The sequence below is a fragment of the Mercenaria mercenaria genome, chromosome 2 (assembly GCF_021730395.1).
Source record: "Mercenaria mercenaria strain notata chromosome 2, MADL_Memer_1, whole genome shotgun sequence".
NCBI lineage: Eukaryota > Metazoa > Mollusca > Bivalvia > Venerida > Veneridae > Mercenaria > Mercenaria mercenaria.
Window position 1 is genome coordinate 31286251 of NC_069362.1, and position 144179 is coordinate 31430429.

A 144179-nucleotide genomic window follows, 5' to 3' on the forward strand; every position below is an offset into this window, starting at 1 on the left:
TTTTAGTGTCAAGTATTAACCCTCTGAAGAGATCGAGTTCAACAGGGACAATTGAATAATAGAATTTTTCATATAACCGAGCGAATACATACATACGTTTATTTTATATGTAAATCTTTCAACTTTATTTGAAATAGCTTCAAATAAAAGGTAGTAAATCAGTTAGGCCAGAGTTTTTTAATAACTTGGGTTACGGGAGATTTTCCAAAAATGAGCATAAGGAGGAGGGAATAAAAATAAAAATAAAGTAGGAAAATGTTAGCATCGGAAAAAAAAATAAAAAAAAATGAAAAAAAAACACAAAAAATTTTATTTTGTAAAAAGTGCCACTGGGTTAAAAAAAAATTGTTGTTTCAGGCAAATGTAGATTCACAACACAGTCTAGATAAATCAGGCAAGTTATTTTCCCAATTTGAAGCATTTTATTCCCACTTTCTTTATTAAAGCCTCCATGTTGTATGTTATAATATTATGTTGTAGAAACTATTAAATACTTGAATTTTTTTTGCATGTTGCTTGCCTGCTTTAAACATATATATAGCTTGCTAATAAATAGAGACTAAACATGCCCGGCATTGTATTCTGTTTCTGGTGTTGGTGTGATTATATATAGTGTAGTGTAGTATTGTTGTCACATCCTATGCATTGTGTTTCTGACCTTTTAACCCTTAGCACTCTAAGTTTCTAAAATGGACAGGTTCATCATTCAATTTGGGCAATACCATTTATCATTCGAAGGGGTGTGCACTCAAAATGTACTGACTGAATAGCGAACAGTGCAGACAATCATCAGTCTGCACGGATGTATTTATGCTCCGACATGGGCCATTTTACACAATACATGCCAGACAGTCCCAAGCCTGTTAAGTGTGAGGGGTCTCTTAAAAGTTACTGAACTCCATATCTGGCTACAACTTTGAAAGTAATTTGAGGTAGACTTTAAAATTTAAATTGCGGATTTTAAAAACAATCAGCAAAGGTACTACATTCAAACTTACACATACTTTTTCTTTAATAGTTCAAGATTTTGTAATATTACTCAGTTTCAAATGTTTTAAAATATTAAAAGTAATTGGTCCATACATGGAGTTCAGTACCCTTGCAGGGCTTCCATTATGATTCAATTTCATGGAGTCAGGACTGCCTAACATTCAGATTTTGGAGTCCCTCTTAAAATTTCTTGGAGTCCTACATATTTTCACTTTGTACAGTTACTTTCAATACCATCATCATCACCATCATCATCATAAATTATGATGTCACACTGGGAATTTTTTTCTCTGAGCCACTGCTTTTTCCGAAGATAAAATTATGAGGCCAACAACGGCGAAAGCATAGCATTGACGTTCTTGTAGGACTACATTATATGTACCAAAGTACTCATACTACTCAAGAAATTAATGTAGTTATTACATATTTCTTAGAAACCCTTTAAAAAGCTATTTAGAAAATAAATTTGTGTTAATTTCTAAAATTATCATTTTTATAAACATCATTCTGCCATTTAATAAAAAAATTCTGAAAATCACATTGAAAATAAAGATGTCAAAATAGAAAATTAAAAAAAAAAACAGTGTTTTATTTTGCACATTGCCTATAAGTGGGTGGGGTTCGATGCCTTCGCATGTTGTATTCTCGAAAAATACTTCAAAATAAGAGCTCCTTTTGCAACAGTTGTCATATTTTTCTTAAATGTAGACTTTTTATTGGCTTTTTATTAAGACTGCACTAAAAAATCTCGTCAGAAATGACAGAAATATCCGAAAATCATGGTCGCGAAAACGGGTGACAAATTCAGAAAACGTAAGTTAGAATTAAATATTTGATAAAATACCTATGTTTTATTGCTTTTCTATCATCATAGCTATTCAATACTTACAATTTCTGCTTGTGTAAAGCATTTTTATTTGTTTTTGCCCAAACTAACCCTCGGCAATCATAGAAAATTTGTCTAACGGCCGACTGCTCATAAAATCGTATCAATTGCACAAAATGTTGCGTATAATTATCCAGTTTGTTATTCAATAATCTAATTATCGCCAATTAACTGCCTGATCAAATAAAAAAAAATGCAAATTAGCTCCCTCCCTTTCAATAACGGATGTTGTGTCTACACAGATTATCGATTTTTCACACCTTTTGGTTCGTAAAACTGGAAATATTCGTAGTTTTGCAGACAGACATAGCTTCGGGCCATTTTCGCCATTTAGAAAATTTCAGAGCCACATTTAATTTTTTGTCGCAAATGGCTCAAGTGGCGATCGACAGCGTGAATCATTACTTTCATCATCATACTAATTGGTTCAGAACAGTGCATAAAGTAATAGAATTTAGAGAAAAGGACCACTAGATTGATTAGAAAACATCTTATTTAACAAAAAATATTTTATTGTTTTTTACATTTATAGCAACAGTCAGCATTTTATTAAAATCACCAGACTTACTGTTGTTCAGCTACAAAACGAAAATCCACTTAAAAAAATCTGAAGTACATTTTACTTGGAGTAGAATTATGTCAAATTACGTCATTCACCTTGCAATACCCAACCAGTTAACTTTTATCCCACATCAAAGAAAATCAATAAAGGAAACTTTTGCCGACACTCCTTTTGATGTCAGCCGCCATGTGCTGGTCGAAATGTGTCAAAGATATCAGTTTTTAAGAGGTCAGGAGACAAATTGAATGTTTTTTTTTCTTCTAAAAATACTGTAAAAGGATTTATCACTGATGAAAATCCAAAGTAAGTAGCAAATTTATTACCGGTCGGAAAAAGTGTATTAATTTTAACTGGATGTGAAATGTCATTTGCTAAAATATAGTTACTTGCTGAGGTTTTTGTGCTGAAATTATCGATATATTTTCCACAATTAAGTTACTTTGTCTTCCAACTTAGGAGCTTGTTTCACCAATTTAATCCAAGCCTTTTGTTGTCTGCAATTAACGCCTTCTAAACATGTCAGCTGATCTGGATAACGGTTTATATTTACAGACGTTCTCTATCAGACACGATACTTTCACACACTTCAAACACTGCCGGCAGTTTTTACGAGGCTGTCAATCATCAAGTGTTAATTATGGGGCGGAGCTAGTCACGTCATTCTAGTAAAGTTACGTTACGGTGTATTGATTTTGTCGTCCTTTGAGAATATTGGAAGTCCTTTGTACGCGCTGTGATATTTATTGTAGGTTAATATAGACACTGTTTTATTTTCCACCACGGAACGTAGATGCAAGCGTCGGGGAAAATAAAAATAAAATCGCAATTTTGAATTTTATTTTTATTTGGAATTTTAGAGAATTAGGACCGGCGCTCCCGTAACCCAAGTTATTAAAAAACTCTGGCCTTAGAGAACTTTACATTTTTGTTGCTTTCATCATTTATGCCTTCATTTACAGATGAAAGCTTTAATAGCTAATTGAATTACACTCTGCTTGATTTGGATTATGCGTGTTTTTGCAACAGTATTTCTGTTGAGGACGAATTATTTCAGACACAAATATCTTTTATCAAATCATCAAACGCCAGGGAATCGAACTCATAGCTCCATCATCCTCAGATCTGCGCTCTCCCTGGTGCGGGTGATACGATGGTCAAATACAGACAATCTCCAAACTATTCAAATCATGGAGGCTTGAACCAATGCCATGCAGTGCCTATGCAAGTCGTCTATAGAGCATTCAGTTAAACTCGCACTGAAATGGCCAGGGAGAAAAATAATTGTAATCTGTACGCTTGCGTGTCGTAAAACTACATACAAAGCTTCAGCTAAACAGTGTCACATGACTCACATAGCTTAATTAAATTGCTCCTTACAAACGAGTCCACTTTTTCGGAACTAAAAAATACTAATGTTCTGATTTCTGAAACTTTAGAGGTTTTTTAGAGTAGAAACTGAAATTCTACACGTACCTGTTACACGTATGAAATTACAATAAGTTTATTTGCGTAAAATGAAAAACAAAAACAAAAACATTTTAAATTATGTTTATTTTAAAATCAAATGAAATAAAAATTACTTCCATGGTTAATCACCGAATTATCTCTATTTAATCAGTCTAAAAAATATCAAAAAGAATAATTAATCAAACTTGCGACGTCAACTCATCATTATGGCATCAATATCACAAAACAATCACGTTTACAAGCACCAATACCATTATTGGCATTTAATTATTACAGAACAATCATTTCAAAGCTCAGTTACCGATATTGGCGTCAATTATCACAAAAATGTTCAACAATCGATTTTGAATTAAGTTTCACTTTTTCGTTTATCGCCGTTTCCAACAGCATTTCAGTTAGTGTTCCTGGATTCTGCACCAGTTCAAACGTGTTACCTGCAAGTAACTACCAACTTCCCCATATGAATCAGATCTGGAGGACGAATGATTTCAGTCACAATGTCTTTTATCTATCGTCACGAACATACGCCCACCCGGGGATCGAACTCACGACACCGCGATCCGTACATCTGTGCTCTCCGTATTAAGCTAAGCGGGCGGAACTTTGAATTCAGTTGACATAAGGTCTGGCTAATAACCTAATATCAAACGTGTTTATTATTAAAAGACTTAAACAGCTGTCGTGCACATGAATTTAATATTCTTTTATCACATACTCTAGAGAAAAAAACATCATATATTAAATGCTAAACAAGAAAAAGACTTCCACAAATTTGACTACTTAATCTTGAGGTTAGAAAGTGACGGTTTAAGACAAAGGCGTCCGTGTATGACATAATACTGACAATATCACACTGACCCTGACCTCGGGTAAAGCTAAACGTGGAATCATCTTTAGGCTTATTAAATAAAAATGATTTAAGATCTGGGCTGATGCACTTAAATGCATTGTCCAAATTATATCAAATTACAAAGATATTACATTTTTGTAAAATTATGATTATTTATATGGCACAAAACCCACAAAATATAGTTCAACGAAAAACAACTTAAATCCGCTGTGTTTGGCACTAGAAGTTTTTAGTAATGGGGACGTCAGTTGGAGCTGCGCATCCATATCGTTTAGCAGTTATTACAGGCGATATTTCAAACAGAAGAAAACATTAAGAATAACTTCTTCTTTACGTCAGTTATTTAATAATCTAGATAAAATGTAAATATAAGACAAATCCTGGTTTGTAATTCGGTTACTGTTGTAATAATCTTGATCTACCCTGGTATGTGTTTCTACAGGCGGGTTGGTTGCGGGTTGGAAAGTTGGGAAGAGTTGTGTTGGTACCGCATTAAATAGACTGTTTGCTACTGTGGTAGGAGCGATTCTAGATTCTACGCAATCAAATATAGCCGAACCACCATCCAGACTCCCGGGCCATCCTCTTGAACTATAGCATCGGAGAAAACACTTCACCGCGCAAGAATATATGTCCCTGTTGTAACGGTATCTGGATGCACAAAAACCTTGAACAAAAGAGAAGAGAAATGTCAAAACAGCAAAAAAAATCTTCGGTAATACGCTAGGCAGTTCTGATGGTACATCTTTAAATAACGGGGCGATGCGCATAGCGAGAAAGGGAGAAATGTTACAAAAATATACTGGTTTACGCTAATAGTATTACCACTGTTTTCTTTGACTGTACTTTTACAGAAGAATGAAGCTCGTTTTTATTACAGAAACACTAAAAATCACTATTTGTTTCAAACAAGAAGTGCACTGGTCATTAGCTTTAGACAACAGATTTGAACAACTGTAAAAAGAGCATTTGCATAAAGGAAACACATTTTTCAGTCAATATATATCATTGCTAGCAAATCACATCTACTTTGATCCACAATCAACTTAAAAATGCAAAAGTATCGGTGAATATTTTTCATTGAAGAAATATTCAGTCGACTATATAGGTTAGTTTGAATGGAAAGATAATATAATATTCTTACGCCACATTTTCATAAAAAATCGTTCAGTTGTCAGCGTTGTCGTTGGTATCCATTGTGTTGTAGACCAGGGGGGACTAGCAGTAGTTGTCACGACAACCGGCCTCTGCGATGTTGTCCTATCCCACCACTGTGTTGTTGGCCAAAACGGCGATTGTGTTGTTGTTTGCCGACGTGTGGTCCGGCAGGGTTGTCGGGTGGGCTGTTTTGTGGTTGCTGATGACGTCTGTGATGGAGTGGTCGGTTTTATGGTTACCGGTGAGGATGGTGCTGTCTCTGTGGTTGGTTTTGTGGTTACCGGCGAGGATGGTGCTGTCTTTCTAGTCGGCTTTGTAGTGATTGGTATAACCGTGGTTGATTCAGCGGAAAATTTAGTGGTCAGCTGTCTGCTATCACACAGTGAGAATGGCGGCAAAGGTGGCGGTCCAGGAAATACTTTCAAACAGTTTCTATCGCGACCTGAATGAAACCAACAATCATATCAGGGTCTAAAGTTATAGACAAGTTTCAGACTTGGTCAAATTTAGAAGTGAACTTAGAATCAAGCGATCGAATGCTGGAGTCAAGAGTCTTTTAGTTCAGATTTGTGGTAAAAAATTCTTCGCCCAAACTATAAGGAGGTCATGCATGACTCCAGCTATATGATAGTCAAATGTGTGATGAAAGTAAAATGGAAAATGTGCAAAATTATGACCCGATAGAGATTGTTATTCGAAATCCGGTTTATGCATCAAGAAACTAATTAACTGACTTCGCTTTAAGTCATATTACGTTCATGGTGAGTAATGAATGTCGAAAACGAATTTAAACGCAAATAAAATGTTGTTCATTAACTTATCGTCACGTAGTTATATGAGCCGTGCCATGAGAAAACCAACATAGTGGCTTTGTGACCAGCATGGATCCAGACCAGCCTGCGCATCCACGCAGTCTGGTCAGGATCCATGCTGTTCGCTTTCATTCTCTATTGCAATTATAGAAACCGTTAGCGAACAGCATGGATCCTGACCAGACTGCGCGGATGCGCAGGCTGGTCTGGATCCATGCTGGTCGCAAAGCCACTATGTTGGTTTTCTCATGGCGCGGCTCATATATGAACTGTTTCATAGGATGGACATGTAATGCGTTTTCACCGTGATCGAGAACATGTTGCTTTAAGCAACAGCAGTACAGTGTTAAACTTTAACTGAAAGTACATAAATATTAAACGCACTTACATTCACCTGATGATTGTACATTTTATCATATGCAAGAGACATCAGTAGTAATCGTACCAGGACACGAATGAGCTGTATACCGCTAAACAAAATATTTATATATATCGAAACACAGAACACAATTCGGTTAGATTTAGTTGGTATCCATGATCTCAACGGAGATCATCATAACTTCTATCAACAGAGTCAAAGCAGAGTCAAAGTAAATGTTAAAAGTCGCATTAAGACTGCAGCTAAGCTTTAAGATCATTTACTGTACATAAAAGATTAATTAGAACAACTGAAAAATGAATAATTATCATAGAGTAAAATGATAATCATATCGTACATGATTTAGTGGCGTTTTGTACAGAGACGAACTTGAAGGTCGTGTTTGAACAGCCGGTTTCGTCGGAGAGGTCAAAGCATTCTGGAATACCATTACACCGTATACAACTCTGGTCCGGCCGGGAACTACATGTGTTGTCGTGTCTGTAGGGAAAAAACGCTTCAACTGAAATTATTGATACAGTATTCAATGTTGGTAACATTACGAAATTGTCCTGTTATTACTGTCAACTAAATGAAATAACAATTTCAAGTATTTCGCTGAAACATATATCGGTATATTAATTACGAAATGACTGAGATAACAAACATTAAATTTGGTAGATATAAACTTTAAATATACCATGTTTACTTAAATATTATAATTGTTGCTTTATACCTGTAACAATTCGTAATAATATTATAATTATACATACTTATATCTAAGACAATAAACGTAAGCCATACCTGCATATATCTGAAACGTTGACAACATTACCATCATAAAGATATCTCTAGTATAACACCAGACTGACATGTCTGTTTTATTCTTCATAATTATTCTTCATAATTAACACTGCTGTACTAAACGTGCACAAAATTAAGGTATTTATCCCCTATCCTACATTTAACTATTCATAAATGTCATGTTTTGTCACTTGCTTGTCTATAATTGGAAAAAAAGTTGCTGGTAAAGAAATTAAGCGCGTTTTTTACACACTGAGACAGTACTTTTCTCCACGGTACAGTAAATTGGCCAAATTTATTTGATAACTGCGGTGAATGTCCCGACATGCATTTAAACAAATGTTTTTAAAGGTAGATTTGAGGAAAACAGATTTTTTTGCATTATATGCCAAAGGCACAACTTCTAGCTTTCATGTAATGGATCTGATGACAGAACACAATTGAAAACAACCGACATTTATCTAAATATAAACTTGGACGTACACGTACAATGTTTACCTTTCCTTTCATTACAGTAGTCTTATTTGTTCAGTTTCTTCTTTGAGAAAGTTGAAATAGTATAAACATTGTTTCCTGAAACAACGTTCTGTGAAATGCATGCTTCATACATGCCAACAGGGTGTATATTCATATACAGGCTACAGCCTAGAGCAGTTAGGCACAATGATCAAAGAAATGCATCGCATTAAAAATGGAAACAATAAGTCGATTACTCTACAATCTACAGACATAATAATTATACTGAAATGGGCCGCAACTGGGTTTCTTAAGATCACACCACTTCAGCTGAATTGAAAGAATCAGTGTACTGAAATAAGCACCTCTGGTAGCAATTTGATCAAGATATGCATCGTCTGGATTTTCTAAGTAGCTTTTTGTCATTATACGATGTGCAACAAAATTCCCTAAGATTACAACCATGCTCCATGCAGTATAATGTTAAAGTTAATTTGGGCTAGTTGGCAGTCAGTCACAGCGATTGCCTGTTGAGCTAATTCTTTGTGATTTTATTGTGCCTAGTCATTGAAAGCTTCAACAAAGATTTCTGTCCATATCGGCTTTCGATATGGTTTATATATTGACTCTATCCCAGTTCGGGTCCAAAATCAAGCCTTCTTGGCAGATCTATCGCTTATTACATTTAGAATCACCGCATCTTTGCATTATTTACCTTGACATCTATGATAGCGAGAACTGGGACTGACTTGATTTCTCAAAGAGTACAACTCTCCCAATATTTAATGACATATCAAGCTGTTGCTATATCATACAACACAAGCCTACTCCCTTTAGTGCCTGTCAATCCAACATGAGTTTGGTTCTTGATGTATTGGGTTTTACTTGTTACCTCAAAACCAAACCTGAATCATGCTGTTTTACTATCCGTGATAGAAGAATATATTTCTTGCATAGGATCAGGAAGATCATCCTTTTTGTTGTCTGCCCTTCTTCAATTATTAAGATTCTGGACTTTATCGGCATTCAATTTATCATCTAGTGCATAAAGTATCTCTTTTGCCTTTACGTCCGTTTTAACTTGTGATGATCTAATTATCCATGACGCATCTTCTTGATGGAAAACAAACCTAAAAAGCTAAAACAGTGTATATGGACCTCAGTAGTATGATAGTATGATAGTATGTATTCACGTAAAAAATAGAGCTTGCTGTGACAGTGTATTTCTCTAATCTCTAAAATGTTGTCTTTTTGCTACTCACTACAAATCACCACTTAAACCTTCAAAGTACCAGTAGATATTGCAGCGGATGTGCTCGTGCATATTGTTGTGTTCCACATGCTTGATCTCTACTGCATGTTTGTTGAGAAGTGGATTCTCACCTTTGTGTAGCTGTATCCTCAGTTTTGTCATGAAATTAAGGCTTGTCTTATATTCTTGGCAATTCCAGGCATTCTAGTCTTTTGGCATTATATTCAGAAGAGCAATGGGTAACGAAGTATAAACCTTCAAAACAAAATTCTTATGAATGGAATTAACCAGCACATGAAAATAAAACTTAGTAAACGGTATACGATACTTCTTAAAGATAACAAGAAAGAAAACAGACAGGGACAGGACAAAATAGTCGATGAAAATTGCCAAGCAAAACTATCAGAATACATTTGTAAATTACATTTATTTTTTTTCTTATCTGATCAAGAGACGTTGCGATGGAAACAATGTATTAAACCTTTCCCCTATTACCACCCAGTGCTAATCTATGTGAAGCGATACTTCCTAAGGATGATAAGAAAGAAAACAAACAGGGACAGGACAAAATAACCGATGAAAAGTGCCGAGCAAAACTATCAGAATACATTTGTAAATTACATTTTTATTCTTATCTGATCAAGAGCCTTTCTCCTATTACCACCCAGTGCTAATCTATGTGAAGCGATTGTAATAAATGATCGTTTGAATTAAACTTGGCCTGAAGAGTGACATTGACAAGTTAACAAGGTGCTTTTTGCATTGATATGATAAACCAGTAAACTATAAATATAGTTGTTAAAGGCCAATTATGTTTAAGACATTGTGGGTTCATGAGAAAAGTCCTAATTACGTGCAAAAATAAGAGATGTATTCAGTGCTTTTACAATTTGCATTTTTAAAACACAATATTGATGGTTATACTTGTACTTTGTTTAATGTCAGGTGAATGTAAATCGAAAGATTATGTCAAATTCAGCATTATTTTGTTAAAGGTTTTGGATGTTACCAGTGTCCATGAGCATTTTTGTCACAGCATTCCACTGTTTTTGTTGAAAATATTGACAGCACAAAGTAACCTTTTACGGATATTCTGAATATAGGTTATATGTTTTTTCTCTTCTATTTTACATACAATAGCCTTGTGTTACAAAACTATTGTAGATTATTACACATTATTATGACCTTTGTGTGTATGTGTAAAGGGAAATGAAATGCACAGCTGTCATATGCGATCATTAAATGTTCAATAGTGTTATTTTTGACACTTTATATAGTATATCTGTCTTTATTATAGTTCGTACTTAATAAACATGTTATAATCAATAGTAATAAAATACAACAACCTAATGAATTCACGTATAAGTCAGGGTCATAATTGTGAACATGTGTATTTGTTTCATAAGTATTTGCCACAGTTAAGGCGACCTTTAACATAATTCAGGCGACCTTTAACATAATTCTAACCGAACGTAACAAAACCAATCCTATACAAAATCAAGAACGCTGAAGAAAATAGAGTATACGTTACAAGGTTTGACACATGAACATCAAATTTATGAATTATTTCAAACAAATTGATTTGTCTACTTTGAAATCTGTTGGAGTTTCCCTTTTTTCGAAGCAAATGTCTAAAAATTTTCTCATTTAGATATATCTGCGGTGGCAAAAAAAAAAACGTTTGCAATAAATGCATATGTACAACATTATTAAAATGTACCTGCAGAAGGCAAGTATGAAAAACATAAACAATTTACAAACAGTTTTGAAGATCAAAATGAAACGCTTATTATAAATAACATTTTACAAGAACTGTTTTAGTTTTATATATTTTATGCCTCTTTACTATTTTGTAAAAAGTTAGTAAAATAATGTGCTTTAGCTATGATGTCTGACGGAACAGGCATGAAACAGCCATAAACATTAAACGGGCTCTAAGATTGGAAAAAGCATGTCGTTTGCCAAGTGATCTTCAGGTTTTTCAAAGACATTTAAAGATGTTTTTCACAATTATTTCTAGCGGATAGAATGTTTTGTAACTTTGCATATTTATAGATTGATGTATGACAAGTTAAAATAAAAAATAAAAATAATAAGTACCCGTGCTTCTTTTTTCAATATTCAAAGTTAATTCAGAACACTAAATCGGTATTTTTGTCTGAAGAAACAGTACATACATGTCATAATAAAACTACTACAAGCAATTATTTATTCGAAGTTTCAATCTGATGTTACTTTTTATGCATCCGAATTAATAACACCACTATAACTATGCATAAAATGTCAACATATAGATATATTAACTCAGAAAAATTACTCTTGACAGATGTCGAAAGTATCTGAAACTGAGAAAAACACTAAGTATTTCTTAATGATATGAAAAATCTTGCGGACAGAATTTTTCCAAATTTTATATTATGTAAGCTAGAACTAAGACAAAAAAATCTAAACCAAAAAAATAATATCAATCCGTGCTTGTTTTCAAGAAAAATTAAAAAATATTCACTCCACCAACAAAAGTATTTTTTCATTACCCCACCAACCTAAAAATCATGAACATTTTTTTTTCTTACAAAACAAATTGCACAATGTTATTATCAGTTCCTTAACCAATATTCTTACTCACATGCGGAATAATGCTCCTTTAAGGTTGCAAGCCTCTAGGTCAAATACTTTTTGAGATACATGCTACACAAGCTTTCACATCCCATTTACGTATATATTTGACCACGTCAAGGGACATAAATCTGTTTTTATTGAGTGAAACCTCAAATAAAAGCACTGGTGCACAACTTCGCATGCTGAAGTTAATTCTAATGTGGTTTCATGACTCTTCGCGCATATAATTTTGAGGTACATGCGACACAAATGTTTAGTCCCTTTATGTACAATTTGACTATCAAGGGCCATAACTCTGGTCTTACTACGTGAAATGCGGGATGGGGCACAAAAAGTATAACAGCATTTTTAGGAAGTTACATTTGAACTTGAAGAAGATACATCTACGTTAAGATTTTCTGGAATTTTATTTGACTTGGAGTCGGCTGCATCATTACTGGACGAAATAGTTTACTTTCAATTTGGCTGTCCACAATGTATTCGATTCGAGCTCTTCCTACAACTACTCCTCTAATAAAACACCATCACTTTTATAGGTAAAATATGGATGCACGACCTATATTGTCAGTACATACGATATATTTTGCGCGAGTGCGTTGCATATCCGACAATTATGCACTTTCAGCGGCGAATTCTGAACTTTACAGTGGATACCGCTTGCTGCGCGATTGAGCTGCGCACAAAATATTGTGATGAACTTCTTTAAGTAACAAGCTTGTTTAAATCTGACTGGTAGATCTTATTAAAGTTGCAGTTAATATTTATACAAAGCGGCGCTTTCTATACTTTCTTACAGATACAGTGTTGCAGGTGTCGTAAGGTAACCCGTACTTAGCTGTTACTGTTGTCTGTTGTTTGCGGGTCCATCTAATGTAATTTTATAATAGAGGTCCGCTTAAACCGATGCTAGGGGCGTGAGGGTTATTATACGTGCTATTGCATGAACTCATGAACAGATTCGATTAAATCGTGTCTATAGTGGCTTCAAAAGGATCTTCCTGCACATTCGATTTACCTTAACAGCAACAGTGGCCTTCCTAGTGCCACGTGGTAGCCATATATTTTAACTCATTAATGCCTCTCATCAACAGAATCAAATAGATTCTGCTATTAGTTTGTTTTCTGTGGACGGTAGAAAGAACATCTTCCAGATTTAAAATTAGTTTCTTCACATATTTCACAAAGATACTATTTGATGCAACATTAATCTGTAAAGATTTTAAGCAACGTAAGTCAAGCGAATTTGCAAGGACTTTTTTTATTTCTTAAAAAACAACCAGAACACTTGCGTGGAGGTATAACATAAGGATGAATGTTAAAAGAAAATATATATTATTTTGAATATGTTTCTGTCGCAAACATTACTTCCAATTTTGTTCTTTTTTTTTTTGACAAAAGTGCATTTTATAAAATGGAAAGAGTATTATTGAATATAATGAATTATTATTGAGATTTCAGTTGTTCTTTCCGCTACCCGCGGGTACATTTAGAATAATAAACGACATTTTTCGCAAAGTTGGAAAGACATATTAACAAGGAATAGAATCAATTCTGTAAATTTGGATAATGTGCTAAATATTTAATTATTTTTAAAGTGTTCACCTTTTATTTATTGGATTGTTATCCCTCCTATAATATTTATTAGAAACTTAATTGAACCCAGTGCCACTTGTATTCTACATGTAATTTATATTCAAGTAACATTATGTTTTCTTGTTGAATTGCATAACTCATTTGTATATATACGATCCACGAAAACGCTTTACATTTTATTAATAGGGTCAACTGCTTTGAATGACATGAGGACATCTGTTCTAGTAAGTGACCATATGTTGGAGCACAATGGTCATCAACTTATGTTTTAATGTCCTGTCCCGTATAAAACATGTCAGTATTTTACTGGTAGGCCAAGTGACATACTGACTGACAGTTACTGTTACTTTCATCAACACGAAATAGGAAAATGTGTAGCTCATATCACAGAGAATGTGTGATGGACAGTAATTGGCTTAGCACATTTTTGGCAATACTGATTAAGGAAATATGAGGCCAGGCGTGCAACAAAACAATGTTCATTCAAATATTACAATTTTTATGTACGAAAGAACCTCCACATCACTACAATTTTTATTTCATGAAATTTCAAAACATCATTCATAGAGGGCTTTCTAAAATTAAGAGGGTTGGGCAAATGAGAATCGGATGATAAGCACCGAATATATAAATATTTTAAAATCAACTAAAGAGAATGCTGCCTTTTAGGTCACAATGATACCGTGGGCAATATCATATATGGTAATATAATAAGCAACAAATAAGAAAATCATATTGAGTTGATCAAAATGTAATTCAAGTTTAAAGTCACATGTAGAAATATATACCTTTCATAAGACTTTTTGAGTATTTGAATAGAACAGCCAACAAGGCCAGAGGTTTACCATAGTTCCTTAGTTCTTCTAGCGAATTTATTTTACCTATGATGGTGAGAATGACAAGATCCAAGTTAAATTATAAATACGCCTTCCAATCAAAATGCAGATCCTGATTTTTATTCAAAATATTTTGAATCCAGTAAAATTCACATAGTCGTGGCAATTCAACTATTCATGTTCTTTTTGAAAATTTGAAAGATGTTTTAGAACATTTTGTTAATGGTTTTTATTTGTACTGACACTAAATTGCGTATGCAATCTTGAGGAATGCAACAACTATGCTATTGTTGCACCAATGATGTCTACACGAAAATAAACATTTGTTTTCTTTCAATACAAAACAGGTAGTAAAAGTATACATGTTTTTCATATCTTTACTTGAATGTTCGGTATTTCAATAAACATCGTAGTTTGACACGTATAATCATATAGTGAGACACAGTTCATCACTGACATATTTATTTGTTGTTTCTTAAATGTTTCATATATAAACTAATGAGTATGCACTACTTATTTGAACTGCTTATCAAATATACACAACATAAAACATTATGAATAGGGTTGACCCTTGCCGAACCTCGAGAAGAGTGTCATATCTCGTCTAAGCGACGGATAGCGATAATTTTTTTGCGGGGCAGTAACAATGCGGCTGTAATTGATAGATTGTGTCTTAAGCAATGATGGATATTAACGAGATAATTCTACCCCCTGGATTTTAGGATTAACTTCAATAATTAGTTTTCGTTTTAAATGGTTTATGTGAATAATTGCTGAAACTGACGATGATAAAATTGATAATGTTTTTTGCGTTATTTATTTTAACGAACTTTGTAGCCGCTGCAGCAGGTAATAACAGTTTTATCTAGCGAAAAACGGAAGAATATTTAGACTGCGAATTCACATATTGTGAATATTTAATGTCTGAATATATTGATTGTTTATCGAAGCTTTTTTCTTCTATAATTGTAAGAAAAGCTCTTGTGATGTGTTTGGTATTGACGAGTCCAAAGTTGTTTGTTTACTATCCATAAGTTATTATCATCATAATGAATATGATATGACGAGGTCTTTATAATTCATACCTTGTCAGGGAATACAAAATATGCTTTTCTCATAAGGCTTAATGTATAGTTTATACCTTAATCTTCGACAATGAACATAATTTTGATTATGCCCGACAAAGTCAAAAAACATTTTAGTTGAGAAAGTGTTTTAGTTATTTTCGGTATCAAAAACGGCGTATTAGAGACCTTATATATAATATATGTTTCCTTCAGGCTTCATTTTTTTTATATAAACAGTCGAAATGTACAGAACAAAACTTTCTGTTTTCTTTGCTTTTTTTCTAGACATAATGATGATGATGATAATCATATCACAATACAACCATCTTTTCATGCATAAAACGTTCAAAAGTGTTTCACAAAATAAATACAAAATATAAGTGACTACATTTAAAAAAAGAACTTACAACTGTTATATGAATGAAATAATCACCGGTACCAAAAACACAGATACAAAACGAGAGAAGACAAACGGATAAAAGAAAAACTTCTGCTTTTAAGTTATAGGATAAAAAATCTTTTTCAAAAATTCGTTAATAGGCTTAAAGTTATCTCTAATCTTGAAATGAAGAGTTGCGTAGACTACGAGCAGGGTAGTCAAAGCTCCAGTTGCCGATCATCCCGGTCCTAGTCTTTGGTAAAATAATGACAAAGTTGCCAGGTATCTTAGGTTTCTTACCAGTCAGTTCTCATTAGGTAAATGATTTAAGTTTTATCGTACTTATCATATTAAAGTTACATTATCAGGGCTCATTTTGCATCACTTTATACATCTTCTTTATCACATGCACGCGTGCTCTTTCCGGCACTTTAAAATTAGTATTGCAAGGTGATATTGCACAACCGTGCATTGAATTATTATGTTAATAAGCAGAGTCATCGATTAAATTATTCGAACACTGTCAATATGACTGATATCATCAGTTCATCAGTGTTTTTTTTTTAATTTATCTATTATTCATTATGTTGATAGTCGAACTCTTTTTAAACTTGAGAGTCTTTCTTGTTTATAGCTTCAGACCCAATGTAGGATGTTTGAACTTGTGTGATAAGTTCAGTTCTGAAACTAAACACGTTTGATATCCTTTATACTAGTTTATCTGTTTTATGACGTATGAACATTCAAAGTTTGTTAAAGGACATGCTCAAATGTGTACATTTGAAGTTCACTTTATTTGAACATAATTATGCTGTATTAGATACTGATAAAACCAATGTGTACTTTTTTCCACTTTTTAGAACATATGCTAAATCAGATACCACAACAGATTTTTCAGGTATTAACACAGTTGAACAAGGATGTTAACAATTCTTGACAGAACATAACAAAATAAGAACAACAATATACCTTAAAATCGATTCAAAGAAAACAGTTTGCGAAAAAACGTCATTTCACACGGCACTGTATTAACTTGCGTCAAAGAAAAAAACATCTAAAAAAGGCATTATTACATACTCGTTACTATTCCCCTTTAAGTTACAATGGAATCGAAAACGTCAATATTTTTCCATAGACTGAAGCCTCATATCGGGTGCGAGACCTAATTTAATGTGTGTTGTTGCATTAATTCTAGTTCTGTATTGTCAATCTTATTCAAGCTATTGAACAAATTCACAATATTTAAGTACACTTATATAAATACGTGTTTATACTTATGTAATAAAAATATTACCATCTTTGCATCGGGAAACATGCACTCGTTCTTTAGCGGAAGAATATTGCGCTCCTAAAATCGCGCAATATTTTCGCTGCAGAACTCGTAGAAAGCAAATAACCTATAAATATTGTTCATGTAGCCAAATGACTTGGTAATCATGAAAAATATAAGTTCAGCTGTAGACTTAGATAATTTATTGGTGTCACTGAGTATTTTCGTGTGTTTGGCTTGTCATATAGTACATGCAATATTGTTTCCAAATATACCGTCTCGCTAATTCAGGACTTAAGTGAGTCTGCATTTTATAATTTTGTTTATATATCTCCTGTTAACAAAGTATGTAGGAGGCAAATGATTTATGTTCCTAGTTTTATTCCCATGAACAAATGAGGAACATAGGAAACAAAAACAAACAAAATAAAACTTGTGATAAAACGTGAAAGAACCTTTCAGGGCTACAGTTGTCAGGCATACCTTTCTCGAAAAACGAGAGATAACATATGTATACTTCCATAAAATTGCTTGTTTAATGCTTGATACGAAATATATATTCGTCTCCCTGATAGGATAAAGTTGGCACATATGTAAGAGATTCACAATTAGATACATAACCTTGACTGGTAAATACAGATTACGGATAGAATATACTAAACTGACATGCCTTTACCATTTCAAGTAACTCAAAATATACTAAACTGACATGCCTTTACCATTTCAAGTAACTCATGCATCTGCTGTTTTTCTCAGTTTATAAGCATACACTGCATCCAAATCACAACACATCCGCTAACCCAATAACTGTTTATCTTATTAGTATACGAAAACAAAAAATAACTTTATGACAAAAACATAAATCAACATTATGTATTTAGTTATCTGTTTAGAAATCATAACTGTTTAATATATCTTGTATGCTTGAAAATGTACATTAGTCACTTATATACAAAATAATCTACTAACTAGTGGATCTAATAAAGGATTGCAATTACCTTATACTTGTATATTTTATATTAAAGGGGCTGTTCTAGAGCACTGCTGTCAGAATGAACTGTGTCCAATCGATTGTGTACGATGCGATGGTAAACCAACGTGTTATGATCTTTCAGATGAGCTAGGCTGCAGTGCGTATTCTTTACGTCTTTTGTTTATTTATTTGATTAAAAATTATAACTCAGTTTTTGTGATTTCTTCTGTCTTGCGTTAATTCAAATACTGCTTTAGATGTATAAAGAATGTCATTGCAAGATATTTTTGTTCATTATCACAGTTTCACTAGGAACTCAAAAGCCATTTTTTATTGTTTTGTCTAAAGATTTACTACACTATTAAAGATACTGATTTAAATCTAGAAAATCCTAATCAAATAAATTTTTCTTGGCTAAATATATAAATTTACCTTATATGCAAAGTTGCTCATCGCAGTTATATATTATTTCAAGAAACAGCTATTTGTTAAAAATCCATGTTAGTGTCATCACATATTTATATTGTTTTTATCTATACATTTACATTGTATTAATAAGTATTTTTTTCAAACCCGACAAACAGTACTGTTTATACATATTCATTTTATCCTGAAGTAATTCCTGATATTTTGAAATATGAACTTCGGGCATAATATATCTTCATATCTCCTAAATTGTTCTGAAAATACTTATTCCATTGCATTGTAAAATTTTTTTCTGAATTTCTTTTACAGGTAATGAAACAGACAAGAAATTGTTATCTTACGAAAAGCCACCCGTTTTCGTACCTATCATACTAGCAGTATTAAAAGCACAACTTAGACGAGAAAAGGTAGAACTCAGCTACCGTTTTCCAGACCGTAACTGTTTCTCACCGGTTACAAGCATATCAGACAAAGGTAACCAGCCATCTTACGACGTAATGGGTGTTACAACCCCAGGTACTACAACAACAGAAACACCGGTATGGTTACAACTGTTACTGAAGTTAAAAGAAAGCTTTGGTACAACCCCAACTACCACAACAACAACAGAGATACCAGTGTGGAAGTTGTTACTAAATAAATTGAAATCAGAACAAAATGGAAATAATTCCCCTGTGACGTCATGGTCAAAAGTAGACAAAACAACAACACCGGCTTATCAAGCGTCACAGACACCACCATGGCGTCGCACAGCCCGTCTACCAACAACTACAACTCGAACAGAAACAACAAAACTGACTACAACAGCTATAAGGGACCAAACTACTTCTAAAACAACACAGCCAACCACTGCTGAAATAAAAGAAAAAGCTACAACTACAATAGGTAATGAAATTGCTACTGAAATGACGCAACAAACTTCTACCAAAATAATAGAACAATCTACAACTGATATAAGGAAACAAACTACTTCTGAAAAATCGCAAATACCTACTACTGAAATAAAAGAACAAATTACTGAACACACAACAGAAAAAGAATTACCACCAAGTACTGACCAGTCGTTTCCAACAGGTGTTCCTGTCACAATCAAAGAAACTGTATTTTTCACCACACCTAAACAAAAGTTTGTTACCCAAAATAAACAACAAGAGGTTGTTACCCAACTTAAACAAGAGTTTGTCACCCAAAATAAACAACAAGAGATTGTTACCCAAAATACACAACAAGAGCTAGTTACCAAAATTAAACAACAAGAGATCGTTACCCAAAATGAACAAGGGTTTGTTAACCAAAGTAAACAACTAGAGATTGTTACCCAAAGAAAATCGCAAAACGTCCTTGATACAATATCTACCAAAGTGTATCCAAGAAGCTCTTCTGAGCATAATTTATCGACAAAACCCACGGACAGTGTATCATCAATAGAATCTACAACCTCTGTACCAGAAATCTTGATGAGGAATAATAAAGACATTACTGTCACACGTAGTGAACACTCGAATGGAACAGCATATGTAAATGTTACTACAGTGGATAATGTTGGAATAACCAAATTAAATCTTAATAGAACTAAACATTTGGAGTCAAACGAAAGTTTAACAGTCGAAGATATATCAACGGTTTCACAATTTGCGTCCATAGGATCTACAACGGGAACACCGAACGTATCAATAGAAACAGATCACTATAATCATAAGCAAGAGCCGAAACAAGGGTTTAGAAATAAAACTGAGACAAATGATTTAACAACCCCAAGATTGAACACAGAACCTATGACAGTTGTCAGTCATATGCAGATCACTGATGTAACAGAAGAAAAAGAATATGTGCAGCACAATACTTCAAATATTATCTCTGTTACAACTGAGCTTCCATTGCATTTGCTTACAGACCTAGGAGTAACAATTTCTACGGAATTTGCAAAAACAGTAACTGAAGCAGAAACACCAGCACCACTTCAAGAAAGAGTTATACCACGAGTTCCTGAAAACGAACTACTCAAAACGAACATTACGGAAATAAAGATTGGATTTAACGATACGCTAGTTTCTTTGAATAATTCATTAGGTACTGTTGATAGTGAAATCTCACATAAAACTGATTTTTCAAATCCTTCAACCGACATTATAAAAGAACATGACAACGGACAAATTTATGTAAACACATCAAGTTTCATAAACGGTGCCACTGAAAAGCATTATGAGAATGGCAAAAGTTCATCATTGAATTACAGTCTCTCAAATCAATCTGATTCTAATTTGAACTCGGATCTTTCGGCTGTTAGTAAACTTATTGATATTCTACTTGCTAATTATACAAAATCGAATGTTTCGTTATTGTCGGGAAATTTAACGAGCTCAGATTTTATATATCCTAGACTGGAAACAAAATTTGCTGTGCAAAATAACACAGATTTCAATTATTCAGTTCTAGAAAGTAACGTACGTGAACTTGTATTATATGACAGTTCACACACCAAAGATACTATTCAAAACTACAATGCAACAGAAAATATAGATCAACCGTTTTCAGTGTCAATAGTTGAAAGTCAAGAGAAAATAAGTAATACATTAAAAGACAAAGTAGCAACGCCTTCCATTGAAATGTCCCCTGAGAATGAAGTGCGAATTATCTTGGGAAAGTTGAATGCCTTGGTCAGTAAGAATGAAGCACCCTCAAATTTCACACCACAACCCGTGTTAAGGGAAGTCAGTCAGGCACAGACTGGAACAACTATGGTACAGCACATAGCAACAGAAACTCCCTCCTTGTTTACTCAGCCGGCAACAAGGGCACCAATAACACATTTCCAAGAAAGAACACCGGTTATACAACCAGTAACTGCTCCACAAGTACAAAGTGCCACTATGACACCACTGCCGTGGTGGCAACAAACCACGTTGTCTCCATTTTCTTTAGACAACTTGTTTGGTTTTACAACGCCACCACAAGTTGGTCAGGATTGGTTCAACCCGACAACAAGTGCTTATGCATGGGACGCAATGTTTGGTGCTGGTGGAGTTCCTGTTTCCCAGGAAGCGACTGTACCATCATATAATGCTAACCAAGACATACTTAACAACATATATGACCCCCTTCGTGCTGATACACAGATACCAGAAGCATCTTTAAACCAGCTTGTTCAGCACGCAGGTAGTGTTGGGGTTGTTAAAATTGCAAATGCTCATACTCAACCCGCAGACAATTTCGGACAAGAAATAACTGCAAATTCACCAGTTGCTGTTACAGACGGGTCTAGCCAAGTTCTACCTCCAAGCAATTTAGAACAAAGAATAGATACAAATCAACCACTTCCACTCGTAGGCGTGTTTGGACAAGGAATAACTATAAATCCACTTTTTCAACCTACAAGCAACTTTGGACAAGGAATAAATACCAAGCCAGGTATTCCCAGTACAGATTATGATAAACAGTCAACAGGTCCCAAAAACTCAGTTTCAGAATCTAATAAACCAGCAACGAAAACACACATCCCTCAAGCAAAACAACCAACTACACAAGAGCCGCCTTTAAAAGGATTCGACATATTTAACACGTTCATGGATTCAATGTATCCGGGAAATTTCAGTATCATTGCAAAATCAAAAGTTCAAACCACTGTATCACCAACTGTTCAGACCACAACAAAAGTTAGTTCAGAGTCAAAACGTTTTATAGAAACAACAACGTCTAATCCACCAGAGAGTATCCCAACAAAATCTATTGCATTTTCACCAATTACTTTCCCTCAAGCTGAAGTATCAAATGGCAACCATAATGCAGAAAATATATCGTCTACAGAAATAACAACTAAACGTACCTTTTTACCATCAGAGAAACTTTACACACCAGCTATTTCATCAGCAAACAAACAAGACGTTAAGATAGTTTATGATGTAACAACTCCAAGACCTGTTACTCCCAGAATACCCGTCATATCAACAAAATTTCCGTTACCACCTATGACCAGTGTGGTAACGAACTTTTGGTTCACAAGGAAACCAGTTAAAGAAACATCTTCCATACCGGTAACAGATCCCATTCCAGTCAGACCGGTAACAGATCCTATTCCAGTCATGCCGGTAACACATCCTATTCAAGTTACGCCAGTGACAACTCCTGTTCCTGTCACACCGGTAACAAATATTACACCTGTCCCGAGAGCAATTACTCAGAATACAGCGTCGTTTTGGAATCCTAATTCAAATCGGGTTCTCCCCACAGACACAATATCGTCTTGGTGGGCACAAGTGCAACCGACTACACCACCCCCTGCTTATGCCATTCATCAGACGCCAACACCCACACCTGTAGCAAGCCTTGATCAGTGCTATCAAACACAAGATCCAACAGGTATGTTCCGTTTGTTTGTTTATTTATTTTGTTGGATTTGTTTTTACGGGTTATAGACTAGACAACTATTAAGATAATATTGTATTCAGCTTTAGTTTCCATCGGTGCGAATGAGCACATGAGAGAAGTTAAAAAATTTGCAAATCAGGTGCCTGACATTCATTTATTTACATGTTTACAGTCGTTTATTGAAATATATCAATATTGCCAAAAAAAAAAAAAAAAAAAAAAACCCCTCTTTACACTTAAATAGCACGTCTCTGTACTTTCAATGTTTATTTAAGAGCAAAACGTATTTCACTTTTTATTATTCAAACATTGGGACCAGAATGTCTGATTAATATTTCTGATTAATAGTTTCAAGTACAATTTGATTTGTTGTTTAGTTAAACAAAGAAAGAATACAGTGATTAACGCGCGGACCGGTAGGAGAACACAAAAACGTCAAAATACGACTTGACGTCCGGTTTATTACTACTTGGATAAATGAAGTTTAGCCATTTTTGTCATCATATGTAAATGGAAGTAATAGAATGAAAATATACAATACCTACTTGTAGTTTATAGTCAGATATACCACGGTTCAGGTGTTTGGATATTTAACCATTCGGGCTAACGTGCTCATTTAGAACAAAACAGTTTGTCTGCATATAATGCCGAAGAACACTGGCAGTCAGCTGTCTTCAAATAGTTTGAGAGTATATTGTAAATACATTTTTTTCCTTTCCTTACCTAAGGCAAAACAGACCATCTCTTTATTCTATCCGCCAAGGTTTACTGGAAACTGACATTTAAGTGCTATTTTATGTTATTTCGGTCTCCCTTTAACCTTGGATGGGGAGGAAAAATTGTCAAAAAGCAATGACACCACTGATGGTATTATATACTGAATATAAACAACTCTTATGCGTGTGATTATTGTTTGCTTTTTTCTGTTTGTTTATTATAGTAAAACATCATTTACAATAATATAGCAGTGTCATGCCAAATGGGTTCTACTGACTATTTTGTTGCCGTAAAATAGTTTTATATATCATGAAATACAGATATTTTTCATTACATTGATATAGTTTTGCCAACGTTACTGGCCATTTTAAAATGAATAAAATACATAAAGATTATCAAAAGACCCCTAAAGTAAATATTCATTTAAATAAACCAACCTGCACACATATTACAGGCTGGTTGTTGATACAGTAATATACATTCACGGACTTGGTTAAAACTTTTTAAAGTTTCTATATTTGCTTTTCAGGATTTTGTCAATCAAGATATTCCGGACATTATAAGAATCCATCTGACTGTCGATCATTTTATGTGTGTATCTGGGGTTTCCTTTACAGTTGCGCATGCCCACCAAACACAATGTTTGACGATAAAATTGACGTTTGCAACTGGGATCACCTCGTCACGTGCACAAAACAGGTTTAACATTGTGATAGTAAAATTCCAGTTAGATCGGGTGATTCTTATTTTTTTTTAAATAATGGTTTCCTTTATATGTGTTGACTGTGCATAAGCGTGTGTTTAATTTAAATGAGAATGAAGCACAAACACAGTCTATATGTATTGTGTTTGGCGGTGTAGAAGAGGAACAAAAAAAAAGGGAAGTTTTATGCTTTGGTAAGAACTGTAGGAAACACGTTCTTCAGACGTTTCGACTGACTACTGTGGAATAAAACGTAATACAACAGTTTACAACTCTAAATAATAATAGGCATACAATTCAGTCTAAAGGTCGTTGATATGTCAAGATTACAAGTTCAACAGATGTGTGTTTCAGCGTCTTATGCTCGATGGTGATACGCATTCAACAATTAAATAGTTGTTCCTCTATACTTAACGGATTTGTCTCTCGCTAAACATTGTGATGTTGCTGCCCTTTAAAATAGTATTATACATGTACATATACATTTCTTGTATTGGAAAATTAGACAGTTACAGTGCAGTTAAAAAGTTTTAATTCAGCAATGTATTATTTTCTTTTTCTTTATTTCTTTATTGTGTTAAGTGGTTAGCTTGAAAAGACAGTAAAAAATAAGTAGGTTCAAACTATGCTAACAAAGCACTTTATCATAATAAAGTATACCATACCACAATGAAAGGTATCTGAAAATAAACATATCACTGATCAAAGAGCGTGGGGTTATTTTTACTCTGGTGGCTTTTATGGACACTTTTTACTCTCATAAAAAAGAACAGACGACATGGCTAGTACAAGACTAAAGCAATAAATGTGTGTTATTTGAAATGTAACTATATATCAACATAAGACAAGGCATCCTACGAACAACATGGTTTCACACATATTGAAGACATTTGTTGCTTTTGTCATCATCAGTTAATATATTTTTGTAAAAACATCTACAATAAAAATATGAATGTACAAAACGGCAGTTTTTGCAGAAAACCCCAAATGTTATTTTATCAACAGCAAGTTCATATAGGGTTGCTTTTATTTTTATACACTTGTTAAGTACAGCTTTATTCTCTTATCTTTGGAAAACACTTAAATAAAGGAATGACACATCTGTAATATTCCTTGCTAAAAAAGATACAATCGCTGGCTACTTTTCCGGAAACACTCCTTTTTCATCTTTTGTTTTGCTTTTGCTTTTTACCTTTTCCCTTCTAAAATGCCCTTTAGTTTTTTTCATTTCTGTACTTTAAACATGTAAACAATATAATTCAGCTTTTAGAGTGACTTCACGGTAATATTTTGAAATCCTAGTATATACTTAAACTGAAACGAAACGCGCGTTTTATAGATGCATATGATCATAAAATGTGCAGGCAACATTATAAATGTGCATGTAGTTGAAAAGTTAAACTTTTAATGAATAAAATGTGCATTATTAGTCACACACGATCCAGAAAAAACCGATTTCATAGGGATTGATTTTTTGTGCGTTTAGGCGAGTATAAAAATCTGTAAAAAGATTCTTTGGAAGGATAGAATACAACCAAGCAGAAAAACACCAGAGTCTGTTCATGAGAAGTAATGGAAAGTGCAACATCCCTTACGCCCCCTCCCATCCAGCATCGGCTATGAACCATTTTGAGGCTGCTGTAAATAATTGTTTGGGCTTTCCGCAATTAATTGTTAGTCATTTGACTTGAAGTACACAATTGTGCCATGTTTTTTTAAGTTTGTATTGACATTTTATGTCTTGTCCATTTACTGAAACATTGATTAATTTATCAGTTTATTAGTTTATCTTTATGATATGTCTTTGAAATACGGTAAACGAAAGTTTTGGTCAAAGCAATTACTATTATACAGTATATTTTAGAACAATAACATCAGAGCCCACAAGGTATTTTAAATTTGAACAAACGCAAAAGGAGTTCTATTTATTCAACCTGATGCTCTGAGTAACCCCGTCCTGTGGTATAGCCTTGAAAAATCGTGTCAGCAATGACTGATAGCGCGGAGGTGGTGGTTCATGAGGCTTCAAGAATGTCTTTTCCGTTAGCTCTTTCAACCAAGCAGGTGTTGCGGGCAAAGCTCGAAGTCGTATTGGTGGCGGCACAAACTCTGTTGTTGTCGTATGACTAGGTGTTATTGTTGTTGTTGCAGAATGGCTTGTGGTTGTTGCGATAGAGGATTTTGAAGGAGTAATTGCAGAAGATGAAGTGACCACCCTTGTTGTTTGGTCAGGTATTATTGGTTTGTCATATTGTCCTGTTATGCATGGTGATGTATATTCCCAGACACATGCGATTATACGCAGATCCCAGTGTGTGTCATTAGGACATGTACATATATGCATAAATCCCCATTCACACACTATGTATTGTTTACAGTCATTAGGGTGGCGGAAGTAACCACGGTAACGACGCCGGCAAAATTCTGGAAAGACGAGACATAATTTTTATTAGACTTTTCTTGTAGGCAACGTCAAGAAAAAACTACTTTTCTTAATGCTTGTTCAATCCCTTGAATGTATAAATATTCGAACATATAAAGAAATACAATCAAAATACTGACAGTAAAATCCAGAACCATGTTGCAATAAACACGTTAAAAATTTGATACAATGACAAAATTAAACATATAAAAATAAGGGTATGGGGTAAAACAATCTGTAAAAGGAATGCAACCAAGAAGAATAATAGCAGACTCGGTTTGACTGAGTCTGTTCAAAGCCAACTGTATTAAATTTCAACGTTTTTGGGTCTAAAGGCGAAACTTATCTTGACAACATATACCAGAAATTACCCAAAGTTAACCATTACAACTCTATAAGAATTATCCAACAATACGTAAACGTACAATGTTACATTTAACAAATATTAAAGCAGACGTTATGTTAATTGTATGAACGAATATAGTGCTAACGACACAGTTCGCAGAAATATCGACTTGCTACAAATGGTGTGTAGATATTTACGTTATGTTAATTGTATTTACGAAGATAGTGCTAACACTACCGTTATTAGAAATATCGACTAGCTACAAATGGTATGTAAGAATTGAAAATAAATACCGATATAAGCTTTTACTACAAGGATTAGGAAAAGTGTCCATTCGTAATGGAACCTATATGACAATATTTACCAAAACGGTCTTCCACCTCTACACACGGTGTTCGTGACGTGGTTGGCTGATACGTGGTGTTATACCAGTTATACCAGTATGGTGTTGTAGACCTCATTGTAGTAGTCTCCATTGATGTTCTTGCGGGAGTCATATGCCCGAACTTTCGTGTAATTTGTTGAGGCCAAGTCGGCCATTTTGGAAGTTCGGTCTTTCTGTGTGTCTCGATTGGTACAAAAATTAAAGGTGGGTGAGGTGCTGGCAGTGTAGTTGGTGAAGGAGGTGCAGGCAGCGTAGTTGGTTTGTCTGCTGGTTTCATTGTGAATAATTTTCTCCAGTTTGGTCTCGTTACTGGATATGTTGTTGTAGATGGAAGAGCTGTCAAAGATGTCTGTTGATTCGGCAAGGGGTCCAGAGAAAATACCGTTGTCTTTGAGGAAACCGTTGAGTTAGGTTCAGTTATTGCTGTGTAATTTTTGGCATTGTACATCGGTGTTGTTGTCCGTATAATACCTGAAAGAAGTGCTAAATAGTTGACTTTGTAAAAAATACAGGATATTTATTTGCTAACTAATTGTAAAATAATTTGCAAAGAATGTCCAATGGGGTAGTGACACAAAACATAAGCAATTAATTATTTTTTTCTCCAAAATACAGAAAGCTGGCAGTACAGGATGAATCAAAACAATTATTGTTTTATGGTATGTTTTATTTGCAACAAATATAACTGTGAACTCATTGAAACGATACATATAAAATAAAATAACTAAATCACACATCAACGATACAATATTTAATACCTAAGGTCTGACAAATATAAAACAGAGATGAACATAGGATATAATCAACAGATAGAACCTATTTTTTTAATTGAAACACATTAGATAAGGTATAGAAATTGATTCCTATGTTCTTCGAATATCCAAATTGACTTTACAAATGTGAGTTTAATAACAGTATTGTTCATATCAATAACTGAATTTTTGATATTTATCATAGCTATAGTTTTATTTATATCAATAACTGAAGTTTCGTTATTTATTATATAGCTATGCTTGCACAGAATGACAACTCTTGCCTCAGGCAAGTATTTGTAAGCATATATATATTTATTAGATTACTTCCCTTGCACTTACACAATAGAGAGACTCAGTCACAGCAAAGACAATTACGATATATTCGTGTATGTATATGATTTACTCTTGTTAAACTGCTCAGATGTTTTTGTCAGCTTATCTAATGGTAAAAAGTAACTTGTAATAGTTTGATAATAAAATGATGCATCACTGCGTATATGAAAGTGAAAATACTACAATTTTGCTTGTATAAAATTGTCAAATTTAAGAACAGGTGTTATAATACATGCCATGCAGGATTAATAAAGGTGTAATTATATTGATATATTTTACCAATGCTATGTAATTTGAATGTATACATATGAAAAATTTGGGAACCTTTTATAATCATTTCAGAAAGATTTTCATTCGTTCTTTTCCTGAGTAAAACAATTAAGAAACAAATATAAATTTTGAACAAATAGCGGATGTGCAAAATCAGAATGTTTTCGTCATGATTTGATATAGGGCATTCATGTACAACAGTTAGTACAATAGAATATCATAAAAACTTTCTGGCTTGGATTAATATGATGTGGGAATATTATCAAAAGTTAGTATATAATACAAATATTGGTATACTAAACTATTGTGTAAATAAATTTCAATGTTATTAATGAAAATCAATCAATCGTTTTTGTAATACCTCGGCAATCAGCAGCTAGTTCATCACCAGCATCTTTACAGTGTATCACACCATCACAGAATCTGTTTGCGTCTATGCATTCTCCTGACGTACATGGTCGTTGTCCCTCATTACATACAACTGAAGTAAAAAAAATACAGTAGGTCTTAATGGTTTAAGTTGTCGTCGGCAAACATGAACAAATTATGTGTCAAAGTTCGTTTCTGTCCTGTAACAAGAATACGAAGGAGTACTGAGCATGGAGGGAAGAATTTTGAGGGCATATAGTTGACGGTAATGGTGTTACGAAGTGCGCTGGTCGCTGTTATTTGCATCTTGATGAATAAACATAATTCTAGAACATATCTTATTGTTATTTTCTAGGTATATTTGTAAATGCCGTGTTAAATGACTGTAGAAATGTAGAGAATTGATGTTATTTCAATGTCTATGATTCAGAGGGACATACACGTATCTGTTTCAAGAGACATACTTCCCATCACATGAACTTTCGGAAAACTGATCTGATAATACAGTTGTATTACGGAAAAATTGGTAGGTGGGATATTTAAAGTACTGTAGTTATCTTATTTTCACAAACACATTTGTTATTTTTTATATGTTTTTTTTAATATAGTCAAATAATATTTCAGTATATTTTAAGTTTAAAAGGTACAGCTAAATTAGTGTCTTACATGGAAGAAACATAATGTGTACTAAACTTAGCTAAATAAATCAATTATTGTACATACAGCTACAATCACCCAAGTCGTATCCTAATAAAAGTCACCTGTAATACAAAGTACACAGTTGTGTTTTGCAAATCCTGTATACTTACCACCATGTTAACACAATGGAATACAGTTATTCTGTGATGGGTCTTTAAGCAAACATTCTTTAGTTGGACATTTAGAATGTTGGGAAACAAGGACAAACAGATCCAACAGGAAAAGTAATAGTCACATTCAAGACGGCAGCCTCCCCAACAATAAAGCAACAACAGCGTTTGTATGAATGTGTAAATGACTTACATTTACATAAAAGACAAGTAAAACAATCCGACCACAAGATCAAACTAACAAGGAACACAGTGGGGGTACTGCCTTAAAACGGTCAGCGGAGTTAAAATTGAATACATAACAATCAAAATTAAAGATTTTAGCAGTTAAAACCTTGTAGGTCGCTTCCCTGTCACTAGCGAAGAGGACAAAAAGTGAGGAGAAAGATCCTTAACAGAATAACAGGTGTCAAATAGTTTATGTTTTCATATACAGTAAAGATAAATACTTGATCCAACACGACATCGGATCTAAATGTTGTATTACGCCTCTTTTGGAGGTAGATCTAGAAATTGGCTTTTTCTCGTCAGCTTTATTGCCAAGTACACGTTTAAAATTTACCTTATGTTTTTCTGTAGAAAAACATGTTAACTTATTCTTTTTCTATATAATTGTTGATGTTATACATTCATACAGATAAAGTTATGTCTGTATCGTTTGTAAATATCTTCGACTACATGAAACTGTTATTAAAAAACCTATTATGGAGCATTTCCTTCCAAGACTTTTTGAGTTATTTATGCAGAGTATTTTGGTAGCTGTACAAGCTACACATAATCAATGTTTGACTTTAAAATCGTTCTGTGAATGAAGTGTGATTTCATTTACTAGTATATTCTCTGCAAAAGGGTTGTTGAGGACATATTATGTTTAGTTATCATTCACTAATTGAAAAGTTTAATAACCCATAGATATTTTGGCAATATCTTTCGTAAGACTTATAACACTACAATGTCTCATACATTAATTCATAACACTATGTTTCAATTAACATATAAAAATTTCAACAGCCTCGAGAAATGTTATAATATGATTCTTTTTTTGTAACTTCGTTTTAAGGCAGGAAATCATGACAAAACAAAACTACAAAATATACTTCTTTATCCTGTCATATTTCGGAAACAAATGTATTTGGTTTGATATTTTATCATATAATAGTGAAACTTTTATACATAGCATATGAGCCGCGCCATGAGAAAACCAACATAGTGGGTTTGCGACCAGCACGGATCCAGACCAGCCTGTGCATCCGCGCAGTCTGGTCAGGATCCATGCTGTTCGCTAACAGTTTCTCCAATTCCAATAGATTATAAAAGCGAACATCATGGAGCCTGACCAGACTGCGCGGATGCGCAGGCTGGTCTGGATCCATGCTGGTCGCAAACCCACTATGTTGGTTTTCTCATGGCGCGGCTCATATGTATTTTTAATATGATATGGGGTTGCAAAATAAAAACTAAACCGTTTATATATATTGTCACGACCAAGACATCATCATTTTACGTCCGGATATAAATAGCATTCGGATATAAATCTAGTACCCTATAATAAAGATGTCCCCAAGCCGATACTTGGTATGCATGAAGAGTTAATATTTTCTTATATTTATTTGTGGACTTTTTATGTCATTAGGTAGTAAACATATAATATTTGACTCGAATAAAACACTAATTAGCCATCTCCTGTCAAACGTTAGTTTCATTTCCTAAAGGGATAAATTTCAACCGCATGATATTGTCATAGAGCTAAATAGTTACTATATGTCAATATAACCGAGTTTAATGCTGACTTCATGACCAGCCTGTATGCTAGATACAATATGCCAATATAGCAGAACTTGGCGATGGTGTTATATACTAGCCAAGTTAAACACCGTATGCGATCTCTCTGAATTACAAACACTTGGCAGACCTTGGCAGTTTTGTCAGTACCTGATTGGAACCGTTACTAACCAAAAGCAAAGAGCGCCCCAAACAGCCATAGAACAACGCATCGCAAAGTAGGCCCGCAACAAAAAGAAACTGCAACGGAAAAATGTAGCAGACTGGTTGATTAAAAAATCCAATAGGTACAATTTATTTAGATGCTGACTATAAAATGATTGAGTGGTAGATAAAAGTGTGGGGGTGTTTGGAAAAGTGGAAAAAAGCAAGGATCAATATTCAAGAGGGAAATCCACGCACCAAAACTGCAGTCTCCCATCACCGCAAACCTTGGCAGCGCGCACATAAACGCACGCACGCATGCACGAACACAGTAAACAATATTGCCTAGGGACGGCCGGTGGCCAAAAATATGGTGGGCATCAAACCTCACTAAAAGTAAAAGAAGAGGGGCGAAAATGCAATAGGGCGATGGGGGTGGGGAAGAGGAAAGAAACAACAACAAAAAACAAGACAATATACATAACTTAAAACACGAAACAGACAAAAAAAAAACAAGTTGAAAATAGGGGCACTGCCTTGGAACGGTCACAAACATATATAAAGGAATAAAGGAAACTCGGGATTTAAACGCGCTTTAAGGCAATGCCAACCTCGCACGTACCCTAGACAGTGTAAACAAATTATTCCCGTTGTGAAAAGCTCTATCATTTTTACAGAATACCAGACAGATAAATAGGGTTAATCTAAGGTATAATTACAACAATGTACTCAACTCAGAGCACCGAAGATCCAACTTTAAAGGGCACGACCGAGCGAGCTGCAAGACAAAATTCTACTCATTCCGAACGTTTTTTCTTTGTAGGATTTAGGAGAAAATCATCAAGGAGTTCTTACACTTTATTAGCCATTGCATCAACAAATAGGAAAGGGTAGTGAATAAATGTAGAGGTCAACCACCAAACATGCATTGTGCTTAATTGTATCCTCTTTGGATAAACTTATTTACACATTTTACAAATATTTGATTAAAATTAGCATTATGTTTAATTTTTCGAAGTTTACACCCCCATAGTACGCGGGGTATGTAAGACCTAGATTTTTAATGGTGAAACTATGAACATATTAGGACAATGACAGTTATAATACTTGCTGAGTATGAATTATCATTATTCAGTTTATATTGTATGAACATGTCATGATAATAGGTTTGTTTCGTGACACAACAAAATTATTTAACATTCCTCAACAGTTTTGACAAACTCAAAAAGAAATTTGTGTCACCAGGTCCCGTATATTTTTGTCATATCAAATTTATAAAAAAAAAGGATATACAAGTGTACCTCAAAATCGTTCTAATGGAATTATGAAAACCGTTCCGACGTGTACGAGAACAGAATATGTCGCGACTTTGCAAGACAATTATATTAAGTTTTGTATTGTTACTGACCAGAAAAAACGTAATATATGGGCTCTGAACTTTAGATTACTCTAATATTCAACATTTTTCAACACACACTTTCCTTGCTTATCATATGTATACATTTCCTTATTTGATACCACTGCACAATAAATTTCTGGGTTGGACGAACAGAATTTTTTCTTGCTACTGCATACGAACAAAATGACAAAATGTGAAGGAAGGATTTTTTCGGCGACGCCGTCTAAATTCGGTTTCGTTACCTATGCCACGTGAATTCAGTTTGCAAATCAAACTACTTGATAACGCATTATAGATAATTTATCAAAATGGAAGATTTATGCAACACTCTGCCTGATTGGACGAGAGTGTCAATTTCTTTCACTCTGTTGATTGTGCTACGCTGAGTGAAATGTAGACAAAGCGTTTATCCTAAACGACGCTGTTCACAGTTTTAAAGCTAACTTTGGCTCAGTATATTTAGCAAGAATATTGATATATCTCAAAATGATAAGCAAGTTTAATAAATATGATAAAAACCTGTTCAAATACCAACATATATCAAATTAAAGAAAAAGCTGAATACGGTCTGCGTATCACATGAATAAGGGTGTGATAAGAGTCTTTTATGTAGAGAAGTGCTTTTTAAAAGATTTTCCTTGTTACAATTGTCGTCTGTATATGAAAAGGTTTCTTGCTTTTGTGACTTATTCAGATTGCATATTAAAATGAATACTTGTTTGCTTTGATATATTTGTTATAAATTATTTAACTGATTTATTATATATGAATATTTTTCTGTAGTATGGTATGCAAATATTGAACTCAGTTGAAATCTGTTTCATTATATATATGCTATATAATGACTGAATCTCATTACACTGAAATGAAGGTACACTGCATACAATTTATCTATGTGACATGACTACGGTCAAACTTTGCTTATGAAACAGAAATACTGAAATAATTACAATTGTATGTTTTGCTTGACCTTCACATTTTATAGGTGTGACGTCATTGTCCAAAGACTCATGAATAGCGAATATGCATTTGTTAAAGTGGGATCAGTTGGCTTATTTTAGAAATAAATAAAAATAATGAATAAAAAAATCCTTTAATTGATTTTTTCTCATGTATTCTAATCAAACTTGATTTGTAGCATCTTTATTAGGCCCGCAGCCAACTTTGTTCAGCTGGGACATTTGACCCCTTTTAGGGGCTGCTAGAGCTAAAACTAGAAATGCCTTTATACAGCGTCTCATGAACAGCTTGGTGGATCTTTGTCATAATTGGTCTGGAGCATCATTATAAAGTCCTCTTCCAAATTTATTTATATAGGAACTTGTGCCCTATTAGGGACCACTATAGCTAAAAGTAGATATGCCTTTCTTCGCATTAACCACTAAAATGTAATGGATTTTTATCAAACTCGATGTGTAACAATATCGTAAGGTCTCCTGCTTTTTTGTTACAAATGGGGATAGGGACCAATTTAGCTAAAAATATAAACACGTTAAATGACCTCTTCTCATGAACCGTTTCATGAATCTTCATCAAACTACTGCTGTAATTATTTGTCTAAGGATAAACGAAACAAAATTGCAACCCTACGAAACCTTTGCGAAAAATTAAAAGAGAACCATTTAAATTGTTAAAGTGCGGTGTTTAGTTTTGCAATTTGAAAACTGTTAGATGAAAGATGAATGTTAGATGAAAAATTCATAAACTTCTTTCCTTATTACAATTCGCCGACCATCATTTTTAAAGATATTTCTTGTTTGAGTCTATGATGCATATAGTAATATGATCATATGTTAGAAATTTCATTTTTACTTTCACGAACCAAATGTAGAGTATACCTCTATGTGTGGCTATAGCTAGTTCTTGAATTTTGAAGATATCTTAAAAGTTTTATTCTGTGATAAAACATGTACTTTTATTGGACAATCCATGTGAAAAATATTTGTCCATTTTGATTGTTTTCTCAAAACGTTACAAACATTTTGCATGATGCCTTTTTTATATTGCCTTTATTTTTTCCAAAATACCCATTTAGAGGAAGCAACAAAGTAAAATAATATCGGACTCTGAAAGAGTATGTTTATGACAGGTAATGAAACATGCAACACCTCGCACGTCTCATAGCACCGGCTTAAGTGGAAAGCTATCATACCGATATGTAAAGTAGATTCAATAATCTAAAGACCACAAAGTATAAAAGCTCTGATAACTTTCGGCCGCATATGATATTTAATAAAAATGCAGGAAGATCTTTTGGGAGCACAGGACTAAATTAAATTTAATAACAGCTGATACTCGGCTTGACTGAAGTAATAAAATGGGAATGCAACATCCCCAACACCCTCTTTCAAACGCTTAAGCATAACTGCATCATGCAAATACATTGTATGAACTCCATAGTCTCAAAGGCAAAATTCACAAAATGTGTCTGACCGTCTGAAATTTCTGGTATTATTTCATCAGGTTTGCTACAAAAGGAGAAATTCACAATAAACAAAGAAGATTTGTTTGTCCGGTAAAGAGTCGCAGTCACTAGAACTAGAAAATATAACAACACCGAGCCCAAGTACGGGACAACATTTTACGGTCGCCATGTGACATCTAATGACTGCTGTTGTGATAAATAAAGAAATATAGTGCCGTTGGATTTGTTTGTTTGATTTGGGTTTAACACCGTTTTTCAACAGTATTTCAGTCATATAACGGCGGGCAGTAAACCTAACCAGTGTTCCTGAATTCTGTACCAGTACAAACCTGTTCTTCGCAAGTAACTGCCAACTTTCCCACATGAATCAGAGGTGGGGGACTAATGATTTCAGACACAATGTCGTTTATCAAATAGTCACGGAGAACATACGCCCCGATCGAACTCGCGACCCCGCGATCCGTAGACCAACGCTTTACCTACTGAGCTAAACGGGCGTGCCGTTGGAACCATAGGATACAAACCAAGTTTAGACCCTGTGAAGGGTAGGGATGTTATAGAAGTATTGTTTCGTGTAAAGAGTGTCTTAATGTCTGACCTAGTTTTTTCTGATTGTCATTTGAGAATCTCTTCAAAGCAGTAGCATAAGAAATTTGCCAACGAAATCTAATTTTCGATCTTTTTAAACCATTCAGCACGGCATTTATGTTGTGTCAGTTTTAAGTTTTTCAGCTTGTACATTTCGGCTTCGGTGTCCAATTCTCCCGCTTTCATAGTTTTGGAAATTGTTTCATCACCTTGTGGATATAGTGCCAGCTTTTTATTTTGATTTGCCAGTTTTGTGACATTCTGGCTTTATAATCTCGGATCTAAATTCTAGTTTATTTCCACCCATTGTTTTCCTGTTTACAGCTAGTCCATTACTTTAACTGCGGACTATACGCCGCTTTTCATTGAATTGCACTCTAGTATATCATTGAAGGTTGTATGAACACATCTGTGGATATCTCTAAATTGTATTTTGGTACTTGTATCATGTATAAATGTCAGGTACTGCTCAACCCGCGACAAGAGGGCATTGTTGCATCTCAAAATGGTAGCAACGCATTTTGGTAGTCACTACCAAAATTCGGCCGAGTTTTGGTAGTCACTACCAAAATGCGTTACCCTCAACGCAATTTGGTAGTTTACAAAATTAGTAACAAATGCGTTGGATATGTACACATCCAACGCAAAACGGTATTAATGATAATTTCATGATTTACAAGAAGAATATTTTGTGACGAATGGCCACTATCATTTCAAAGGAAGTCATGATGGAGATGGAACTTAGTCGCTCATCTGACCTTGACCTTTTGACCTTGAAAATATATGTAGATAAAAAATAAGATATATTGTATACCTTACTGCGGAGGTAGCTTTGTTCGAGTAAATGATATATTTGTTACGGATCTAAACACACATAACCCACCATTTCCATGCGTTGTCCGGGGAGGACACCAAAATACCACTCGCAAATACCACCAAAATAAAAATCTAAATCTAACGACGAATAATGTAGTTTTTGGAAAATTATTCGAGTAAGCACACGTCCACATTTTACCATTCTTTTACGTTGTGTTTCAAAGATATATGTGGTGGACTCTGTTTTGTTGGAAATATTTATCTAAGACCCTTAAAACACGCACAGAATTCACCATTTATATTTATGAGGGATGTTTTAAAAAATATCTAGGTTGAGGACCCACGTGCCATCCTCACATTTATACTTCGTTTTACAGAATTCAACATTTTCGTGCTTTAAAAAATCTCGGTGGACTATCCCTCTGACGACACTATAGTACATTAAAACAACAAAACAATACAATGTTATTGCATAAGAAGCGAAGCGGTGTTGGAGGCCCCTTTCACACGCTCAGGAATCTACATTTTGGTTGTTTTTTCACGAAAACCATATCTCGGGAGGGGAACTCCGAATCCTCTCCCCCACCATTTTTATAGGAGACATTCCCTCCTTTTATCTCTCTCTTTTGTGCGTAATGTAAAAATGAGCACAGTCACTGATGTAGAAAAACTACCAAAATACGTTCCATTCCATGATCCTTAACACATCATATATACCCTTGCAACGCATTTTGTCACTACCAAAACTCGGCCGAATTTTGTAGTGACTACCAAAATGCGTTGCTACCATTTTGAGGTGTAACAGGGCATGTACGTAAGCATGCATCGCAACTACCTGCAACATTTTCATTTGTGTCGTGTTGGCTCGTATTTGGCGTTTTCTCTACTGCTTTTATAAAAGCGAGTTTACCACGGTTAAGTTCACTAGTTCCTGGTATTACATTCTGTAAATGTGCTTTGTCTCATAAAGACATACTATCAAATTGGATGATAAAATTAGCTAACATTCAAGAATTGATCTACAAAACATTTCATTGATTAAAAAGTCTCATAAGAAGTATCATTCTTTTGCAACATTCATCTGACATTGTATTGATGTTTTAATATTCTTGTATATATTAAGATGACTTTTATCAAGGTCAGTATCACTCCGTTGTATGTATATTTTCAAAAAGGGACAAATTATTGTACTTTTTTTAAATATAGTTATGTTCTACAGCTCGTTCACATATTCCCATGCCAATTAAAAGGACAGTCAATGTACCATTGATGCATACAGTTCTTCGACAGAATCAGATGCTAAACATTGCTGCAGAAGAATTAAATAAACAGTGTGCAGAAGATTTCTCTAAAACATTTTACAGGAATGTAGTTATTCAGGTTAAACCTTAATTACTACAAATACGAATTTCTTCCATTCAAGAAATAGAAAAAGTATAAACCCCACAGATCGCTCAACACGACAAAAATGAAAATGTTCATGGACGGTAGTGGAAATGCATGCTACAGCCCCGGGTTGAGCACAACTCAACATTTACACATGCTATAAATACAAAAAAAATATTAGAGGCATCCGCAGATGTGTTCATACGGCGGTGCACATTGGAACCTTCAATGATACACTAGCGTGTAATTCGATGAAACAGCGTATGACCCTCATTTAAAATAATGAAATTTTAGTGTTCTTCCATATCTTAACATATCTGGCATTAATTTGAGTTTAGAGAATTTTGTTATCTACTGGAAATCGTAACAATAATAAATATGATTTTTTCATTCAAAATTGTTTTAATGGAGACACTTATTTTTTCTATACTTAAGCCAGTTTTGGAATTAACGGTAAATTGAATGTTCAATTTAGGAAGCCATGACAAATGGTTTGCATTTAAAACTTACATATCCGAGAAGCAAGGTAAAGTACACAGAAAAGGCCATTTAACGCATTCCATTAGCACTTCACAGTAAATATTCATTGTTAAATAATAAATATTGCTATGTTTTAACGCGGATGTGTCAAAATAAGTCCATGTGTTTCGTTCTCTTCTTTCGTTCTTTTTGATAAAGTGACGAATTTTGGCCAGACACTTGCTGTCTGCAGACAAAAATGGGCACATACCTATAAATCAAGACTTTCATAAGTCAGTTGTGTTGCTCCTCGACGTGAAAGAACAAAACCTTTCTAAATAAAGGGGGGAAAAACAATGGTCAGGAACGAATAATTCAACCATGACTGATCGGTCAAAAGAGCTTTTTTACTAAATTATAAACATAAAATATTAGACTTACCAGATACACACCCTTGTTCATCTGATTTGTCAGTACAATCAGGAAAGTTGTCACACCGGGCAACCAGAAATATACAACTTCCATCTGAGCACTGCCATTGATTGGTACCACAGTTCGACGAGCCTTAAAATGTGTACAATGGTATAATCAAAACTGATCCCTTGTGTCTTTTAATGAATGAATTTTAGAAATTTGTTCATGTCATATGCTATTTATATTTATCTAGAAGTGATAAAAATAATAGTAAACTGTACTGTAAATCTTTATAAACGAATATGATTCTGGCAATACAGCAAACTAAGGAGAGGCAGACTTTGGTCACAACTTAAATTTTTTAAAGAAATTATAAAGACGATATAGAGTTTGATAACGCATTTACATTCATTATTTAAGTGACATCTGCGTTTCACAAGCAAAACACATCGACAATGTGAAAATAAAACAGCTACCTTTAGCTCCAAGCGAAAACCTGGTTAATAATCCCAATAACAAAAATATAAAACCTAGTTTACACATGTCTTGTGTTGTGATGTGTTGAGAATAACAAGTCTTGTCAAATTAAACAAGACCACGATAAGAAGGTAAAGATATTTATTGTGGCCATAAAGGACATGAAAAACATATTTATTATTTAATTGCTGCTGTGAAATGATAAATAAGAACATGACGAAAGTATACATCTTACCTCATTGCAGTTCACTTTTGATTAAATTCTCCTATCTACTCAGGTAAATGTTTTAAGTGTTTGAGAAATGCTCGTCTAGTGGGACCCCTAGAGAAAAATATATTACATTAAATGCAATGACATGTATTCATACAAGGCGCATCAATCTCCATATTGTTTGGGATAACCTCTGCTGTCCTAAATGTGGTTCAATTTGTATCATTTACCTCCCTTCAAGTACATTTGTCACTAGTTAACTATTGCCACATAGTCTGGTTAAACTTATTTCATATAAACGACATATATATATGTTCTTGTACACCGCATGTTTTGCTCAATATGATATGGTCTTACATTTTTTTTCAAATGTGTTATAAACGAATTCAATAAAGGTAAAGGAGGGTGGGGCCGGTAATGAAAAACTAAGTAGTGTAGAGCTATAGCTTTTGTACACATAATTTCTTCTCGATATTTCTAACCACTGTGTAAAAAGATAATACAATCTCAGAATTGTGCTCCGGCAAACACATTGACGTACAGATGGAGACATGTCCTCGTCTTTTGGTCGGGGTGAAAAGTTAACTAAATAAATGTAGAAAGGTATGACCTGGAAAATATGACAGAACCATTCCTTATCAAGAATGAACGTGTTTACAATAAGTGTAATAATAATTTCTTTAAATCTCCTATCCATATGAGTAGAAAATAAAAAACGTTTAGTGTAAAGCAAATTTAAAAGAAAATAATATTTAGTATAGACATACAGACACTAAATAGGAAAATGGCGCGAAAAAAAGGGGACTAGCATAATAGATGCAAATAGTCCTCAATTTCTTTGCTTTGTAGAGATATTTTTTTTTATTTTCATTGCAATTTGTTTTGCTGAAACATGACAGATATATGCAGGTAGCATTTTCATTATGAAATAATACTATGACAGAATTTGTCACGGAAACTTAGATCATACACCACCACTACAATTTGGAGTCTCATTTTTAGCTGATTTTGCAGTTTGTGTGTTTGACTGAAAATATTTTTCTTGTATCAAACATGACCCCCATTTTTCTTCCGATTTCTATTCATCACTGACAATATTCTTCAAGAAAATGTAAGTTACAGACATTTAAAATGGGTCCTGATGTGTGCTGCAGCCATTAGTTACATGTCAATTTTATATGAAATAAAAAAGAACAGCTATTTAGTGTGTTGAAACACAACGCTTAACGGACTTGATACCAGTTGATACCAAGAAAGTCAAATCCAAGACCCGGGAGCAACAAGTTTTGAAACAGTTATTTAAATTTAAACACACTTCAAAATCATAAGGTGACACGCATCAAAATTTTAAAACATAATAATTACGGTGTTGACAAATGCCAATAACAGCAATAACATATTTATTTATGAAATACCAATACCGGTTACATATTTTGCCATATTAAACAGGGCTAGCTGAGCACTCTAACAAGAAAGTACAATGAAGACAATGAGGACATGGTGAAATACGAAGTACTACACATATGTTTATTTTTCTTAATTGTAATGCCACTCCAAGAAACTGGTCTGTAAAGTTTTCACAAGAAATGAAAACGATAACTTTATCAGTTCTGAGGCAACATCTTGCTGATATGACTGTAAATATAACTATACTTTATTGTACTCATTTTCAAAAGTTTCTTTGTTACAGAAGAAAAATAGATTATTTCATTAGACTCTAAACTTTACAGTTTCTGATCTACAATATGCAATCATATATACAAATACATTTCGAGGGGTGAATGCGCATATAAATAAAGAAGCACTTAGAACTCTTACGCATTCACCCCTCGATTTGTACAAGTTTCAAATCCTTTCCACATATTGGTATATCTAACAAGAGGAGTAAGGTCTGTAGTTACAGTATTACTCGTACCTATCTTATTACATAAGCCTTGTAATGAGGAGAGTGGTGACACGATATTACACGCGAACATGTTGTGATTTTATGATTGGGACCGGACGATTATGCTTGTATAAAAATATTAACAAATCAACCTCCGAGTAAATGCAATACATCCCAGTAGTTTTTAAAAACATTAAATATCTTTAAATCTCATTTCGTCATATCTAGAGGCAATGAAGGGTATGACAGTGTCATCAACATAAATAAAATTATCATCAGTTTATCCCATCGTAAATAAATTGCTATCGCATCATCGTCTACATTTTACGTTTGAACTTTTCTTGAATTAAGGGATTAAATTGTTTTTGTATGTTTGTTTTTCGTGATTTAAACGTATAATTTCCGCGCTAAGCTGTCTGTTGTTCAAATGGTAATTTACAAGTAGTGATGCGGGGGTGGTCTGGTTTTGTCAAAGTAATGTATTCAATATTTAAAATTGAGTTAATGCTAGTCAATACCTTATTTGTAAATTAGCTGAAAAACACTCCCGACAACAATAGAATGCGTAGAAAGCCTTTTATTTCTTAATATAGTGTATTATTTGTTTTTCCTTTTTCATCATGTTTTGCAAATTATAATATTTATAAATTATAGTATTCTTACATATTCCTAGATATAATGCTTGATTAAGAACGGATAAAACGACAAGTTCTATTATATTTTTCTTTTACTTAATATCTATCGAAACTAACAGAACAAATGTATGGCTTAAATTTGATACTATGTCCGTATGTTATAGCAATAAAGTCTCGTTAAGCTCAGCACGAAATGTCCAAAACACTGCAGGTAACTCCAGTATTTATGACCACTTCTTTGCCACCTCATTAGCAAGGCCTTATTACAAGTGAAGCTGACGCTTATACCTTCTTCAAGTTAATTATCAGACACTGATGGCTAATTTGTAACGGAACCAGGCATCACGCCCCTCTATTTCATGTGTCAACAAATGATTGAGACTTTTAGTTGCATTCGAGGCCATATTATCACTTTATTAATGCTATCGTCAGAAATTTATTACATGAATCGTATTATTAACTTAATTCATTTGAATGTAAAATTCATGTAAACATAATAACATATAAAGATAAAAATAAAGCTACAAAAAGACTGTATAAAGTTTAGTTTAAAAGGCAATTTAAAAACAGCTGCACATGCGGACACTAAATGCTGTCTAAGTTGTGTCGTAATACTTATGGAACAAAATGACACAACAGTTTACATGTGAATGTCTCTTACTGTACTTGGGATATTATAAAATTACTCAAGTAACTTGAAGACATGAGAGAGACAATAATCAAGTAATTGGTCTTCAAACCAACACATCTGAGCTTATTGTAAGTATTATATTTTAAGATGTAATATTATCATAATCCTACTTTTCATCCGTGCACTAGTAGAAAAAAGTGTTGCCATTTAAAATGTGTTCAGGTCATAAGAATTAAATTCTACAAAAGACAACAGTTCCAAAAAATATTAAAAAATCAAGGATTAACACAGAATCTGCTACATTCGTTTATTATATTATGACCTTAACATTAGCAGATTAAAAGCAATGAATGCAGTTGGCAGATATTGTAAGCATAGCTCATTCAAAGACAGAGACCAAAGAAATCAAACAACCTCCCGTAAATAATGATATCAAATTTAACCAATTTGTTGCGGTTAGAAAGAGTTGTTGTATATGGGGCGTGACCTCTATTTATTATAGAATGGTACACAAGTGGATGACAAAGTGGATGACAAACCTTGAGATACTCCAAAAGACAAAAGAAGTTACCGGTAAATCTCACTTACTGCTCAAGTGGAGTAGTTATACAAATATTGGAGAATACCTGTGAATAATGTCACCAGCTGGGGTTTGATGGTATATTTGGACCGGCTGTCTTAAAACATGTCATTTATAATTAAATTCATGCCAAAAAGATGGTTTTCTGGGGGCAATCTTTTCATATATAGCAAGTGTTAATTATCAAAAATTGTATCAGCAAACATGATTAGTAAAGTTTTATGTAAAGAAATAATTCAAAAATCCGATATTGAGGACGTGACTAATGTCTGGACATATTCTAAAATAACATGTTCTTGCTGATACAATGGCACGACTTATTAAGGTACCATTTCAGTCATAACAGTATCAAGCATGTCTCCAATTTTAAATTTTGATTTGCTGACCCGTTCAGTTTTGTTTACAATCTTTCTTACTTACCTTTCAAAGCACTGGTACTATAAAACGATGTATATTCTCAAACAATGTTCTGTTTGCAGAAAGCTTTAGTGAATTCGCTGTATCTATTCTTTCTTCAATTTCTGCTTTATTTCATTTTTGATGGTAGATTGAAGTTTAATAAATGGTTTTGAAATATTAAAAAGTGAGTCTTCGTTGATGTGAATTGATAAAAATGTTTAACCCTTGCAACGGTCGTTTCTGCTTCTTAGTCGATGCACGACTACCTGAGTAATAAAGCTGTTGGCTGGCTTACCATACAAGTATAAACAACGTATCAGAGGAGATTACAGACATTTGCAAGCACTGGTTTAATAACACACATGACTGAGATGTATCATCAACATAAAAGCAGTTACCGATAATGACTGTGATGTGGATGAGAAATTTTTGTTAATTTGATTTCTGCATTAACTGTCATTTACCTTTAAGTTATTAAAAGATTATGTTGAATAAAAAGCGAAACACGCATTTCTAACTAACGTAAAATGACTTTAAAGGGAATTAGAATGATTTATTGATACCGATGTATTACAAGAATCATTAAGTTAATAAATACATAATTATCAAATTACCGTTTACATCTCCGATGTCTTCAAAAAAGTTTTCGACAAATTTGATTCATAATTTTGATTTAATTTCTGCCTTTAATCCTTTAATAGATTTAGCAAATGGCCCGAGACGTTCTGTAAACTAATAGTAAAGTTAACACCCAAAAGATTTGATCGTTTTTAACTATACTCTGTAATAACACATGTAAAGAAAATGAGCAAATTATTTGTGTACGTTTGTTTTACTGCGGCAAATGGACGTATCAAGTAAAACGTGTGGGAAGCACGAAAGCCAAATTCTCAGCACCATGCATACTTTTTAAAAATCGACTTTTGTTGGCTGGCATAGTTATAGCTCATAAGGCGAATTTCCAGCTTTGGTGTCTTGATGTAGACCATGTGTCTCTCCAGGCATTATTTCAGCACGTATGCAAGCTGGGTGACTTCCTCACATGAAGGAATGCTACAACCAAAGCGAAGATTCAACCCCGCAGTGGTGAAAGAAAAGTGACTCAGTCATAACCTACTCACGGAGGCTCTTCAAAGTGGATCAATCTGTGTATCCATACATAATAATTCCGTAATATTTGCATTCAGTGTGCTCAAACATATTATCTCTCACAGGTCAGAATCTGTGTACGTATGACCGATAGTCTCGTTAGACAAAGAGTACTTATTTAAAAGGTGTTGTTCATATTGACATGTTCATGTATTGTTGAAGAGTTTTGGGCCGACAATAGTTACCTATTTACTGGTTAAAAAGAAGCAATTCCTTTCTCTGTCATAAAAGACCTTGGAATGGTACTTTGAACAAAAATTGTCTAACAGAATTAGAAGTGTTAGTGGCTCATCTGAAAGAGCGAGAGAAAATGCTGAGAGTTATATAAACGTTCCGATAATCTGTGGATGAACAATGACTTAATAAATTCATCTAGTCTGTAATCAGTACAGTAGCCTCATTAGAATAGATCCATCTCCATCTACTTATTTACATATTTGTTTCACAATTGTCATTACCAATGGCCGAATTCTGGTGCACATTTAATACATAGTTGAGACAAATCCATAGGGCTGCATAATATAAAGAAATGCAAAAACAAGGGTGGTCATTCAATTCCTCAAATTAACTTTGTTTGGTGTTAAATGCATGTGAGTGAAACATCAAAATATTTAAGTATCTTAACACACACCACGCTGAATATCTGAATATATTTCCGTCTAACGTACAAGAAGGAGAAACTAGAAGCTAATATTTGTTCGTGGAAACAAATATTAATACCTTCATTACCCAAGTGGTATGCCGCTGTACAACCTGTATAGTTGTTTTCATGAACGAAGTTACTACGCCAAAACTAAAAATAAATTGACTTTGCCTTTTTGCAATACAACTTGTAGTAAATTTTGTAAAACTATTTAATCTCACATGACCAGCAAGGAAAGTTAATATCAAAACATTTAAATGGTCAAATACATAGTTGAACACCAGTTTTAATTTCAATACACATTTTGTAAGTATTAGTATGATATGAAGTAGTGAAAGATAATTGAGCCGTGCCATGAGAAAATCAACATAGTGGGTTTGCGACCAGCATGGATCCAGACCAGCCTGCGCACCCGCGCAGTCTGGTCAGGATCCTTGCTGTTCGCTTCCAAAGCCTATTGCAATTAGAGAACCTGTTAGCGAACAGCATGGATCCTGACCAGACTGCGCGGATGCGCAGGCTGGTCTGGATCCATGCTGGTCGCAAACCCACTATGTTGGTTTTCCTATGGCACGGCTCATATCTAGAATATACTGAATGTAACAAAGTCGTACATACTTTAAGCAGTTAGTATAAAACTACAACAGGAAAAGCTACGTTCCAAGAAAGCCACCAATCCAAACCAAAACTTTTACAGCACTTCATGTATGAATTAGTTTAATAATCAGCATTTACATAAAACACATAGAAAATATTAACAGTTAGGCAGCAAGGAAAAAAATGGAGAAGAGCGGGACACTGCCATCGAATGGTTAGTGGCAAGACTACCTCTGAGATGTTAAAACCGTTTAGGTGTGCACAAGCCCTCAATCCTAATCCAACCATGTTCCAAAGTAACAGGAAGGTATAAATAAATCATCGCTAGATAAATCATAAAATACCGTAATCGTAATAAATAGCAAGAAAAAAATCGTGTAAAAAAGAAAAAAATCTATCATTTGAGAGGAGAGTAAATAAAGAAAATAAAATGGTCTGAGGCTTGGATGAAGTACTTTCTTTATTCATATGAGCCGTGCCATGAGAAAATCAACATAGTGGGTCTGCGACCAGCATGGATCTAGACCAGCCTGCGCATCCGCGCAGTCTGGTCAGGATCCATGCTGTTCGCTTTCAAAGCCTATTGCAATTAGAGAAACCGTCAGCGAACAGCATAGATCCTGACCAGACTGCGCGGATGCGCAGGCTGGTCTGGATCCATGCTGGTCGCAAAGCCAATATGTTGGTTTTCTCATGGCGCGGCTCAATTATCTGCTCAAGATAAATCTTGAAATATACAAAATTATAACATACATTAATGTACCAAGGAAATGGACATATGTGGCTATAAATCTACCAGTCTCTTCTTGAACTTATTGTGTGTCTAAAGTGATTTTAGAAACAAAAATGGTACAAATGGACATATGTTTCATATTAACAAAGGAAAATGTATGTAAATGGCAGGTGAAGAACATTAAGCAATACAATAACTTTTAACTGTTGCCTAACATCTCATCCCATTTGTGATTAATATGATGGTGGCCATTTATCTGTATATGCGATGGTTTGGTTGTAGTTATCGCGCTAGTTCAATGACACACTATCGTACAAGGCTGGCATTTTTTAAAAATATTTTCAAGTGAGCATATACTGTCATACAATTGTATTTGTTTGAAAGGAAGTAAATTAACAGTAAAGAATATCTGGCTCGTTAAACTGTTTTTGATCAACAAAGAGCTACATATATAATGCCTTCTTAAAGATTTTTGGAAGAAAAGAATAGCAAAAAAACAGCAACAACAACAAAAAACAAGCATTGGTAAGATTGAGTCTGATCATGACAGTTAATAAGATTTGCAACATCACCTACACACCCCAAGCATTGGCATAAGTGGAACTCTGTTATTCTGAAATACTGAGGCAAAGGACCTAGAAATATAAAATACTGAGTTACAAGATTTTTCTATGTGTTTTCCTTTTAGGACTTCCTTGTAATTGCAGGGTATGCTGATGATCGTGAATAAAAAGCATATTTGGCTTCCAATAGGGATCGGAGCTGACACTATGATGACGTTTGTTTAACTACACAAGTACTGCCAAGATCTGTCAGAGAAAATGCACAGCATTGCACTGTATTTGGTATAGCTTTAGAAAGACTTACGAAGAGTAAATATTATGCTATAACTTTATAAACAGAATTACTATCTTTCATCTTCTTCCCGGAGTGAGATAAAACACTCTTCGTGTAGATTTAATTTTTTTAATTTGGCATTAATTTAATCATGACATGTACATTTTGCTTTGCATTTGCCTTTATGTTCGTCGTGATTCTATCAACAGTGAAGGCATTTTAAGATTGACGTTGATAGCACATGTTTTGTCGATAAATCATGAACAATTAAAACTAAATTTAAATAATACGTTTTCAATGAATTCAAATTATAACAGCTACCATTGCCTTACTATATTTCAATGAATATCATGCAATGTTTGCCGCTTCCCTCTTTTTTTCTGTTTGATGTTAAGCGGCTGTACTCATTTCTATTGATGTAATATAAAATATTTGCTTGTAAGATACCATGTTTCTCTGTACAATAATTTTATAAAGATAATTTACTGTTTTCAAATAACTTTCATTATATTCCCTCAATTTAATACAATGGCTGGTAACACATGTTCTAAAAGCCCCTTAATGTGATTTGAATAAAGGGAAGGCATTGCCATTTCAGTAGATCTGATCACTGATTGGCTGGAGTACTATTAACGACGTGTGTTTGAATGAAGATTTCTAGTATCGAATTTTTCCCTTTTGTGTAGCACCAAATGACAACTGTCAATTTCAACAACTCGAGCTGAATGCAAATAAAACTAAATAACTAATGTGGTTGCTTGATTTAATGACAACTTATATGATATGGATAATATAGCTTTTATAAATGTTGATATAGTAAATATCGCCATTTAAGGATAGTAGAAAGTGTTCACAACACCATGAGAACGTGAATCGTGGAAAAAGTAACAAATCAAGATATGAGATGTTATTTATGATTGATGATGGACAGTAAAATAAAAGAAAACGTTTAATTTTATTCAAATATCATTTGAAAATTTCTCCGTATTATTGCAAGTATTTTTTATAATATACGTTAGTATTTTTGCATTAAATATATGTTGTAATATTTCTGCTGATAATGACAAATCCACTTGGCTTCTTGCAACAACAAAGGTTTAACTATGGACTTCAGCAGTTGAGATATCTTCATCCTCTAGCTGGATATTCTCACTTGTTGGATCCTCTTGCGATAGCACAACTGTCTCTCAGCAAGAACCAACAGTATCATGCCGGATATTTAAATACTCTTAGTTCATTGGTTTCAAATGGAGATATTGCAGCAAATGGCTTTTGTGGTAACCGAAACGTTCCGGATTTGTCTCCGAAAACCGACCATCTTGTTGATTTAGGAACACGACAACATGAGCAAGGTAAGAACAAACGCTATAATAATATTTTTCTCTTGATAGTAAATTGTCAAGTAAAAAACAATCAACTAAAGCAAACTTGAATTGAATTACCATATTAATAACAGTTCTTAAATATTCACTAAAATAATATATATAACCCGCAAAGAGCAGGTTATAATTAAAATTAAGCCAGGCTGTTGACAAAGATATCTTAAGAATATTCAGTACAAATATATAATCAAAATTAATGTTTCCAGGTATAAGGAAGACTGGAATATGCCTTTTGTTAATAAAATAGCTGTGAATGATACATTTAAATCATATTTGAAAATGAAATATGAAAGGAGAAAATAGAATGAATTACCTTACAGATCACTTAACTGGGATTAATTGAATATTTATAGAGCTATTTATACTATGAAATTAATTCTTACGTGTGGGCAAAACTGTTTTATCGTAAAAACCAATAAGTTCAAACAAACAAACAAATAAATAAATAAATAAATAAATAGATAAATAATCATGCAAAACAGCAATGTTAAAACAAACATTCATAATTAAGTAGATAAATAAATTAAGAGTGTTACTATTTCTATTAATACGACTTTACAATTTATCATATATTAATATTCCTAATAAGAAGTGATTTTATTCTGCTTCCTTTCATGTGTGAAATAATGTCTGTGAACAAGAACAGGAACTTCTTTTTCTTGATTAAGATGTAGGCGTGGCTTCTCCGGAAGCATGCAACAGCACAAAACATGTCATTTTACCCCAGCGCGAACAGCTCTTTGATCAACTTTGTATGATAGTGAGTGCACCACAAAAACTTGGTAATGAACAGTTATTTTTTTTTCTTAAACGAACCTTATCCCAGAACTACTTATTATCCTCAAATGAACAGACCATGCAGGTAATAGTGTCTTGCTTTTTATTAAATTCAAACCGTACCGTTTAGGAGCAACATCTTTATTTATGCAAATATATCAAAACTGCACAGTATGATTCATTACACTGTAATAATATGATCAATAACTAATAATGTAGCATTTATTCAGAATTAATCTTTATATACTATGTATCGTAATAATTTAATGTAAACATAGAAATAAACGCTGCTCTAACGGCCACTGTAAACGTAGCAAGCATATGTGCATCTTTTGTTAATAATTATGTGTTTGTTCATATCATATTTTTTAAAAACTGACACATGTAAGTTTTACGCTTTACTTAACATAATCAATAATAAATAACCAATTTAAAAGAACTTGGGACAAACCATTCATTAAATAATTTCAATAAAGATATCATTTCAGTAAATATTGACTTATTTCAAATAATATGAATTATATTTCAATTTTCATCAATTTACGTGTCACCATATTGGAGTTGAAAGTATAGTTTAATGTCATGAGTGAAGTGGATATATACCCTTATGGATTTTAATTGAATATCCAGTGTCAGTCCTTTTTTACTAAATAAATAATTCAATGAAATTTGGATCAAACGAATAAAGAATTTCTGCCTGCAATTAATTGGTATCATTATTATATTGAAATATTTGAATAAGAGACCACAATTAGGAAATCAAATGTTTCTGCTTAATTACACTTAAAACGTGTTTTATTCAAATTGTATCTGTTTCAACGTTGTGGTAAAATGATGTACAGTTTTTATGATTATTATAAATAAATAATGTCGCCCTTCTGCATTGACTGATCGCAAAGTTAATCGTAATTATAAATTTCCTGCACAGACAATTGTATAATTTTCATATTGCAATTGAAAACATTAATTTCTTCTTCTGTATGCCCTATTCAAAAATTTTCTTTAATCTAAACGGAATGTCTGCATGCATGCTACTGTGCTATATATTCGTAAACAAAAGTCACTTACTTCCTCTGTCGTAATTACATTCATACTAAAAAATTTCACCAATTTGGTATTCTTTTTTTTTTTTTGGTAATTTTACCGCAGATTTTGATCTATATTACTTATGGCTTCATCCCTGTATATTATATTCCAAATTGCTTTAAATTTAGAAAATTTATGACGAGTACCATGGCACTTTGAATACAATCTTTTTTTTCTGTGGTTAAAATTTAAATACTTATCATGTGGCACGAAGTTAAATACTTATCCTGTGATACAAATTTAAATAGTTATTAAATTTGCATTTCATTTTATTCGATGCTTTGAGTATAGAAAATTTATACACTTTCAAAAGAAATATGTATATATTCCATATTCATTTCTTTCAACTATCCGCGAGAGTACGAATTCGATTTTCTCAGCCATTTTAAAGTAATCATCTTTGTATACCCTTTAAATTTAGTTTATTATTGTTATCATTATTAACATTATTTTTATCATGCAAACCAAATTACTTCCGTTTGTACGAAGTACAAGCACGTGCATTATTATGTACAGTATATGTGTACATAATTACATGTTTCCTAAACGAGCTTTTTCCAGCTATTTTGATTATACGACTTCAGTTTTCTTTGCTATTTTAAGGTCCATGTACATGTTTGTATACTTTATTTATATTTTTTAATTCAGATATTTATGATGAAAGAGATGATAAATCAGGAAAACGCCGTCGAACACGGACAAACTTCACTAGCTGGCAATTAGAGGAGCTCGAGAGGTCGTTCCAGAGTAGTCATTACCCGGATGTGTTCATGAGGGAGGCCATAGCCATGAGACTGGACCTTGTAGAATCAAGAGTACAGGTAAAGATAGAAATATAGGGAATTTTCCTAAATTTCCGTAGAATAAATTCTTTGTAAGAATTGCTGGTACAATCTACTTGAAACAAAAATTTCAAGGGCAACAACAAATGCAGTACGTAATTGTGAAGAATCCAGGAAACAAAAAGGTGAACGTTTGAAATCAGATAAATGAGGAGATCAATTTTGATACATTGAAAAAAAAATCAAACTGACAGCAGACTTGGTTTGAATCAATCAGTTTGAGATGAAACTCTACTCACGTCTCTTAGCACTGGCTTTAAAGGAACTCTATTATCCACACACATTGATTGGACATCATAATACCAAAAGACGATAATACAAAAACACTGAGACCAATATCAGGGAAACTTTTAACATTCCATACAGGATCTTTCAATACAATTAAAAACAACCAGTCTGTGTCCGAGGCGTTTTGCTTATTTAAAAAAAAGATTTTCTAAATACTAGAAAAACGACTGTTGGAATGACTTTATTACTTTGTATCAATAATACTGGCAATGACTTTATTACCTGTGATTTCAAAACCGTAAATTATTGAAATTATGAATCATCTAATATGCATATTTTAAACAAACAATCACCACCCGTCTTCAAAATAGATTATTGCATTTCCATATTTCTTAAATTGATTAGCCGTCATTTTCATTATTTATCAAATCCTTTGATGAACATTTCATAAATTTATCTTCTAAGCTCATGTCTTCATTTACATTTATGGACTCAGTCGATGATAGACAATACTATTAAAATTCCCATATGTGACTAATTAAATGGAAACTTTTTATTAAATAAGCGATGCTCCCTTATTCCCATTAAATATTGTCAAGATGTTGTAAATTATTCATTAAAAACATGTTGAAATTTAACTTGGTCGATATTGACGCATGTATTGAATACTGCTTGTGTATGAAAATATATATAACTAATATACTCAGGCAATAAAATTGTGATATTATACACGTTTTAAACTGTCACACTTATGAACGAGTAATATTCTTATAAATGACAGAAATATCAGTGTCCATTGTCGGACGTAGAATAAAATATTGTAATATTACGGTCACAAATAAGTTTCAAGAAAAGTAATGGATGAGAAGAGCCTGTTATCCATGGCGGTTAATAATAATATTATATCACAAAATACAACGGTGATAGTCATATAACCTAATAGCAATGGAAATGAAATATTTATAAAAGTCTTTTTCTATATATAGATATTGCATGTACAAAAGTTACTAATCGTATGAATGATTTGTTTATTGTAGTTGGTACTATTTATTACTATTTAGTACTGTTAAGTATGATTCTATTTGTATTGCTTGTAAGAAGCCAATATCATGCCAAGCTTTACACAAACCATTCTAAATGGTATCCGAAAGCGCTCATTGTCGAAACACAACTTTGATCCTTTCTCTTGTCCATTTATTTTGTTGTTTTTTCATCTATTCTTTAAGAAAGGAAGCCTCACATTAAATTACATTTACAATTACAAAACGCTATTTCGTCTTTTTTTTTTTATGTTTAACTCTTTGCTCCGACGTATCATTGGTACTAGTTGTATAAGTTACGTCTTGCAAAAGGTTTAAGGCACTTTTTCCAAATGGTTTGTTTCAGTTGCTATCGGTTTAATGATTAAAATTTATCTTTAACTTGGATTAAATTTCTTTGTAACATTACAATAGTTTTTCTATAAAAATACCTAAAGTATATTATATTCGCAACATTACTCGAAATATGATGACATTACTCTATACGACTTCTTTACTTCGCTAAACAAAAACCTACACTACAGTCGTAAAAACAAGTCTACCAATCATTTATAATTTTGAAATGTATTTTACAGACTGATTTCGTCTAATAACTTGAAATAACACACAGGAAATTGCCTAAATGCATAAAAAAAAAACACAAAAGCTCGTTAATGTTCAATTCAATTTAGATACCAGCAAATTAAGTATATTATCAGAATATTAAAAAACATGCTTCTTGCTGTAAAAAAACAATAACTGTTAATCACAATTATACAATTTTAAAACACTTTAAGACAGAAGTTACGCATAGTAATCATTTTAAAATAGAACTCTTTTTTTTTTCACAAAAATATGTGAAGTACAATTAAACCTTTAGTTTGAATGAATAACTCAGTATGTCGCTTTCAGCTACTATTAATTAAATTGCTTAAACGCATTTAAAGAAGAACTATTTTAATTAAGTGAACAATTTACCCCTGACTTTGATGTTTGAAAACTCTTAAGGTATGTATTTAAAAGCAAAGACACGTGCCGGTAGACACATCCCTCCTCTTACCCTGTAATTACTTGCGGGAAAGAAAGAAAAAATACAACATTCAATTTAAGCAAAAACATAATGTGTATGGTTTGACTTCATTGTAAACTACCTCAATAGTGTTACAAAAATCAGGTCACAGATGATTTTTCATATTCAAACCAGTCAATCTGTCAGTATACCTATTAATCGTAAATGAAGATTTTAACAATAAACCCATTAAAATATAGAGAATGGTGTTATTTTGCAGCCTCTTTTCAAATAATCCAGTATTAGGTAAATTTTTCTTCTTTTTTAAAATAACGCTTACCTTAACTGAGGCATTAATTAGTTGATACCTTCTTCTAAAAGTATGTTATATTTCTTAATACAAAAATTAAGTGATTTCTTGCAACGCAGTTCATGCTTTATTTCTTAAATTTATTAAAACTAATAAGTCATTGACGTATAATTATATGATGTACAACGAACAAAATAATTAAATAAAATAAAGTCGTTTCGCAAAACAAAAACATTATTGATACAGATACAGAAATAACACGTTACAATTTTAATAGTTTGGAACTAAAAATATCGCTACTTTTTTTTTTTTTTTTGGATAAAAAATGCTTTTGTAATACAAAATATTTTCAGTATAGAACAAGTTAAACATTTAACATTTAGTAGACTTACATTGTTTCTTTTTGATTTTGTTGCAAATTGATTTATTTACCGAAATATAATAGAAAGTGTTTGGTCCTGTCTTGTTTTCTAAAGAAATAAAGTCGAATTTCATACACTATTTTAATTGCTTGGCGTTTCCTTGAACTTGTTGCCATTGTTTACTAATTAGGTAAAGAATGATGAAAATTTGAAGAAAAAAAAATCAAATCTATTATTGCTTTGTATTTTGAATAATATTATGATGTTCATTACCGAAAACGATCTGAATAATTTCATGGAGAATCCATCATTCAACACCGACGTAATGAATTATCACACATTTGAACTGACTTTCGATCCAATTAAGATACTCAGTTTCTGCAATTGGCGACACGCAGTAAATTATGCAATATTTCAATTAATTTCAATCAAAAAGAACGTCTTTGTCAAAACGGAATGTTGTCTACATCAGATATATTCTCATCGCCTCTTTTCACTCTTTTTTTAACGATAATGATAGTGAAAAATAACAAAAAATCAAAGGCTACGAAATCAAGTTATTATATTAAAATTTGGAAAATAATTGTTCCAGATATTCTGCATTATGGAAATCAATTACGGCAAGGCAAACGAAATAAAGTTATAGCATTTGTACTTATATTGATTTAACAGAAACATATTTATTTTATCTCCAATCTATTTAACGCAATATAATTTACACACTATGTGATAAAATATGAATTACACTATATTTATCCAATTACTTTTGCACATTTTCAATTGTGATTCCATTAGTTTTAAAGATAAATGTTGGGTATTCCATATTCTTTCCATGCACTGAATTACAAGTTACGTATTATTGGTGTATATAATTACTAGCCCTAGCACGCGCCAAACACCATTAAGGACCCGTTAATTAAAGGGTAGACACTCTTTAAGCGCATGCCTCAAAACCATTCACGTACCATAATGCTTGTCAGTAAAGATATCAAGTACATTCCAGTACGTGAATTCAGTAAGGACATGAAGCAAATCTGTTTACCAATCAGGCAACTATTCTGTATATGTTCGACTTTATGTCCGTGTGAGCGGAAACAATACCTCTTCATCCATTAGATACGGACAGAATAGCACACATAATATAATCTATGGTCTTGTACATCTAGTGTCAAAACAGAGTTGCAGCTTAAAATAATGGAGACCAAGACGCTAAAGACAATGATTAAACCTGATACAGCTTTATTTTGAAATTATATAGGTTATCGTTTTGGTATTAAAGTTCTTAGCTGACAGTAAAGTTAAGGCTATCGGATTATTCATTATCATATACCCATATACCGACATAATATTCTAATCAATTTCAGGTTTGGTTTCAAAATCGACGTGCTAAATGGAGAAAGCATGAACATACAAGGAAAGGGCCAGGAAGACCAGCACACAATGCACATCCTCAGACATGCAGTGGCGAACCACTCAGTGAGGAAGAAATTAAACGAAGAGATAGGGAAAAGATGGAACGCAAAAGAAAGAAACAAGAGGAAAGAGTAAGAAAGTTGGAAGAAAAGAAGAAACTATTTAGCAGCATGAGCAGTTATTCAAGTACCTCCAGTAGTAGCTGTGATGCAAACAAACGTAATCCAGAGACTGAAAGCAAGCCTACTGATCTTATTCCTTCTGACAATGCGGGTGAACTTAATGATTGTGAAACAGCAAAAAATAGTTCTGAACAAAAACATTCAGTAGAAACGCCGCGACGGAAAAATCCATTTAGTATAGACAGTTTGCTGGAGAAAAGGTCTGATAATCCTGAAGTGAGGGAAGTGAATGACGGGTTAAGGAGTGATTGTTCAGAGAACATTAATACAAGGTCTGTAAGTGCTGACATTAATAGTATGATGCTATAGTCATCGTAGCAGGATTAATATTAATTTAAATGATACAATATTTAATAAAACTTGGCGATGGAGAGGTTGATATTTTATAGTTGTACGGGTACACGAAGAATTGTTCATATCTATTTAAATAAGCACATATTTCGAGACGATTTAGAATATCGTACTTTTAACTACGTTTAGATAAAACCTTACAAATTCTATATATGCCATTTAAAACTGTGTACTTAGTTATATCTATCAACTATTTTAGCAGATGGTTTATTAAATATAGTGGTTTACTTCAATCACATGTACACGTATTGAAATATAAACCTCTGTAGTTGTTGTAAAATTTTTTGGGGATATTTAGACTATTTATTTCTTGGTATTTGAAATTGTTACTGATTAAAATAAAATTGTTTTGATTAATCTTGTGTTAATTTGGTACCAGAGAATATCACCATGTATCTAGCAGTGATCTGCCTGCAGGTGGACATTAATACGACTGATAACCAGGTTTTCAAAAACCATAGTCCCTTACAATAAACCTAATAAATCATTGTAGTCCATAAGAATACAAAAATCATCAACACTATATTGAGATATACTTTCCAACAAACTTGTATAAATTTCAAATACATTTACGTTTGATGTTAATACAAACTGATAGTTTAATATATGAGCCGTGCCATGAGAAAACCAACATAGTGTATGCGCACATGGATCAACACTGCATCCGCATTGGTCAGGATCATGCTGTTCGCTTTTAAAGCCTATTGGAATGAGAAATATTCGAAACATGAACTGACAATGCCGATGCCAGTGGTCTGGATCCTGCTGGTCGCATACCACTATGTTGGTTTTCATGATGCTCAATATAAATTTACGTAGAGCTAATTACAAAAAAGCTATTAAAAATTATATATCGTTTCTTATATCGAACGAAAAAGTCTTTATTAGGTCAAAGGAAAAATCGAGGACAATATCAATCACAATAATATGTATATAGTTCGGTAATTTATTTTAGTTATTATGAATAAATCATGCATGTAGCTAGCTTAGTATTCATCCAGTCATTTGATTTTCAATTTTCATTGGAACAGTATTCTCATAATTCATTTGGTGTTTTATTCTTTTGATAATCTTAATATGCTCCAATCATGAGAAGTATGGTAATACTTAAAAAAGGTTATATGTATGGGTTTCAATGTTTCGTGTTTCTCGCGTAGTAAGAAACAAACCTCTACAAACTTTAAGCTCAACCCCCTGTTCAGAATCTGGAAGAATAAGATCAATCTAAATGGTTTGTTAGACTTTTACGAATGTTTCAATTATCGTGCTTTTTGTCACAACTGCAAATGTCAGCGATTAACCTTGTGCAGATTACTTTTATTTACAATGACGGAGGGTATTTGTGCATATGCAATCCCTTTAAACTCCAGTGCCATTTTTACTTCTGACTATTCCGTCTGGATGTTGTTCGTCCTCGCCTATCTATGTATCTTGATGCATATATTAATCATGGACACATCTTTATTCTGTTAATTAAAGAGGATGACCATTAACGTTTAGCTAAAAAAAAAATACTTTACAAGGTATTGTACGTCGATGAATCTAATAACTTTTCAGAAATTTGAGTAACGGCAGTAAACATTTAAAAACGTATAAGACAAAGCATGAGTAAAACAGAATAAGCAAGTGACTCCGTCTTTCATCATGTTGGGTTTTGTATTTAAGAAGAAGTTATCACAACATCATAGACTTTAATTGCAATAGTTCCATCAAAAAGATTAATAATATTTAAACATATTTAACTTCGTTTAAGCACCGCACGTGTTGTATAACTGCAGAACAAATGTGTGACATAAACACATACCTTTGTACTTAAAACGAAATTACAGGTTTGGCATTTTTGTATTTGTACATTTACGTGCTTTTAAGTTATATCTTAATTCCTCCTGTTCACACCAATCAAACAGACACTAGATTTACCACCTGTACATTTACAATAAAACAACACTTAATAGATGTTAAAATATTACAATTTTCAAAATAACAACGATCTCTGGGATTGTATTTTATGACGACCATAAATCAGATTTAGCAAGAATTTTCATGATGCAGAAATGTTCGAAAATCGACTGTGTTTTATGACAGCATAATTTCTTTGATAAGTCTCCTGTTTCATTTATCTTAACCTTAAAGATATGATAAAGCAATGAAATAAATCATATCGTTATTAAGATGATTAATTTCAGATAGTATGAAAAATATGACATATATTTGACATATTATATGATTATCACATGTATGAGGTGCGCCAGTTTTTTCCTGCACTAATTTCTTCATCATTAACATGAAAAAATTCAAATGCCCCCTTAATTTTGCACGTGGTTAATAAAAAGTGAGTGTGGGTGGAGTGGGGTGGGGGACCCAAAGTACAGTACAGTAGCTAAAACCTCAGGCATTAACATCATACTGAGTATTGAACCAGCTACCTGAAACAATAACTAAGTCATTTTAGAATTTCATTCCATCACAATTTAAAGACAAAAATAATCTACTTAATTTTATGAAGAGTAATCTCTTTAAGAAATCTAACCGGATCACTCTAATCAAACACTACATTTATTTAATATCTCAAAATTGTAATTTTACATTATGTAATAAAGAATCGCGATTAGACTTCATTTATTAATCAAACTAAGAGCAGTTTGTCCTCTTGAAGTTTCTCAGCTATGGTAATTATAACCCAAAAACTTAACTTCCTATATATTAAAAGAAACGTAAAGCACATCATAGATAGACCGATTCCTGTTGTTTCAGAAACGATAAAAGTGAGGATATGCTTTTAACTCACTATACACAAATATAATACACATGGCTAGGAGTAAATCTTTCTTCATTTTCTAAAACTAAACTTAGCCAGTTCCGTTAGGTTTTACATTTGGCTGCATGAAAGGCCAGTAGATTTACATGTCTAAAGTCCTCTGTTTTCTAGTTCCCAACCGATCTACGTTTCTGCTTGTGATTTAGAGCAGTCTCGTTTTGCTGTATCATTGTCATCGAAACAGCTATATTCGACATTAGTATTGAGAAAGGCTCTGGTCGTTTTTCCTCAACAGATTATTTTGTGCTTTTTAAAAGAGATAATACTGCTCAGGATGAAATCCGGCTTCCTCTGGAGTCGACCCTGAAAATATAGCAAATATTGAGTTATGTGAAAATATTAATAGTTTCTTTAGGGTCAAAGAACTTTTTGAGCGACAGGTAGTCATTGTCAACGCATACAAGGTATATGGTTCTAGGCTACATATACTAAGATATTAGATATTCTAGGCTATAAACATTAAAATATTAGATTCTAGGCTATGTTTGGTGACGCATAATATGACCAACATTATAACCTGGTAAAACAGCGTATCCACCAGGAAAATGTTGCTAAAACTTTACGCTCTGATTAAGTATCCATTGGCTAATTTTGGAAATTTTCTTAAGACAACTGAATCTGAGTCGTTTGAAGATGTATATTTGAGCATTTACATAAATATATGATACTCAGAAGTAGCCCGTTCGACAGCTTATCCACTGGTAAAAGCTTTGGAACAACTTGGTCCTGATGTTCATAATAATACGCCTTGAATAATATATACATGTACATGAGTAAACAAGGGTTTAAGGGATATAACAGAAATAGATGCACGTTTTAGTATTGCTCAAAACATATGCTGGGTACTGAACCTTAGTTTAGAAACTTGTATGTCCTGCGTACTGTGCGAAGTTCCGTCAGAAGTATTTGAACAAGTAGAGACGTTGTGATTGTAAGCGTTATATGTGATGAACTTAACAATACATTAATTCTATACATGCCATTAAAACATAAACCTGTAACTATCTACTAAAACATGTAGCAAATATACGTTGTAATTAAACTGAAAGGTAACACATATTCATATTAGCTCCTTTATCAATTTTACCTGACACTCAGAGGCTACCTGTAGATGGATTCCCCTCTTTACTGACTGCTTCCAACGACAAAACATTTAATGTTACACTGTATCTATGAAGCTTATATTAGGAAATTATGATCAGAATATAGAAATCAAGAATTCAGCGACTGTACAAAATACAGTTTAGAAGTGCGAAAAAGATAGTTAGTTATAAAAACGGGTTGCCAAACAAGTCATTATTATATGTACATACAACATAGAAAAGAAATGAACACCGTTAATATTTCAATAGAATATGGACATGTACCTTTTATAATTTATTTACCACTTGGTTCACCTCATCTAGGGCTTAAACTTGAATTTTCATTTTATTTAAGGTCATAAAACAAGCGATTTGATTGGCCTCATTGCCATGTTAACATTAGCTATATTTTACAAAACGATGGTAAATACCTTTGTTGTAAAACTAATTTATTTAATATTTAAATATTGTCTTGTTGCGATGTTATCATTCTTAGAAAATTCGGCGTGGTTTGCAGCTTATTTCGAAATATTACTGGGATATCCTAATTAATTAAAGCAACTGTATATTAAAATATAACTAATTTTCCTTTTCTGCCAGAGAAATCGCTACAAATTTCTCCAATTTCTCTTACTAAGCATGTCCTAATTTGGACTAACAGATGGATAGCACTCTCCCCATTATCCGATAAAGCGTGTCCCTACAGACCTCAAACATGCCAGACCAATGGATTATTTTCATTAAACTGTCAAATTGATTCTTAAAATGTTACAAAATATTACCCATCCAAGCATAAACGCAGGGATCATTGTTTTAAAATTCAATCCGATCTCCATCAGACGAGCATCAGTACTAATCCTGTTTTTCTCAAGAAATGTCGCAAAATCTCGTGGGACGCGAGATAAACAGCTGTTTGATTTGTGATAATAATTAATCTTTGTTTCATTTAATCATTTCATTTTAGATTCTCATAGACTCTGTTGGAAATATTTAATTCTTTGCTTTAACTACATCAATTACAGTCTAAGAAAATGACAGAAATAAGGGGGAATGTAAATGAGACGAAAATAAAGTAAAATTCCCTGGGCGTGTTTTGTGACATGCATCTAGGGCTCTCAGACTGAAGTAATTTGTCTGCGTATAAATTCAGTACACAGGGGATTGACACATTTAGATAGTTCATATATCATATAGATACCTACTAGAAAATCTGTCATCTAGGGAATTAAATATCCAGTGTTGCCATATGGTTACTTTTATTTTGAAACACTAGAATATAGAAGTATTTTGTTATTCTCTGTATATAGTGTCTATTAAATAAACGCAGCAGATCTGTTTTTTTCCCGAAACATTAAAACATATATAGCATACTTAAGATATGTAAAGCTACGTAAAGTTAACTAGTTGTTTTGTATGTTTTGAATTTCTTTATTTAAAAAAGTCATAACTAAGGATAATAAATGTGACGTTAAGTATAAACTTTATGACTATAGTGGTGTAATAAAATTCTATGACCAACAATCGTTTAATCTGATAAAGCTCTTAATTCAAAATTAAATACCTTTTTAGTTCACTGACTTTGATAAAATACATATTTTAAATTGATTTATGAGTTTAAGTAATTTACTTAACGTTTTCTAACAAACATTGTTCTTAAGCCATTGCAAACAGTAACTAACGCTTTAATAAGCTGAAAACTAAATTTTGGGACTGCATATTTTCTGGTTGCTTCTTGTAATATTTTTGCATTTATCAAGGTCTAATAAATTACTGTTGGTATTTGTATCATTTATTATTCCAAATTCTATCTGGTTTCTGTCTATGTTAATGGTAATATATTGTCGTTCTGCTTACATGCACAGAGGCTATTATTACGTGACTGCTTTTATAAACCGTCGGCCCATATTTTACACTATATGACTGGTTAAAAGTTCACCGACATATTTTTTTCCTTCTTACCACGGGCAATGAGTTCTTCAATGAGTTATATAACATTTTAACGCTGCGAAGAAACTCAAGTTTGGCCGCTAATATGCTGAATGAATATTTTTATTCGATCGAAAATAAATTTGCATTCCGTTAATTTATGAGGATTTTACAGAACACAAATATACATTATTTAGTTTCTAATCAGTTTTGTGGTTTTAAGCTCACGTAATTATTGTTTCTTTACCAAGGCTTCTAGTTTCTGATAATGAAATCACACCAATTATTTTTCAATTACGAAACGTTTATTGTTTCAAATGTTCAACATAAATCTCAACCCGGGTTTGAAAATAAAATAACTAATGTGTTCCACAAAATATAAAACAATTTTAGGATTTTTCCGCACGAAATGTCCCATATATCTTGGCAGCTTTATAGATTCTCGTGTTGGTTTCATTATGTTGCAATCGGCGTCAAAGTCCAAGGTTCAACGTGTTTCAATAGTTATTCACTGGTGCCGCTATACAAACTCCGAACTTAGAAATTTGAGATACTTTTCAAATATTCTATATAATAGTCGTAGGGTAATTAGCCTGTATATTAATACGTCACTTATACCAAAGACCGTCTAAAATCATCACGGCCTTTTGTTTGTTATCGCCGAAGCCGAAATTATTGTTAAATAATCCAGTTATTTCTTTGTCTGAACCTTGTGATTGTAAAACACAGAGGGTTTTCAGTGTTTCCTGTAACTGACAGCTTATGTTGTCGATTGATACGATAAGGAATTCCATATTGTTTTCACGTGCCTTATCTATTTCATTTCAACGTTGTTTTTTAATTAAGGGAATATCACTATTTGAAAAAGTACCGGTAGGTATTCAAAACAGCCACATACATATTCTTTAAGCTATTATAGAGGGTTATTGACAAACCTTTTGTCTGGCAATTCATTTTTGGCAATCCTTATCATCTTTGCTTTCTATAAACTCTTGTGAAACTCACCAGTTGTTAGTATAAACGTGTATCTATTTCTTCCTCGTCATGCAATTGAAGTGCTTTATTAAAACTCCTTGTACCGACGGCTTTGACCGCGGACTTTTCAATCCCTAATCACGGAGCGAGGTGCTATGCCCACAAACTAGAAAACACGCCTCTTCGTACGTAACAATTTTGTTAGTACAGAACAGAACAAAGTTAATAATAATAGATGTAAAAGATGAATGTCAAAAAATTTAAAACAGTGTCGTCGAGTTTGTGTATTTATCAAGTTTAGGAGAAATAATGATCAAATACATACAGAAAATAATAGATAATATGCCCTTCCTTTTAACGGTGAGGTTTGCTTTAGCTTTACATCTACAACTGAAGATAAACTTCATGCTTCCTGTTAGCATTTACAGTTAATCATAAACATAAAATATGTCATGATACCGATAGGATTTGCTTAGCAACAAGTTTTGCTTTTCCTGTACATTTAATTAATGATAAACGTCAGGGTTCATTAATATTTCACATATGTCTTAAAGGCGTACGCTAGAATTCCCTGTATATGAGATGGGCGAAAAATTTCCCAATAACAGAATTTCTTTAAACTTTGGATATTGAAGGACAATCATCTAAGAAACAAAAAAATGCAATAAAAATCATAGGTCACCGGATTCGAAAAAGAGTTATCTGCCCTTGCAAACGTCATTTTTGGGGGAAATGCCGTTTTCAAGGGCAGATAACTCTTTTTTGATACCGGTGACCTATGATTTTTATTGCATTTTTTTGTTTCTTAGATGATTGTCCTTCAATATCCAAAGTTTGAAGAAATTCTGTTATTGGGAAAATTTTCGCACCAAATTCTAGCATACGTCCTTAAGGAAACACTAAGTTAGTCTAAACATTCATTTCTTAATGTTTCAATAACAATGATTGTGCATAAAATATTTTTTGCAGATATATGCATGCCAATATCACTCTTACTTTTAACCTTTTTACTGGTTAGAATTCTAGTAGATGATTTATATTGTCTATCATATTTTAGAGAAGTATGCTTGACATGGTTATGTATATGCTGATATTCAATACACAAAGTGAAACGTAACAAAACCTTATGTCTCTTATTCCATAAATTTTTTAAATCTGGACGAATATATAAAACAAGTGGAACAATTTGAACGGACTTTTTCTACCTTATTGCACTAGCTTCTTTGTTTACTTTTAAGAGTTACATTAGCCCTAATGAACGGACGCAACTATTGTCTTGCTTAGGTGTGTTCTATGCTTCTAATTGACTTTCTAATAGATTTTCTGTAACTGATATTATCTTTCTTGAAATTAAAGTACTTTACAATGAATACGAATAAACTAAATACAACAGTATACTGCCAAGATTACGTATGTATGAGCAACATTATACCATTTTTGTAGTCACATTGTAAGATTTTTCACATATTCGTTTTATACAGACCAGTTTGAACTTCAGAGGGAGGTGTTTCAACAACAATATTTTTAATTTAGATTTCTTTAAAAAACATTCAAGCCTGTTTGCTTACAGGCCTGTTACGAGAGAAGCAGGTGTAGCATATGTAACTAACTGAAATTTTTGTTACACCTAAATTTGAAATAAACTATGTCTCTACTCTTAAATGCTTAAATATAGGTCTAAATTAAAATCGTTCCGATAGTTTATCACTAGCCTCAATAGAACATGTAAACATATTAAATGTGTTTGTCTTTATTACAGACCGATTCCACATCGGTGAGAGCAAGTGAGAACGAAATGAACAAATAAAAGAACACAGTGGTGTATTGCCATGGGAACATCATTGGGGATTTTAAACTGGATAATTGTGCAACAAACTAGCCTAACATTTGTAAGGGTGCAAGATTCTATTGTTACGCAACAAAATTCCAAGCTCCAATTTGACGTCCTTATCCTAATTCCATAAAAAAGATGTGCATTGCACACAAACTTCTTCCTTTTGCATTTATAAATGTTTTGAAAATTAGACTTCAAAGCGCCTAGCAAATTCCAGAACAATCGACAATCTCTTTTCCCAAAGAAGTCCCATCTTATAGGATTGACATACGCAGTCATAGGTCGAATTACACTGTCTGACAGAAAGACATAAGAAAGGAACAGCTATCTCTATTGTCGAAAGTAATTAAATTTGAATTAATCAACAAGCTTGAAACAGGAATAATCAGCGATAGTATTGAATAAAAGACACCGCGTCTGTAATTGTCGAAGCCAGTAAAGACAAAACAATCCAGGAAATTTGCATCTATATTGGTTGCTAATCAGGAAAGGTCTAAGAGATTCAGCTATCGTGTACGCGTCACTTCAGCTGATAATCATACAAGAAATTAAAGTGTTTCATACTCGAAGCCCTCTGTGAGCAAACACTGCACAACAGCTAATGTTTCAATCAAAAATAAACATCTCTCTCTCTCTCTCTCACTTTCTCCCTCTCTCTCTCTCTCTTGTAAATGTAAATTTCATCCCGAAAATAACCCCAGCCCAAATCTAGAGTACTGATTGTTTTTATTGCATTCGAAAATCAAAATAATCAGCGTTATGCAAAAATGTATTGTGTATGCTTTCAATACACGATAAAAGTTGTATCTCCATCAGTCACAATCATTTAGTTTCCTTTCATAAATAAATACTGCGTTAGATTCCCTACTGAGATACATTATTATTTATTCATAAAGTCTGAAGTGAAACAGCACAAGCTGTTACATACAGTAAAGTTCACTTTGAAACAGACAGAGAAGTGATTTCATCGCACTTTATTTTTAATTGGTACTACTAATTGAAAACTAATTATGTTATTACCTTAACTGAATATTTCAAACAAATTGAATGGTAGGAAACAGATTAATTTAATAGATTTATAACAAATTGTGTCTAATGCGTTGAAAAAAGAGAGATGGTCGCTATGGGCAAGAAAATTACATACTAGTATACGGTACAACGAAGATCCGATGTCGATCCTTTGGGCGGTTTACGGGTGGTATCTGTTATGAACAGGCTTCAGAGAAATTTGGTGAAGTGTAGATATTAGTACACCAACTTTCAAACGATATTAAATTGGTACAGTTCTCCAATTAATTTTGTAGACCCATTAAGAATAAAAAGATTATATTTGATGTTGTTTATTATCACTTCGGATCTGTTTTGCTGTACAAGATATGATTAAAGTTTAGGTCACCACCAGCAGTCGATTGTTACCCGTTACGTTTCAAGTAAATGAAGATAAATGCCTTTAGGTGTTCAAAGGTTTAATAACACATTCAAGTATTTTTAAGGTAATGTGGGTTTTAAACATGGCCGTATCATAGCAGAACATTTATTGCTCATAGAATGTCTCTGTGTTGAAATATGTGCACATCCTTGAGAGCGGGGTACTGGAAAATATGCGACATTTTACTACAAGATCTGGAACCCACTTTTCATGTTATGTCCATCCAATGTTGCATCTGTTGTACAAGATATATTATCCCCTTTTTGAATTCTGAGATTAGATCTGCCTTAAAAGGGCAATAGAAGAAAATATTAAATTGCTTTAAAGCATGTTGAGATGTTGCTATTGCTCAACTAAATCGCAAGGATATTCAAATCAGAAACAACAATAATAGGGTTGCTTAATATACGAAAATACATTAAATATAATTTTACATTACTGACAATTATTTTGAGATTTTTAAAAAGTGGACGGAAAGGCGGTCCATAACATTGCTATAGTATTGATATGTTAGGTTGCACCTCAAGCATTATAGTGTATCTATCAAACAATAAAGAGAATTATAAATGTTTTTACATGGTGACAACTGTAAATACGATGTTTGGACAGAATCAATAGCGCTGGCATCTGGTACCATGTTAAAACAAATCTTAAGAGTCAAAATTTGGAAAAACGAACCTTCATAGAATGTACCTTCTAGATCAGGTCACACACGAGTCTGTATCAAATATTATGTACATCTAAACATGAAATGTCTGTTTCTTCATCCGCATTATTTATAACGTATATAGAATTGGGAATTATAAACACAGTAGCCATACACTAGACCCTAGATAAAAGATTATTTTTTATAATAAGGGAAAAGTGGAAGTCTTGAAAGAGGAGTTCCATATTGATTATCACGAAATCTATTCAGTAGACTTTAATTCTTGTAAAATTGCCAAAGCAAAAATGTGTTTTCCAATGCGCATCTACGTATTATCGATGATCATTTGTAAAAGTTCGAAAGAAATATTGAAGAAAGAGAGTGAGAAGTTAGACACACAACAATTTATATACTACATTCAATATATTGAAGAAATTTCTATAAAGGGAAATATAAAATTGGTATACCAGACCCCGTATGTATCATAAAAGCATGACAGAGCAAAGTCCTACAATAAGGGCATGAGGAGTTGGACCATCAGAACAGATATACTAGAGCCAATATTGATTTTTAGGGGTGGAGTTTAAGGGGAAATTAAAGAGCTATTTACTAACTTTAGCAGAAATGGGCGGCTCAAACATCTATTTCTATATATCATCAAGTCTGAACAAATCCGTCAAAGTTAAATTAATACATATACCAGACCCAATATAAATGGCCAAATCGAAACACGCGTTCCTATACAATTATCATATCTTAGCAAGTCCCAATAAAATCCTTTAAATAGTTAATGAGGAGATACAAAATTATTTCATATTCTATGCTCTAAGGAAAGGTCAATAGCTCCATTGCTTATGTCACACATGTATTAACAGTACAATAAAATAGAAAAAGAGGAAACTCCACAGGTCGCTCAACACAACAAAAACGAAAATGTTGCAGGCTCGGTTTGATTGAGCCTGTTCATGGACGGTAGTTAAAATGCATGCTACCTTCCACGCCCTCTAGCCCCGGGTTGAGCAGAACTCAACATTTACACATGCTAAAAGTACAAAAAACAATTTAGAGACATCCGCAGATGTGTTCATACGGCGGTGCACATGGAACCTTCAATGCTACACTAGCGTGTAATTCCACGAAAAGCGGCGTATGGTCCTCAGTTAAAATAATGGGTTTGCCCTAAACGAGAAAACAATGAGCAGAACTAAACAAACTGGAAACCCTTGCATCACCAACAAACGCTTTTCTTAATTATACATCAAACAAAGCTCAACCAGAGAGTCCATCGAAAAAAAAAATAACGGAGTAAGTAGTACCAATCTCTTAAGAGTAACTTCGCTTTGTATATAAGTAAACATAAACATTATTGTGATCTTCGGTTACTGTTAACTGTTTTAAGACTGGTAGGACCGGCTGATCTTTAGATGCAATTGAAACATACGACGCGATGACGGTCTATCAATCATTTACTGAGCTAGTAGCTTGTTTATCTACTGTAAATTGATCAAAGTAATCACTGATTAATAAAGATCCCAATCAAATCATAAACTTGTCATAAAACATATCTGAAACATATCACACCTGTAATAAGGATTAGTCTTAACATTACTCATCAACCAAATTAGAAATATTCAACTGTATGTTTTTTTTTTTTTTTGCGTGTGTGCAAGAGCGCTTAAAATGAAAGCTTATAACCGTAAAATAAGCAGGAATATTTTGATGTTTTGATTTGAATCCACTTTAGTTAAACGTAGGCGAAATGAAAGTGGATGAAAAGCCACGTGCAAAGAATACAGTCTACCCAAAGGGAAACTGTACGGATGTGTATAAATGTAATATGTACACACCCATATATAGACAAAAACAACGTAGTGAAAACAAAGAAATGAATAAAGGAACGCAGTGGGGAACACACTTGGAACGGTCTGTGGCAAAAACAGCACTGAGGAGTTTAATCCAGTTAATTGTACACAAAATATCACATTAAAGTTTCAAAATGAAGGATCGTGTAAAAGACAATCCCCAAATTCTGGTATGTATGAAGGTCAAATTATCACACATGTGAATAATTAGTTTTAGATAAGTAAATGACTGTTAAAGTTTCCATGACAACAAAGATATTGAGTATTTACCAAGCTGAGAAGTCCAACGGGAAAAAGACACATTCATAGAACACATTCACATATATAGCCCTCCGCATGAAAATCGATTTAAATGTAAATGTATATACACGCACATCGACTGAACACATAAACATAAATAAATGTAATAACAAGCAACATTTAAACGAAATGAAATAAAGTTTTCAACATTTGTCCGTTACCTTATCAGCCGCTCTGATTGCAGTTCCAAGCTGGGTGTTTGTAAAAGCATGCTAAACAGAATTTTTTGCTGACAATGCAAGTCAATCTGAACTAGTGGCCGAAAAAAGGTTTTTCCTACTCTTAGTCACGTGGTCACAATGAACTTACTTTTACTCCAGTTGGCCTAATGCAATTCTCATCTTTATATCCTTTGGAGTTACCTGCATACCAAGTTTCTTTTCAAATTAAATTCCTAGCGGAAATATTATTTTCTATTTTTAGCTAGCGACATCTTTACCTGAGAGCAAAAACTATTAAGTTCTGTTTGTAGTAAACGCGACCTAAAATTTCAACCAATGAAAACAAAATATACCAGACCATTATTTGAAACGCCACCCTTCCGTCGCCCCACAAATTCCCTCATTCAAAACAGGTTCTAAAGACCAACACGATGTAAAGTCACGTTGTTCATATATTCATCCTGTCTGATGCAACTGTGTGTGTAATTTTCAGTCTCGAGCATGATCAGAACATGACCTTTGCGGCTATCTTCTGGCCACAGACAAAACGGTATGAGGTGTGACGGCTGATTGCCCAATTATTCTCCAGCTATTTATAAAATATTTATTTTTAATCTCTGGCCTTGGTCTTCGGCCTATTGATCTCGAATCAAAAACAGTTGTCAACGGACCAAAAGAAATCATTCTTTTAAGTTCTCCATTGACCACAGGCAATTATCCTATGAAGACTGTCTAACATTGGTCCAAGACTTTGCCATTTTATGAGCAAAACCCTAATAACTTTGGAGGTATATGTGACCTCCATATTTTTTTATCTACTTACTCCCTAAACAAAAGGGATCATTCAGTGACAATAGACAGTTATCCAATGAAGTTTTACTACTGTAGGTGTAAGAGTTTTTTTAAGATATTGAGCAGAAGCACGAGGACAAAACAAGCAAATTAAGGAACGCAGTGGGGTAAGTCGAACTCTCCAGTTATTGAGTGGAAACCCAAACTGGCTACTGACCGACCGATAGACGGACGGGCCGACATGAGCAAAATGGTTAACACTCCTCTTCTAAATGCGGCATAACAAAGTTACAAGAAAAATCTAATAAATGGTACAGATAGGAAAAGTGAGCAGATCCCTGATAGGAGTTCAAAAGCACTGATTGGTAAAACATAATGCAGATAAATGCTTAATACGCTATGTGTAAAACTAGTGGTGCTTTTGCCACTCAACGTTCCGAGGCGGTGCCCCATTTGTGTTCCTTTACTTTATTCTTTGTATATAATCGTATATATGATTGCTGTTATATAACCCTGCTATGGGGTTTGATTTCTCTGTATATAAAATGCAGAACACATCCTGTTTAGAATATGACATTGAAGGAGTGTACTTTTTCGTATAAATAGAGCAAATTCTTATTTGATCATATCTGCATTTTCGAAATAGATTTTAATATTCGCAGTAATTATTTATTATCTTTTGGTGTTGTACCCATTCCACTCTTGTTGTGTCTGACAAGACAGCTGGAAGACTACATGTCAGTCAATACGGGGACTAAACTGATTTAACATGTGATCCGGCCTGTTTCGTCGGACCATAAATGGTGTTCCTCATGAGCAAAGAAATTGAGTATAATCGTATATGGTATATAAGGTTTTGAAACACTGTCCTGACGTCACTTCTTTGTACTAGCTGTACTGCAATTTTTAATACTGGATTGCTTTCAATGGAACTCAGTGTTATGTTTGCTTAATATTGGACTATTTATTTGCTACTGGACTGAGCGAGGAAAAACGCATGTATAAGAATACGCTCAACATACACATTACGTGTAGTCCAATATTTGGATTCCACATGGACAATGAATTACTGTAACCCTTTAAAAGCAGTCAAATATTAAAAACACCGTACCAAAAGTATATAAGATTTAAAACGGCTGATCAACAGCGACGTAATCGCAAAAAAAGATTTATATTAGGGAGTAAGACTGCGTCGATACATGCAAGGAATTGCATAAGTTTATCGACACATTCCTAGAGCAACAACCGCCCTTGAAAAAATTTGTTTAGGTTTCCAGTTTGAATTTTACTCCTCTCTACACCAAATACAGTTTTATAAAATAAGACCAAGAGGCTGTATTTGTAGTTTGCCTCGTGTCTGAGGTGTCAATTATTCATGAATGTTTGTTTTACGTTTAACACCATATTTAACAATATTTCATCACATAGTAATACGGACACAAAAATAGTAGTAATAACTTACGAAAGGCTAGCTACGATAGCTACATCTTCATATAAAGTTTAATATTTCTTATTTTACAGCCCACGTTTTATTCGTATATAGTGGAAAAACTAAACTTATACTAAGACTACAGCTGCACATGTGCTACGTTACTTCCGTGGCATTCATACACGTTTCTGAATGTTCATATAAACGTTTTCTTGGGTAATGTTAAGGATATTTAGCGTTTGAGTTAACACAACTAAAAGCAACTCGAGAATCACGGGCTAACGAGAGTCCAATATTACGAGGAAAAGAAACTCGAGAAAAGCGCATCGTGCATTATAAGAAAAACGGGCGTAAAATGCCCATGAGGATCTACAGAGTAGATCTTAATCAATATACCAACTGCTATTAATGCGGTAAAATGAATAAAACCAAAGCAATTTATGAATGTTTACGTCAATGGTTTAAACATATATCCCTATTGGTTATGTCATAAAAACAATGTTTTATTTAAGATATAAAAACAAGAAAGAATATCCAACAGGGAAAGCCACTTTCTAAAAACGCAGCCTCCCCAAACGCGCACACGATCAACACGCACGCACGCACGCACACGCACGCGCGAACGCACACGCACACGCACACGCACACGCACACGCGCACACACACACACACACAAGGACAAAACAATCAAACAAAGGAACACAGTGGGGTACCGCCTTGGAACGGTCAGTGGCAAAACCACGACTGGGGATAAGCCTCAAACTATCAAATATGTAAAATACTGGACGGTCCTCAGCGCTGATCCAGTATTTTACATATTGGATTGTTTTCGTTTTATATCCTTTACTTCTGTTAATAAAATTTTACATGAATATTTTTGTTGTTTACATAATATTATCTTGCCTTTTTATTATCATAACGTATGTATGGATTCACTTTGTAGGTCTAAAGTGGAAGAGATGATTATTTGTGAAAGCTATTCATAATGCTGAAAGAAATAGAATAAATAATCAAATAAGTAAATAGATAAATAAAAAGATGGATTTCAGAAATATTGACTGTAAATGTAAATGTTGAACCAGTGGTAATGTGAAGTACAGTTTGGCTTGTTTCTAAAGCAGCATTGAGGCTTCTTGGGTTAGCAGATGTATTGTGGCAAATGTAAATTCACATTTTGTCGTAATTGGACAGGTATATTGTGGTAGTGTGGTGGTGCTTTGTCTCTCTGTAGCAACTGAAAGTCGTTGTCATGAAAACAGACAACATGGCGGTGTTCTCTCTCTCTCAATTGGAAAAGGTCAAAATAATGAAGCACTGCTTCTATTATGTGAAAAAATCTACTAATTGACAAGTATCGTCTTAAACCATTTACAAATAAATATCTAACCATCAATTCAAACCGAAGTAACATTGTCATTTTCTGCTTTCACAGGTGGTATTTCGTTTGTTTAAAATGACATGAAATATAGCTTTGACTTTAGTTTAAATATATAATTTCTTTTCTTCCAAAATTAGATGTGTGCAACGTGGTTATTAAAATTAACATCGAAATTAAATAACCCGAGCAAATTCTATGCAAACACTATTCATTAATGGTCAATTAGATCTTTCCTACTATACATCGCCGACTTTAGCGAAATGGATTGACGATTAGTTTAGATTTGCTTTTCAAAATGTACAATAATGTCTATTCTAAATTGCTGCTAATTATAAGTATTGCATTTCCAGCACACGTATAGTTATGATATTACACATACATACTGAAATGTTTCAAAATTAATGATTATTTATCTTTGAAAATCATTTTATTTACCGGCTTCTTAATTCATAATCAACTGGCCAAATCATTTATTGCCAATAAAATCCATTTTTAAAGTAACAAGTTGGATACAAATATTTTTTTACTACTATACGACAGACATTTGTAACTGTTGTAACACTGTGCACCGAATAAATTTCAAATGAAATAGTAATATCTGGTTTCGCTAAAATGTTTAGAATGTTTTACATACAAACCATTGTCAAAATAAGGTTGTTGTGTTCTTCTATTATTCTAAGAATTTAAAAATAGAAGTTGAACGACTGCACAGCTATTGCAAATATATCAAAATATTTATCAGGATTGTTAAATAAATTTGACAGCAATTCACATAATATCTATCAACGATATGTCCAAGACAAACCATACTGTGAATCGAGCTCCGCATAATAATGGCGCACTGTTGCTTACAGGTTGCTTCATTTTGGACTGCTTTATTCCTACTTATAAAATAGCACTATTCTTATGTTGAAATATGTAAGAGGTTAACACGCGTCTATGTTTTCTTTATGCTAATGGTGATCAGGATGTTAAGGCGCACAAACACAGTACAGATTATGTAGCGCCAAACAGGACAAAATATTTTGATTTAACATCTTATTTGCAGTTAAATAGCATATGAGGCATGGAATCAAAACTTTTCTACCTGCTGAAATCACAGAGATACAGAAAAGTCAAGTGTTCAGACCCTTTAAGTCGTCTCTTGCGATCATGCAAGCGATAAACAGTACTTCCAATTATTTTCAAAAGTTTTCAAAATTGTCCCAGGGGCTTAATGCTTACTAGCTTTTATCACTTAAATAAATGTGTATTAATATTTGGTGTTTTCAAAACAATATTATCATAAAGACTATAGCCTTCTGAAACTATTTGAATTAAACGCTGAGATACACGTTGCCTCTCTGTGCGTCTGTTGGCATATGGCGTAACACAGTAAGGGGGGTGGGGGTAGGTCAGGTTATTTTGGCAAAAACATGATTTGAAACAAATTGAAAAATGACCAGTTTATAAGTTCCATATTATGTTTGAGCAACATCATATACCTACCACGTCTGACAATTCTACTTTGTTTTGTCAAACGAGATGGCAACACCACTCTTCGAGCTTACCAGGCATGTTGTAGGTGATGGCATCATCATAACAATCCATTGTTAAACACTTCTACGAAGTCATTTCCTTACATATGCAAGAAATTTGTTTGTATTCCACGCGGATGTATGTATATTTGAGAGTCGCATTGAAAAGGTTGGTTCTTCCCAGATTGAAGCTAATTCAATACTTTCAATACTCGTTTCTCTGGTCAACAATGTATGTTTCTTTTGGATTTGGTGTCTACTTTCACAAGAGCTTGACAAACTTTTCATTGCCCCTAATATTGAGACAAATGGACACGAATCTCCAGTTGTTTAAATCTTCTTCAGCAACTCCTGATTCTCCAGTAAATGGTATGTGTGTCCTGAGAATTACCCGAAATCTTTAATTACATTTTAGACTAAATGATTATCTTAAACATAAATAAATTGTATATTAAACCATGTCATTAAAGATGACTAATGCTGAAAAATTCTTACTAAACAAATTACAGAACAAATGCCCCGACATTTCTTTGCAGAGGGCATATTCGTTTTTTTCTAAAACACGTAAATCAAATATATCTTCGTGTATACCTTGATTGAAAAAGCCTAACGTTAATTGATATCTAACAGGAAAATTGATATCAAATCTTCCCAGTATTCGACGCCTGATTTCATTTTCACATATTCTTCTGTAATTTGCGTGTCACTTGCCGACTGGTCATAATATGAATATTGACAACGGTATTAATGCTTTATAAATGAAAGAATTAAGTCATATTAGGCTAAAATTCAGTGGTATTAAATACAGCACTTAGGATGTCAAAGATCTATACTTAACAAATTCTCTGTGTCATTAACACATACCAAATTTTGTGATCTATCCAAAGACGACGTCTCTCAAATCTTGATTTATTGATTCTGCTAAAAGGTATCAATTTCGTAATGATTTGTGCTAATATGCTTAGTGAATTTTAGTCAAAGTTGTAAAATTGAAATATAATTTCTAGGCTTGATTTTCTTGTCCTTGACGCTTTAGATTCGAGTAGATATCGCTATATTCAGTGTACGTTGTATGCGTTTTGAATTCAAATTGTAGTTGATGTTGAAATCTGAACCAGTCGGCTTTGTTACTGAACGGGCATAATTGGATGTGCAAGTGTTACCAGAAAAAGGAAATTTCAAAAGAACGTGCCTTTGCTCTGGGTTTATCATTTTAGACGAGATTAAAACCGAGATTTGCTATGTTAGTTCTTAACAACTATTTAATTTACGGAAATATCAAGATTTTGTATACTTTTTGCTAACAGTTTAAAATGTCATCTCGTATTCAGTTGTACAACTTTGACTGCAGTTCTTAACGTTATATATGAACGAAACAATAAATCACGTTCAGATCATTAGATCACACACAGTGCAGATTATGTAGAGGCGAGACACCTAGCGATTTTATATAATTTACTTCTTTCGACCAAATTACCCATTTGATGTTTAAATTTATTTATGTCGTCTTCTACAGGAAATACACTTAACATTTTGGATATTTGAAAACACTGGGATATCTGTGAAATACACTATATTCAAATAATAAAAACACTGAAAATAACAACATAAATTATGTATTATGTTAAGACGTCCATTTAGATAAACTTATATTACACTGGTGTACTTACTCTTAACAGTATACAAAAGTCTTATCTAACAATTTAATACTGAATTAATTAATTGTACGTACACTGATCAGACAAATTTTCCGGCAAATAAGTTCATACAGACGTATTTCTCCTATTCGTAAAAAGCCATTTATTACCCATAAAGGAACCATTACTACACGTATGACAGCACATGCAACAAAAATAGGGAAGTATTAGGAAAGACAACACAAAAGTAGGGGGGTATTAGGAGAGGCGATATAAAAATAGGAAAGTATTAAAAGAGGTAATACAAAAATAGGGAAGTATTAAGAGAAACAATACAAAAATAGAGAAGTATTAGGAGAGGTAATACAAAAATAGGGAAGTATTAAGAGAGACAATACAAAAACAGAGAAGTACAAAAATGTATTAGGAGAGACAATATATAATTATTGTCCAATAATCTGGATAAATATTTTACCTTTTAAAGACCTTTGGTGCAAATATTTATAAGTTCTTAATGTAATTTTACTTTCATAAAGTGCCTGGTCAAAAATTCCAGAAATATTCCAAAATGCAATGTTTGTTTAGGTCTGTGAATTTCAGTAAAATTCAAAACCAAACCAGTTTTCTTCTTCTAGAGCTTTTACAAACATTACACGGGTGTAGTCAGAAGTTTTTTCCGTAGGCGGCATTCGACATTTTGTCTGTAATACTCGTAGTTCCCTACCTTATATCGCTTTCCCTTTGCATTACCCCAATGTCTTATATCTCATTATTAATAAGGTCCCTCATCAATGTGGGTTCGAGCCTCACTCGGGACGTTGAATTCTTCATGTGAGGAAGCCATCCAGCTGGCTTACAGAAGGTCGGTGGTTCTACCCAGGTGCCTGCTCGTGATGAAATAATGCACGGAGGGGCACATGGGGTCTTCCTCCACCATTAAAGCTGGAAAATTGCCATATGACCTATCATGTGTCGGTGCGACGTTAAATCCAACAAAAAAATACTAAGGTGGCTGTAATCCTTACGAAAATTAAATTTTGAGTTTGGAAAAACGGAGTCCAGACCTTTTTATTTTAACAATGTAAACATTAGCAGTGGCATATGCTGAGACATCGAAAATACTAATTTAATCGGCTGATTAAGATTGAACACCATTTATTTCCAGTTTAGTATTTTTTAAAGACACCACTTGCGTCGGGTCACAGGTCAGCTTGTCAACGTTTGTCACGATTACCTCGCAATTATTCATATTATTCTCAGTCTAGACTAAGCGAACTTCAAAAGACACTGTATAATACTAATACCTAATGCAATTGTTGTTTATTTGTGTCTAGTAATTACATTATTATTGCATAAATCATGTAATAATTGCCTGATTTTTGGAGGTTTTATCGCTAAGCGACGCTTTTCATTAACCGTTCTTGCATTAAAAGTGTAATATATGCGCATATACAGGTTATTGTGACATTATGATCAATTTTTTTTTGACCCAGTAAAGAGTTCTGTTTAAATGATTAGTATGTTAAATGAATTATATTTACAATCCACTTCATCAATTACAATCGATCAAATTAATATAGTGATTATATTTGTAGTTACAAGAAACGTATGTTAGACAGTATTTAAGTGGCGGTATTTAAAAATATTTTTATATTGATCAAAGTCAGCTGTATTATAAATAGCAAATTTTCTCTGAGAAAAAATGAAACTATTTTGTTAATTTTATGTTAGATTACATGAATTAATGCCCACAATATGCCTAACATTTATAGGTTATTATCTTTGTATCTGGAAATATGCACGAGTTCTGCAGCGGAAATAGTGCGCGACCTTAGGAGCGCAATATTCTTTCGCTAAAGAACGAGTGCATATTTCCCGATGCGAAGATAATAACCTTTTTAATACATACGTATCTACACGTATAAATGTAATGTAAATATTATGAATTTGTTCAATAGCCTGAATAAGATTGACAATACTGAACTAAATAAAAGAATTAATGCAACGACACATTAAACTACGTCACTCACCAGCGTCAGCATATGGAAAAATATTGACGTTTCCTGTTCCATTGTAACTTAACGGGGAATAGAAACGAGTATGTAATAATTGTCTTTGCATGCACGAGTGGCTTCAGTCAAATGCTTTGTTTCCAGATACTTATTTTCATCTTTGTCGGATTTAAAAAAGAAATATTTAATTTTATGAATATGTGACTAATTTCTTTGATTTAAAAAATTCGGACAGTAACGTTTATTTATGTTTAGATGTAGTTAGCTCGGTCATACGCCTGGCACACGCTGTATCATTGTTACAAATTGGTCATTATTGAAATGACACTCAATTGTAATCGGGTGTTATAACAGTTGTTTTTACCGCCCGCTCTCTGTCTTAATTTATCTGCTTGATGTAAGGGTACTTCAAATATAATAAATGTTGCATAAATATCTCATAACAAAGATCATATCACTGTCAAAAGACATCATTTGACCATTGTGCAAGACTTCGTTTTGCCTCTGGCGGCCATTTTAAGATGAGGTCCTCTTTGTATCGGTGTCGCGTATCATTAAGTCATCCGTGATTATCACACCGCGGGGGCCTGTTTTACTTTTACGATGTGTATCGATGTTTCAAACGGTTACCGATGAATCAAGACTTTGATATTATGCGCAAAATGTCTTACGGGTGCTTTTTATCGCCTTTTAATTGGGATATCATGATCAAATTTGTTTCTAGTTGATTTTCGGTTTGTCTTATGGTGGTTACAAAAGTCACCGCTAAATAAACAATTAAATTAGATATAAGAAACAATTATATAACATTTGACATGGATAGAAATCTCATTAGCAGTAAAAGACAAACGGAGATGAATATCACAAAACCTACGACTTTGATACAGTGTTTTGTCAGTTTAATACAATTTATTACATCTGTAAGGATAAATGGTAAAATCCGTTATTTCATATTGTTTGTCAGAGAAAATCTGCTCATGTCAAACTGTGTTTGAATTACCATTTCACGGTACATTCAGCTTGTTTAAATAATGTAAAAGGTCAGCCATATATATAATTGACACCAAACATTTTATAAACTTAAAACGTTTGATTGATTTTATAATGTACTGTTTCTACAATATCTGTGTGCACACGTACAATCGGATAGAAACATCATTAGCTATCGGAAGAGAAAAGTTACATTTATTTAATGTTCAGTGTTTTCCGATACAATTTGCTTTTCATGATTGACTTTAGTAACGCATGCCGTCTTTGAAACGGATATTTCGTTTATTTAATGTTTGCCTTTTGATTTTATCTAAATGCTCATTGCCTCAATTTATTTCCTATATCGAACTAATAGGCTAAGCATCAGCGTCACAATCTATATTTTAATTATTGACAAAATTATCAGAATCCATTAGTGTGTTAATTACCTCTCTAATTGACAGTTATTCATGTCGAATAGTTTATAATAAATAATTGCTCCCTGGTGGAGTACCGATTGTAAACAGAAAATTAAACAAATGCAGCAGATCAGGCTCACAAATGGCGCTTTTGTTCGTGTGTTTTACTTCTTTCATTCGCCTTTTGAAATTAATCGCCGGATGAACATTGCAAATATTTGTTTGTGTCAAAGCACGTGTTAGTGCCACGCCCCACAATACTATAGCTAAATTGCAAGCAGTCACTTGATACAGGTTTCCGTTTTCGTCGCCAGGAGATACAATTGACCACCCAAAGCAAATCCCCGCAACGTAATTTCAGCTTGGTTTTTTTTCCACGTTAAATGACAGTCAACTTGTAGATCACAAAACTTCGTATCCGGAGGAAACAGGTTCGAATTTCGGACGAGATATATGTTCCCCATGCTGATTGAATGAAGACAATATATTGTAGGGCATTTTTCATCTACATCTAATTCTTGTATATATGTTACATATTTGCAGAGAATAGAACTACAGCTGAAAAACGTAGTTAAATGGTACAGGTCGGGATCACATGTATATAGTAAATAAGTAGTCATTGACATTGGTAAAAATAGACTGAAAATATCACAATTTGTAATGTACTAATACAAATATTATTTATTTTGTTAGGTTTAACGTCGCACCGACACAAGTATAGGTCATATGGCGACTATCCAGCTTTGATGGTGGAGGAAGACCCTAGGTGCTCCTCCATGCATTATTTCATCACGAGCGGACACCTTGGTAGAACCACCTACATTCTGTAAACCAGCTGGATAGCTTCCTCACACGAAGAATTCAATGCCCCGAGTGAGACTCGAACCCACATCTGTGAGGGGCAAGTGATTCAAAGTACTCGGCCACAAAGGCTCCACAATTATCATTGGATTTATCTAGGGGACAATTTAGTGTTGACTATATACTACACAGTATGGGATATTTTTAATGAATAATAACGGTTATCTTTGTTATATCGTCATCTATAGAGCAATTAAAAATATAACTGTAGTTTTCTAATGAATATTATATACAGCTGAACGTTTAAGTTCTCGTGTCAAATTTTACTGCATTTCAGAAATAAATAATTAAGTCAATTTATTCTTAAAATACATCTAAATGGTAATTTATTAATTAATATTAATATTCCCGTTACAACGAAGGAAACGGTATATAAATAGATGTTTTTCAGTATAACTCGAGAGTTTATCTATCCATTTTACATTATAAATTTCATTTCGGTCGATGAAAGAGAAGATATCTAACTCAAAACACTATTTTTTTTTGATATTCTTTTGTTTTTAAAGAAAATAAACTACCTTTATTCAAAGAGTGCATAGCTGTAAAATTGTTTTGCTAATACGATTTTTGAAATACAATTGAATCACATGTCAATAAAGTTTGTTATATTTTTTTTTCAATTGAATAAAATGAATATATATAGTTTTAAGGAACTGTATTTAAGTATGTGTTCATTTCCTTATAACCTATTTATTTTTCACCCAGTAATAAACGGTCGTTTCAATAAATTCAGAGCATCTGCCTTATTATGTTTGAACATTATTTTTACCTTAATCTAAACTTTAATGCAGTAATCATTTTGCCAGTCTGTCCAGAAATATCAAAGTTCAACACAAATCCCTGCCAGATGCGTTGGTGTATAAACACAATATACGTAAAAGTTCTTTACAATGAACGACCTACAGTAAATATGAACTTTCGAAAAGACATGTAAAAAGGTTTCGGCCTAAATGGATTTCTAAATTAGAATATATGAAAAGAAATGTATTTTGTTTTTATTGTATAATTGCCCATTAGAACTCATTAAGATTTCTAGTGTTTAACGAAGACTTCTCCATTTCTTCATTTTCGCATGAACATGTAATTATATGGGACATAGAGCAAGTTTAATTATAACCTTCTTTGTCCTTCTTCACTGTTTAGGAAGACAATTTTGAAGAGCTTATACAATGTACGCGTGTTGATCCTTTTGATCTTGTAAACAAATAGGTTTGGTGTAAAATATTGCATTCCTTGTGCCGTAGAAATAACATTTTCAAATGTAATTTTAACAGTTTTAAGCGGTAAATCTATATTCAATTACACGGTATGAAATTGAATAAGAACGATAAGAAATTAAATTATAGACATAGTGTTTTTACATCATAAAGACAAAAATGAAAACAAACACTATGAGTATAATCAATTTAGTGATCTCTTACAGGCGCGTGGCTATTCATTATCGAACACTGAAATGGCTTAAAAGTTCTTTGATGACTAAAACATATTCGTAAAGAAGTTCCGTTTGAGTATTTATGCGTTTCGTATGCGCATAACGTTAGGTCAGAAGGTTTATTCATCATACTACGGAAAAAGTCAAGTAATAAAGGCATCCGACTTGACGCTTCACCACCACCACCCGCAACACACTACCACTCTTCACCACCACCCCGCCACACACTACCACTCTTCACCACCACCAACCCGCTACACATTACCACTCTTCACCACCCGCCACACACTACCACTCTTCACCACCACCATCCCGCTACACCCTACCACTCTTCACCACCATCCCGCCACACACTACCACTCTTCACCACCACCATCCCGTTACACACTACCACTCTTCACCACCACCATCCCGCTACACACTACCACTCCTCACCGCCACCCCGCCACACACTACCACTCTTTACCACCACTCCGCCACACACTGCCACTCTTAACCACCACCACCACCCCGCCACACACTAACACTCTTCACCACCACCCCGCCACACACTACCACTCTTCACCACCGCCTTCAAGAAGCAAATGTAGTGCACAGCTGACACAACTCTCGAATTCACGTTCTATTTGAAACACAGGAATATAAAGGAAAATATAAAAATGTAAAGCCATAAATTTATTTGATAATATCTCTTATATATGTTGTTACTACATCTAGAAAATTTAGTATAGAATGATTAATGTAAAGCAGTTTTTTTTTGTTTACACAAGAAATTAAGGCCAAGTCTGTTGATATTGCGTGACTTATATTTACGTCTAACATTCTTGTTTTAAACAAAAAATCCAGGTCATGAAAAGAAATTGTGTAATTGAGTAAAGATAGCAAACGGCAATAAAAATAAATCAGAAATACTTCATTAAGTGCAAAGTGATTTTCTCTAAATCTGTACTATCACTTGTATGATAGCTCTCGTGAGCTAATGCTTCGCCGGAAGCTGATTGAAATACGTTTTATTTAATTATCTCGAGATGCGGAAACGGCTTTCGATCACGTATTAATTGACTCTAATTCTAGAATTTTTCTTGTCATTCATTTCCTTCATTTGCTTGTTTACGGTCAATTTGTTGATCATCAAATTTCCTCCTTTTCTTTAGAAAATTTGTACCAGCAACGACCTGATGCTAATAAGGTGTGAGTTGTAAATGTAGTCGTTCGCCAAGTGGAGGTATGTCAAAACAAAGAAAATGAAAACGACCAAAATATGTAGGCGGCTTTATATTTGAAGTTTTTTTAAAAGTCTTTCACATGTTTTGTAATCTCTACCAATAATGCAGCTTATTTCGTAAAACCAGAAATTATGTTTCTGAGAGAATGCGTTTATAGTAATATAAAATAGAAACAAATAGCAAAATATGTAGGCGTATCTTCTTTGCCGAATATTAAGCTTTCATATGATGAAATCTCTACGAGTTATAGGGATAACGCCATAAATTCAGGAATTACAATTGTGGGTTAAACGTTTAAAGTAAGTTAAGTCAATATTTTCCTGCTATATACCATGAACACCGACGGCAGAAGGAAATCGGCAGAATTGCTCCTTTCTAACACATGGAATCAAGAGGGAAGACCTTGTTAGCATCTGGAAGTGTAACTAACGGATTGTTATGATTACTTATACGATTAATTGTATATCAAATACTTCATATACTTCCTCTGAAACATACATATGAGCCGTGCCATGGGAAAACCAACATAGTGGCTTTGCGACCAGCATGGATCCAGACCAGCCTGCGCATCCGCGCAGTCTGGTCAGGCTCCATGCTGTTCGCTTTTAAAGCCTATTGGAATTGGAGAAACTGTTAGCGAACAGCATGGATCCTGACCAGACTGCGCGGATGCGCAGGCTGGTCTGGATCCATGCTGGTCGCACACCCACTATGTTGGTTTTCCCATGGCACGGCTCATATATTTTTACATCCTGACAGTATTTTTCAGCAAAGTTTTACAGTTTTATCATAACTAAGAACGTATACATATATTGCTATATATTAGCATGCATAAAGTTTCTGCATACAAGCAACAGTGTAATCTGAGAACAAACATTTCTTCCTGATTATTCGCAATTTAACCGACTGTATATAAGAAACAAGCCATGTGCATTACTGAGTACCATGTTTTCTCGATATGTTATTAGGAAGGGTCATTTTGACTGATTCCGATTGTATCATATTAGTATCTATACAGCAAATATGAGAGTCAACAAAGTACAATCAACATGAGAATAAACATGTATTGTCTTAAGTAGCTTTGATATTCATCCGATGAATAATTTTGCTTCCAGCGAGAACGAGCGACTGCTTTGTTGACTTAAGATAACAAGAGGGAAACTCGCCTGACAGGAAGTTCAAGTAGAAATACACGTAGAATGATTGAATTAAGATTTCATGACACATGTGCCGGCAAGAAAAAACCCAGCTCTGAGACAGCTATTCAATAAACTGTGAGCATTGCTGCAGTCATGTCATCCCGACAACGAGTTCTAACAGCAGGCAATATAATTCATATATACTCAACAGAGTGGAGCTTATGGGTCGTTCCAGAAGAGATACGGCTATCAAGTTCAGCTTAGAACATCCGAAATCGTTTCATAGAAGACAGTTAATTTCCTATTTGTTCGTTGAATCGTAATTACCTTTTGTTGACGCCGAAATGCCCGGATGGGCGGCCATCATCTATGACTTTGGAATCGTTCTACAACAACGGTTCCAAATTGGTGTATTTAATAGAGTCCGAGATAATGACTTCAGTCGATTACAAATTACCCAATTAGGGAAAATAAAGGAAAATAATCGAGATGCTCCAATATTTCTCGTATTCGGTTATTTATCAGTATCAAGTTGATTTAGATTCTTTTGTAGTCATAAAGAAATGTATCCAACATTGATAACCATCTTAATCAAATTCTATAACAATAATACACGGAGTATGATTGAAGGGCGAGATTGGCGGGGTTATGATTGCCTCTTCATTCTGGAGACAAATTATTTGTCGCCCCACAAGATAGATTTGTCGGCTCTTGTAAATGGGAGATTTTCCATTATTTCGGTGAGTAAATTGAAATAATAAACAATGTAAATGAGGTGATTTCTAACGAATGACAATGTCCAGTGGGAGATTAAAGCAATCTGGTTAACTTATTCATATGTAAATATAAACATAAGACTATCTATTTTGACTTTTATGCCAGGCAGTCTGATTGTATTTTTAACAAAATGAATTTAAGTGCATATTTTAAGACATTTGTGTGACTTTTAATTTAATGATGGTGCGGTCATTTCGTGTAAAATGCATTGTCACCAATAAAATTAATATCCAATATACTAACTATTTGCCCCTTCAAAATGACTCACGGTCAAAACAGAACGATCTGCTGTGTTATTTTGTAAGCAAAGGTCGAGAAGTTCAGAACATCATAATTTTCATCACTATTTTTCATGCCGAGTGATTATCTTCTCACCTGAAGAAGGCTGCCCTCTCACCCGCATGCAATAAGTGGCGCCATCTATTGTCGATATGACAACCTGAACTAAACTGATGTCGCTTAAGCCGGTGAAAATACTATGATGAACATCTTTTGGAGCAATTAAAACGCCATAAACATAATATTAAGTTTTGGAATTTGTTATTTTTGAAGAGAAGAATGTTCATGGAATTTCAAGAATTGTGTTTACAGCGGTGATACGTGGAATGTTTCGGCTTTGCAATCATCATTAATTTATAATTTGTCTTGGAAACTGGTCATTCTGTTTTATAGTTTTACGTTAAATTACCCGTTGTCAACGTACAAAGTATAGATTTCCAATAAGATATCATAATGTATCTTCAGGAAAAGTAAAGACAAACATAGTTTTATGTGTATAACACTAAAAAAAGAAGATATGTGAGATTATTTTAAAAGTTAATTGTTTTTATTTCACTAACGTATTTTAATACTGCCTTTCATTTGTTTGTCACCAAGCCTTGCATAGTCTGTTGATATGTAGGGGTTGAGATAACATTATGACGTCAATTATGGCATCAAAGTGCCGCATGACGTACGGTTCATTACTATTCGGATGCGTAAAGTGCAGCATAATTTTTTATTATTTTTATCTTAGTGAGATATAAGGATGAAAATAAACAAGGCCTTTTGTAGTTTGTCGTCTGATTTAGCATGGTTTATCAAACAGATGCTTGGATTTGTAACCACTTGGACTAATGTTCTCGTGGTTCAGTTCTTGCAAATGTGTGCTTTACGGTGTTCAGTTAGGGCCAGCCTGTGCTCCATATACAAGTGCAAAGCAAGAATGTATGACGGCAAAGCTGCAGCGGCGAAGCGCGTCGTTTTAACCATGCAAATCTATTATTTAATATAAGGTAAACACTTATCGCTTCGCCATCGAACCTTAGGACTTCGTGCTTCACATGTCCCTTTATGAACGCGATGTATAAAGTGCGAATCTACGATGGCATTTTGCGTTTATGAAGAGACCTGTAACGTGCAAAGGTATGATGGTGAAGCGCGAAGCTACGATGGTAAAAAGTTCGCGCTTCGCCATCTTAGATTCGCGTTCCGACATTGTACCTTCACGCATCGCATTATATAGGGAGCAAGCGCCGGTCCTAAAGGAACATCGTGGTTAACCAGACAACAAACCACGTGAAGGCCTTGATTATTTTATAACTCGAAAAATGACGCTGTATAAAAATCATCATGAACTTGATCATTTTTAACTCTATATGCCATTTTCTTTAAAACTTGAAATCATTATATTCGTTGAATTGCATAAGAGTTGTCTTTCCTAGTGGGACTAGAATTTATTTGATATGATACATCGTAAAATCATCAATACTTTTTATTTGTATTAAATAGGAATACATTTCTGTATTTGTTTTCAAGTTGTGATATTATATTTAAATCATTGTTTTATATTGAATAACGCAATATGATACAGGAAGATTATATATTTTTTTGAAAGATTTACGCAAGGGTGAGCAGTGGCAATGGTCAATTTTGTAATGGTAATATTACAAAGATAAAATATTTAATGACAGTTTCCTGTCTGTTTTGACTGCAAGTTTTTTTTTCATGATAAAAAATCTCTAAACGACATATAAACCATTGAATATAGTGAGCAAATATCAAGGTTTTATTCTATATCTGAACACATTATCATACGTTCATAGATTTATAGGTTTTTAAAAAAAACTTTATCCATAAAATTCAAGCTTTGTGTAACAGCGCCAGATAAAATTACACAATTTAAATATACTTCACTTTTATATTATCTCTTATTGTTACATAATAATAAAATAAAATATATATATATATATATATATATATATATATATATATATATATATATATATATATATATATATATATATATATATATATATATATACGTTTAACGATAGCACCATTAACATCATCAACAACAAACAATATGGATTAATCTGAACGTGGGAGGGCAGACACCGTAATTTAATGAACCCAATATTGTTGGCTTCGGTGTAACGAGTTTGGAACAAAATTTAATCATTAACATGTCAGTCTGTAAATTAACTATATGGCCTCTAAAATGTAATAATTATATTAAATTAATAAGTTTTAGATCTGTTTCAATTCATTTTGACATTAGAGCTAATCGTTCTGTAATTTATAGACTTGGAAAAGACCACCTGTTTGTTTTGTCGTGAATTACCGTCATTAATAACGCTATGGACCGTGATTCACCAAATTTAGGCATTGAATTATCTGACAGGACAAAGCCGAACGACAATTTACCCCTTAATTTTAGACATCTTATTTAAATGGAATTAAAAATTGGGAATGGGAATTTAAATATAGAGTTTAAGCCCACGCTGCAAACTGGAAAGTTATTGTGATCTCTAGCGTTGCAGGGTAATTGTTGAGATGAGCAAACGGTTGTGGACTCCCAGGTTTAATTTAATACGGACAAGATTTTATGCTGTTTTTATGGCAACCGGTGTCTGATTTTGTCCTGTGCGTACCACAACATCTTATAATTTTCAATTATCTCCTCCAAACCGCTGCCCGCTCACACAATCGTAAGCTTTGTAACCAGAGGGTTTGCTAATGATATACCAGTACAGGTCATGGGTAGAAACATAGACACTATTGAATAGAACAGAGAGTTAAAAGGTGATCACTTCAAACAAAAGTAAGAACAAGGCCCTCTTGTCTGTTTCTGATCTTTAAGCATAAACATGAAGTTGGGTACATTTGTTGTCTTGTTAAGGGGTATCTTCTAACGACATGTACTCGAAGCCCTTTTTAGACCTATAATTTCTTGATGAAGTCCGAATTAATTTTGTTACATTACTTTTATATCCCGGTGAGTGTGATAAAGCAAACGGTGTCGCCCAAAATCTTTGGGAAATAATTGTTTTATACTGACTAAAACGTATTATATTTCACCCATAAATTACCCACAAACCAATTCATATTGAGCCAATGTTAACAGTAACTAATAATTTTACTTATATAGAATGTTTAAGCAACACATTGGAGAGTCTAATCCAAATGCATTTAGTTTGCAGCTGTGGTAAATCATTAGCATATTGATATTAACTATAGTGGCATATCTTGATTTTTCACATCATTATCAAAAGTCACACATGATAGATATCTAAAACAATCTGTTTCAAAATATAATATTGATTATCTGTTTTTGTTTATTCTGTTGACATCTGAATAAAAATTTCAAAGGCTATTTTCATATTATGTAATCACAATTCTATTTGAACTGACAAGTTAATATGAGCCGTGCCATGGGAAAACCAACATAGTGGCTTTGCGACCAGCATGATCCAGACCAGCCTGCGCGTCTGGTCAGGATCCATGCTGTTCGCTAACAGTTTCTCCAATTCCAATAGGCTTTAAAAGCGAACAGCATGGAGCCTGACCAGACTGCGCGGATGCGCAGGCTGGTCTGGATCCATGCTGGTCGCAAACCCACTATGTTGGTTTTCTCATGGCACGGCTCATATATTTTTTTCATTTACAACTTGTCTTTAAGAAAATTTTCATGTTTCTTCTCAGACACCCTGTCAGAGAAAGCAGGTAGTAGGGCAATTATTTACAGTCTATATATTAGTTTCATTACATTTTATAATTATACAGTGGCATTTTTTTTACTTTGTTCTTTAACTTCGTTTTGAAATACTATCATAAATACAAAATCGAACATATTATCAATTAATCCTAATTTAATGCTCGATATGTTTAATAATTACATGAATCAGTAAAATAGCACACCCCACATTTCGGAGTATTAGATTCCTTTTTGTAAAGTACAAAAATATTCCTAGCCCCTCCCAGCTGAAATGTTTTTTATTACAAACACCTGTTCCAAATTCCTTTTAAACATGAGTTGCTATCTTGTATCTCGTAATGTTCTATTAATTATTTTAGAACAATTGCTTTGTTAATCTAAATCAGTAAATATTAATACTGATAAAATTTGTTGACTACTTATCGATATTTTGGTAGTATATTGAATTCCTGATGGAGTATTATAATAATGTACAAATTGCAAAGGATCATTAATTACTGTTTTTATCTTTTCCCCTAGCTCCGTTGGTCAGCATATTGAATTGCTGTAACATCTGTGAACATAAGTGAATTTCAAAAATATTTCTGCGTTTTCTTTGACTCCGATGATTGTTGTATGAAGTAAGTTTGATCAGTCGCGAGCCGTCTTCGCAGGGAAAACCAGTTCATCTGTGTTATAAGGGGATATGTTTATATACGTGCACTGAAATAATGTTTTATTTTACATAAAAATGTTAAGAGATGCTTTCTAACAGCTCAGAAAAAATATTATTAGTTGTGCTTTTTTTTTCTAATCTATAAATTACAGACACTTTTAAAAAACAGAACTCTATTTGCTTACGGTTTCTGTTTGTTGGTATAATTCTTATATGTTTTGCTTTATTTTCTTTCGGGAAACATAATCGTAGTCTAGGGTCATAGAGGTTAGTACATGGCATTTTACATTTGTGCGCATGTCTTGGTATAATTCTTTTGGCCAATCATACACTAGATTGAAAGATAGGAAAATAAAAGTTTTGCGCCAGGTATTTGTCAAAATTGTAATCTACATATCAGCATTCTTTTCAGGGTTTTTAGGTTATTTATTACACTTCGAATCACCATAATCAAAATTTTAAGACGATATTTTGAATGGATGCCTTAGAACACTATAGCCAATTAACATAGCGTGGAGTGATTATCAATAGATTATTATTGAAATCTTTTTCGATATTGGTGGTAAATGGAACAAAACGTAATTGAATACAGTGTGGCATTTGACCTTAAATGTTCCGTGTGCCAAGGGTCATAAAGAACTTGCCAATCAGAATACGGCAAATATTCATTTTGCACAAAGAAACATGAAAAATAGAATGCAATTTTAACTGTAAACAATAAAAACTCCTCCCACTTTATACATGGGACAGCAGTTTAAATTAATATTTAGGTCGTAAAATGCTCATTGAAACCAAGAGTTATCTCTCGTATATAATACTAAGATCTCAACAAACACGGGCAATGTACATGCTACTTCTAAAGGCGCCTATAACTGTAAGTTAATAATGCTACTGAGTATGGCGATTAAAGATTCCAAGTATCTGTATTTAGATAATATAACTGCTTCATGATGTTAAAACCAGTCGAAGTAAAATCGCAACATATTCTCTTTGATCAAGTCCTTTATATGCAATACCCTCATCGATGTGGGTTCGAGCCTCACTCGGGCCGTTGAATTCTTCATGTAAGGAAGCCATCCAGCTGGCTTACGGAAGGTCGGTGGTTCTACCCAGGTGCCCAGTCTTGATGAAATAATGCCAGGAGGGACACCTGGGGTCTTCCTCCACCATCAAAGCTGGAAAGTCGCCATATGACCTGAAATTGTGTCGGTGCGACGTAAAACCCAACAAATTAAATAAATATCTTTTATGCAATATGCAATATTTTTCTAGTTTGCCAAAATAAACTACACACCTGTCCAAATATAAGCAATTTTGAATCCCATCTTAATACGGCTGCGTCGAAAAATATTAGTCTCTGCATCCTGTAAACAAACACCGAGATGTAAGCATAAACATTATTCGGACATACTCTGGTAGGGATGTCTCAAGACATAGAAATGAACAAAAATATAACTACTAATTACTACAAGGAAATGATTAATTACTCAAAATGATATATGTAAAACCCTGGAGAACGTTACCTTCTGTTGTCTGACGGCTTTACAGCATTTGTGAAGTTCTACTTGTCGTCTTGTAAGCATTGGCTTGTAAAACTTGACGTTCTTAACTTCTGTTTAAAAACCGTCACTATTGGTTGCTTGTTCAAATATACACTGTCTCAAAGAAAAACACAATCTTCTGAAACAAGGCATTTGCTTGCTACCCACCAAAATAAGAATGAAATGTATCAATTACAGTCAAACCTGTCTATAAAGATCACCCTTGGGAAAGTCAAAATGATGTCTTTATTGGGAGGTGGTCTTTATTCACAGGTTAAATACACTGTAAATGTTAAAATGGGAAACAAAATACGTGGTCTTTACAGCCAGGTGGTCTCTGTTCAGAGGTGGTCTTTAACACAGGTTTGACTGTAAATGATTCTTCATCATGACCGCATGGAAATCAAACAAAACAAAGAAGAAAAAGAGCTGTAGTGTTGTTAGCCTGGGCGATTTTTTTACCATCAAGTGACTGTGTACAGAAAACAATATTTTATGAAAATTTAATACACAGTTTCATTTGGAACAATATCAGTAAACATGTTTACGATATAGTACAAGTATTTGATTCGCAAATGCAAAAGTATCTATAGAATGGTACCTCCTTCTTTTCTATTGCTTCGACGTAATAGTTTTGGGAGATGCATTCTTTCATCATTATATATACAGTCTACATTGCTGTCAATAAAAGGCAAATGCATGAAAGCGAAACTGATTCTCCAATCATTTTGGAAACATTTACATTGTTTATGGCAGCTTTTCCAGAATTGAATATTTCAGCGGCTCAATGGACCAATAAGTGAAACCAATTGTTTCATTTGACTCGTTTTGACATTTAAGGAAATTACTTCTCATTTTTGTCCCGTCCGTGAAGTATTTATGAACAAAGATAACTAATTCGTTAAAACATTAGTTTCACCGTCTTCCGCTAATGCCAAAAATAACGCGCAATGGACGTTTTGGCAATGAATTATCAATAATGTCATATGTAACCTCGTTTTGAATGATGTACTGTATCCGATTAGTTGATTTAATTTTCCACCGGATTGCTGTGAAGAGCGCGTATCGAGACCTCTGTCTAGTCCGATGAAATCACGACTTTTTTATATTGTCAGAGAATTTCGCAATATGTGCAACTAGCATCGTGTAAAAAGCGGGTAAATTTGTACTGCATAGCAAAAACCTAACCTTTGTCAGTAATCTGAATATTGCTGAAGACAAAATATGTACATTATTTCTTTGCAAGAAAAGTATATGTATGACGCATGTCTTGGGGTTATCTTGAATACAAGGACCACAAAATGTTACTTTAGTGACCTGATGTATTTCAGGCCAGAAATCATTATATAAGCGCTTAATCATTTACTATTTTTCACGCATGAATGACTTTAAAATAAAACATTAAAAAAATAACCGTTTTACAATTATGTTCTAAAATACATACCTTAAAGTTTTAGAACAGTTTGTCCTTCATTTTCAAAAAAGAGCTACAAAACAGATTCATTTTCCTAAACTCTAAGAACCTCTTCAAGTAGCTAGGAGTGGTAATACAACAGCAGCTATTGCTCCTGAAAGTTTGTCTTTACATCATACTAGTATATACGGTCTTACATGCCTCCCTCAGCTCAACAGAAAATCTCTTTGAGTAAAATGATATTAGAAATTATTAAACAAAAACAAACATCCAACAGGAAAAACCATATTCAAGAACGTATCCTCTCCGGAATGATACCGTACGAACGTGTAAATGACTTACAAACAAAAGCAATTAGACAGAAAGGACAGTACAAACATATAAAGGAACATACTGGAGTACCGCAATAGAACTGTCAATGACAGAACACCAATGGGTACTTTATAAGATCTGCAAACTTGCTTTGACATCTATTGGTAGATGTTTGACAATTCATTTAAAAAAAATGGTTTGGTTTAAACAATATTTATTTTACAGCAGGTATACAGCAAACATATATTTACACAAATCAAGGATTGAGTAGGAAGCTAAGCTTATTTAGAAACTCGTTCCTTAAAAAATGGTTTAACTGACAATAACCTCAAATATTTTAATGCGTATTAATTTTTTCTAATTCGTTCATACCCTTTGATATTCATTTGATTTATTTTTTGTTAAAATGTTTCGATATTCATATGTTATCTACTTTTTTACTAAGTCGTTTCACTGATTTTATTAGATTTCCTAAATTGAAATTTATGATATTATAATTCCATTCAACATTTCGTACCAGTCTCCCTAAATATCCGTAGTGACTGTCAATTACCCTGATCAGTAAATCAAGCACTCATTAATTCAAAGAGGGAAAAAAACACGTTCAAATCAAAATATTTAACATTAAAGTTTGAGTAGAAATAAGTGAAATAAAGTAAATTTACAATTCACAAAATCGACGTTATCTCAAAGAAGTGCGGCAATAAATTAAATGAGGCAAAATATAATTTTAATCCGCAGATTCTTATCGAAATTGTAAAGCCGGATGGTGCTGCTACGTGACACCGTGTAATGTCACGTGCTACGTCACACTTTAATTCACAGGGAGGATACATTCCTTCTTGACCAAAAATATGCTTAAATAGCGGAATATTCCTTTCTTTAGATTTTAATAATTTCAAACGGTTAAATGGTTTGTAGTGATCAAGGGTCTGTTAAATTGTGGTATTGGAAATGGAAAGCATATCTGAGATCGATTATAACATTAATAAGGCCTTTGAAGTGGTACAGGGTGCACCATTTTCTTTTTCTAAAATAATATTTTGTCAATTTTGTATGAAACTTGTTAAAATGTTTTTTACCTATATACGGCACCTGCATATCGATGCAAATGCATTCCTTTGGAGCATTTCAAATAGTTGTCATAGTAATTACTGTGCTGATTTACAAAAAGGAAACTTAAGTTAAATGTTTAACATTTTGTAAGCAAGAAATTTATATATTCCCGTCTCTTATTCGCTTTCAATTTCTTTTCTTCCCCAATTTGCTTATTTCCTGATTTGCTCTTTCGCTGGGGCCAGTGATAAAGATCATGTATGTGCATCACAAAACAAACAACTATTTGACAATAAAGTTGTAATTGTTACTACATAGTCTGTAAATGGTGGAAGAATGATGGGCGATAGAGTGTCTGTCGAAGTTGTAGAATTTCCCTGAAATAAAAACCCTTTGAAGTTCCATTAGACCAGCAAGAAACACAAAATCTTCAACAAAACATTCCATAATTAGCCTTACATAACATTTAAAATGTGATTCCAGGGAATTTGTCATTCGGATTATGATCTTCAATTAATAATTGAGCTTGATTTATTTCAATAAAGATGCATTTTCCTTTGAAAAGATCGTGTCCATTAATTGATAGATGTTATCATGAGAGTTGAAGAAATTGATTTTAAATGTTATTGTCTTAATCGGGCCAATAGATCTGATTTAGCACGGCTTTGTGTGCCAAGAGTCTCGATTTCCGCAGAAAATCAATAGCAAAGCTGAAAGTAGAGATTTTCTAACATTTCTGTGCATTTTGTTTAGAACTATTTTTTCTAGTTTTATTCCAAACTTGATAAAGGTTTTATTTTCAGACCAGATATTTGTATTGCATTTTAAAAGACATGTCCTGAAGAAAATGTATTTTGTCTTAAAATAACATGTTATCTATTTGCTAGGTAGGTAGAGTGGATATGTAGAAGACGAATATGTCCAAGATACAATGAATGATGACAATCAAGGATTCGTTATTAGTCCTACCGGTAGAACACCGGAGGGGGCTGTAGGAATGCCCTCCGTCCGTCTGTCCGACTGTCCGTCCGCAAATCTGGATCCTGCAATTTCTCAAAAAGTATTCAAGCTAGGTTCAAAAACTTAGTATGAGAATAGAGGGCAATATGTAGATAATGCATGTATTTTTGTATGTCATATGTCAAGGTCACTAATGAAGGTCAAGTAAACTTTTATATGCATTGATGGATTATCTGACATTCCCATGATGAGATATTGTGTCAACACATGAACTACGCTTGTCGGTTAAAGGTCAAAGTCACTGTTTAAGGGCAAGTAAAAGTTTATATCCACTTCATAACTTGTATATGCATTGAAGAAGTTTCTTACCACTACAAGCAAATGTTCCTCATTACCAGACAATATGACGCATACATGATTCATGCTTGGTCAAAGGTCAGTTTCACTGTTGAAATTAAAGAAAAATAGTTTTTGTTCCTTAGCTTTTAATTGCCTTGAAGCATTTTAACCAGATATTGTGTTGCTTGTGTTGCTTGCATGGCACATGCCAGTCAATCTGAGGTCAAAGTTACCATTGAAGGGAAAGTATAAAGCTTTCTGCCCCATAACTTTTAATTGCATTGAAGGATTTTTTATTATTACGCACAAATGTTTTCCTGGCCATACTGGACACAGTGGTGGACTTTTAACGCCGTACACTTTTAGTGCTGATTTGGTAGGTCCGTCCACAAATGCTCCAGTTTCCCTGCATATGATTCCAGTGTGGTAGACTAGCACTGTTGCCACCTGAAACAAGGGACGGATACTAACAAAGTTTTCCGCCGGTAGGGAACTTCTGTATTACCACTGCAATACTCGGTCACTTGTTTATCTATTTTAAAGATTTGTCATTTGGAAGTAAATATGTGCAAGACATAGTGTCACACAAGAACTTGGATTTGGTAGGGCAGATGCTTAGCAAATTGTGCATGTATCTAAACAGAAAAGCTAAGTGTTCCTTTTTTAAACGATTTTCAATGACGATGCGTTTGTAAATAAACTAAATCTTTATCGGTACTTCTTGATCTAGCCAGTCGTTTAGTAATTCCTGTGCATGTCTTTATAACATTCATATAATCAGTTCTTGCACCGTCCGCAGTCATCACACCTATGTGTATTTTCTATCCATCTGGTGTAAATATGGCTATGACCAAGACAAATAAAATATGACACAATACATTTTATTGATTTCACAGGTGCGATGATTTATTACCTAGGACTAATGCTAGCCCCTACCTATGTTGTTACAACAATCTATTGCGCATGAAATTTCACTAATGTTTCTTTTTGAAATTACAATAAAAATGATAACCACATTCGAAACCGTTTTCTCATCCGCGTCGGTACAAATTTTGGAAATAGAGATAAACTGCCCTATGTAAAATTTGCTCCCCTATAGAGATATGTTCATTTTGAACAATATCATCTTCATTGACGGCAAGAATTCTATAATGTGGGCAAGAGCATAAAAGGTAACATATAATGTGTCAAATAAATTACAATTAACAAAAGATATATAAAATACCTACAAATACGTAGTGACTTTCTCGTTGCGCTAACAAAGTGGGAAATATACCAGCACAGCCTTTATGAGTCAATTATAAAGTTATTATCCTTATCACATATCTGGTTTTATTGCTCCTTTATCAGCCAATAATCTAAAATAAAGATATCATGTGTTCACATTGGTATACAAAATTATAGTTTTTTATTTTATCTTTAACTTAATTCGGAACGAAATGTGTTACTTTTATACGAATTGAAATTGTCTAGCAGTATTATTGCTAAATTGAGATGTCATATATATGGGAAAATGTTTAAAATAATGAGAATACAGGGAAAACTAGATATAAAACATCACTGATATTATTAATATTTAGCAATGATTGTTACCTTCAAAGAACATTTGTTTGATAAAATGTCATTAAACCATTCAAATAAAGGTAAGAGTGGCTTGCTTTGGGGAATGTGCATAATTTCAGGTTTGGAAAAGCATTATTTTGATCATGTTAGTTATGTGTCCATGACCCTTTGCAACAACACCCGTCCGTCTTTCCGTCTGAACTTCACATAAAAGATTCTATCCCCTGAAAGGATTGAACCAATGTTTGCTGAAGTAGGCACCTTTATGATGAAATCAAAAGTCAGATAGGCAGTGTTTATGAGTGCGCTCCATATGTTTTACCCATTTAGAGAAGTAACTTGGCACAAATGTCTGCCATACGTAAACGCCTTGCAGAATTCAACGGTAAGTTATGTCGGGTCATGGTCATACAATGAAAAAGGTCAGATAGGTAGCTTCTCATATCTACTACCCTTCAAGCATTTTTAAATAACTTCGTGCAAATATTTGTCAGAGAGGCGACGTGGAAAACGCAACTTTTAGTCATTTCGGTTCAAAGCCAACAATACTCTTCGTGCGGCGGCCAGATAATTTATGTCAGTTCATATCATCCCTTTATGCATTTGTTTTCAAATTTTAAAGTAATATCTAGGTATGTTTATGTGTGTCCATAGTTATTTCACCTAACTGTTTAATTATTTGATTAGAACTTTTCGGCAGACCTTGGAATCGTAATGTAATTACTGTAATTGATCCTTAATTGAAAGAAGCCGGCTTCGTGTCAGTCTCATTTCTGTTAGTTAACAGGAAAATGTAAAGAACACTATTTTACAAATAATGAGCCGTGCCATGAGAAAACCAACATAGTGGGTTTGCGACCATCATGGATCCAGACCAGCCTGCGCATCCGCGCAGTCTGGTCAGAATCCATGCTGTTCGCTTTCAAAGCCTACTGCAATTATAGAAACCGTTAGCGAACAGCATGGATCCAGACCAGACTGCGCGGATGCGCAGGCTGGTCTGGATCCATGCTGGTCGCAAACCCACTATGTTGGTTTTCCCATGGCACGGCTCAATTAGTCTCTGAGTTTGGAAGAAAGCTTCATTTTGGTAACAACTCAGGAACTATGATTGAATGGATTGTCCAGTTTTGTCACGGTGCTGACCGTTAGGAGGGAACATGATATCTTGTGGTACATATTAGTTTGATGACATAACATGTTTGATAAATACATTTAGTTTCTATATGTAACATGTAAAAGCAATGTTGAGACTGTATGATTTAGGGTAGCACTGTACCGCTCTTGTAGGCCCAAAACAAGACTACAGTCTAGTCTATTCCAGTGACAGAACTGTACATATCATATAGCCACTTCTTGCTGGGAACATCTAGAAACATTACACCGTGCAAACGCTTGTATTTTGACAATTGTACTGTATAATACTATAAGAGACACAATGCATTTGTCACATGACTAAGGTAACTTGTCTTATGTGTGCAAGAAAACCCCCTACATATGGCGGCTGGATGTGGTGGTACTTATTTCATTGATTGATACTTTATCCAAATTAGATATATAACCTGTCCCAAGGGTCACTAAGAACAAAATGATAGGGCAGTTCTATTTGAGTAAATGTTTTGTTTTAAACGAACGAATAGAATGTTAATTAGAGGAATCTCGACTTTGTATAATTTGATACGGGTAAAGAAATTCGATGAATTAACAATTTGCAGGCTTTTAGGGCTTCAAACTGTAAGATGGTAATGCTTGATATGAAGATAGATTATATCACAGATAAACATTCAACACGTCATGTTTCAATCAATCGGCCTTACTTCTTACAAAAAGACATACCGAGTTTGAAAAAAAATCAATTTATATCCGTGAAAAATTCCGCGTACATAGACTGAAAGACGTATATACAGACTTTGAAATAATTAAGTGCTTGCTTGATTTAATTCTGTCTTATTTGAGAAAAAGGTTTGGACAGGTCTTCTCATTAAATGCTGACATTTTGACACAGGAATAAATTGAAATATAATATACCCTTCCATATAATTTCGTACCAATGAAAGGCGTATTTAACGCTAATTGATATATGACATTGAACTAATCTAAAGAAAATTTCTTAACAACGGAATGATGTTATTAAATATGATTCATAGGATATCAGTAGGTATAAAATATTTGCGGTCATGCATTGTGAATCTTTTACTATTAAGCACGCGTCAGTTCGTAAATAAACATGCAGTATGCACCTAAATTACTTTAAAGGTACTTGCTATTTTTCAAATAAGACAGAAGTATGCTATTTTTCAAATAAGAACGAACTATTCCATAAAGCATATAGTCCCAAAATGTTAAATGCACCGAATGTTATATTGTATCAAGTTATATCATTAAAAAAAGCAGTAACAGTGAGTGATAAAAACTTTTTTCGCATCAACTTTCATTAAACAAATAACTGCATTCGCTGAAAAAAAAGAGAGAACTATTTTGCACTCAAGTACATTTTAAAGTAATTCAATACCAACCGCACACTCCGGGGCGTTTCTCATCATTCGAATGGTTTCTTAACCAAAACAAAGAACCTTGTAAGAACTGGCCCTCGGGAATTTTAAATACTTCGTTATTTGTATGAGGTGACTGAATTTGAACAGAAATCAAGAAGAAAGATAAACAAGTCAATTTCTTTCTTTAATTTGACTGCTCTTCCGATTCTGCTTTAATTATAGAGGGCGAAATTGGCTGAAAGGAGGCACACGCGCACAACGTGCTGGTCAAAGGCAATGTGCCCTTAGCTCTATGGAATGAAACCTATAAAGTCGTTGAAACCTTAAAACAAATAATCATTGAACTCACGCGTTTCTGATTTTCATTAAACAGTTAATGGGCATCTTTGAACTGGTGCATTAATTTTACCATCTACTGACTGCGATGTGTCTGTATGAAATTGTCTGCAGTTGATCAATTCAAAAGTAATTCGTTTTATTTATATGACGTTGAAAATGGTCTAAGACAGTAAGCTTCAAATCATGTATTTTACTCAGTCAAAACATGACCCATAGGAGTAGTTCATTCATATGGTCAAAGGGCAAGAAATAATAGCACGAGAAATTTTAACATATTTAACAAGTATTGTCAAATGAAATGATCGGCGATTTCAACATTGGTGGTAAATATGTTACTGGATAGAAATATAAAGTTTCAGGGCGACAGATGATGAACATGTGCGTACACACTTTTTGAACAGCTTGCATTCATGTTGAAACTCACATTACATTGCATTTCTTTCAAATAATAATTTCAACAAATAAATATCTTCATATATTCTTTTTCAAATTTTGATACCGTTTGTTAAATATTTTATTTTAAGACATATCCATTTATTTGATCAGTGGTTTGACAATTTCCATGCAATTTCTTCTCCTGACATCATAGTACAGGCAACATGAATATTATAGTGTATGTACACTCGTTTGCTTTTGTCTTCCTACATCAAACGAACTAATAACAGCTACTAGGTACCATAGAAGTATAAAAAATGTTCAAAAGGCACAATAATGATCAGATGTTCAACATTTTTAAGTGCTGGTTATTAAGAAGGTGAATGATATTGGGCCGCACCATGAGAAAACCAACATAGTGCATATGCGACCAGCATGGATCCAGACCAGCCTGCGCAGTTTCTCTAATTGCAATAGCCTTTGAAAGCGAACAGCATGGATCCTGACCAGACTGCGCGGATGCGCAGGCTGGTCAGGATCCATGCTGGTCGCATATGCACTATGTTGGTTTTCTCATGGTGCGGCTCAAATATACTCCTGCTCCAAAAAAGAAAAGTAAAGACCATTGTCAAGAGGAGTAGTCACAATCCAAGAACCCAGTTTCCCTAAAACAAGACCTTTTCTGCAGTGTGGATGTGAAAATGTTTTAAAGTTACGCAAAAAATACATGAACAAAGTGGAATTATAAGTCAAATAAAGCAGGTCAAATAAAGCAGAACGGTGGGTCACAGCCTTTGAACGACCATTAGCAAAAACACCACTGGAAAGTATATGCCATTTATTGTTCGCACCAAACCTCACAGTCAACCCTACCATGTTCCAAAGTCACAGGACAATGTATAATAGATGGTAACCCTTGAGATGAATCTATGAAACAAAAGACACGATAGGTAAAGCACAGAAATACTCGTGTAAAAGATATAAAAAAGCAAACATGTATGAACCAAACCTGCTGTTAAACAAAATGCGTTCGCTAGTGAAATTTCACTGCACACGTGCAACTCGTTATAATGTTCTTTATGTAACAAATCTAAGTTTGTGTGTTTTAATGGTTATTGTTCCAAATAAAAAAAAATACATAATGTTTACTCTTATTTGGTATAAAAACGAAGTGACTGATTCATTTTCTTCCACTTAACGTATTTTATACTTTTAAGAGGGACGTGCAAATAATAATAATAATTCATGTCTCATTAACTATGAAATAATCAGTAAAATCTAACTTAATATCGTTAGTTTAAATCAGGCTTTTAAGGGGAAACTGAAAAGGTGTGCACAGAAAATATGCACTATAATATCAAAGCATTTTAATGATTCATTGTGTGACAACACAAAAAAATAACAACATTCAAATTGAATTATCCTACATGTCCTATCGTTGAAAATATGACAAGGCAGTCCACAATTCTTCTAATTCATAATTTGCAAAAGGTACAGAAAATATAATCTAACAATTTGACTAGATAACTGCTAAAAGAGTTCATTCTAAGTAGACATATGGCTTGATATGTTATTTCAATTGTTCTTTCATTGCTGCTCTGGTCGTTTTGTCCTAGAGCGTGTGCCAATTCTAATACAAAATAATACAATGAATTATTTCAAACAGTAATTTTCCGTTCTTATAATATATGCTTTTACCTATTAATTCATAAACAGATATTATTTATTGGACATTTAGTGTCACAGTAGAGTTATGTATTTCTCTTATACCTTTTGTCTATTCTTTTAAGTGCATAATACTTATTGTAACTTTCTCACCATCCATATGGTAGAAGAATGTCCGTATACATCCACCTTGTTCAAAAGAGAGAGCCCATGATCTGTGGATCATGGGCTCGCAAGTTCGATCCCCGGGCTAAGCTATTGTTCTCCGTGACGGTTTGCTAGAAGATAGTGTGTCTTAAATCATTCCTCTGATTCATGCGGAAAAGTTGCGGAGCAGGTTAGTATTGATATAGAATCCAGGAAATTCCCATCGTTACATAACTAAAATACAACTGAAAGCGCATTAAACCCCCCAAAAGCATAATATGTAGTTTCTTTTGTTAACTGTTTGCCATAAGCTTATGTAATATATAATTTACTAGTTATGATCTTTGTAGCAATGTGGCACTTTTAGACAAGAATAACATACCAGATATGAGAGATGCAATCTTTCAAACTATATTCAGCAGGAGTAAATTGTTTAAGTATAGGGAGCAGACATAACCTTAGAGCAATGAGCAAAGACAACGCTCACTGAACAAAGACAACGCGACTGGAGCACATTCAACGCAAACTCCGCAACACAGAACCTAAGTAATTTGACTATAGTCATGACGTATGAATATATCATTTCTTTTTACATATGTTTGTGTATTACATGCATTTTTACTACATAGTATTATATGAAAAGCATACATTTGAAATAGCTTCAAGCAAAGTTGAAACACAATCCGTTAGATGATGCAACTAGATGATTGTATCTTTATATCACATGATAACTATCTTTATTTGTTTCGATTTTCAAACAAGACGCGAACACTTTAGGCGAAATTAACACAAGAAACGTATAAAAGTCACAAATAAACACGCATTGTTTTCTTATGGTGTCGGTATTTTCTTTGATTATAATTGTATAGGTGTATCAAAATCTTCTATCTTTTAAAAGCAAGTAAACAGACACAGATACACATGTTGCCGCTGAAGTTTGCCGCCTAGGGCATAAAATGTTAGAAAATTTCAAATGGCGCGGAGTGATGTTCCGTTATGTTTTAACGTTATTCTCAATTCATAATTAATAGTTATAAAATGACAGTACAGTTTTTTAGATGTTCAAGTTTCCATAATAATCAGGACTGTATGAATCATGATGATGAATTCATAAATTTTAAAATTATTCAATGAAATGTTTTTGCATAGTTTGAATTTAGTATGATGAATTACCTATATGCAAAAATCGAAAAGAAAAGAAAACTTAAAACGGCAAAGTGTAATTAATTTTCATTCCTAATGTATTGTTTATTAATTATAATGATACACTGTAACCGGACCGTTCTTATAAATGTCAGCAATTAATGTTGAAATATGATGATAGATCCGTGAACGACGAGCCGAGAACCCTTTGAAGTGTTTATTTAAATAAAGTTAAGTGTTTAATTACTAAGGAACTCATACATTTTATGTTTTGATGAATCTTCAGTATTGGCATATTAATTGTTTTGAATTATAATCAATGAAGAAATTTAAATGTAATGGAATGTATTCATTTTCAAACCTGAGTATTATGTGTATCAGTATGACAACGGTATCTTAATATTGATGAAACAATTAATTTATAATGAGATTGATCAATATGCCGCTTGCACTTCGTATTGTTACATACCATATCAGGTATTCATAATACATTAATATTGAAATAATCTTCACATCATATTAATTATGAATTACATTCATAAGTAAAAAGAGATCCGCGTATCATTTCCAATTACTAATTAATATACAGGACCGAATATTTAACATATTCTATTTAGAACACAATGTATAATGAAATGAGCCGTGTCATGGGAAAACCAACATAGTGGGTATGCGACCAGCATGGATCCAGACCAGCCTGCGCATCCGCGCAGTCTGGTCAGGATCCATGCTGTTCGCTAATAGTTTCTCCAATTCCAATAGGCTTTAAAAGCGAACAGCATGGATCCTGACCAGACTGCGCGGATGCGCAGGCTGGTCTGGATCCATGCTGGTCGCATACCCACTACGTTGGTTTTCTCATGGCATGGCTCAAATAGTTTTACGGCATCAACTTTAACGCATCGACTTTTTTGCAATGTTTCCTTCAGTATTAAAGATTTTCTTTCTTTGAAATTGTATAATGCTTACTATAGATCAGGCTGAAGTTTAACATATTGTCTATAAATAGTTTGTTGAATTGCAAGTCTTCCTAAAATAACGAGTTTTATTATTCATATTCAAAATTTGCAGAGTTTATATTGTATATTGTAATTGTATTAACATGTATTAACTTCCTTAAGATCAAATTATTATTTCTTGTATAAGCAGGTATCATGTATATGGCGGACCTGTCGCCAGACCACATTAATTAAAAGACAATATTTATGTTTCTTTTAAATATTTGCCTGTCAATGACAAAAATGATATATTTGTATGTCGAACTTTCAATATACATATACATTGTCTTTACTGTCAAAATTAAATTTTTTTAACAATTTTATCAGGTCGATCAGTGTTAATCGATTAAGGTATTGTCAATATTATATGTTTTACAAAAATGACATTCGATAGTATGTCAGTCAAATTGGCAGTTAAGACACTGATTTAGGTAAAGGAAAAGCAGTGTTATTGAAGATTTACTTATAATACTAAAAAAATATCATCTTGTATCAGCGTTATTAAAAATATACTTAAAAGGTTATCTCTTGTACCAGCGTTTAACAACCCCACTCTTCACCGTTGTCTATCTGTAACTTCGGAATATGGTTGGGTTAGGCTGGAGTTTGGTGCGTATCATTAAAATGGCAAGAGGCATTTTCGTACTGAGCCCGGGTACGTTGTCCAATTGGTTACTTATGATGGTTGTAGAACTAAGATTTCCAGCAAATAAGTAATTTTGTGTAAAATTAAAAAATGCTTGGATCGGGGCTTTTTTTTTTACCTGCTTAGAGACGGTCCGGTCTAAACACTAACACGAGATGCTGAAAGTCAGTCATTATTGTACATTCTTGGACTTAAAATTAAGTGCCCTGAAACTGATATTGTATTCTTAAAAAGACGAATTGGCAGTCTGAAAATGCTAAGGAGTGCTGTCTATATGTAATTCGCTATTCACCCTGCTGATATTTGCCAAGGTTGTACTTATTCTATCGTTCCCGCGTTTTGCAGAATTTTCAAATTGACTGACTTGTTGAAACTCCCCAGTGGTTGTTTTGCGACTGACCATTACAAGGCGGTGTTACATTGTGTTCTCGTATTTGTTTATTTTGTATGTGTTGACAAATTATTTTACTTCATCTATGTATGTTTGTAAATGTTAATCACTAGACATTCAGACATGTCTGGTTTACAGCAGCAAAATAGAAACATAGCGTTACAAAAGTTTAATTTACAGCAATAACGTAGAATAATGAATACTTTGTTAGCATCAGAAACATAGCATATAAACAAAGAACAAAGCATTAAACACAATAAATCTGAACTGTTCGTCATATTTCATGTTCAATAGAAAGTGCTGCATAAGCTTCATGTAAATATCACGTACATGTACCTGTATCTTATTTATATATCTGTTTTAAATTGTTTAATTATTACGATTTTATTCTTTGTATACATCTTGTTGCTTGTAAGCCTATTAACTCGACGTATTTAGATGTGACATACGTATTGCTAAAAAAATGCAAAATTAATTCAGTAACACATCTGAATAAAATCATGTAATTCAACTCTATTCGGAAGGTAAAAAAAAACTTGAAGTATTTAGTGAGTGAAATTAGTATAAAAAAAAGATTACGAATCAATTCATTTTACATATATCATTTTTGCGAGAAATGAAACAGGGCTATTTTGTAACAAAATCTTGATTTGGGGTGCTGTATTCAACTCGAGTCGATTTTGCCGATGTATGACCCAGTCTTGTAATACCTACGAGGATCAAGGTACTTTTTATGGCCCTTTTGTTATATGCTTCCATGTTTTAAAAAGTATCTTACTTAAAACATACAAAACATAATGTTACTGGCGATATTTTAAACTTGAATTCTTTCATTTAGTACTCGTTTAGAAAATCGTGGCGTCATTTTTGTTTCGTTCAACACCTCGTTTACAAATGAGATTTATTGATCTGGTCGCTCAAATAAAAGCTTAAACAGTGCAAAGTGCTTGATGATAGTTATTTTCTTAGTGCTTGAAATTGTTTGTGTATAATTAAAAATGCATAGAAAATGACGACAACTGTACTATTTTTCATATAATCATTAATGACTCGTGCATCATAATACAAATAATCCGTGAATAAAAGTGTTTTACTGACGGTTACTTACGTAACAGTAACGTAGACATTAACAAAATAACAGTTAACTTGACATTTTGTCATTAAGAAGCGTCAACATGTGAAATGAGCATTAGTGACAATTGTCTTTAATACATTTTTATCAAATATGTCTATCAGGTATTTGACATTGACTTTATTAAATGATAAATAACAATTCATGTCGTACTTATGTGTAACTATTACGAAAGTTACACAATTCATGAATGTCTGTATGTCTTCTTAATCAATAGATCATGTGTGTCTCTGTAATGTTAGTCTATGAATATATTAAGTAATACTAATATTATAATAAATAATCTGAATTCAATTGTTAAGTATTCAATTCACGATAATATTTTCCTGATATGTTTGTGAAACACAAAACTGCACAATATACTCCTGTAGTGACTGCGACGTCTTCATAGACTGGCAACGTCCTCAAATTCCCTGTTTATTTTGAAAATGTCAGTATAATGTATGAATGTAGATCTGACGAGTTATCAAAATGTATTACTTGTTATTTTCTTCACAATAATGTCTCAGGAGAACTCCTTGAACACAAGTTGTGATACCATTCGAACAAAGGTAGATAAATTTCGAACAGAGACATGCAAGCCGATCTGCAGTAATATGAATAATATTCCGTTAGACGCATGTCCTTTTCACGCCAAAATTTTAAAGTTAAATATCCGAGACCACTGTGCCTATTTTGTACTAACTGCTCTAAGCTCGGATTTCAGCGGGCGTGTGGCAAAACGCGAAAAAATAAGGGATCTCTTCTGTTTGTTTGACCAATCGATGCCTAATAATGCCATTGACAACAGATAAAATCTATAAAATTAGAGGTTTACCCTTCCGAAGTGAATCTTAAATATTTACTGATCTGTAGATAAGATAGATTGTGGCAAAGCTTTTGGTCTAATTTTCACCAAATTTGTTAAATAGTCATGCTATGGTGTAATTATAAGCTCGCTTATAATTGATAAAGTGGTTTTACAAAAACACATGCGTAAATGGCATTCGTTTTATTTAAATCGTTTTCTTATGTAACAAAATATCCTTCATACAATGACACAAGTTGTCATGATGTAAAAAACATAGACAATATGTCGGAATGAGTCCACACTATTTCAGAGCTCGGAATGATACGTGTTTTTGGATTGTTACGCAGAAAAAGACAAATAATTGTATTTTTTTTTGAGGTTGCAGATATTGAATAACCACTAATTAATTCAGGGTAGAAATGCGATACCACAATTGAAAGATTTGATTTATATAAATGAGCCGTGCCATGAGAAAACCAACATAGTGGGTTTGCGACCAGCATGGATCCAGACCAGTCTGCGCATTTGCGCAGTCTGGTCAGGCTCCATGCTGTTCGCTTTTAAAGCCTATTGGAATTGGAGAAACTGTTAGCGAACAGCATGGATCCTGACCAGACTGCGCGGATGCGCAGGCTGGTCTGGATCCATGCTGGTCGCACACCCTCTATGTTGGTTTTCCCATGGCACGGCTCAAATATCGTACGAAGTAACAAAGCTACTCTGTAATCATTAAGGCATGCACATTAATAGTAAAAACTCTTAATTCGTCATTACAAATCAATGATAGAGCAATTGATATACTCCCTCAATTTACGTGCTCTTAATGTGACTTGCTTATTCTTAACACTTCTTATCTTTGTAAATAATGTTATATATGATATTAATTATAGTTTTCTGTTTAATAGTCATCTAAGCAGTAGCTGCTAATCGCCTACGATCTGATCCGGATGATGATCGCTTTTTGTAGTCCCATTTTACTCCCAATTAGTGCTCACCGTTTTGTTTCAGTTTCCTTCTACTTTGCTTCACAACATGATTTGCATTACCCGTTGTTTGTGGAAGATAAAATGCTCCGTATAATAGTGTTTAAAATGACTATATACATGTGAATTTTGCTGCGAAATACGTTGTATTATGTAGCCATGTATGTAGATGAGACTTAAATAAACCAATACAAATGCATGTTTTATGCACATTTATAAAGAGTGATTCAGTCAAGGTGCATGAAATAATGCCAGTCTTGGAAAGTTACCAGATTAATGTGACTCAAAACTCAACAAACAAACGAAAATACATAATACCTGTTTGTTTTAACGCCCAACTATGACGTTACTATGACGTCACCTACTAGGAAACATGATTGTTACGACTGGTCTCTTTTTTATTCTTAGTTCAAGTCAAGTTTACAGTTTTATACTCAATAAAATCATTATTCACAAACAAGATGAAATTCTTTCTGGCACACATACTTCCTTCGATTGTGAGTAATTCAAAAAAAACCTTACTGCGTTAGTTACATCATGATGAAGCAATATCGGGATTTCTTTTGATAACTGGGGCTTGATAGCACTAAAGGTGACATTATAAACGTTCTAAACCATCAAAGTTTACTTTAAAGTGACAAGACCCTCGTAAATTATCAATTTTCATAATTAATAAATAGTCTACACTGCTTCATCACATATCTTCCTGGCGTCAAGCTTTGTGGTTAAGACAATAAAGATGTCAATTGTTTTACGTTGTAAAGTGGGAGATTTTAAAGAGCAAAGCAGAATGAATGAATACAAGTTTGATAATAATGCAATAAAATAATACAATAACGTTCCCTCTCCCCAGCTCAAATGTTATATCCAGTACATCTTCGTGAAATGCAAGAAAGTGTTAACCTTCAGATTAGTTATGTGAAAATATGTGCACCATACTGCGGTGACTGAAGATATGTTTGAACAATGTTGAAATTGAATCTTAGACATACATGGGGCATAATAAATGATGCATCAGTAAATATACAGAGAAGGACGGACAAGGTAATTGCTACATATATGAAATAAACAAAAGAACTTGATTTGAAAGCACAGCTTTTGTGGAATTGGTCAATTAGAGTTTTGATAAATGTTTGCGCTTCTTATACTAAAGTAAATTTTATTAAGTATCATTACACCTTGCTGTCAAAAGTCGCTCCGTGCTTCGACAGTTTTGTCTCTTTTGCATCACGGTGTGTTCAATATTTCTATATAACAAATCTCTGTTCAAACCGTTTTTAACACTTTACAAAACGTACTGATATGTAAAGTGCAAGTATTTTAAGCTTTTCTTTCTATCAAAATTTTATATTCATATAAGATATTTATTAGTCTGGATTAATTCTTTTATTTTGGTTTTATACATAGTACTTTACCACAAACCTTTAGTCACGGAAGACGAATTATGAGCGCAGTGGCAAAATAGCATCAAAATGCACGATTGTTATAGTTGGAAGTTACTTTGAACTTCAAAAACACACGATGTTATCTCGGCATTAGAAGCATTAAAGGCATAAATCCATTAAACATAATTAAGATATTGAAAATATGGCAAACGATAGATAGAAATACATTGATAGAGACTTCAAAAACCTAAATAATTTTTTTCAGACAGTTTTGTTTGATACCATCAAGATTAGTGACAAAAGTTAAATACTTTAGAGAATTTTTATATTTAACTTCTACTTAACAGGGTATATCATATTTATTAAAGCATCAAAATTAACTTACTTAAATGATTAATGTCACCTTATACGGTAGTGAACCATTAATATATAAATTACCACTATTAGAAGAGGAAGCAGTGCTCGATATTAATTTAAGCATAACGTTCGACGTGCCTGATAAAAGTGCTGTCACATCAAACGCAGCTGAAACTGATTTTGTTACAATAAAGTTAACAAGAGAGAACTAAGTGACTAAAGAAACGTAATCAATATACATTAGGTTATAGCGGCTAGCAGTCAAAACTCACAAGCGTGAAATGAGAGTCGCTAGTTTTGACCACTTTAACTAGAGAGTAGACCGGCTGGCCATTTAACCAGATAGAAGTGTCTGTAATTGAAAAAAGTAAATTAAAGACGAGTTGTTTCGTCAAAAAATTAATTATCTATTTATTCCGCATTGAAGTAATAAGTCCAAAGAGCTTATTGGTGACAAGTTGAAAAAGTACTGATGACAAATACCGCCTATCGTAACTGTTGCTGGTTTTAATGAGAGTTTTACATAAAGCACTTAATAAATTTCATATGATTTCTCTATAACGATCCTTGGTAAAGAAAATTATGAAAAAAACGCAGAGTCTTTTAAGCTCTCATTCCTATAATGTAATATACCTGTTAACAGAATCAATAAATGAGCCGTGCCATGAGAAAATCAACATAGTGGGTTTGCGACCAGCATGGATCCAGACCAGCCTGCGCATTCGCGCAGTCTGGTCAGGCTCCATGCTGTTCGCTTTTAAAGCCTATTGGAATTGAAGAAACTGTTAGCGAACAGCATGGATCCTGACAAGACTGCGCGGATGCGCAGGCTGGTCTGGATCCATGCTGGTCGCACACCCACTATGTTGGTTTTCTCATGGCACGGCTCAAATAATATTGATAATTAAGACGACACATTTAACAATGTTATATTTTGTAGGTATACGTACATGCAATAGAAGAATTTGTTATATTTCTTAACATTGAAGTAATGCCCTGTCTGTTTTCGTTTGGTCTACTTAAATAAGGCGCTCCGAAGTACCAAAAGCTGGAGGATTTTTGAGAATCTATCAAGTTCGCATCTTTGGATAAACCAATACTGGTGTGCTAATAGGAGGTACAAGGATCGCAGATGGCAACGTTCGCCCAGTGATTGTGATGTATTTGTACAAAACAAACATCGAAGCTATTACCCCCTGTCATTCCCGCACGTCTTGTATCCGTTCTTTTATGTTGAAATGACACTACTTCTCTCATTTGAGGTACAATCAAACACTTAAATGAACACGATGATATTGAAAATTAAACAAGATTGAAAAGACTGACATGTTTTCCAACAAACACTTTAAGTGTTATTTAAACCCTTTATTTCTAGATGGTGGCCGGATTAATCTATTACGAAATCATTTGTACCAATGTTTGCTCTTCAAATGTTTTAATTCAGATACATAATTAGTCATTAACGTTGGTTATCTGACGTGACATTTTTCCGAAAATGTCTTAACTGTAAATGATTCTGTTTAATGGGCACAGATACAATTCAGTACGAAAGACATTGCTCTTAAATTGTTACAATAGATTTACTCTGACAAGATAATATGGTGGAATGTCAATCTCCCTAATATGTATAACAAGTAAACATATTTACGATACCCAATTTAAATTAAATAAAATTAAGTTTACCCAGGCTGTATTGAATAGCATGCAGGTTGGTAGAACTACAAAGGGAATAAAACATCTCCTTATTTGACACCACTTGCAGTGAAGATGAACAAATGATGGTGCCAGTTTGTCATACTTTACTTCATAAATGCCTTTCAAAGATGAAAATGACACGATATTTGCAGAGATTAATATAAATGTTGTCGGTTTCTCATTACATAAAGCATCTGGTATTTTATGAATAATAATTCTTACATGTTATATAGGACACAAAATATCTGTACGGAGAGCACAGAGTTTGCATCTGCATTTTTATTATTGATGTATTGTGTATCACTCATCAAAAAATGGATAGAGATATGGAAAAAAATCAAAAGTTAACAATCATATGTTTAAGTTGTTAGCATCATCATCATCATCGCCACCATGACCATCTTTATAATTCTATGTTTGTCTTTGTTGAACGAGAAACGGACAGAAAATGTTTAGTTTTGTTCGCACTGCTTTAACAAATTGCGAAAAGTTTTCACTCACAGACAGCAATGTCTTTTTAAAGAAACAGTACAGAGCCGTTTCATATTTAATTAGTAAATATGCACGGTTAGTTCCTCAAATAAAAACGCTAAATAAACATCAAGAAAGAAGTTGTTCACAAGTGCGCTCATGTATAATCAATAGTTAGAGAACAGAAATAATACGTTGTCAAGTGGCATGAATTATTTTTGAAGACTTTAAAAGTAATAAGGAAATGTATTGATATACAGTAACTTTTGAACCAGATACAATATTAATGACACATAATAACCTTGAAGCGTTCATCACAATCGAGCTAAAACAAATTAGTATAAACTAAATATAACTTAAACATTTAGCTTACTAGATCATAAACAAAAACAATGCAGTCAATAATCTCTTATATGAATACTAGTATTTACCGTGCGGAATATTTAATCAACTAAGGCAGCTGGTTTGTTTCCGCTTAGACTGACACAGTAATTGGAATTAAGAAATAACTGAGACAAGAGTGTGAAGTCATCAGACCAAAATTTGAGATAATATTCAGTGACTTCATGCTGGACCGAAGATAACAATTGATTGTCCCAAATAATCCATGGGAGGGCAATTAATAAAACTCTTGATAATATTTCCCAATAACCCCCATTACCATTTATTTTGATATACCTTCTGTTACAAAGAATTTTTCTTTATTAATGATTTCTTAGGGAGTAGTATCGTCAAACATTTTCTGTGGTAAAAATCCCTTTTATGTGTAAGGATTAGGCGACTAGAGAATTTATCTAAGTTTGGTAACGAAGAAGCTGATCCTTGCTGGAAGTAAATCGCCGCTCGAACAGTAAACGTGATATAAATGGGATCAGAATTAATAGAACCTCTGCGAAATTATTACAAACAGAATTGAAATCACCGTTAATTGCAAATTAATGTCGTCATTCTGATACTGTGGACAGAATTTACAACGCTCTGGGGATTGCTGGTTATCCCTTAAAAGAATTCCTTGATCTTCCAGAATTAAATAAAGAAATTAGTTCAGCATAAGGAAGTGAAACATTTGTAGCCTTGCAAATTAGAAGCAGACGATATATAAAATGCAAATCAAGAGAATAATTTGAAGTTTTAAGATATTGACACTCGTGTGTGGGGGGGTTATTTTTGGCATCTGTATTCGTATTTGAGATGCAGAACACTGATGTATGGTTTTCCTTTTGCGAAGTGTCTTGTGTTGTTTTAGGAAAATTATTTACATCTTCCAACGGCAGAATATTTCTCTTTAGATCATCTTTTCATTTGACTTGCATCAGTGTATGCTTTTTATGATAATGTTTACAGCGGGTGAATATCTTTCTCGTATGAGTGCGTTCAAACTTGTTTCAAATAATACACCAGAGATGAAACGAAAATTTCATTCGGAATACGATTTAAAAACAGGGTCATTTTTAAATTTGTTTAAAATATCTATTAAATAACTAATCATTAGTGTCACCTATGACATTGTCGTGCAGTGGACATTATAAACGTCTGACACTTAACAGAACTGTTGAAACATTACAAAGTTTCATATCCTAAGGCCTTATAATGATTATATTGTGGTTCATGTGTTTTATACCAGGTCTAGAAATCAGCATAATCTTATAAATCGGCAAGTTTTAATGTATGATGACCAGCTGATAAAGCAAGGACGAAGTGTGATATGGTCAGGTCTAATGTGGGAGAGGCAGATGGCTGGAAGGATAGCTGAATTACTGGCCACGGGAAAACACTGGCTTTGCTAAACAAGGCTTTAGGTGTTAAAGTATTATATGGTTCATTTATCCCTCATAAATTTGCCTGATTTAAAGTAATTTGCAGACCTAATTACATATTAAATATAATCGGGAATCTGAATGTCTTCTCATTAACAATATAAATGATGCTCTTAAATCTTGGCACGTTCATCGATTTGAACGTCATTATTTTCAAACAGACTACTGAGATTTACTTGTGTTTGTAAAACGCCCTTTATTTCTGGAAATGCTCAGGCACCTTTTACTTACATTTAAACATCAATTTTGATTTAGTTCTTCATGTCTATATGGTAAAAATATTACAAGAAAAATAGAATTGATGTTCTAAAATAGAGTTTGAAATCCGATTTCTTAAAAATGGAATCCGTTTGATTAAGTTACTGAATTTTCTGTTTATAAAAGCGGCATAGTGCCGATATGTTGATAAAACAAATTGTTAAGTTGTTGTTGTTCTTCTTTTAGTGTCTTTAATATTCTGTTGAAAACTGGGTAAAAGCACTACGAAATTAAGTTGAGTAACATTTTCTTTAAAAAAAAAATACACCGAATAACATGTGTTTCGAAGAAAATCACATGTTTTTACGAACGTTAAAGCCGCTGATATTCATTAAAATCATCATTGCTGTGCAATTGTTTATTCATTGATTTCAAATTATGACTTTATCAGATCAAATATATGTGCAATGAAGTGAATTTATGAAATAACATTTTTTAATTAATTATTTGATAGAAATGACCAAGTAACATGAAGCTGCTAAACAAGCAGTCTTCTTTTGAATTTAGAAAAGTTTTCGCTTTGCTTTGTATGAATGGGTGAGAGGTAAATAAACTATAACACTATGAAATACTATATAATATTTATTATAAATGTGTATTTTTTATGTCTACATTTGGAGAAAAAAAAAATGACTGACCAGAGGTAAGTAAAAAACAACAACAAAAAAAAACAATAAGACTGATTTCAGTGAAGAAAATATGCATATTAATATGACCCGACAGAAATGAACATTATTGATGTTGTTTTAGAATTCCAAAGTAAAATGATAAACGCTGTGAAGATGCGTTTTATTTCAGCGTTAAATTCCACTTCGTTTCTTTCCGTATCTGTCACATCAGTTTAGGTTTCTAAAAGGAGATCTAGAAGAATAAAGCAGAAAATAAAACCGATATCATTAAAACAAATTTAATATTTAACCCGGAGCTTGATATATGTAAACATGCCTTATCTTAATATGGTATTTATTTGTTTATTTATCAATCCCGCGTCGAATAATTTGTTAAACATGAAACTTCGATTGATTTTGGTTTCAGGCAATAAACACAAATATAAGATCAGGTTTCGTTTTCAATAACAAATAACGTACTCGCTTGTCATACGACCCGCCTACTGAACAAAATCCATACACGTTATTGGTGTTTCGCCCGCTGAACAATGACAATATGAATATTCATGTAAAGTGTCGTTTTAAATGATAGCGTTTCTTTAAATTGAATGTCAATTTGTAGTTGAAGCATGATAGCTTATAGTGATAAACCGTCTTCTATTCTCGGACATACAAATATGCATACACAACAAGGCTATTTGGCCAGTTCTCAGGCAAATGCATTCAGGATGTTATATCCACAGCTTGCTTACGCGAATTATCCTGGAAATTTAGCTGCTTTGGCTTTAGCCTCGCAGGGACAATATCCGTACGAATATGCACAGACTTTAGCAAGTCATATGAATTTTGCAATGGAAACTGGATTAGCATCGCGAAAATCCATGACTCTGTCACCAAACAGCAGTATCTCGGATGGAAAAGATGACAGATATTTGAAAAATGATGATTGTGGTAAGTGTATAAAATACATGTATCTTTTTTCTTTTATATGGGTGCTTATTGAAATAACATAATTATGGAGTTTCGGGTTTACTATTGTGGGAGATGTATATAGCTTTAGGTACTGTATCAATATTTTTTTTCTGGTGATATGTTCATTTCCAACAGATGATCAATAGTAGAAGACTTGAATTTACTTGTTTGGTAATTTTTCATGTTATTTATGTTTATGTAACAATGCTTGTTAAACAAGAGGTCGATCAGAACTGAGAAAGTTTCATTCTTAACTAAAATAATGATATTTTAAAGATGTTTAAAGATGAAAACAAATATAGAAAGCGGGAAGAAGAAAACTAACGCAGATTTCAGAAGAAAAATATCTTAGCTATATATCTCAGTCCCATGTTGATAATAAAAATGAAATAAAATGTAATATCTTAATAAATCATTCAAATAAAATTAGACTTACAATAAATGCTTTACTAGTATTGTATTTGGAAATAGTTATAATTCAGATTTTTTCTATATTTACAGACAGCGACAGCGAAGGTAGCGACGGGCAACAAGGCAAAAGGCGTCGAACGAGGACAAACTTTACTGGCTGGCAACTCGAGGAGCTCGAACGAGCCTTCCAAGAGAGTCATTACCCGGATGTGTTCATGCGAGAAGCGCTTGCTATGAGGCTGGACCTTGTAGAATCTAGAGTACAGGTAAGTTGATTTCATACCACACATTTAACACATTGTTTTTTTTTTCAACATAATATTTTCTCGACTATGTAGCTAGAAGATATTTTAACGAACACTCTTAATGTTTAAATATATTTAAAGTTGTTTATTTAATAATAATAAATACAATAATAAAATTAGTAATAATAATGACAATGGTGATAATAATTATTGTTATCATTATAATTATTATTATCTAAACATTTTTTTATATTTACCAATATTTCAGTTATCATATTATTAATATGATATGATTATTATGTTAATATTATTGTTATTATTATTATTGTTGTTGTTGTTATCTTTATTAAGTATATAAGTATTGTATTAATACTGAATTATCATTTTTTAAAGTTTAAAGTGTGCTGATGTTTCTAATAATACAAACGAAAGATATGTTCACGAGAATATTTTCTTAAAGTAGAATACAAATAGGCAGAGCCAGTGGCTAATTTGTAACATCACAAAAAAAAATCATAAAAGTAAATGAGCATATCTTAACTGTAGTCTACAACAGACACTTTCTTTATAGAGAGGTTAGTCGGCAAGCTAAACCTGTAACTCAAACCGAATGATTGATTTAAAGCATAAATGTATTACAATAAAGACATAACTTCATAAATTATCAATATCTTTATCATGCTCGTTTTCACGAGATAATTTTAAGCATCTCTTGGGAGGCAAGCGGACGGATGATTTTTGTCTGATAACAGAAAAGTTGTAAAGAGCCTAGTCAGTGATTATCAATTTATGAGCAATTTAATTTCGTAAATACAGTAGTTTCGGAACATTTAGTTACATGCATGTCAAATAAATATTTTCAGTGGGAATAATTGAATATATGTGTCGCCGCAACAGCATAAATAAACTAAAAAGACGACGGAATAATACCGCTGATACGATAAATGTGTCTTTTAAACAGTCTAGTAGGGAATAGAAGCATGCCTTCTTATTTATACTTTCCGACTTTTAAGTTGATAATTTTTTAATTTTAAACGATTTGCCACATATAAACTGAATTGTTTTATCATTTTTCTTCCAAAAATAACCCGATAAAATTTAATGAATTACCGTGTCAAAATTCAGTTATTTTTATTTCAAGATGAAACGATCGGCACAACCTCCTACAAGTAATTTATGTCACAAATAGATACATTTACTACTTTACTTATGTCCGATTATATTTGAAACACACCTAAATGAGTAATAAAATAACAATTAACGGCATTCTCATGTCATACGCTACTAATTCATAAACCCTAGGGAAGGCACTGCCCAAATTGTCAGCCATATTGCCTATTCTTGTATCAATATTACGGACTAGTAGAAGGATTCCGCCTGTCAAGGTAAATGATCAAGATGATCAATGAAGCCCTCAGATTCCCATTAATTCAATTATTAATCAATCTAGAAACAACAAATGTTAGATACTGGTACATCTATTGATGCGCAAGTGATTGGCTTTTATGATATCCTAACAACATCGGGAATACAGAATACACACATACATTCAATCACTGTTTGGTAATAAAGTATATTTAATGATATATGAGAGTTTACGTTGGCCAAATAGACGGAAATAAACGACTGAACACAACCACATTTTATCAATTATGATTTTGTTATTATTATAGTATAATCATATTAAATATATCTGACCGCTTGCCCGGCTTAACTGAAACTTGGCCAGAGCTCATGATTTTTTTTTATATTTATCGTTAGAGAAGTTCATTGCATCGTATTGTCGAATGCTGCATTTACATAAATTAATTTCGCGAGATTTTTTTTTCTCCGAAAAATAATGATTAGCTAATTTTAACGACGTTAAATCTGTTGCATAATAATATGAATTTCTGCTAACAATAATTGCATATTTAACTAAGATACCAATAAGCTGGTAAAAGGTTTATTTGTTAAAAAAGCAACAGTTTAACGAATGCGTACCCGTACTTGAAGAGCTATGTTAGCCTAAGTGGTAATCATTTCGTAATTAAAGGGTCGGACGGATCAAATTATTATACGGTTTTTGGTCACAACAAAGTGTATGGTATAAACCGACATGATAGTTTAAATGTTGACTTTGTGACATTAGCTAGTACATCAAGCGAGTAACAAGACGCAGGGTCTATAATTTTACAAATAAGCGTAATCAAATAGGACACTTTTTGAAGAAGTTGATACATATACAATTGAAGAAAATTTGCACTCATCAAAAAAGCTTTTCAAACAGGAATTAAAATGAAATACAATAATTTTCTTTTAGCTATATTTATACGATATCTATCTGCTTTTTTTTGCTTTTGATGAAAAACGTTTTAACTAAATGAACGAAAATAGCACAAATGTTATAAATTACAAAAAAAAAAAAAAAAAAGATTTAAAAAAATCACACATGGTAGCTTAATACTTAAATAGATACACTTTCAACTGATTTAAAGTTACACCATTAAATTCCATTAAACATCTAGCTCCTTTACTTTCCTTAAACACTAATTTATTGAAGGAACGATAATTTTTCATGATTTACAACATTTTTATTTAAAGTATATACAATCTTTCTTACCACGATGATAGATCCTATCTAAGTTACAACGCATGGATATTATTCAAGCTTGCAATCTGTTTTCTCCTTCCAAGCTGATCTTCACATCAGTACAACATCAGGATTTTTTAATTCAAATTGTATAAATGAGTAAATAGCATGAGAAACAATTTACCTGATGAATTAACAGTTAATGAAAAGGCCAAGTTTTTAACAAATCAAAGTCGCATGGTAGTTCTATGTTTAGTTTTTGCTCTATCGAAATTCAATAGCTTGTCATTTTAAACAAAATTTCAATTTCAATTGACAAGATATAAACTAGTACAAGGTAGCTAAAAAAAAATATGAGAGGGTTGTTAGACATGACGGAATGCTTCAAACTGAAATCCCATCATTTCAATCGCGCTTGACTTATATTAACAAAACTGAAAAACTATCAATATACCTTAAATGATGATAGGGTAGTTAGTGGAATTTATTATCTACCTACACATGATAGCGTATGATTTTTGCCCATGATAACATATGGTCATGCTATCACACCTGGTAGATGCCACTATAAACAGTCATCTAGATGGCGTGTTCTGCTTATATTAAATACATAAAAACCGCGAAGAAGACTGGATGAGCCGAGGTTAAATATCTACTTCCCAAGATTCTGTTACCACCTTAAGGACCCTTTATGCAAAGTTGATATCAAATTGAAAATAGTTAGATGATTTTGTTACACTTAATTCATTTATCAAGTGAATTATAACGCGTTCTTGACACGTCGCTATACCCTCGTTAGCAGTATCAGCAGTCTGGGTCTTTTTTCATATCAGTCTCAAATGAAATAATCAGCTTTAATTTTTGCAGCAGTCTTGTTCATTTTAGCTGATGTGTTTATTTATTTATTTATTTATCTATTTATTTATTTCTCTGCCTACTCATCTCCTTATTCATCTTTTTATGAATGTATTAAATAACGATATTAATTTGGTGAAATGACATTGTACTTATAGCGTAATTCATTCTTTTTAAGGTGTGGTTTCAAAACCGACGAGCAAAGTTCAGAAAACGGGACAACACAAAGAAAGGTCCTGGTCGTCCTGCACACAACGCCCACCCTCAGACTTGCAGTGGAGATCCTCTTGAACCAGACGAGATCCAAAAACGAGAAATGGAGAGATTAGAAAAGAAGAAACGCAAACAAGCGGACCGCTTAAAGAAAATGGAGGAGAAGCGGAAAGTCCTTGATGAACATGAAATCGTATCTGAAAATGACCTTGAAAAATCCAAACTTGACAATTCTGATCTTGACAATACGTTAAGAAAAGAAGAAGAAGTAGATGTAGCAGAGGAAAAGAAAAGAGTATGTGCATTTAGTATTGACAGGTTACTTGAAGAACCAAAGGTGCCGCGTGGTAGAAGACCAAACTCAAAATATCCAAGAGTTCAGGCGAGTAAATCAGTACCCTCAATAGGCATCGGAATGATGCCACTGTATCCCGTAACACAACCAATTGGTTTTGTTGTTGAGCAAAGACAGGATGAAACAAAGTCAGATACAGACATAATGGACAATAGTACTTCTTCTGATGAAGGCAATGAAAGTTTTAACACAAATGTGCAATCTACAGTAATAAATGACAATTCAGAAAATCAATATTATGACAGTGATAGCGAAGATATTGATGTTACTGATGATGAAATTCACTAAATAAATGTTTTCAATGGAATTGAGTTATCAAAAATTCCCTACCCGTTTAACAAACAGGGCATTGTTTTGCAACATCGTCTGAAAGTCAGTGCAAGACCCAAAAAGATAGAAAAAAGTAAATATTTAATCGAGTTTGATGAGAAGCAGTTCTGTTAAACGTATTGACTTACGTTTGAAAATGTTGCAAATAATAATGTCGGAAGATGACAAAAGATGCAATTTAAGTATAGAATACCTCAGATGTCACTGTGTCCTATTGTACCCATGTCCTAAGACGTATCAATATTGTATTTTTCCTTGTTTGTTAAGTCTTACAAATTCTTTGTTTTTGCTTTTGCATTTCATTTCTTTTTACTTTTTATTGTATGCAGTATAATTATGTATACCGTTATCCTATTAATTGTTGAAGAAGCAATAAATTTGAAAATATACATTACTCTGCTCTATTTCAATTAGCTGTTTCCACAACGACAACCTTCCCATTTTGACAGGAACAAATTTGATAAAGATGTTGCGTTCGGTCGTTATGAAGATGTTTTTTTTCCAAGTGCAGCATATTTATCAGCATATATTTCAAAAGAAATAAATCATACCCAATGAGTTCGTTCATAACGTTACTGACGATATCAAAAGACCTTCTTTTAAATATTAAGTACGTCATTATAACATTTTTATAATCAACGTATGAGTTTACGTGCTCTTTGACACGCATAAAATATAACTTTGACAAAAACACAAGTGGAATATTAATTTTTTAACCGGGCATAACTGATTGATTTCAAGAATCTACTGAATGATAAAACAGACAAACCATGCATGGATCATTACTCATTCAAAACCTAAAGCTGTTATTATTGCTAATCAATACCCGGGAAATTATTTCTAACTCTAGTAGTTCATTAGATTTAAACAAATATGAAAGAAAGATTTTGCTCTTTTAATGTGAGCATAAACCATACTCCTCAGTGATCAACACGCAATATTCTTTTATGCCAGCAACGACGCATGGTAAACACACTTGACACTTTTCCATGCAGACCGGCAAATGTTTCATTCTATACCTTTATCAAATAGTGAGGGATATCAGTTCCAGAAGAAAAAAAAACAAAGTCATAAAACAGTTACATGTATTTGAAAGTCTGTATTTATTTTTTCAAACTAGTTCAATTCATATCTCCTCCGTAAAGAATCCACTGATGCTAAATCAACCTTATTGAGTCGTAAACCTCAAATAGACATGTTTTTTCTGTATACACTTTACTGAAATATTTTGATAGCGATTTCTATGCCCGTTTACAGCAGCATTATACTGCTATTTTCCTAATACGATAAGGAGTGTTGATTTTGAATAGAAAGTACGCTGGTGGGTGTATAACGCACTGTCAGTGCTGGTAATGTTTTAAATAGTGTAGTGTTTTTAAAATTGCTTTGCATATTTTGGTTTAGCTTGCCAAAAGAAATACACAATAAAAACCGATAACAAAATAATCTAAATGTCTATCTGTATGTGTCTGTCTAAGACATCACAAAAACAGGTCAGTAGTGACATGCAATATCTAGAAGTTGTGTCAATCAGTCTCTGTAAAGCAACGATTAAAATTGCGTAATTGATTTGCGCATTCATCATAAGACAAAAACTAATTAAATTGCAATGAGGTTTATCTTCGCTGCTTATTAATTAACTAATTAGCGGAAGATATTTGCATAAAGATGCCATTGTGTGACATGTTTACGCTTTGTTCGTCATTGCAATTTAAAAGGCGTTGCATGCATAGATTGCCACATACGGTCAAAGGGTTTACGAAGCTATAATTTCAAAAACAATCCATACTTATCATCTGTTAAATGATTTTGTTACAACATCATGTGATCGAAATAATATAAGTAATGGGGTATTAGGTTACAGACCACCAATTATGAATTGTCATGACAAGAAAATTCCTCATGCATGAATCAATTAGCTTCACAAGAATACCTGTACTTTGTTAAGGTGCGTAAGAAAATGGTTAAATCGTCACAGTACCCTTCCTTAAAAGCAAATATGAACTGTATGAATAAAGTTCAAACACAAAAAGAAATATGAGGAGCCTTTTCAGAATCTCTGCGTTTTGTCTTTGGTCAATGTGTAATAGAAAGAGTACACACACTCCTGCACAAATGTTCAGAGATATTCGAAATCTGCTACAGTGAAAAGTAATAGGATAAGACTGAAAATAATAACACTCATTGGAATTAATTAATTCAAGATAAAGTGCACATGGATAACGGAAATCAAGTTCTTTCTTGTCAGTATTCGAAAATTGATGAAGTCTTTAATGGATCTCAGTGGAGCAATACGTACAAAAATTACTACTTTGAACTTTAATGCGCATCGCTGCCGAACACAAATTCATTGAAAATATTTCCTGTCAATATTGTCAATGACATATGTCATATGTACGAAATTTGTAAATAACATTAAACATATTGTCTCATTTGTAAAAATTAAATACTTACCGTTTAATCTGATCAGATCTATAACAATACATCACTTTCCCTGTCAAACTGTACGTTGTCAGATGTCAAACTGAAAACTGATGCAAATGCAAAATTGAAAAACACACTGGTTCCACTCACTTTAAAAGGAGTTATTGACGTGATTCTGCTTAACATGGCGGACTCAAATACTATGTTCACTTAAAACATGCATGGAGTCGATGACGTCAGCAATGACTTTAAGAAAATTAATCGTCATTCGATGTTTAGAATCATTGTTTGATATTAAGCTGCTAATCTGAGTTCTGAATGCTTCTAAAGGGCATTATTTAGACTAATCATGCATTTATTTTTCCAGAATATAATGACTCTTGACATAATGATACATGTTTAATATACACTGTGTAGTTATAAACACGAACAATGTAGATCTGGAAACACATTTTTTGCGGGATTAAGAGTGAGGTTTGACGTCAGGTATGACGTCAGTAAGCCAGTTAAATATTCCCAGTAGTGGTTTTGCCACTGACTATTCCGAGGCAGCAAGCTGCTGTGTTCCTTGCTTGTGCATATTTGTGTCTGTTGTTACCTCAGTATTTTTTTATTATTGCATTCATTTACATTGATGTATGCACGTACTTATTTTGCGTACACGGGTTTACTTCTGTTTCTATATGGAGTGATGTACGTGTAGCTACGTTCTTTCAATGTTGATTTTCCTATTTGACTTTTGTCGTTTTTCTCTTTCAAAATAACTTATTTGAATCCATTTCTCGTTATAACGGTATAAGGAACCAATATATTAACAATGTAGAAAATATATAGAATACGTTAAGTGCTTTTTATACAAGATATACTGTGTGCAATTCGAAATCTTCACATCTTATCAATAAGATAGACAAGAGCTGTAACGAGAGGAACTTTGATTACAGTAGTTCAGGAATGACATTGTAAATATTATCAGGTTACGAACTAAACTGACTAAGTATGAGCATTATGTGACACACCGAACAGTGTGTTTGTCAAACAGAAGAATCGTCACAACATGCTACTGGAATACATGTCATTCGAGAAACGTCTAAACGATCGAAAGCGATGCTCAACTTTATAGCATTATAACAAGACACTTAGCTTCTTTAATGTTTGCACACACGAGGCCAATACGATTATTGACACGTGCTTGCTCGGCGACGAGCACACTATGTGCATTTTCAAACGTGACTTGGTAATGACTCTGGTTTCAGACAAGTTGAGCGATGCCGTGACGATAGAAACATCATAGTGATCATTTTACTATTGGAAAACACTGTTGGTCAATTTTTAAAACAATTATTATATCACGAAATAATTGACGCGTTATAAAAGGTGGTAAATGGTACTTTGAAAAGCCAGTTAGAGATTGTTAGAATGGTACAAGTAACATGTACAGAAACTGTACCTCTTATTACAATTTGGCATCCACGACAGCATATTCTGGACGTTTCCAAGATGATGCGAGGAAGGCAAATAAACTATGTAGTTCGCTACATATTGCTTCTTTCCAGAAAAGAATCTATTAATCTATTTAAAAAATCATATAGGTTGAAATGTTGTTTTATTGGAGACAACTGTGAAAATAAAATTGTGATGGCAGATCTCCCTGGAGCATCATCAACGTAACAGAACGAGACGCCATGGCTGATAAAATATTTACCGTTGTACCTGTAAAATGCCAATCAAACATCAAAATAACATGACACATATTAATGCAAGTTTTGTGTTGAAAGGAAAGATATAAAGAGCACCAAATATTCTACAATAAAAACACAGAAAACATGTTACGAACAAATGAAGTTATAGTCACTGCCTCGGAACGGTCAGTGACAAGATAAACGAAGGTCTTAGATACTGAGATACGTGTGCTTCTTTCACATTATAAGGAACCATAAACATTCCTGTTCGGATAGCTGACTTTAGAATCCCGTGGTGGTTAGTTATACCTTGCACACAACTGATTGTTCATTTGTATTTTATACTTTCTATCTCAAATATTGCTTGATTGTAATTAGTAGAAGATTAATGAGTTTTTGTTATCTTTGGCGAGGAATCGGTACACGTTTTGTTCAATACAATTTTAATTGAATAAATTTTTACTCTTGGGCATTTGATACAATCACTCCATTCGTGACAAGTCTTGGTCAAAGAAAATATCAGTTACAAGTTAATTGGTTAGTTTCGTCTAAATTCATTAGCGACAAATTGGATATTTACAATACGATATTATTTTTCTTAATAGTGTTTTTCTTAATTAATAGGCCAAAGGCTTTTAATTTGGCACCTGTCCTTCTTTTAATGTTGTCCTAATTTCGCAATACTTTTTTACTATAAGACAAGATAATTATCTTTGATCTTCATGAACACAAGGTATGCTCGTAGATAGGAATGTTTTAATGAAAAACCAACGTTTCTTCATAAACAAAACGGAAATCAATTAAAGGCAGAGCTTTTTATTTAGTGATATTTGAAGTTGAAATGTATATTACGACAGCACGTGCCATTTAACCATAGCCAATAATCTAATTGTTCAACACTACCCCTATTTTCAAAGGCTCACCTTCGTCGGCAAACAGGTGTATCATTGTCTTGACAAGGTTACCTATTCAGGTCTATAAAAACATGGACCTTTTTCTTTGTATATTCGTTATTTTAGCAAGGAATTAATAGATACAAAAATGCAACATTATTTTGCAAATTCGCTTTTTACTTTAAGAATTACCAGTGGACGCTAGTTCTAGAAGCATTGAACAAGTTAAACCGAGGTACCAGTTGCTGCGGTCACATTTCTAATAGGAAATTATCCCATGTGTGCAATTTGCTTTTAATAGACTTTAAACAAAATTAGACCCCCGTACCTTCTATTAAATTGCCAACTGATGTAAGTAAAAACGAAAACATATAACTGAAGTAAATTAAAGTGTAACCAGATCTGTCCATGATTTTCATATAGATTCTAGTTCGGCAAATGAAATGGACTTTTTGCTCGTTCTATAACAATAATTTGCACAGTGTAAAAGTAATGCATTAAATGGAATGTGCATTTCTCCTATATCTGCAAAGTCAATGTCAAGGGGTACGTACAGTATTGTTTGCGTTCATGTAATGAATATCTGCTTTCATATTCGATATAAAGATATTCTTTGCCTTTTTCATAACGTAGAAATTCATCAATACTATTTGTTTCCAACCATGACAGGTCTGCCATGAAAAGGATCTTAATTATTTAAAATTAAGATTAATACGTCTCCTTTACCTACATGATAAGGCACCTCAAGATCAGGATAATTTTGGTAATTAATTCTAACGACGTTAAGGTCACACCTAAACATGTTCCGATATACGCTGGTACTTGCCGGGTGGTTAAAGAGAAAAAGTCTATCAATGACACTGGGAACAATAGCAATCAATTAGCACTGGCGACTAATTGAAAAATTGTCTGTACTACGAACCAAAGGTCTGTCGCACAGATTCATTATGATTGAATGTTTGTTAAACACTCTGTTTTGTTTCGTTCTATACCCGTACCATGCACCACACGGTACTATCTTCTAAACATCACTACAGTCGTTCTCGCTGAAAACTTTATACGTTCTAATGTTAACATTTTGTGTTTTTCTTCTGTTTTGTAAGTCAGTCGTTGATGACCTTTAGGTCACATAGAGATTATTGTTCTGTTCTTTAAAGCTCATCAATTTTTTTTGAATTAGTTAGCTCGACTGTTCGAGGAAAGGTGTCACACCTTGCTTAAAGCTTTGTCTGCAAGTTCATATTTCAGCAACCATTACTTGTATTGGATTCAAACTTTACACAAGGGGTTTTAGTCATCAGACTTACTGAAATAACAAAGTAAAATAACTGTTTATTAAATTTGGTCATCAAATTATGGCCCTTTCTCAACTTACAAAAATTGTGCGAAGCTTACTTTCAAAATGTAAAATCGTATATCGGACTGAAACTTCACACAATGCTTCCCAGTCATTAAAATTACTACAATAACCCAGTTAGATAACCATGATTAAATTATGACCCTTCCCTACTAATTTGATTAAATGTTTGAAAGCAATACTAAGCTGTATCTCAATAACAGCTACATATGTATATTAGATTGAAACTTCGCACAAGACAAAAGAACTTTCATGCCCAAGTCAGAAAACTCTTGTTAGAAATTTATTCAAATTATTGTCCTTGTCTGACTGTAAAAAATGTTGACGTTTGTAACCTTCTTACGACGGTCGGAGACGTTGGGGGCGACCAAAAGGTTACAACCTGGTTCCGGAAAGTTAGAAGAGACAGTTTATATTAAAGAATTTCCAGCCCTCAGAGAAAAGCTCTAGCATTAATGACAATATACCAGACTGTATAAGCACCGCCTCGGTAGCCTAGTGGTAGAGCGTCCGCTTCGAGTGCGGGAGGTCGTGGGTTCGATCCCTTGTCGCGTCATACCAAAGACATAAAAATGGTGCTAGTAGCTTCCTCGCTTGGAGCTCAGCATTAAGGGGATAGTGCTAGCTCTGGTCAGCCCGATGTCAGTATAATGCGACTGGGTTGGGTATCATGTCATGTGTCTACGGCATGATATTTCAGTGAGGCAGCACTATAAAGTTGGGCATTGTGCTCAGCAAAGAGCATATGAGAACTCTTCAGCACTACCACTAAAATACAAATTTATCAAAGAACATTTTGCGCTCGTACCTTCGTAGTCCGTAGTCGTTATAATTGAAATTTCTTCAAGAACGCACGTATCGTTAAATATTTCCGAAGATGACCATCATAAAATTTTAAAAAATACTTGAGAAACTTGAATTGTAAAGATATGTTTAAAATTATAATGAGCATGTTCATTTAATCTACAAAAACACGGTACATGTATGTGTTGTTTTAAAAATATTTGTACCCGTTGTTATTTCCAAGCATCAAATGTAAGAAAATGGCGTTTTTCTGGCGTTACGCTTTTTAGTTCCAACTTATGACGTCGCGTCATAACATTTAAGGGAACGACAAGGCAAGTTGCAAGACTCAATAACTTGTCTGAAGTTTACTTACTTGATATTGCCAGCTATTATTATGTATTTAAGACGTAAAATGTTTTTGCTGTTCAATTTAAATCATATAAAAACGACGTATGACAAAAGTTAATGTCCATAAACGTCGTAGCTTTCAAAGACTCATAAAAACTTGAGTTTCGCTTTAGTTTTCTAAAGTTATGTAGCGCTATTTTTTGTAAAATAACTTTTTTAATTAAGAAAAAAAAACTAAGAGGCAAATAATCTCAGGTATCGAAACAAAATAAAGGTTTACGTTTAAAAAGATGAAACATTACTACGTAAAAGTGATTGGCCAGCAGACCAGTAGATCATTGTTGGTTTAGGATTTCTTAATGTACAAATTAGCCTAGCAGCTTAAATGTAATTTTAACCAGTAGCAAACCTGATAACAAACTAGTACCTTGTCATTGTTTACACACAATACACCATAAAATGACCAAAAAAATCCGGGAGAATAGCACATACAACTAACATGTTGTAAATAAGGTAGCGTTTTGTGTTGTTGTTTTTTTTTATCTGTGTTTCAATATTTTTGTCCACTGAAAAAGTTTAGCTAATCAATGCAAGGCTGATCTTATCGAGAGGTTTCGAGTCACCTACAACCATTTTTTAAAATTATTAAAGTGTGTAAAATAGTAAAAAAATATTTTAAAATATTTTTATTGTGTTATGTACTTTGTTTTAATATCTGATTATTTTTAATAAGATACCTATGGATTAGCAAAATTAGTTCAGTTATATTGTTTTATAGTTTTTGTAAAAGCATTGATGTAGATATGACTGTGCAATAATCTCTTATAGTTCCAATATGGAACGGCGTAGTACATTTGTAAGTGTATAAATATATATATATATAGCTGTTTATTTGTTGTATTATTACGATGAGAATAATGTCAAAATGCCTGGATAAACAAAGTGGAAAAGTTTCCGGTTGTCCTAGGAGAATTGTACCATTCAAAAAAGTTATGTTAGCTTCTTCTGCCATTTTTGAAAATGTAATTTTCTGAAAATAATGTATTATCCCAAGTCTTTTATCATTTCATGTCGTCTTTTGTGTACTTTAGAATTTACACCATTGGAAAATACAAGTAAGATAGAATCAGAACTATATATTCTCCCTTTTTAGATAGTATACATTTATCGGTGACGTCAGATGGAATATTTTACAAACAACAATAATAAAATCACATGATATTTTTGTGTTTTAAACTCTGATACGGAAAATTAATTTAGGTGTGCACATAATCTTGGTATGTTAATTGAATTTTAACTGCAAGTAAATATAGATTTAAACCAGTATTTTTACTGTTTCATTTCTCACGAAGAAAACTGTTCATTCGGTGGCGTACGATAAAATCTAAAATGTGCATGAAGATTTACGTAATGTTTGTTGCATTGAGATGAGTACCACTGTACACTGTTTTGTCAGGGCGAAGAGTTACAAATAATTCGTAGAAAAATGGAATAACTAATTTAAAAGAAACTATATATTGTGTCTATTAATTATGTACATGTTATTGTAATGGTCATATCATTAGCTACGTTATCTAAAAACTCAGTTCTTATCTTCTCATTCAATGGCTATCAACTTAGATATCTGAAGGACATTCATAGAATGTATTTCTATATCTGAAGGACATTCATGAATGCATTTCTATATCTGAAGGACATTCATAGAATGCATTTCTATATCTAAAGGACATTCATAGAATGTATTTCTATATCTGAAGGACATTCATAGAATGCATTTCTATGGACAGATTTTTAAAAAAAGAATACATACATATCCATTTATTTCAGTATGTACTCAATCATTTTCAGCGGTCATAAATGTATGTCACCTTGCCCATTTAAAAGTTATGGACAGCATAAGTGAATATATGCAGGTACCCAGCATGTATGAACCTGATCAATGTCAAAACTGCATCTCTGCAATATAGATGCGTTTCAATGGGGGCGTGAGGGATGCTAATTATAAGCAGACTCAGTCAGACCGAGTCTGCTATTATTTTGCTTGGTTGCGTTTTATTCTTTCAAAGGATCTTCTTACAGATTTAATTATCCACGTTTCCTTCACTACACAGATTGTTTTATTTTTGAAAATCACTTTGGTATTCGTGTTATTTAAGTCAAAATTTCGAATAAATATGTCGAAATCGTGAATTAGTATACTGAAATTTCGAGTAAGTAAATAACACTTTGGACACATATTGTATTCATCACTAATACCCAACGTAAAGATCTGTGATCAAGATTTCAGTGGAAATATTAAGTTGTTTTTTTCTTACTGATTAATTACATTACAGACAATTTAACATACTATTTTGCCGATAGCACTTCATGACTAGTAATTGGCAATGCCTTTTTAGGTCCAGTCTCTAACAATACTGTACGGAATAGTTTCAAACATATGACATTTATGAACCAAGTTATATCATAATCAAATTTAATATATACCTTTATAAATTCTGTTAAAAATCGACTTGTATTTCACAAGTAAATATGAACAGGCAGAATAAAATCCGTATTGTACCTTTTGTATTGTATGTTACCAGACTACTTTCATTAATATGCATGGCATGACACAGTTCTATAAATAGCGCACATAAAGTTCCAATTTAACATCGATAAACATTGAAGATTCGTACAAACGTATATGATTAAAGGATCATTGTAACAGTAGCTAGATCTGGCATTTTGTATCCGGCTCTCGTGGATTTTGCAAGGTCGGATCACACTCGGCGCTTGCCTAATACAGCATCCCTGATCAAGCTACTATCAAAATAACCGCATTGTATCATATCTTGTTGACTGATAAAGAATCAATAAATATTGATTATTATATATTGTTATACTTATCAAACTGATAACACATATGTAAGGCAGTTTGAAAACCTTTGCATGATAAAGTGACATTTCAGTTTTATTTGATTGCTTAGAGCAGTTTTTGTTTAAAATAATTGATTAGGTAACAGCTCCTTAAGACACGTTATACGTTACGATAGCATCAGTCTGGCGTTGGAAACGAGAATTAACTCAGTGGTCTGCCTATTTATGATAAAATAATTAGAATAATGAGACTATAGAGTTAAAACAATTGCTTCTAATTAGACAATGCGTGTATTTTAACATCTGTTTTCTTTGTTTCACTAGTCATATTAGGATACAAAGTATGATGTTAATTACTCCTCTGTAGTTTATGTATCGTGGCAGATGAAGTTCCAGTTGTTGTAAATATGGTTAATGTGAACTTATTTCACTTTTGGTATCACTCTATACAGAGTTATGTCTTACTGTTTTATGAGCAGTGAGAAGCGTCCTTAAGTTAAGATGTATATAGTTGGATGAAAACTAAATGATGTTTCTATTGATTAGCCAAGGATACAACTGCTTGCAAAAGAAAAAAAACACCCTAAAATGTACCTACTTTTAATTTGGATCTCGTAAACCCTAAAAAGGCTACATTCGTAAACTTTAATGTGAAAATTTGATGATTATTTCTACATTTAATTGATTGTTCGGCTGTTGATTTTCTAGATTTCTTGTCACAACCATTAGTTAACCAGATCATAATGTAATTTTAAATGCAAGCATCTGATATAGGCAAGCCTGCTACAATTATCGCGCATGTAAATCGCTCACAATCACTTTAAGAAATGATTTAATCACATTAAATTTCAGACAAAAGTGTCGATAATTGAAACATACTTTAGATTATCGCGACAGCAACCAAAATGGCGGAAGCAGTTGAAATGATAGCATCAGCAATGGCTCCGATCCGGGTACTTTGATACGCATGCGTAGTTTGTACGCTGATGGCGGTACGGGTAATTGGCGTAAATGCATCCAATAAAATAGATTTATTATTAACTAATGCTTTTGTTCTTTGCACATTTGGAGAAAAGCATCATTTCTAAACGTCACACATGGAGAATTAGCAAAACAAGCCGGAATTTATGGACGTTATTTTTTGGTAGTGGGGCGCGTAGGCTCCACGTGCAATTAGGTTATCAAACTTGGCAAATTATGATTGTTATAATGATAAAGAGATCATTTGTTACCTTTGATCAGTTCTTGCATGAGTAAGTGAAAGGAAAACGCTTTAAAAGAACGTGTTCAGATTTGACGAGAGAGTCTACAAAGTATTCTGACACAGTCTCCTACATTTTGTCATAATTTTATGAAAAAGAAAACAGCCTTTTACAGAAGCCAGAAGAGCCATCATTTTGAATTCTAATATGCTTGCCTCTGTTAAAACACTCTTACGCTAGAATGACGTCACGTTAACGTGCGGTGACTTCAAAGTTTTTGTTGCGACAAAGAAAGAGCGCTTCTATATATTATCTACTGTTTTAGATTAAGGGCATAATCGAAATAATTTATAGCAAAACCATGTTTTAACACTATTTATACTCTCGGGTGGTAATACGTCGTACAAATAATTTCACTCGGGCTGCGCCTTCGTGATATTATTACGCCCAACATATAGCCGCATATCGTGCATAAATAGTGATAAAACACTCTTTTGCTATAAATTATTTCTTAAATAAATAATGATTTCCCTTCTTGGTAAATGCAATATTGTCACGGCTGTCTCTAGGCATAGAGGTAATAAAGATGCAAATACAAAATAAAAATAAGAATAATAATATATCATACTTCTAAGCAGTTCATACGTAGTCATTAAAGCTGTTTGTAAAACATTGTATAACGGCTTGATATAAATCATGTGGGCAATCTGCAAAACCAAACCATAATTCAATGAATTTATATATAACATAAATTTATGTAGGCAATTGTTTCATAGACAACTGAAATCTTACTGTCTCTTCAGCAGTGTCTATGGTATGAACAACAGCAACATTTTGACATTCAAGGGCGGAGGGGGTGGGACTGTTATGACTGTTCGTTTCAATATTTCCTTATTTGTAGGTCACATTTCAGATTTTTTCTCACTACCACAATCCACAATATCATCTACAATATCATTTCATTCATGTACCAGTACATACTGGTACAGAATCCAGGAACTCTGGTTAGGTTAACTGCCCGTCGTTACACAAACAAAAACTTCTTGCAGGTCTTTTTGACACCACAATACACAAATATAGTTATGTCGAAAATGTTGAGGTCTTGATAGATCCGCCAAAACAATTACTCCTAATTATACGTACAAAAACCATATTTTCCCTTTTAATGTGGACGTTATGGTAAACCTCAGTTTTAAATCATTTCAATACTCTTGATGTTGAAAAATATTAATTATATTTAACGACTGTATATATTTTGATACAATTTGTCACAGATATATCGCGGCAATTTTCAATATCAAATGATTTAATTAAATTTTGAAAAAACCTCATATTTGATGCAATGACTGGGTGAGGTCAATTACAATAATATGATCAAAGACTGGGAGGTTAATTGCAAGAGGACTTTAAAGAAAGATGTTGACTCCATGCTGTAATTTTCAATCAAGCCAGTCTCTTTGTATTTCTATAAAATTCACAACAGACGACAAATTGAATGATAATGATATCAGATTCATCAGATTTTGTCGGTTGCAGTTTTCAATAGAAACTATACGTATGAACTGATAACATCATATACCTTTAAATTTCATCTATATCAATAAATAACCATTACACTGTTATATAAAGATGTTACATTACGATATTTCGGGTTTCAATTTTTCAATTACTTGTGTCAAAACTACTCTTATATAGGGAAATGACATCTTTATTAAAACTTTCTTTCTGTATGAAAGTAATAAAATTGATTTGCATCATCTTAAATTTTGAATATATGTGGAAAAAATGACGACTTCGTATTGAAAAAATGCACCGAATAAAATTAAAAAGATAACATCAACAATTTAAAGCATAAAATATTTTATAATCGATGTTTCGTCTTTGGTTTTGCAATTCGAAAGTTATATTTTGTCGAGCTAGTTCTCTGTGATATTTGATGAAGTATGTAAAATGCATTTATTTACAATTAATATTGACAAGCATTAAATCAAATTACAGTTATAATGCACATTGTAAGAGATGCTCTGACTCACCTCATGCTTCTCAGTATGCGACAATAAACGACTGTAATGTCCGACTATCTGTTTAGAACACTTCAAGGAATATGCCAGCATTCTGTCATATAAAACTGCTGTTTTGTGTGTTTTGTGTGTGTTTTTTTGGTCGTTTTTAAAGTGTGTTTCTACAGGAGAGTAAACACGTGTTAACAGAGAGATTCTTTTTACGTTTTATGCAGAATCCCATGGGATACTTTGGTACACTCTAGCATCAGCCAATTCCTTGGGATTTTGCAAGCACGAAAAAAAAAAAACACGCGTTATCCCTTCATTTACCATTGACAAAAACAGTTGCATTACTATTTACGTTGAGAAAGTATCAATGTCCGGAAAATAGCTGTCAACATCTTGTTTCGAACAAGTATTTTGTGGGCCTTTTTCTTTTTAACTTTGACCATGTGGTTAATTTGATAAATAATTTTCAGAATGTTTATAAAGCTGCATATTTACATTTGACTGTTTGATTGTTTTTGAAAATGAGAGTGAAGGCGTGACTGTCCCTGTCGGAATACAAGCCTCCGAAGTCCGGTGCTAAGACAAACGACACTTGGTTCAACTTTGCAAAGGTAAGCAGAAATGCTGAAACCAAAGATACATCCAATTAAAGCATGAATCGAGGGGCTATTTTAAAATCCGCCCATTGTCACAGATAATGGTGCTAGAAATGGTAGCAGCTGGACAACAGTTGCATAGTTAGCAACACGCCTTGCAAAGAATAGCAACAAGTCTTGCAAAGAATAGCAACATGCCTTGCAAAGTGTTCGCAACAGGCATTTGCAAATCGTCATCGTCTCCTAAGTAATATAATTAGTAAAATGAGTAAAACGGACTACTTATGCTGCAACCTCTCAGCTGAGTAATAGTAAACATCTTGACTTCTGTCTACTGTAATCTAATCACACATGTCTCCGTAACATGGAACTTAACGTCCCTGAAATTCTTTCACAGCAAATTACTTCTGCGGACCTTATGCCAATGAGACTGACATTATCGTTCTGAAGGAAATCAGAAAAAAACATAACATTTTAGGTTTGAAAGTCTACCCGCATTGAAAAATTATTTGCATGATGAAAATTCAAGTTTCAAATAAACTACATGTGTTATTTAGAAGGCTAATATGGTCTGAAAATCATGCCGGCTGTTACAGAATTTGTTTAGTAAGGGAAATATTTCAGCCACAACAAAGGTATCAAAACTGACCCGTAATAGCGTGTGAAGTAAATCAAGTGGAATTCTACTGGCCCTTCCTTCTTGATATAGATTATATTTAGAACCTGTAAACTGACCTACGTTTAAGTACAAACTCGGTGTTGCCTGTTTAAGAAATAATTTATAGCAAAAGAGTGTTTTAACACTATTTATACACGATGGGCAGTTATGCGTCGGGCTCTTTAGCCCTCGTGAAATTATTTGTACTACGTATTAGAGCCCGAGTGTATAAATAGTGTTAAAACACGGTTTTGCTATAAATTGTTTCGATTCTAATATGCCATTAATCTAAAACAGTAGATAGAATATAGTAGTGCTCTTTCTTGGTCGCAACAAAAACATTGACGTCACTGCACGTCAACGTGACGACATTCTAGCGTAAGAGTGTTTTAACAGAGAAAAGCATATTAGAATAAGTTATAAAAGACGGAATAAGAACATAAATATTTGCACTAATATATGATACAGATTTCTAAGGTAATAAGTTATTTTTTTACATATCTACTGCATAGAGTGATCTGAAAAATATCAAGCGCCCTCAGTGAAAATAATCTGATTAACCGGAATTTGGTTTGAGTTACTTAAACTCGATAACATTCATCGAAGACTAGGTTAAACCTAAGACAAGATAGACAGTGATACTGGCGACCCATGAAACTCAACTGCTGTCAACATTTGAAGTCAGCCTTTAGCGAATATGCTGAAGTGTCTTCTTACTACTGTGAGATTAAAGCGTCTTCTTAGCTGAATACAATGACACCAGAGAAAAGAGAAAATGCCGCTGTATGTGTTATACCCTACCCCTACTGGTAATGAACGGGAAAATATACTAACCCATTTCAGTCGCGCATTCTTCTATCGTGCACCGGTCATACCGGGATGGAATAACACCTTGTTCTTACCATTTAAAAATTGCATGCTAGCGTTTACCAGTGGTGAAAATCCCATCTGCATTCCTGCATTTTGCGAATAAATATTCATGTTTAAATAAAGGCTGCCATGTTAAACATATTATGTTTTGAATTCCTAAAAGACACACGACATGAGTTTGATATCATTTGTAATAACTTTTATTTCATATTCTTTTAAATCATTCCGTTTTAACAGGCTCTTGCCAAACTTTTGGAGTACCTGTCCAACGTAAACACCGCAAACCTGTCTCCCCTCGGTATACTGTGGAAACCTCGAACTATCCGGTACAAGCGACCTTTCTTGAGAAACAGAGTCTACAATAAAGCTTTTTTTTTCTTTTACAAATCAATACAAATTGCAACAAGGGCTACATGAGAGGGTCCAACATGTATCACTCTCTCTTACATCAAGAAAGTCTTCTTGCTTTGATAGTGGACAAGTACAACATGGTTTTCTTCTTGCTTTGATAGTGGACAAGTACAACATCGTTTTCTTTTGTTTTGTGATAGTGGACAAGTACAACATGGTTTTCTTCTTGCTTTGATAGTGGACAAGTACAACATGGTTTTCTTCTTGCTTTGATAGTGGACAAGTACAACATGGTTTTCTTCTTGCTTTGATAGTGGACAAGTACAAGATGGTTTTCTTCTTGCTTTGATAGTGGACAAGTACAACATCGTTTCCTTTTTGCTTTGATAGTTTACCTGGTTTTCAAGGTACCGCTGTAATTGAAGAAAATCATATACGAATATGTTTTAGTGTTTTGGTTCGTGGCAATGATAACCTGTAAAAGACATAGCTGTATTTAGATGAGAGAGCAAAGATAGCTTTCTTTACAATATAGTAAATATTCTTTTTTAGAAATATATTGAGTTTCCATGCGACTTTTAGTACTGATTTGTTATTATTTCTGTTTTGAAACAAAGAATGATAAATTCTCTACACAAACTATATACAATTTAAAATATTTTAATGCATCACTCGAGATTCCTCCAATATCTAAAATCATCAAAGTGTTATTTTGAAATAAGGTGTTATTAATAAAATCGCAAACGCAATACATGTTAAAAATGCATTAATAGCACCTTTTTTAGTTTTATTTACCTGAATTGATATTGAAAAACATTAGAAGCACTAATTCATTGATTCCACATGCGAATGAGTTCCATCATTATGATTTTTAACAAACCATAGGACGTCGTTAGTCCGCTGCATATAACAAGAAAATTACATTTTTGTCGCATACTTTACTACATTTTTATGAACAGTCAATATCTTCACTTTTTGTGTTCTTATAAATATTCTTGCCTCTAATATACTAGTCATATGCTCCTTGGAAATAAACATTGTCTTAAGGTAGTGCACCCATAATTACAATCGGCAAATTGCGTAACTTCCGTTTGCTATTACGGCAATCTGTGTATTATTCTTCTTAAAGTCACGTGCGCGTTGAGCTATACATGTATTTACTTCCGAAGGTTGCCGAATCGCCTAACAAGCATACGTCATCACACGGAAATCGCCGAGTGTCATTACGGGTTTTCTACCTTAATTGTAAAGTTACCAGAAACGTGCATTCTCTGTGGGTGTTTTGCATTGATTTCTCCGTACACCTTTAGAATCAGTCGAATTCTATAAATTAAATTCAAATTTAATTTCTTAACATTTCTTGCAATTTTTAAAAGTTATATAGTGCGTGTGGCCCTGAAGACTCCGAGAATTGCCATATAATGATGATTTATGAATGACAAGCAATATTTGTATGGACTATAACACATCTGTTTTATTATATTCTTTTGAACCTTTTAATTCTGTATTTTTTTCTGAGTCCCACACTGGGACTTTCGTAACAACCATAAATTCTTCTGCTTAAATGCTTGTCATCAAAGAGCATGATGGGAAATGATTGCATTTATGCTTAAATCAGTTTCATTATTTAGGAATTTTAAGTATTGATATCGAAATGATGTGCATAAAATTACACAAGATGCCATTTCCTTTCTCATTTGAAGGAAACAATTTATATCACTAATTGAGATATCAAAATATAAACTTCAATTTTATGCGAAAATGATCAACTTCTTCTTTAATAATGTATAATAGTTTGATTAAATGTTATAAACTCTTAATAAAAAATGTTTGATATGAAACCTTTATGAATTAACGTGCTTAATAAGGGATGGGGTTTTAGTGGTATAAATATTCGGATATTTTATTTCGATTATTAAATTACATAAAATTGAACAGGTGTTCGATGAGTGATGAAGACATCTTCTTTATATTGACAAATTTATTCTTCAAAATTAAGCAATGAAAATATTATTTGCAAATATAGCGCGACTGTTAAAAGAGGGTTGAAATAAAAGTTATGTTATTGGCAGTATAAAATTTATGAGAGGATTGATGGATGATTTCCGAAGTCAAAACTCATGTAGCATATCAATAAGGTGTCACTCAAAATGTTTCATGTCAGAAACAAGAAACAAAATTGTTTAGTATTGAAATTATGCTTTTGATACTTACATGTTCTATGACTTTAACATTATTATCGGTAAAAAAAAAGTGTATTTGGCACTGCTTCTCTTAGAAGAAAATCGTTTAAGAATGATAAAACTTGATCCAGGATCTTTAAGGAAAATGATATTGCAAATTTAAGAATTACATTTGTGAATATTTTAGTGGTTAAAGATGAATTACACATTTCATGAAAGCGCCCAGCATTTTATAATGCAAATATGCTTTAAAGATATGGCAAATCAGTCTGACAAATTGAAGCAAAAGGCAATCTTTTTCTAGGGTCGTGTCAAATTTTGAACATAATTCCACTCAGTAGAACATTTATTTTGAAACAATTTTATAATGGCATTAAATACATAAAACCTGAAGGACTTACATGCCTTTTGTTTATATAGGAAATGTATTCCTTCCCATGTTCCGCATACAAATATATAGTATTTAATTCAAATCTGGACTTTATTTAACTTTCATTGTATAAAATTAACGTCATAATAATACGTAAGCATTTATGCTTTTCGAAATTCATATATGTTAATAACGTGGCATGCGCGTTTACATGTGAAGAACATGATATCAATGTATTAATCAAATTACATTTTGCATTCTATGTATAATGTATGTTCAAGATGGAGCGTATACGCAGACTTGAATATATCAATGAAAGAATGAGCGATGGCTTCGAGGTACTCATGGCATCATATTTTTTCCGAAAAGTTTTCCGAAGAGTTTTCTGAAAATAAAGAAATTCAGTTATAAAATTATAGTGAGTATGGTCAGCCTAATTTAAACTATGAAAGAAAAAAATGCATCATGCGTCGATCAATTAGACATCTATTTCGATAAACAGTTTATGTGATTTTGAACATTTTCTTTCTACTGTCTGTGATTCGCTTCGCAGCAATGGAGTTGCGATTCCTGTTGCATCTTCCAGTTGGTCTTCACGAAAGTTACGTTGAGAAAAAATTTCATAAACTGATTAATATTAGAGTACTTTAGTAACGCTTTAAGGTTTTTCTATTCAGTATATTTTTGAAATCTTATACAGCTATATAAGAGATAAAATACGCCAATAAAAGATATTTTGAAAATCAATCGTCTGTTTTTTTATAAACACGTTCCATAGGCATCATATTGGAAAACTACTGAGCCATGCATTGCACGTGCAAAATGAACTATTTCGCACGTGGTCTTGAGTTGGTGGTATTATCATCCCAAAACATATTCGCTTTCTTGTGCGTGTACTTCTAAGCCAGAAGAAGCACTATAAATAGAAAATACCACACTGCTTCTTCGGAAGCAAGCGCTTTGAGCTAGAATGATCGAAGCCGAAATGTCACATAAAACAGTTCGACCCTGCCCTTAATATCCCTTATATTAGTATGTACCATCAATAGCCATAGAATAATCAGAAAGGTAACTTAATTTTATTATTGGTTATAACGTGCAAAAACCACTATTAGTGTACATATGGGTCGCGTTAAGGACCATTGATTTTTTTTACTCTTGTTAAGTTTTATAATATGTAATGATTTAGGAACAGCATAAGTTAATAGTTTAACTATTTTCAAACAAATTTTCAAGAGTGTGTATGTTGTAGAATTAGTGAAAATAATATAAACGTTTGGGGCATAGGTTGAAAAGTCCACAGGTACAAACTTGGTTAAATGAGTATTTACCAAGGTAATAACGACCCTAACCTTTACATATATTTTGTGTAATTAATCACAATCATGTCTAGACATAAATCATAGATTTGCGTATTAATAAAAGTTATCAATATTATACGTATTTAGAGGCCATCAGAGGAAAAAATGCAATCATTGTCTACATTGACAAGCACTGTTTATGTGTTGGAGGGACTTGACAATTGCGAGATAATGGACTAATCATTAAATCACAGTTCGACAGCAAGTTATGTCCTTCTAGGTATTAAATGTCACCCACGACATCGGTCAGCGTGTACAACATATGTATTTCTTCACAGAAAAGTCGATGTTTGAAAAACGATGTGAAATAAGAATGCAAGCGAAATTGAACTGAAGTCTAAGAAATGCTTGCAGTACGTAAGTCTGTGGCATAGATATTCAATGTTTTGCTTGAATGAACAAGTTGTAAAGATTGCGTTTTCGGTTTTACATACCATACATAAGACATGAGATGACAGTGTTTAGAATTATAAAGTTCTATTCTGTTTCGGTTCACTTTTTATTGTTTAGTGTCGAAGAGCTCCTAAATATATCTCTATCTCTTTTTTCAACAGTTTCGATAGAAGTTAAAAACAAATACTCGTTCCAGAATAAGTAGTTTTGACCTTTTAGACTATATCACCATTTTCAGCTTGGTAGCCTTGTGGTAGAACGCACGCTTCAAGTGCGGGAGGTCATGAGTTCTCTCCCGCCGCGTCACACCAAAGATGTAAAAATGGTACTAATAGCTTCTTCGTGGCGCTTGAACCGTACTTGTTAAAATTTACCAAAGGTTTCCCATTTTATTGTATATTTAAATAAATAAACCTACACATATTGCAAAAGTCTTGTTTAAAATTGAAAACAGGTACAACCTTTTGCCCTCTTTGGTGATCTATTTCTTTTTGTATTCATTAAGGTGGTTGTAAGGTTTGTTTTGCTTGTTTAAAGATTTAAAAGGCATTGTAGTTTTATAAAGCTCTTACAAATAATAAATATATAACAAACCTTTGAAGATTTTAGAAATTAAAATTTGATATAGCACGATACTCCACCTTACGATATAAATGATGCGTTTGAAAATTTTGAGTTATTATAGACTACCGCCACAAGATGCAACAAACGAAAGAAATAGAAAACAAAAGACGCATAAAACAAGATGGCATTGTGAAGAAATACTACACGAAAGATGCAACCCAGTCGGGGACGCTCGTGCCAGCATGACTATTGGTATAAGTATATTATATTATAGAAGAGTCGGGCGGTGGTACATTTGTTCAAATGAATTTTATTCTATTAGAGTGTTTTTGAAACAGTAATACTATGTGAAATTGGTCCCACTACAAAATATGTCTAGATATCTCTTTAACAGACTAAGCACTGAAATGTCTGAAAAGAATGTTTAAGATGGCCGCACTAACATTTACAGATCTTTATTTGTTCCAGGTTTGTTGGCAGGCTGCAAATGCAAATTTACCACAGGTGTTCACCTTTTGGTCACGTGATTTTGTTGATTGTCCCAACGACAAGCAATCTATTCTAATAATAATTAACAGTCACTGGTATGTGTTTTACGACCAGCGGTCCTTCTAAAGTCTGTGTCATGGTAACACCGGGTCATAGGTCATAATTATCGGTATTACGTCATATCCTGTAATGTTTTACAATGGATGACAAGTAGAATATTTTCATTAATGAGGTACTCGCGCTTAATTCACACTGAAATCATATATGGTCTGTCAATCAGTCCAAATGATGATAAATTAGTGTCGATCATTTCTCTTCAACATCAAGTTCACATTGTCATATGTAAGTAATAAGTATGAAAACAAACAAGTTAATTATTAACAAGTACAAAGTCTTTAAATACCACAGAATGAAGAAAATGCAGTGTTGTCTATTGAAGGTTCTTAATATATTGGAATATGGAACTTTCGTTAAAACTGAAATTATCATCGATACTTAACGTCGCCAAAATGCTTTAAAAACGTTTGATACTGCACATAATCTTATGGTAATACTGAGAAATAATTCAATTTTAGTCCATAATTGTATTTGATATTGATAATTGATTATGGAATGCACTTAAAATACAATCTCTAACTGGTCACGTTAAGGTTTCAAATGTATTTTTCAGATGATGCTTTTTTCACTAATTATATTACGTTAGTGGTTTTGGTTTATGATTGCGACTGCATTCGTTTTATTTACAGGTTGGCTCCATTTTATTTGTAAGAGTTCTCGCTTTCTACAAATATTCCTTTCTTGCGCTCCTTTTTCTCTGTAATATATAGATATTCCTTTTAAAATTGTACGTATGTGTGGATACTATACGGCTAGTTTCATACTAAGCTTTGTCTATTTTCGTAATGAAAAATTGGCATAAACCACATTCTGGGCAATATTATTGTTGACGAGCGTATTTGCCGTACTGTAATCAGAGAGTTCAGTCAGGGTTATCTCTAAACTTTCAATTCTAATTTCGTTTTCTATTTGGTAACAAAATATGATAAAAACGTAAACGTCTATGTGTGGCAATTGAATACACGTAAAACAATGATAATAAAACTGATATTTGATAATATGACATGTATCATTATTTTTTGGTGACTTTTTCGGCACAGTATAGGTGGTATGGCGGCTTTCCCCTTTTCGAAGGTGGATGAATGCCCCAAGGCGTCCTTGCTTAAGCCAACTGCATTGCTTCCTCGCATGAAGAATCCTGCATACCAAGCAATGTTGTGAACCCGCATCGATGGTGGGCAAGCATTTCGAAGTCAGCGACC

The 144179-nt window shown here is 33.3% G+C and overlaps 5 protein-coding genes across 5 annotated transcripts; 3 read left to right on the forward strand and 2 right to left on the reverse strand.

Moving 5' to 3' along the window:
• Positions 1-3971: 3971 nt before the first annotated feature.
• LOC123562083 (uncharacterized) lies at positions 3972-8174 on the reverse strand. The gene is made up of 4 exons (XM_053533964.1): positions 7888-8174; positions 7442-7606; positions 5900-6355; positions 3972-5422 (listed from the first exon to the last, which is right to left on the reverse strand). The coding sequence occupies exons 1-4, from the start codon at positions 7973-7975 to the stop codon at positions 5091-5093; spliced, it is 1041 nt and encodes a 346-aa protein (XP_053389939.1). The 5' UTR covers positions 7976-8174; the 3' UTR covers positions 3972-5090.
• An 8181-nt stretch (positions 8175-16355) lies between these two features.
• LOC123562084 (mucin-17-like) lies at positions 16356-24545 on the forward strand. Its single transcript, XM_053525097.1, has 4 exons — positions 16356-16371; positions 18385-18447; positions 19068-23114; positions 24370-24545. Exons 1-4 carry the CDS (start codon positions 16356-16358, stop codon positions 24543-24545), a joined length of 4302 nt encoding a protein of 1433 aa, XP_053381072.1.
• A 451-nt stretch (positions 24546-24996) lies between these two features.
• Positions 24997-40246, reverse strand: LOC123563627 (mucin-2-like). The gene is made up of 5 exons (XM_045356529.2): positions 40122-40246; positions 39673-39795; positions 29416-29535; positions 27676-28167; positions 24997-26967 (listed from the first exon to the last, which is right to left on the reverse strand). The coding sequence occupies exons 1-5, from the start codon at positions 40186-40188 to the stop codon at positions 26465-26467; spliced, it is 1305 nt and encodes a 434-aa protein (XP_045212464.1). The 5' UTR covers positions 40189-40246; the 3' UTR covers positions 24997-26464.
• Positions 40247-49113: 8867 nt separating this feature from the next.
• Positions 49114-57740, forward strand: LOC123563629 (homeobox protein unc-4 homolog). The gene is made up of 3 exons (XM_045356530.2): positions 49114-49774; positions 52316-52488; positions 56802-57740. The coding sequence occupies exons 1-3, from the start codon at positions 49483-49485 to the stop codon at positions 57339-57341; spliced, it is 1005 nt and encodes a 334-aa protein (XP_045212465.2). The 5' UTR covers positions 49114-49482; the 3' UTR covers positions 57342-57740.
• Positions 57741-116126: 58386 nt separating this feature from the next.
• Positions 116127-121852, forward strand: LOC123563630 (homeobox protein unc-4 homolog). Its single transcript, XM_045356531.2, has 3 exons — positions 116127-116466; positions 116989-117164; positions 120749-121852. The coding sequence occupies exons 1-3, from the start codon at positions 116145-116147 to the stop codon at positions 121424-121426; spliced, it is 1176 nt and encodes a 391-aa protein (XP_045212466.1). The 5' UTR covers positions 116127-116144; the 3' UTR covers positions 121427-121852.
• The last annotated feature ends 22327 nt before the right edge of the window (positions 121853-144179 follow it).

Bases quoted from the DNA above. Each gene is read 5' to 3' on its own strand.
- LOC123562083 (XM_053533964.1), bottom strand. From the start codon at position 7,975: ATGAAGAATAAAACAGACATGTCAGTCTGGTGTTATACTAGAGATATC. The intron at 7,607-7,887 runs GTATGGCTTACG...CAATAATTTCAG, and splicing joins AACGTTTCAGATATATGCAG to TTGAAGCGTTTTTTCCCTAC. The intron at 6,356-7,441 runs GTACGATATGAT...GGTTTCATTCAG, and splicing joins ACAAAACGCCACTAAATCAT to GTCGCGATAGAAACTGTTTG.
- LOC123562084 (XM_053525097.1), top strand. The intron at 18,448-19,067 runs GTAAACCAACGT...TTTCTTTTACAG, and splicing joins CGATTGTGTACGATGCGATG to GTAATGAAACAGACAAGAAA. The intron at 23,115-24,369 runs GTATGTTCCGTT...TTTGCTTTTCAG, and splicing joins TCAAACACAAGATCCAACAG to GATTTTGTCAATCAAGATAT.
- LOC123563627 (XM_045356529.2), bottom strand. From the start codon at position 40,188: ATGTGTAAACTAGGTTTTATATTTTTGTTATTGGGATTATTAACCAGG. The intron at 29,536-39,672 runs GTAAGTCTAATA...TTTTTACTTCAG, and splicing joins TGAACAAGGGTGTGTATCTG to TTGTATGTAATGAGGGACAA. The intron at 28,168-29,415 runs GTATTACAAAAA...CACTTCTTTCAG, and splicing joins ACTAGCTGCTGATTGCCGAG to GTATTATACGGACAACAACA.
- LOC123563629 (XM_045356530.2), top strand. From the start codon at position 49,483: ATGACAAATCCACTTGGCTTCTTGCAACAACAAAGGTTTAACTATGGA. The intron at 49,775-52,315 runs GTAAGAACAAAC...TTTTTAATTCAG, and splicing joins AACACGACAACATGAGCAAG to ATATTTATGATGAAAGAGAT. The intron at 52,489-56,801 runs GTAAAGATAGAA...AATCAATTTCAG, and splicing joins TTGTAGAATCAAGAGTACAG to GTTTGGTTTCAAAATCGACG.
- LOC123563630 (XM_045356531.2), top strand. From the start codon at position 116,145: ATGATAGCTTATAGTGATAAACCGTCTTCTATTCTCGGACATACAAAT. The intron at 116,467-116,988 runs GTAAGTGTATAA...CTATATTTACAG, and splicing joins TTTGAAAAATGATGATTGTG to ACAGCGACAGCGAAGGTAGC. The intron at 117,165-120,748 runs GTAAGTTGATTT...ATTCTTTTTAAG, and splicing joins TTGTAGAATCTAGAGTACAG to GTGTGGTTTCAAAACCGACG.